At 36.6% G+C, this 127,887-nt stretch overlaps 5 protein-coding genes and 1 long non-coding RNA gene across 10 annotated transcripts; 1 reads left to right on the top strand and 5 right to left on the bottom strand.

Moving 5' to 3' along the window:
- Nucleotides 1–9,643: 9,643 nt before the first annotated feature.
- LOC144344783 (uncharacterized) lies at nucleotides 9,644–45,983 on the bottom strand. The gene is made up of 4 exons (XM_085499492.1): nucleotides 45,872–45,983; nucleotides 38,019–38,111; nucleotides 18,164–19,169; nucleotides 9,644–11,023 (listed from the first exon to the last, which is right to left on the bottom strand). Exons 3-4 carry the CDS (start codon nucleotides 19,145–19,147, stop codon nucleotides 9,824–9,826), a joined length of 2,184 nt encoding a protein of 727 aa, XP_085355618.1. The 5' UTR covers nucleotides 19,148–19,169; nucleotides 38,019–38,111; nucleotides 45,872–45,983; the 3' UTR covers nucleotides 9,644–9,823.
- A 7,564-nt stretch (nucleotides 45,984–53,547) lies between these two features.
- LOC102803430 (hemicentin-1-like) lies at nucleotides 53,548–73,414 on the bottom strand. Its single transcript, XM_085499107.1, has 27 exons — nucleotides 73,247–73,414; nucleotides 72,785–73,111; nucleotides 71,617–71,898; nucleotides 70,285–70,548; nucleotides 69,893–70,156; nucleotides 69,055–69,318; nucleotides 68,076–68,339; nucleotides 67,701–67,964; nucleotides 67,336–67,599; nucleotides 65,381–65,644; nucleotides 64,818–65,081; nucleotides 64,443–64,706; nucleotides 63,999–64,262; nucleotides 63,644–63,907; nucleotides 63,148–63,411; nucleotides 62,051–62,314; nucleotides 61,037–61,300; nucleotides 60,630–60,893; nucleotides 59,590–59,853; nucleotides 59,181–59,444; nucleotides 58,609–58,914; nucleotides 58,129–58,416; nucleotides 57,730–57,858; nucleotides 57,412–57,427; nucleotides 54,614–54,687; nucleotides 54,441–54,518; nucleotides 53,548–53,923 (listed from the first exon to the last, which is right to left on the bottom strand). The coding sequence occupies exons 1-26, from the start codon at nucleotides 73,284–73,286 to the stop codon at nucleotides 54,481–54,483; spliced, it is 5,988 nt and encodes a 1,995-aa protein (XP_085355233.1). The 5' UTR covers nucleotides 73,287–73,414; the 3' UTR covers nucleotides 53,548–53,923; nucleotides 54,441–54,480.
- Nucleotides 73,415–80,776: 7,362 nt separating this feature from the next.
- Nucleotides 80,777–99,077, bottom strand: LOC100370299 (hemicentin-2-like). Its single transcript, XM_002731719.4, has 19 exons — nucleotides 98,923–99,077; nucleotides 98,408–98,725; nucleotides 97,147–97,434; nucleotides 95,684–95,962; nucleotides 95,016–95,282; nucleotides 94,272–94,538; nucleotides 91,059–91,331; nucleotides 89,848–90,111; nucleotides 88,971–89,234; nucleotides 88,358–88,624; nucleotides 87,059–87,322; nucleotides 85,982–86,242; nucleotides 84,710–85,003; nucleotides 83,879–84,166; nucleotides 83,334–83,468; nucleotides 82,893–82,908; nucleotides 82,088–82,167; nucleotides 81,308–81,419; nucleotides 80,777–80,959 (listed from the first exon to the last, which is right to left on the bottom strand). Exons 1-18 carry the CDS (start codon nucleotides 98,969–98,971, stop codon nucleotides 81,343–81,345), a joined length of 3,951 nt encoding a protein of 1,316 aa, XP_002731765.3. The 5' UTR covers nucleotides 98,972–99,077; the 3' UTR covers nucleotides 80,777–80,959; nucleotides 81,308–81,342.
- A 63-nt stretch (nucleotides 99,078–99,140) lies between these two features.
- LOC144344784 (uncharacterized) lies at nucleotides 99,141–103,911 on the top strand. 2 transcript variants are annotated; one of them, XR_013419259.2, is made up of 4 exons: nucleotides 99,141–99,218; nucleotides 99,425–99,901; nucleotides 103,038–103,126; nucleotides 103,621–103,911. It is a non-coding gene; the product is annotated as an uncharacterized LOC144344784 (long non-coding RNA). The 2 variants fall into 2 exon arrangements; XR_013419260.2 differs by having other exon boundaries at nucleotides 103,038–103,130.
- Nucleotides 103,912–108,277: 4,366 nt separating this feature from the next.
- Nucleotides 108,278–115,731, bottom strand: LOC146745470 (uncharacterized). Of its 3 annotated transcripts, XM_085499508.1 has the most exons (5): nucleotides 115,637–115,731; nucleotides 110,999–111,185; nucleotides 109,808–110,136; nucleotides 109,466–109,555; nucleotides 108,278–109,113 (listed from the first exon to the last, which is right to left on the bottom strand). In XM_085499508.1, exons 3-5 carry the CDS (start codon nucleotides 110,129–110,131, stop codon nucleotides 108,937–108,939), a joined length of 591 nt encoding a protein of 196 aa, XP_085355634.1. In that variant the 5' UTR covers nucleotides 110,132–110,136; nucleotides 110,999–111,185; nucleotides 115,637–115,731; the 3' UTR covers nucleotides 108,278–108,936. The 3 variants fall into 3 exon arrangements, with proteins under 3 accessions (XP_085355634.1, XP_085355635.1, XP_085355636.1); XM_085499509.1 differs by lacking the exon at nucleotides 110,999–111,185; XM_085499510.1 differs by lacking the exons at nucleotides 110,999–111,185; nucleotides 115,637–115,731 and adding an exon at nucleotides 110,793–110,940.
- A 2,964-nt stretch (nucleotides 115,732–118,695) lies between these two features.
- Nucleotides 118,696–126,058, bottom strand: LOC146745469 (uncharacterized). Of its 2 annotated transcripts, XM_085499507.1 has the most exons (5): nucleotides 125,973–126,058; nucleotides 121,412–121,598; nucleotides 120,225–120,549; nucleotides 119,883–119,972; nucleotides 118,696–119,531 (listed from the first exon to the last, which is right to left on the bottom strand). In XM_085499507.1, the coding sequence occupies exons 3-5, from the start codon at nucleotides 120,435–120,437 to the stop codon at nucleotides 119,355–119,357; spliced, it is 480 nt and encodes a 159-aa protein (XP_085355633.1). In that variant the 5' UTR covers nucleotides 120,438–120,549; nucleotides 121,412–121,598; nucleotides 125,973–126,058; the 3' UTR covers nucleotides 118,696–119,354. The 2 variants fall into 2 exon arrangements, with proteins under 2 accessions (XP_085355633.1, XP_085355632.1); XM_085499506.1 differs by lacking the exon at nucleotides 125,973–126,058 and having other exon boundaries at nucleotides 121,412–121,946.
- Nucleotides 126,059–127,887: the final 1,829 nt, after the last annotated feature.

Raw genomic sequence — 127,887 nt, 5'->3', positions numbered from 1 at the left:
TCACTGATTTTAGTTTTTGTGTCAGCGAGTTTTAATATGCAATTTATGGCAGCTTAATCTAACAAAAAAAGATTGTGAACAACTTATTTTTTATAATTTATGCTTTATTTTTTTATTTTAAAATTGTGATTTGTAGTGATTGCCAAACCCCATGACGAACGAAATAACCCAACTTGCAATGCTGCTACATAATGGCAAACATGCACACATTAATTGTTTTGTTTTTCACTTTGTTGACCTCTGAATGTTTGGAGCACATTTTTGTCATCAACCTTTTTTCAGGCATGCCAACCTAATTATTCAAACATGACATACTAAGTAAGTTACAGATGACAATGACATGCATTTTGAGATTTGTTTTAAAATGTCATTTTTTTCTGATCTTTTTTTTTTGTTTTTTTTTTGAGTTTCAATGAAATTTACTTAACTAGTAGCCACTGTGTATTATTTTTTGATTTTTCACCTTTTCTTTGACAAATGAGTTTAAATAGCCAGTAGGTACAAAGGCTAGACATAATTTATTTTTTTGTTTCAATAAAATTTCATTGACAATAATCCTTCCCCGCCTGATGTCCTCAAATCAAATACAGATGGGAACTATGTGACTTGTTCTATTGTGTGAACATTGTTTTTACTATTCAGTATGTACCCGGTACTTGAGATAAAGCTCCTGGCCTAATAAACTATACTATGTAATACCTAATAGTATATTATATGGCCCCTGGTGATTTTACATCTTTGATGTTTCATAATTGGTAATCCAGACAATCTTTAAAAGACTGAATGATCCAAATCTCCAGTCGAAATCTGAAAATTAACTGATTCTAGGCTCCCTCCAAAATTCAGATGCTCCGATCACTAGAGTGGTTAAAAAAGGAATTATTTATAAAGAGCTTCGTCACATCTCTCATATTAAAATTTATACCTAGTAAACTAATCAATAAATTGGATAATTAATTAAAATGTTCCAGATTAATTTATCTGTTCAGTTATTACAAAAGTAGAATACATGGTGTTAATACATTGATGATTTTAAACATATCTGAATGAGGTCACCATCTTCCAGGCTCAAACACAGCTAAAAATTATTCACATACATTATTCCGTATATACAAAACTTTATTGTTTTACTGCGACAGTGTCACACGCAACGTAATATTACCGTAATTGGTATAGTACAGGTGCGATAGTTCAAATACCAAAATGGCAACAGTAACAGAAAGACTTCCCTGGCGGCGATGATAAAATACGAATACGGAGCTAACAGATGAGGTTTCAAATGCTACTGGTATTATTATACTCTGCAAACATCAAGTACAATAACGCAGTAAAACTCCACTACTCCAATAAAACTTAAACTCCAATACAATTCAACGAGATCTCCGATCTGAACTCAGTGCTGAACAACTCCCCTATATATACCCCCACTGTCTATAAATAGACCATTACATCAGCATACATAATGAGTCTGGAACTTACTACAAATTTCTAGAATGTTCCATTACCTTCTATTGCCTCCTACAGTGTTCTATTACCTATTCAACCAGTTTCTAAAAAAAATCTAGAATATTCCACCCAGACACAGTACGGTTCTAGAACATTCTCAGTGACACGGAAGTGGTAAATAAGTCGTATGCGACAGACAGCACACATGTCGTGACCACCATATATATAGAGCAGACACTAATGCATTTATAGTCACTGGGTTTTGATCTCGCATGGAAGCTTTTGTCATTGATATAATAACATATATGAAGATTATACACATACCAGCCCATCTGTGTATGATATCAAGGGATTTAAACAACTATTGTTCACATATGGTAATCAAAGAAAGCTTAGAAAGAATTCCCATGTGCTGAGAGTATTGGAGACACATTAAAATTATTTCAAAATTTAAGATTTGCTTTTCAAACAAGAAGCTTGGCAACTAATTTTTGTCTGCTATTTGAGATGCATAACATGAAAAAAATGTAATTCACATTATCATATCTATAATACATACAGAAAATACATTTGTGTACATGGTTTTTAGTCTAATTAGTTCCAGAGCACCTCCGCAATGAATTCAATTTAAATCTGATAATTTGAGATATCAATACGCATGTCTGTGGATTACCTCAATGAACCAAATAAATTATTATACAACTTAAGCAATTATTATGCATAAATTTAGGTCTATATATTGTTTCAAGGTGCACATGTAAAAAATTATATTTATTACTATATTGTGATGATTAATCCTAACTAAATTAGTGGAAAGCTGTAAAGTCAATTATTATGCAAATTAGGTAATTATTATAGATGTATATAACTTAAAACTAATTTGATCATCACATTGTGTTAGAGTACATATGTACCAAGATTCACTGAATTAAGATAAGTAATGTCACAGACCATATATACAAAGTTTCATTGAAATGTGATTAGAACCAAACATTATTTATTATGCAAATTAGGTGATTAATATGCACTGATTTTACTCCAAAACTAATCAGGTCTGTGCATTGTCCTAGAACATCTATATTCCAAGATTCATTGAAATGGGATAATTAGTACTTGCGATATCAGTGTAAAAAGCCAAAAATTAACTAATTATGCAAATTAGTTGATTAATATGCACACATTTTTACTTAAAATTAATCAGGTCTTTGGATTGTTCTAGAGCATCTATGTACCAAGTTTCATTGAAAAGTAATGAAGTAATAGTACTTGAAATATCAAAAGCTAAAAATTGATTAATTATGCAAATTAGGTAATTAATATTTCACATATCTGTCTGTGCATCGTTCCATATATCTATATAAGTTTCATTGAAATGTGATGATTAGTACCTGAGATATCAATGGAAAAGCCGAAAATTGATTAATCATTATGCAAATTAGGTTAATTATAAGCATGGATTTTTACCCAAAACTAATCACATCTGTGCATTAGTCCAAAGCATCTATTTAGCAAGTTTCATCAAAATCTAATGAATGGCTCTTTAGATATCAGTGGAACAGTCAAGAAACAGCTAAAAATTAACTAATTATCATGCAAATCAGGTGATTAATATGTATGGATTTCAACCAAAACCTAATCAAAGCCCAGAGTATCTATACACCAAGTTTCATTAAAAGCCAACATACGGTTCCTGAGATATCAGTGGGACAGACAGACAGACAGACAGACAGGGTAACTACAAAGACTCCCATTGTGTGCTTTGCACACACGAGTCAAAAACTGATACATTTGTCATAACATTTTCTTCAAACTTAGTGAACAAAATATGCATCTAATGTTCCTGGCTTTAATAAACTAACACTGAATAATGAAAAATATTATGTCATCAGCTGCCGAATGATTTAAAGCAAAATAAAGTTTTTTTTTTTATTATTTACACTGTCAGAGTATTACACAATCAGATTACTGTAAAATACTTCACTTATTCTCACTTGGGGTTTATATTCACTATTTTTCCTGAATGGGTGATTATTACACTGTCAGACAATTACTGTCAGACTATTAGTCAGAAAATTACACTGTCAGACAATTACTGTTAGGGTATTACAGTCAGAAAATTGCACTGTCAGACAATTACTGACAAACAATTACACTGTCAAATTATTGCACTGTCAGAAAATTACAGTCAAACTATTACACTGTCAGAAAATTACTGTCAGACAGTTACTGTCAAATTATTAGTCAGACAGATACTGTCAGAAAATCACAGTCAGACAATTAGTCAGACTATTACACTGTCAGCCTTATAACACTACGAGTACTACACTGCCAGATCGTTACTATCAGACAATATTACACATTTATAATTAAAGGGAATGCTTTAACAATGTTTAATTACATTATGGGAGTGTAAGACAGTTATTCAAATATATCAACAAGGACAACAGACAGACGCCTGGCAGAATGACTCATACAGTAAACGTAATACATGAAAAGCAGAGGTGATAAACAGAATAATGCATGCTACTTTTAAGAATATTAAATATTACAATGCATAAAAAGTGATTGTTTTTATATGAAATACAAAAAGACAAAGTTTTGCTGATATAATTGTGCAAGTGTATTTGGATGTTACATTTCTACAAAGAATTACAATTTGGATATTTTGAAAGAACATTACAAGTAGACCTTAAACACCATGCAATAAACACACTATTTCTGTCATCCAGCAGAAAGCACAGTGAGATATGTATATGGATGTTAAAAAAAAAAAATATTGAACATTGTTATTAGTGACATCACAAATACTTTCTGATTACCGGTACATCACTCTTAAGAGTGCAAAATACTTGAAGATGCCCAAAAATAACTGTAGTACAGTATTAGTGATGACATCACAAACACTTTCTGATGACATCACCATTAGTTATATTAATACATGTGTATGTGTGTTGAAACAGTCACATTCATTTTATAACAGTTTTCTAAAATAAATATTAATTCTTCCATAGCACATATAACAAATGTTTGTATGTGCTCTACAGAGCCAACCAGGAGCGAGGAAGAAGAAATCAGGTAATATCTCTAAGAAAAAGAAAAGTTTTCAGTTGTAAAAGCACTAAATCTGATGACATCATGCTATGTACCACACAAGTTGTGATGACATCATGTTTTCGAAAATTCTGATGTTAACATACAATACTAAAATAACGTAATATTTGATAGCAAATTCCAACATGTGAATTTCAAATAGAAGCAGCAGACCAGGCTAGCTTGGTAAATAGAATGAAAATTATTAAAATAACTAAATTAACTTCAAAATTCATGAACATTGAATATTTTAAAAAACAGTAATAAACTTGCAACTAGGTTAGATTACCATTTCCACTAAATGTGAATAAAAATTTAATCAAATCAGTTTTGCGAGACAACTGGGGAAAAAACAAATTAGATAAATGCATTCTGAACCTCCAAAACGACAGGGCTTGAACAGAAACATCAAAGCCTTGATTTCCAATGAGTTTGCCTTAGTGTTGTTTTCTATTACTATAAAATTCATATATTGTAATAGGTAAATTTTATCAATTTTCGGACTTGAAACCTGGTTTCCTCTCAACTCTATGTTCAAATAATTTGCATGTGCAGCATTCATACTTGCTAAGTAAAGTAAGCCTACTCATAATTTTTGAGAAAATTGGTCATAAATTGCATGACAATGTTCATTGGTATATTGTGTAGAATCATGGAGCTATTTACCCATGGCACCATTGTCCATTACACCATGAAATAACATTCTTTTGAGTTTTACTGTGACGTATTTTGAGTAACTTGTCCTGATATTTTTCAAAAATTGCTATGTTTAGAACAATTCCATAGAGCACAATATTGAACAAAAATTGCATTTTTTGCCACTTTTTAAAACCCAACAAAAAGCACCCCACCATTCACAATAAACCATTTCTTCACCAGCCTACAATTTAAAATTTGACATTTTATCTCTGCCATAGAAACCTATGGTAAAAGTACTATAATACTGCCAAAATGGCCACTATCTACTAAAATACAACCATCATTTCTCGAAAATTAACCTGGTGACCCATAACTTTTTTAAGAAGTACAAATTATTGGGAAATGAATAAATACTGGATATTTGAAATTATGACTAGGCTTCTACCTTAATAGAGTATATATGGTGCACAAATTTAGGGCACATTAACTACGAGGCTGAATGTATGACATGATGAACTTAGACAATACTTCATTTTTGGATGAAAATGACCACGTTGGTGGAAAATGGCAAAGTGTGAACTTCAAATATCAAACACATACCCTCAAAAAACTATTTAATTAAACTATGCTATAATATCAATAAAATATTGTAGATCTTTTCATATACATGCTGTAAGTTTATAAAATTATATATAATATATTAAATATATTCTATGTTAAGCTACTCATCACACTAAAAACCAAAAGGCAAATTTAAATGTATCAGTAAACATAAATTAAACAATTTGCCATCTAACATAAAAATAATTGCCAGCTTATAAACAGGTGGGTGGACGGGAGGCTGGCAATAGCACACAGACAAAATACTTTATACTAGTAATAAGCTATAAACCTGATGGAGAATATATCAGACAACATACTACTGACCTATCAGACAATAAGCTACTGACCCAAAGGACAATAAAAGTACTGACCTAGCGGACAATAAAGCTACTGACCTAGTGGACAATAAGCTACTGACCCAGTGGACAATAAAGCTACTGACCTAGTGGACAATAAACTACTGACCTTGTGAACAATAAAGCTACTGACCTAGCGGACAATAAAACTACTGACCTAGTGGACAATAAGCTACTGACCCAGTGGACAATAAAGCTACTGACCTAGTGGACAATAAGCTACTGACCCAGTGGACAATAAGCTACTGACCCAGTGGACAATAAAGCTACTGACCTAGTGGACAATAAACTACTGATCTTGTGAACAATAAAGCTACTGACCTAGCGGACAATAAAGCTACTGACCCAGTGGACAATAAAGCTACTGACCTGGTGGACAATAAACTACTGACCTTGTGAACAATAAAGCTACTGACCTGTGGACAATAAAGCTACTGACCTTGTGAACAATAAACTACTGACCTATCAGACAATAAGCTACTGACCCAGTGGACAATAAAGCTACTGACCTAGTGGACAATAAACCACTGACCTATCAGACAATAAGCTACTGACCCAGTGGACAATAAAGCTACTGACCTAGTGGACAATAAAGCTATTGACCTAGTGGACAATAAACTACTAACCCTGTGAACAATAAAGCTACTGACCTAGTGGACGATAAGCTACTGACCTGGTGGACAAAAGGCTACTGACCAAGTGGACAAAAGGCTACTGACCTGGTGGACAAAAGGCTACTGAACTTGAAGACAATAGATGTGTTCGGGCTAAGATTAAAGCTGACTAGGCTTATCTAGCATATTTGCACAGGGCTAGACCCAATTGTGTCCACGCACAGTCGTTAGCACGGGCTAAGGGGCGTCATCAGTCGTGGACCTTTGGCAAGCCGCTATTTACGAACAAAAAATGGATGACACGCGCGAGGTTCTATTTCTACTGCTGACATGTTTCGTTCTAATTTTGAAGCGACGTGCGCTGGAATGCGGGGGAAGAAGGACCCAACTTATTTGGATGAACAAAAACAGTATACAACGGCGTAACAGAATGCAGAGTTTTATTAATGCATGTCATAGATAGCACCCAAATTTATTTTGTCTACGATTGGAGCTGCTGTACACTCTACTACAGCGACCCAATCAGTGTGGAAGCGTGTACACTGAGCTCGGTTGCCATTTTGGGAATGAGAAAGTTGGATATATTTGATTGCATGCATAATGTTCACACCCAAAGGTCGCCCACACTTCGTTAGCCCGTACTAAGGATCTAGACCGCGTCTTAAATTCGGATCAGATTTGACCCGTACTTAACATTCCTTAGCCCGTGCTAAGCGTTCACGCACATTTGCTTAGCACGGGCTTAGGAATTGGACCTCTTAGCCCGTGCTAAGGAGCTGTGCGTGAATGCAACTAATAAGCTACTGATTTTGTGTATAATAAGCTCCTAAATCTTGTGGAGAAGAGGCTACTGACCTGGCGGACAATAAGCTACTGATCTTTCGGACTATAATTAAGCTACTGACCTGGCAGACAATAAGCTACTGATCTATCAGACAATAAATAAGCTACTGACCTGGCGGACAATAAGCTACTAACCTGGTGGACAATATGCTACTGATCTTTCGGACAATAATTAAGCTACTGACCTGGCAGACAATAAGCTACTGATCTATCGGACAATAATTAAGCTACTGACCTGGCAGACAATAAGCTACTGATCTATCGGACAATAACAGACTCAACAGACAATCAAATACTTGCCTAGTGTTTTTTGAAAAACCTAGATTGATATAAAACCAATAAAATAATTCTATTTGGACTTGATTTTTTGAAAAATCATTTTCACACTAATGAAAACAGGTGGACATGTAATTTTATCCATCTAAAAGCAATGTTAATAATGAATGTATCAGCCATGTTTTTTTCACATACACTACACGTCCAAAGTATTGTCGAGATGCCTGCATTCTTAAAAACCTGTAATTTTCTTACCAAAATGACAATCGATTGTATGTAGATGCGCAATATAGTAAATTTGACACTTCTAATGAACCATTGTCATTATTTTGCACCATCACTCAATCGTGTGGACACAAAAATCTGATAGTTTTAACACGTTTTTTTCACCATTGTTTTGAATAGAATATGCCCCAAGCCTTACAGATTTCAGATATTTATGAAAGGTCAGATGTTAGCACAGCATACCTCAGGAAGGAATAATTATGCAATAGCTCGTTCTTTGGAGATTTCTGAATGTTGTGTTCGTTACAACTTGGTAAAAATGGAAATGTATAGAACTATGGCGAATTTACCAGGATCTGGCCGACCAAGAGGGACAACAGTGCGTGAAGACTGGACAATTTTGCAGATCAGTATGCAAGATCGGTTCAAAACAGCAAGAAGAAGTATGCAATGAAATGGAAACTAATTATGGAAAAAATATTAGTGTTTCAAACAAGTAAACATGAACGCATACATGGCGAAGAAAAAACCTTGATTGACACACCAGCAGAAACTAGCACAAATGGTCTTTGCCCGCACCCATGCAAAGTGGACCTACGAGGATTGGAGTTGAGTGATGTGGTCGAATGAATCAAGGTTTAAGTTGTTTCGCAGCCAACAACCATACAAAGCATACCACAACAACTGTCTTGTACCAACAGGAAAATACGGCGGTGGCAGTGTTATGATATGGGGGATGTTTCAGCGCTAAAGGTGATGGACATGTGTGTAAATGTGATGAACGTCTCAACTAATTTGGATATCTCAATATTATAGAGAATTACATGATACCGAGTGTACATGAGACCATGGGATCAGATTTCTTGTTTCAGAATGACAATGCATCTATTCACCGTGCCAAGTTTGGGATGAAATGGTTTGATAACACCCTGCCGTTTGATCGTATATAAGTGATCCCCTGGCCATTGAATAGTCCTGATTAAAACCTGATAAAAAACCTGTGTGACTAAATTGGGATCGCTGTACAGAGGCGTCATGTGACAAAGTTATCCGAAGAAGAATTTGAAAGTGTACCATTAGCAAAAAGCCAGATGCCATCAAGGATGCAAGCTGTCATTCAGAACGGTGGAGCTACTCCATACTGAGATGTAAAAGGCGAGCGATGCACAAGTGTTTTGGTGTTAATTTACTTGATTCATTGACCTCTTATGTCACTTTACATGGGGAACCCCATAGACGTATAGGCATGTGTTGGAAGCAATACTATTTCTTTCGTTTTCAGAGGGTTGTTATAACAAATTATATACCAATTTCTACTACCGGTAATCCGATAGAAACATATGCAAATTAGTATAAAATGTTGACGTCTCAACATTACTTTTGACGTGTAGTGTATATGTATTCATTTGAATTTTACTGATCTTTGTGTTGACAATTCAATGTCAGCAATATAATTACAAAAGAATCAAAATCAGGTCTGAATAAATCCGGTTTTCATAATATACGGAAAAGTTCACCAAATGTAATATCACTACATAATAATGCTGGAAGTTATATACTGTAAAAACGCTTTAATTTAAAAATCACAAAATTTTTTTGCAGTTTAATTTCTCTTGGGTCCCACTTGCAGAGTGTCAGTGTCGACAATTTTGTTTTCACGAATACCATAAAATGTGGAAATCGTGAAAATTTGCTGTGAAAATAAAGCGATTCAGAATGATAGAAATCTGCTTAGTGAGGGGATATTAAAATTCTTGTTATATGACAGACAAGGTCCTCCTCGCTACTGTAGGAAGTCTTACAACCTTTACAAAAGAAAGGCACATCTGAACTATGATGCCAGCTTGAATGCAGAGTATAGAGAACAACATCGCCAAATTTCCAACCACAGTATGTACATTCCAGCGGACTTTCAGGACTCTGAGTCGTTTTGAAATTGTCCACCACAGTAACGGTATTCCTATTATGTCCATCAGAGCTGTGTTGAGAGGTCACCATCCTGGTGATGTGGCAAAAGAACTTATCACGCTGCCCACAGTCTACTCCACAGCCTTTACACATGAATGGTTTCTCATCACTGTAATGCCAGCTACTGTGCAGTGTGTGCTGTACAATGTCTGTAAACTGAATATCACAATATTTACATTGTAAACTTCTACTCATCTCATCTTCTACCTTCACTTTTGGATGAACACCTTTCCGTAGCCCTGTCTGCGTCGCAATTGTCACAGACTTTGGAATAAGATCAGGTCGAGACTCAGTTGTCCTACTTTGCTCTTTATAATTGCCTTCATCATTACAATTGTCTTCTTCGTTATCATATATGTCTGAAGCTTCTCTTGTCCTCTGGTACAGTTTCTCACTGTGTGCTGTGTACTCCTCAACCAGATTTTCCATGACTGAAATCTCATCATCTGACGCCAACCTTCGCAGATCATCAAAGTCTGGATTGAGAGCGAGACTAGGTTCATGACCCTCATTACTAGGTTGCTTAGCAATAGCTTTCAGTTTCCCGTCACACTTCGTCTGTTTGGTTAGACTATCTTTGCAATACAGAGAGTAAACATTTAGAATTCTTGGAAGACAATCATCACCGTCTGAGTCAGAATCTCTGTCATTCACATATTTTTTACTCTCTTTTATTCCTTCAATCATGGCCTCCAGTTTGGCTCGCTTCTCTCTGATATGTGACTCAGGTTTCTTTCTCTCATCCTTTTGCCATGATGATTCTTCAATATGTACATCATTACTCTCACTTATGCTATCATCATCATCATCATCATCATCATCTTGAAAGACATCATTTGCAGAGCTTTGGTTGTCATTATCAATACTTCCATCTAGCATTTCGTTCTCATCTTTGTCTTCAGCTCTATCACATTCCTCATATCGACTTGATCCCATTTCTGAAGTCTTCTGACTCAAATCAAGCTAAGGGAGGAAATTAAAGAAGTATTTGACTGAAGTATCAATAAATTTGCCCATGCAATGTGAATTGTTTCGGGACAGATAACAATCAAAAGGAAGATGGTTGTTGTGAATCACATGTACAGTATGCAGTGTATTTTTTATATATTGTAGCCATTGCACAAGAACCACATCAAACGTCATGATGATTATTTATTGTTCTAGACAACTTAGTCATCAACCTAAATCAGTAGTTATGGCGTTGGTAGGCTATATGCATGTCGGAGCTTGTCGGTCATATCTGTCTGGACAATCTGGAATCAAATTATGCAACAATATGGCTTTGAATGTTGAACACAACTAGCCTAAAAAGTATGAAATAATCCATGTATGGAGTTTGCTTGGATGCAGCAGTAACAAATGGTGAGAGACTGAACTTGATAACTCTCTAAGATGCTGAAAACTTCATCTCATTTGATGATTCATTCATATGCCATATAACTATTAGCCTAGAATCTATACAATGTTTAACTCACTTTAATACCACACCAGTAATGCCTATCTATGCAATGATCCACTTGCTTTATGCCCCATCACTAACGCCTAGAATTTATACAACATTTCACTCACTATATGCCACACAATTAATGCCTAGAATTTATGCGACATTTCATTCACTATATGCCACACCACTAACGCCTAGAATTAATGGGACAATTTCACTCACTATATGCCACACCACTAACGCCTAGAATTTATGTGAAATTTCACTCACTATATGCCACACCACTAACGTCTAGAATTTATGTGACATTTCACTCACTATATGCCACACCACTAACGCCTAGAATTTATGCAAAATTTCACTCACTATATGCCACACCACTAACGCCTAGAATTTATGCGACATTTCACTCACTATATGCAACACCACTAACACATAAAATTTATGCGTCATTTCACTCACTATATGCCACACCACTAACGTCTAGAATTTATGTGACATTTCACTCACTATATGCCACACCACTAACGCCTAGAATTTATGCAAAATTTCACTCACTATATGCCACACCACTAATGCCTAGAATTTATGCGACATTTCACTCACTATATGCCACACCACTAATGCCTAGAATTTATGCGACATTTCACTCACTCTATGGCACACCACTAATGCCTAGAATTTATGCGTCATTTCACTCACTGTATGCCACACCACTAATGCCTAGAATTTATGCGACATTTCACTCACTATATGCCACACCACTAATGCCTAGAATTTATGCGACATTTCACTCACTATATAACACACCACTAACGCCTAGAATTTATGCGTCATTTCACTCACTATATGCCACACCACTAATGCCTAGAATTTATGCACCATTTCACTCACTATATGGCACACCACTAACGCCTAGAATTTATGCGACATTTCACTCACTATATGGCACACCACTTAAACCTAGAATTTATGCAACATTTCACTCACTATATGCCACACCACTAATGCCTAGAATTTATGCACCATTTCACTCACTATATGGCACACCACTAACGCCTAGAATTTATGCGACATTTCACTCACTATATGGCACACCACTTAAACCTAGAATTTATGCAACATTTCACTCACTATATGCCACACCACTAACGCCTAGAATTTATGCAACATTTCACTCACTATATGCAACACCACTAACGCCTGGAATTTATGTGACATTTCACTCACTATATGCAACACCACTAATGCCTAGAATTTATGTGACCTTTCATTCACTATATGCCACACCACTAACACCTAAAATTTATGCGTCATTTCACTCACAATATGCCACACCACTAACGCCAAGAATTTATGCGATATTTCACTCACTATATGCCACACCACTAACGCCTGGAATTTACGAGACATTTCACTCACTATATGCCACACCACTAACGTCTAGAATTTATGCGTCATTTCACTCACTATATGCCACACCACTAATGCCTAGAATTTATGCACCATTTCACTCACTATATGGCACACCACTAACGCCTAGAATTTATGCGACATTTCACTCACTATATGGCACACCACTTAAACCTAGAATTTATGCAACATTTCACTCACTATATGCCACACCACTAACGCCTAGAATTTATGCAACATTTCACTCACTATATGCAACACCACTAACGCCTGGAATTTATGTGACATTTCACTCACTATATGCAACACCACTAATGCCTAGAATTTATGTGACCTTTCATTCACTATATGCCACACCACTAACACCTAAAATTTATGCGTCATTTCACTCACAATATGCCACACCACAAACGCCAAGAATTTATGCGATATTTCACTCACTATATGCCACACCACTAACGCCTGGAATTTACGAGACATTTCACTCACTATATGCCACACCACTAACGTCTAGAATTTATGCGTCATTTCAATCACTATATGCAACACCACTAACACCTAGAATTTATGCGTCATTTCACTCACTATATGCCACACCACTAAGGCCTAGAATTTATGCACCATTTCACTCACTATATCCAACACCACTAACGTCTAGAATTTATACGACATTTCACTCACTATATGGCACACCACTAACGCCTAGAATTTATGCAACATTTCACTCACTATATGCCACACCACTAACGCCTAGAATTTATGCGTCATTTCACTCACTATATGACACACCACTAATGCCTAGAATTTATGCGACATTTCACTCACTATATAACACACCACTAATGCCTAGAATTTATGCAACATTTCACTCACTATATGGCACACCACTAATGCCTAGAATTCATGCGACATTTCACTCACTATATAACACACCACTCATGCCTAGAATTCATGCGACATTTCACTCACTATATAACACACCACTAATGCCTAGAATTTATGCGACATTTCATTCACTATATAACACACCACTAATGCCTAGAATTTATGCGACATGTCACTCACTATATGCAACACCACTAACACCTAGAATTTATGCGACATTTCACTCACGATATGCCACACCACTAACGCCTAGAATTTATGCAACATTTCACTCACTAAATGCAACACCACTAATGCCTAGAATTTATGCAACATTTCACTCACTATATGCCACACCACTAACGCCTAGAATTTATGGAGCAATTCACTCACTATATGCCACACCACTAACACCTAGGATTTATGCAACATTTCACTCACTATATGCCACACCACTAACGCCTAAAGTTTATGCGACATTTCACTCACTATATGCCACACCACTAATGCCTAGAATTTATGCGACATTTCACTCACTATATAACACACCACTAACGCCTAGAATTTATGCGTCATTTCACTCACTATATGCCACACCACTAACATCGAAAATTTATGCGTCATTTCACTCACTATATGCTACACCACTAATGCCTAGAATTTATGCACCATTTCACTCACTATATGGCACACCACTAACGCCTAGAATTTATGCGACATTTCACTCACTATATGGCACACCACTTAAACCTAGAATTTATGCAACATTTCACTCACTATATGCCACACCACTAACGCCTAGAATTTATGCAACATTTCACTCACTATATGCAACACCACTAACGCCTGGAATTTATGTGACATTTCACTCACTATATGCAACACCACTAATGCCTAGAATTTATGTGACCTTTCATTCACTATATGCCACACCACTAACACCTAAAATTTATGCGTCATTTCACTCACAATATGCCACACCACTAACACCTAAAATTTATGCGTCATTTCACTCACTATATGCCACCCCACTAACGCCTGGAATTTACGAGACATTTCACTCACTATATGCCACACCACTAACGTCTAGAATTTATGCGTCATTTCAATCACTATATGCAACACCACTAACACCTAGAATTTATGCGTCATTTCACTCACTATATGCCACACCACTAACGCCTAGAATTTATGCGTCATTTCACTCACTATATGCCACACCACTAACATCGAAAATTTATGCGTCATTTCACTCACTATATGCCACACCACTAAGGCTTAGAATTTATGCACCATTTCACTCACTATATCCAACACCACTAACGTCTAGAATTTATACGACATTTCACTCACTATATGGCACACCACTAACGCCTAGAATTTATGCAACATTTCACTCACTATATGCCACACCACTAACGCCTAGAATTTATGCGTCATTTCACTCACTATATGACACACCACTAATGCCTAGAATTTATGCGACATTTCACTCACTATATAACACACCACTAATGCCTAGAATTTATGCAACATTTCACTCACTATATGGCACACCACTAATGCCTAGAATTCATGCGACATTTCACTCACTATATAACACACCACTCATGCCTAGAATTCATGCGACATTTCACTCACTATATAACACACCACTAATGCCTAGAATTTATGCGACATTTCATTCACTATATAACACACCACTAATGCCTAGAATTTATGCGACATGTCACTCACTATATGCAACACCACTAACACCTAGAATTTATGCGACATTTCACTCACTATATGCCACACCACTAATGCCTAGAATTTATGCAACATTTCACTCACTATATGCCACACCACTAACGCCTAGAATTTATGCAACATTTCACTCACTATATGCCACACCACTAACGCCTAGAATTTATGGAGCAATTCACTCACTATATGCCACACCACTAACACCTAGGATTTATGCAACATTTCACTCACTATATGCCACACCACTAACGCCTAAAGTTTATGGGACAATTCACTCACTATATGTCACACCACTAATGCCAAGAATTTATGCAACATTTCACTCACTATATAACACACCACTAACGCCTAGAATTTATGCGTCATTTCACTCACTATATGCCACACCACTAACATCGAAAATTTATGCGTCATTTCACTCACTATATGCCACACCACTAAGGCCTAGAATTTATGAACCATTTCACTCACTATATGGCACACCACTAACGCCTAGAATTTATGCAACATTTCACTCACTATATGGCACACCACTAACGCCTAGAATTTATGCAACATTTCACTCACTATATGCCACACCACTAACGCCTAGAATTTATGCAACATTTCACTCACTATATGCAACACCACTAACGCCTGGAATTTATGTGACATTTCACTCACTATATGCAACACCACTAATGCCTAGAATTTATGTGACCTTTCATTCACTATATGCCACACCACTAACACCTAAAATTTATGCGTCATTTCACTCACAATATGCCACACCACTAACGCCAAGAATTTATTCGATATTTCACTCACTATATGCCACACCACTAATGCCTAGAATTTATGCGACATTTCACTCACTATAAGGCACACCACTAATACCTAGAATTTATGCGACATTTCACTCACTATATGCCACACCACTAACACCTAAAATTTATGCGTCATTTCACTCACTATATGCCACACCACTAATGCCTAGAATTTATGCGACATTTCACTCACTATATGGCACACCACTAATGCCTAGAATTCATGCGACATTTCACTCACTATATAACACACCACTCATGCCTAGAATTTATGTGACCTTTCATTCACTATATAACACACACACTAACACCTAGAATTTATGCAACATTTCACTCACTATATGCCACACCACTAATGCCTAGAATTTCTGCAATAATTCACTCACTGTATGCCACACCACTAAGGCCCGGAATTTATGCGACATTTCACTCACTATATGCCACACCACTAAGGCCTGGAATTTATGCGACATTTCACTCACTATATGCCACACCACTTACGCCTAGAATTTCTGCAATAATTCACTCAATATATGCCACACCACTAACACCTAGGATTTATGCAACATTTCACTCACTATATGCCACACCACTAACGCCTAAAATTTATGCGTCATTTCATTCACTGTATGCAACACCACTAATGCCTAGAATTTAAGAAACATCACTCATTATATGCAACACCACTAACGCCTAAAATTTATGCGACATTACACTCACTATATGCCACACCACTAACGCCTAGAATTTATGCGACATTTCACTCACTATATGCCACACCACTAATGCCTAGAATTTATGCGACATTTCACTCACTATATGCCACACCACTAATGCCTATAATTTATGCGACATTTCACTCACTATATGCCACAACGCAAATGCCTCGAATTTCTGCAATAATTCACTCACTGTATGCCACACCACCAACACCTGGAATTTATGCAACATTTCACTCACTATATGCCACACCACTAATGCCTAGAATTTATGCGACATTTCACTCACTATATGCCACACCACTAACGCCTAGAATTTATGCAACATTTCACTCACTATATGCAACACCACTAACACCTAGAATTTATGAGACATTTCATTCACTATATAACACACAACTAACACCTACAATTTATGCAACATTTCACTCACTATATGCCACACCACTAACGCCTAGAATTTCTGCAATAATTCACTCAATATATGCCACACCACTAACACCTAGGATTTATGCAACATTTCACTCACTGTATGCCACACCACTAACGCCTAGAATTTATGCAACATTTCACTCACTATATGCCACACCACTAACGCCTAAAATTTATGCGACATTACACTCAATATATGCCACACCACTAACGCCTAGAATTTATGCGACATTTCACTCACTATATGCCACACCACTAATGCCTAGAATTTATGCAACATTTCACTCACTATATGCCACACCACTAATGCCTAGAATTTATGCGACATTTCACTCACTATATGCCACACCACTAACACCTAAAATTTATGCAACATTTCTCTCACTTTATGTTACTCCACCAATGCCTAGGTCCTCATAATAATAACAGTATGATTGACTTTAATGTCAACATTTAAGCATGTTTACCTTGACTTACAATTTAAATTGACCAATGAATATAAAATATTTCATTTCTCAAGGCATGTGTGTGACATGGGCATAATTCATAATGAGTAATGGTATATACAGTCTGTATATTACTATAATTATTATTGTACGTAAACATTAGTGGAGTGGCATATAGCAAATGGAATGTGGCTTGGAATCAAAACTATACTGAAGATTGTACTGGTACTCACTACTCTGAATTCAGATTCCCTTGTCTCTGATAATGAGCCACACTGTGTTATATGGGGTGATGGAATAATGAGACTCAATGGGTTCAGTTTCTGTAGTTTTAAGAGTCCTGAAGAAAGGGAAGAAGCATCGCACGATGACATTACACTAGCAGTTGGAGAAGTCACCTTTGGGATGGTTAGCGAGGCAGAGAAGATTGGTGTCTGATTGTGAATAATTGATGTGTTGACATCAGCTTCATCTACATACATATCAGTGACGAGTGATGTTGATCCTCTTCGTCGGAAATCAGCCGGTTCTTGAATGGGTGAACCTACAAGTACTGGAATACTTGGAGAGTCAGGGGAATACACCGGAACATCCTTGATGTGTGGATGTCTATGACTGTAGTGTGTGTTTAGTAAGGTCTGATTACGGAAAGTTTTGGGACATTCCTCACATTTGTATGGCCGCTCGCCTGAATGGCAACGAAGGTGGTAGTCCAAACCTTGACGAGATGACAACTGGCGACTACAAATCTGGCATATAAATCGCTTGACACTATTATGAGAAAGCATGTGGTATTTCAGCCCACTGGGTGTGGAGAAAGAACGGCTACATTGTTTACAGGAAATACGTCTGCTGTCAGCTGTTGACTCAAGAGAAGATGGAGGACTAAGTTCAGACAATGGCTGATCAACGGAATACGGGTTTTTGATGGAAGAAGAACTGACCATTGTAGGTAGTGATGACAATGGTGAGGATGGCGAACCTTCAGATGATGTTCTTTTCTTCCGATGTGTTCGTTTATGCGCCGTTAAAGTACTATACCAACAAAAGGACTTAGGACACATATTGCATTTCAATGGTTTCAAACCCTCATGCATCCATTGATGTTGTCGCAAATACAACTTATCAGGGCATACTTTGCAGCAGAATGAACATTCCAGTTGGCAGCTGCTGCTGACTTGCCTTCTCTTTCGTGTGTGATTATCGTCATCGCTCATCTTGCTGACATGTGATGTACGTCTAGAAGAAGCAAAAAAAAAAAAAAAAAAAAAAAAAAAAAGTGAAAATAGTGTGAGAGTGAAAAGAAGACTGAAAAAAAAATGCCAGAAACGGGTCGCAGTAGCAGCAGCGGTTTCACTAAAGTGTTCAACTAGCGGTTCTAGTGTAAAATGTAGATGAGCAAATTGTATTAACACTGTGGTAAACATGCCATTTAGGATATGAACAGTAGGTGGTAAACATGCCAAAAAGGATATGAACAGTAGGTGGGTAAACATGTCATTTAGGATATGATCAGTAAGTGGGTAAACATGTCATTTAGGATATGAACAGTAGGTAGGTAAACATGCCATTTAGGATATGAACAGTAGGTGGGTAAACATGTCATTTAGGATATGAACAGTAGGTGGGAAACATGTCATTTAGGATATGAACAGTAGGTGGGTAAACATGTCATTTAGGATATGAACAGTAGGTGGGTAAACATGCCATTTAGGATATGAACAGTAGGTGGGTAAACATGCCATTTAGGATACGAACAGTAGGTGGTAAACATGTCATTTAAGAAATGAACAGTAGGTGGGGTAAACATGTCATTTAGGATATGAACAGAAGGTGGGTAAACATGCCATTTAGGATATGAACAGTAGGTGGGTAAACATGCCATTTAGGATATGAACAGTATGCGGTAAACATGCCATTTAGGATATGAACAGTAGGTGGTAAACATGTCATTTAGGATATGAACAGTAGGTGGTAAACATGCCATTTAAGATATGAACAGTATGTGGTAAACATGTCATTTAGGATATGAACAATAGGTGGTAAACATGTCATTTAGGATATGAACAGTAGGTGGTAAACATGCCATTTAGGATATGAACAGTAGGTGGTAAACATGCCATTTAGAATATGAACAGTAGGTGGGTAAACATGTCATTTAGGATATGAACAGCAGGTGAGTAAGCATGCCATTTAGGATATGAACAGTAGGTGGGTAAACATGCCATTTAGGATATGAACAGTAGGTGGTAAACATGTCACTTAGGATATGAACAGTAGGTGGGTAAACATGTCATTTAGGATATGAACAGTAGGTGGTAAACATGTCACTTAGGAAATGAACAGTAGGTGGTAAACATGTCATTTCGGATATGAACAGTAGGTGGTAAACATGCCATTTAGAATATGAACAGTAGGTGGTAAACATGTCACTTAGGATATGAACAGTAGGTGGTAAACATGTCACTTAGGATATGAACAGTAGGTGGGTAAACATATCATTTAGGATATGAACAGTAGGTGGGTAAACATGTCATTTAGGATATGATCAGTAAGTGGGTAAACATGTCATTTAGGATATGAACAGTAGGTGGTAAACATGCCACTTAGGATATGAACAGTAGGTGGTAAACATGCCACTTAGGATATGAACAGTAGGTCGGTGAACATGCCATTTAGGATATGAACAGTAGGTGATAAACATGTCACTTAGGATATGAACAGTAGGTGGTAAACATGTCATTTAGGATATGAACAGTAGGTGGGTAAACATGTCATTTAGGATATGAACAGTAGGTGGTAAACATGCCATTCAGGATATGAACAGTAGGTGGTAAACATGTCACTTAGGATATGAACAGTAGGTGGGTAAACATGTCATTTAGGATATGAACAGTAGGTGGTAAACATGTCATTTAGGATATGAACAGTAGGTGGTAAACATACCATTTAGAATATGAACAGTAGGTGGTAAACATGCCACTTAGGATATGAACAGGAGGTGGGTAAACATGTCATTTAGGATATGAACAGTAGGTGGGTAAACATGCCATTTAGGATATGAACAGTAGGTGGTAAACATGCAATTTAGGATATGAACAGTAGGTGGTAAACATGCCATTTAGGATATGAACAGGAGGTGGTAAACATGCCATTTAGGATATGAACAGTAGGTGGAAAACATACCATTTAGGAAATGAACAGTAGGTAGTAAACATACCATTTAGGATATGAACAGTAGGTGGGTAAACATGCCATTTAGGATATGAACAGTAGGTGGTAAACATGTCATTTCGGATATGAACAGTAGGTGGTAAACATGTCATTAAGGATATGAACAGTAGGTGGTAAATATGCCATTTAGGATATGAACAGTAGGTGGTAAACATGCCATTTAGGATATGAACAGTAGGTGGTAAACATGTCACTTAGGATATGAACTGTAGGTGGTAAACATGCCATTTAGGATATGAACAGTAGGTGGTAAACATGCCATTTAGGATATGAACAGTAGGTGGTAAACCTGTCACTTAGGATATGAACAGTAGGTGGGTAAACATGTCATTTAGGATATGAACAGTAGGTGGTAAACATGTCACTTAAGATATAAACAATAGGTGGTAAACATGCCATTTAGGCTATGAACAGGAGGTGGGTAAACATGTCATTTAGGATATGAACAGTGGGTGGTAAACATGTCACTTAGGATATGAACAGTAGGTGGTAAACATGCCATTTAGGATATGAACAGTATGTGGTAAACATGTCACTTAGGATATGAACAGTAGGTGGTAAACATGTCACTTAGGATATGAACAGTAGGTGGGTAAACATGTCACTTAGGATATGAACAGTAGGTGGTAAACATGCCATTTAGGATATGAACAGTAGGTGGGTAAACATGTCACTTAGGATATGAACAGTAGGTGGGTAAACATGTCACTTAGGATATGAACAGTAGGTGGGTAAACATGCCATTTAGGATATGAACAGTAGGTGGGTAAACATGCCATTTAGGATATGAACAGTAGGTGGTAAACATGTCACTTAGGATATGAACAGTAGGTGGCAAACATGCCATTTAGGATATGAACAGTAGGTGGTAAACATATCACTTAGGATATGAACAGTAGGTGGGTAAACATGTCACTTAGGATATGAACAGTAGGTGGTAAACATGTCATTTAGGATATGAACAGTAGGTGGGTAAATATGTCACTTAGGATATGAACAGTAGGTGGGTAAACATGTCACTTAGGATATGAACAGTATGTGGTAAACATGTCACTTAGAATATGAACAGTAGGTGGGTAAACATGCCATTTAGGATATGAACAGTAGGTGGGTAAACATGCCATTTAGGATATGAACAGTAGGTGGTAAACATGTCACTTAGGATATGAACAGTAGGTGGGTAAACATGCCATTTAGGATATGAACAGTAGGTGGGTAAACATGCCATTTAGGATATGAACAGTAGGTGGTAAACATGCCATTTAGGATATGAACAGTAGGTGGGTAAACATGTCATTTAGGATATGAACAGTAGGTGGTAAACATGCCATTTAGGATATGAACAGTAGGTGGTAAACATGTCACTTAGGATATGAACAGTAGGTGGGTAAACATGTCATTTAGAATATGAACAGTACGTGGTAAACATGCCTTTTAGGATATGAACTGTAGGTGGTAAACATGTCACTTAGGATATGAACAGTAGGTGGTAAACATGCCATTTAGGATATGAACAGTAGGTGGTAAACATATCACTTAGGATATGAACAGTAGGTGGGTAAACATGTCACTTAGGATATGAACAGTAGGTGGTAAACATGTCATTTAGGATATGAACAGTAGGTGGGTAAATATGTCACTTAGGATATGAACAGTAGGTGGGTAAACATGTCACTTAGGATATGAACAGTGTGTGGTAAACATGTCACTTAGAATATGAACAGTAGGTGGGTAAACATGCCATTTAGGATATGAACAGTAGGTGGGTAAACATGCCATTTAGGATATGAACAGTAGGTGGTAAACATGTCACTTAGGATATGAACAGTAGGTGGGTAAACATGCCATTTAGGATATGAACAGTAGGTGGTTAAACATGCCATTTAGGATATGAACAGTAGGTGGTAAACATGCCATTTAGGATATGAACAGTAGGTGGGTAAACATGTCATTTAGGATATGAACAGTAGGTGGTAAACATGCCATTTAGGATATGAACAGTAGGGGGTAAACATGTCACTTAGGATATGAACAGTAGGTGGGTAAACATGTCATTTAGAATATGAACAGTACGTGGTAAACATGCCTTTTAGGATATGAACTGTAGGTGGTAAACATGTCACTTGGGATATGAACAGTAGGTGGTAAACATGCCATTCAGGATATGAACAGTAGGTGGGTAAACATGTCATTTAGGATATGAACAGTATGTGGTAAACATGCCATTTAGGATATGAACAGTAGGTGGTAAACATATCACTTAGGATATGAACAGTAGGTCGGTGAACATGTCACTTAGGATATGAACAGTAGGTGGGTAAACATGTCACTTAGGATATGAACAGTAGGTGGTAAACATGCCATTTAGGATATGAACAGTAGGTGGGTAAACACATCACTTAGGATATGAACAGTAGGTGGGTAAACATGTCACTTAGGATATTAACAGTATGTGGTAAACATGTCACTTAGGATATGAACAGTAGGTGGTAAACATGTCACTTAGGATATGAACAGTAGGTGGTAAACATGCTATTTAGGATATGAACAGTGGGTGGGTAAACATGCCATTTAGGATATGAACAGTAGGTGGGTAAACATGCCATTTAGGATATGAACAGTAGGTGGTAAACATGTCACTTAGGATATGAACAGTAGGTGGGTAAACATGCCATTTAGGATATGAACAGTAGGTGGTAAACATGCCATTTAGGATATGAACAGTAGGTGGGTAAACATGTCATTTAGGATATGAACAGTAGGTGGTAAACATGCCATTTAGGATATGAACAGTAGGTGGTAAACATGTCACTTAGGGTATGAACAGTAGGTGGGTGAACATGTCATTTAGAATATGAACAGTACGTGGTAAACATGCCATTTAGGATATGAACTGTACGTGGTAAACATGTCACTTAGGATATGAACAGTAGGTGGTAAACATGTCACTTAGGATATGAACAGTAGGTGGTGAACATGTCATTTAGGATATGAACAGTAGGTGGTAAACATGCCATTTAGGATATGAACAGTAGGTGGGTAAACATGCCATTTAGGATATGAACAGTAGGTGGTAAACATGTCATTTAGGATATGAATAGTAGGTGGTAAACATGCCATTTAGGATATGAACAGTAGGTGGTAAACATGTCACTTAGGATATGAACAGTAGGTGGTAAACATGTCACTTAGGATATGAACAGTAGGTGGGTAAACATGTCATTTAGGATATGAACAGTAGGTGGTAAACATGTCACTTAGGATATGAACAGTAGGTGGTAAACATGCTATTTAGGATATGAACAGTGGGTGGGTAAACATGCCATTTAGGATATGAACAGTAGGTGGGTAAACATGCCATTTAGGATATGAACAGTAGGTGGTAAACATGTCACTTAGGATATGAACAGTAGGTGGGTAAACATGCCATTTAGGATATGAACAGTAGGTGGGTAAACATGCCATTTAGGATATGAACAGTAGGTGGTAAACATGTCATTTAGGATATGAACAGTAGGTGGTAAACATGTCACTTAAGATATGAACAATAGGTGGTAAACATGCCATTTAGGCTATGAACAGGAGGTGGGTAAACATGTCATTTAGGATATGAACAGTAGGTGGTAAACATGTCATTTAGGATATGAACAGTAGGTGGTAAACATGCCATTTAGGATATGAACAGTAGGTGGTAAACATGTCACTTAGGATATGAACAGTAGGTGGGTAAACATGCCATTTAGGATATGAACAGTAGGTGGTAAACATGTCACTTAGGATATGAACAGTAGGTGGGTAAACATGCCATTTAGGATATGAACAGTAGGTGGTAAACATGCCATTTAGGATATGAACAGTAGGTGGGTAAACATGTCATTTAGGATATGAACAGTAGGTGGTAAACATGCCATTTAGGATATGAACAGTAGGGGGTAAACATGTCACTTAGGATATGAACAGTAGGTGGGTAAACATGTCACTTAGGATATGAACAGTAGGTGGTGAACATGTCATTTAGGATATGAACAGTAGGTGGTAAACATGCCATTTAGGATATGAACAGTAGGTGGGTAAACATGCCATTTAGGATATGAACAGTAGGTGGTAAACATGTCACTTAGGATATGAACAGTAGGTGGTAAACATGTCACTTAGGATATGAACAGTAGGTGGGTAAACATGTCATTTAGGATATGAACAGTAGGTGGTAAACATGTCACTTAGGATATGAACAGTAGGTGGTAAACATGTCATTTAGGATATGAACAGTAGGTGGTAAACATGTCACTTAAGATATGAACAATAGGTGGTAAACATGCCATTTAGGCTATGAACAGGAGGTGGGTAAACATGTCATTTAGGATATGAACAGTAGGTGGTAAACATGTCATTTAGGATATGAACAGTAGGTGGTAAACATGCCATTTAGGATATGAACAGTAGGTGGTAAACATGTCACTTAGGATATGAACAGTAGGTGGGTAAACATGTCATTTAGGATATGAACAGTAGGTGGTAAAAATGTCACTTAGGATAAGAACAGTAGGTGGGTAAATAAGTCACTTTCACAGAGAACACAATGAGAGAAAAATGTGAAAAAAGTTCTGAATTGAATTGGTACTCAAAATTACATAATTTGAGTCAAGTGAAGTCTCTAAGAATTTTCAAACAATTCTTTGTTATCAATGATGACTACATGTTTTAATGATTCCTATACTATACATGTACATGACAATTACGCAGTTAATTTATGAAGACAAGAACTCATATAATAGGACAGAATAGTTTATAGCTACACATACATGTAACATTATGTACCACATAGAGTTCATTATTGCCGTTGATCAGTATTGTTGCATAGAGTTCATTATTGCTGCGTGACATTTATTATTACCATTTGAAGGTCATTATTGATGGGTGGCGTTTATTATTGGTGGGTGAAATTTATTATTGGCGTGAGGAGTTCATTATTGTTGTGTAGAGTTCATTATTGTTGTGTGGTGTTCATTATTGTTGTGTAGAGTTCATTATTACCATTTGGAATTCATTATTGTTGTGTGGAGTTCATTATTGGTGAATGGAGTTCATTATTACCATTTGGAATTCATTATTGTTGTGAGGAGTTCATTATTGGTGAATGGAGTTCATTATTACCATTTGGAATTCATTATTGTTGTGAGGAGTTCAGTATTGTTGTGTAGAGTTCATTATTGTTGTGTGGTGTTCATTATTACCATTTGGAATTCATTATTGGTGTGTGGAGTTTATTATTGGTGAATGTAGTTCATTATTGGTGTGTGGAGTTCATAATTGGTGTGTGGAGTTCATTAATACCATATGGGGTTCATTATTACCATTTGAAATTCATTATTGGTGTGTGGAGTTTATTATTGGTGAATTAGGCGAGGGTTCTTCGAACCCGCCTATTCACATAGTTCATACCCACCATAGACTCCAGTCAGTCAAAATGACTATTTTGAACTGTAGGCATTAATCAGCGATTCTGCCGGTGACGGAGAGATAGAATCCAGGTCAGGGGAAGCCCCATGACCTCAAGATTCTTTTACCCCTTACGTAACGAACCCACGTGACCGAGGCCACGCCACAGGTAGCCGTCCATCACTCTGGTTCCTTTCTCTCCGCCTCGAGGACTTAGACCAACGCGACGGAAAGAGTGGGGAGGTTGGGGGGGACCCGGAGTCTATGGTGGGTATGAACTATGTGAATAGGCGGGTTCGAAGAACCCTCGTCTAAATTCACTACGTTCAATTATCCACCATAGACTCCAGTCAGTCAAAATGACTATTTTGAACTGTAGGCAGAGTCAGACACCGATAGGTGGCGGGTTTTTCCGAGCAAACAGAAAAAAAGGAGAACGATGAAAGACTTTCCCCCAGTCCGGGATGAAAAACAAACCCAAAGACCTAAGTTAAGACCCAAGAAGGGTGGTGTCTTACCTTGCCTGTGCTGTCCCAGAAGCAAGAAGCCAATGCTGCTGTGATGACAGGGTTCGGTGTGCCCGAGAAAGCTAGACCCAAGCCGAACTCGGGGGTGATAAGCTTGAAGTAGGACCGAAACAGTTCGCATGAGGGCGTAGGTTGACAGAAGCGAAACCTGGGAGCTTCAAGGAAGTGCTAGTGGAACAGACAATCTGCCCGCAAAAATGCAGAGACTTACTTATCGCCTATGCGCAGAGGCCCCTGCAGTCGTTCGGGCTGGGTCAGCAAACAAGGCCTGACCCACTATGACGGGGCCTAACCTGAAGAGACCCTGCTCAATAGATTGGGTGTCTCCTAGGTAGTAGTTGATGAAGACGTTCTGCGTTCTCCAGAAGCCTGCCCTCAGAATGTGTTTGAGGGGGGCACCTGATGCTAGCGCTAGTGAGTTAGCAATCGCACAGACCTCATGTTCTTGTACTTGGTGTCTCTGCAAGGTCTGTGTTGAGGAGGATAGTGTATTATAGACCTCCAGTACAGTCGCAGTAATCCACCTGGGGATGGAAGTCGGGGAAACCGGCTTATCCCGCTTGTCAGGGCCGTAACACAAAAACATGTGTTTGGTTCCCCGTCTAGAAAACCTGGTACGGTTCTCGTAGCAACTCAGCGCTCGGACCGGGCAGAGAAGCAACTCCTCCTGATCTTCCGGACTGACAATATTTGCCAGCCGGGGGATGACGATCGGTTGAGGATCGTGTCCTGGGATTTGGTTCTTGGCGAGAACCCGATTCGTGTCTTAGTACAACTTGATCGCCCATAAAAGCGGCACAACCGTCCGCAAAGGATAGTGCGCGCCTAGCTTTGACCGGCGCCTACCTGAGGCGAGGGCCAGTAGGAAGACTATTTTCACCTCAAAAAATTGAGTGGTGCTGATTGGAGAGGCTCAAAAGGCGGTCTGCTTAGAGCGGACAACACAGCCGACAAGTCCCAGTTGGGCAGTTCCCTTGCATGGGGTTTCAGCGTCTGGAAAGCAGTAAATAGTCTCCTAATAGTAGGACAATCGGTTAGTCTTGTTCCCGTACGTTTGAATGGTGGGGCACAAGGCCGACCTGTAGCCAACGATCGCTGCGTAGGACAAACCCACTTCGTCAAACAGGTGGACAAAGGAGCCTGCTACCTGGCCAATAGAGGGATGGTATCGATCAATCTCCCTTCCGCTACACTAACCAATGTATGCTCGCAGCCTAGAAATGTAGGCTGCATTGGTGGAATCCCAGTTCGCCCTGGCCAGGACATTGGCAGCCTGCTCAGATAAAGCTTTCGTATGGGCGGGTCTAATGAGAGCCTCTATGCGGGTAAGTGATACCCGCTGGGCTCGTGGTAGTGCACCGTCTGGTGGGGACGGCATGTCCGGTAAGTCCGGAAGCACTGCTGGTGTTTCGACTATCGTTTCTGACAGAAGTGGAAACTAGGCCCTGTTCGGTCAATTGGGTGCAACCAATGATAATATGCAGGTGTGCACCTGTCGAAGTCTTCTCCGGTGCCCGGTGGACTAGCGGGAAGGGAGGAAAAGCATACACAACTAAGTGGATCCGGGGGGTAGCAAAGCGACCCTGGCCCAGGCTCCTGGAGTCAGCAGGAGTGTTACGTACGTCGGGAGCTTGGTGTTCCGGGGTGCGGCAAACGGTCTAACCTTGGACCGTCCACAGCCGAAACAGCCTGGAGGCTACCCACTGGGGTATCAGCCACTCCGTGTTCTGGAGACGGAGTCGCCGTGAAAGGGCGTCGCCAGACTGTTCCTCACCCCTGGAAGGTGGTGTGCGGTTAGCTCCACATTGTATTCCGGGCACCAAAGGAGGATTTTGCTCCGCTAGGACTGACAACGATGGGGAATGCGTCCCCCCCTCCTTCTTGAAGGAGACCACCGCTGCGTTGTCTGTGTGGAGCAGGACTCTGTGGTCTTGAACTACGGGTAGAAAGCGTGGTAGTGCTAATTGTACACTGCTCACAGTTCGAGCCGGTTGATATGGTGGTCCCAAAACTATGCGGGAGCCATATCTTTGGGCTTGTTCGTCCAATAGATGCGCTTCCCAACCCTGGGGGGGGGGCATTTGTTACCAGAGTCATGCCTGTGGCAAGCGGGTCCAAGGGGGCCCCTCTGCCCGAGGTTGGTCAGTGACGACCACCAGGGCAGGGCTTCCTTCACTTGGTCCGAGATCGAAACCCGCCTATCTAGTTCCCATAGAAGAGCTCGGCGATATAACAAGTGTTATACCGGGTGGCTGCGTAGTGCGGTCTGGGGAACGACCCTTCGAACCGAGGTCATCATTCCGATGATCCGCATTAGTTCACGGAGGGACACCGAGGGAACGCTGACTAGGCATTCGGCTAGGCTGCTTAGCGCTAAGCAATATGCTTGAAATAGCTAAGCCAAGCTTACCTCTGTGTCAAAACTCCATGCCCAGGGACACCAACTGCGCGTTGGCTCGAGGTGGGACTTGTTGATTTACTAACGAGCCCAGCTGGTTAAGTAAATCCTGTGTTAGCCTGATGCGTTTGGCTATTACCCCTTGCCCGGGTTGTTGGTAACCAGTAGTCTGGGTATGGATTGAGGTGTACCGACATCTGGTGAAGCAGCAGCACTACCTGTTTCATCCCTCTGGTGAACACGTAGGGCGCTGTGCCTAACCCGAACGGAGGGGGGGGCACCGAAGTTTGAATACTTGGCCCAGCTGGGCGATTCGAAGGAGATGGCAACTCGCTACATGTAGGTGCATCGGTACGTGCAGGTAGGCCCCGCTTAAATCTAGCGGGGCTAGCCAGTCAAAACGGTGGATGGAGAGAAGAACCCTGAATGGTGTCTCCATGTGGAACCGATCGAGGGGCACGTATTGATTCAGTCTGTCTAGGTCCAAAACTGGATGCCTGCCACTTGTAGATTTGGTACTACGAACACATTTGGGTAGAAGCCTGGACTTAGTTCCGGCTGATGTACCCTGTGTATGGCGTCTTTCCCCAGCAAACTGCTACTTCCTGTCTGATTGCTTCCGCCTTGCGGGAGTCCCCTGGCAGTGCCCAACAGGGGAGACACTGACGAGGGGAAGTGGAGATTTCAGCGGTATGCCGTAAATGGATGTCACCACCTGGGAAGGTCCAGGGGTCGTTCACCCGCCGTCTCCAAACCGGACTACACCGGCGCAATCTGTGTACGACAGGGATGTGTGGCCATGTGTTCGGCAGTTGCAAGGGGGGAGGGTGCTCCCTTCCCCCATGAGGCGAGTTCCCCAAGGCCTGAAGTAGTCACTAAGTTGTGACCTGGCCACTCACCGAACACGTGCCTGTCTCCCCCGGTTGCAGAGGTGAGCGTCAAACATGCTTCCCCTGCTGCCGGGTAGACATCCGCCTAGAGAGGGTGAGGAGCCACCACCTGGCTCTTACCTCCCTGGGGGCACGCCACTACCCTTCCCTCCCATGGAAGGGTATAAGCGCTTGCCTCCTGGCTGACTCTGGCTAGCGGGCAATGCCCTAGGGCGTTGTGTTTTCTGTGCTTGGGGTGCCCTCCGCTTGCCCATGGCAGGACCAACTGGCTAGCGGATTCAATCTGAACCCCCTGATTCATTGCACTCCGAAGCTCCGAGACTGTACCCACCATTCCCTGAACAAAGAGGGTGGAGGGTATCCAGTCTGCGTCACTGAGGTGGGGACGTACCCCGGCTCAGCTTGTCGGCGAAAACACATGCGTCTAAGGCCGCGTCTCGTAGCACAGTAGTGGCCCTGGCCAAGCGAGCCAGGCAACACTAGGGGGTGTCGCACGTAGATGTGCGGTGGCCCACCAGTAAAAATGTCGCCTGGTCTAGGAGGCTGGTGCGTTCTGCCTCCAAGGTCACCAGAGTGCTGGGCACGCATAATAATGCGCTCAAGCAACTCTGCCCTCAGGGCTAGATGGGTCGTCCTCAATTGGCAAAGACACCCATGGAACGCGGCTATCCCCCTTTGCCCGGTTTGCCAAATTCATGGTACCGGGGTCTGGGGAAGGAGCATTGGAATCCGGTTGGGGGTGTTTTGGTCTCATCCCACGCTATGGGGTCTGATCCCGAAATACACCAACCGGGTAGCATTTGGTCCAGTGGGAAATGTTGCCTAACGTTATCCCCACCCGGGGGCCTTAAGCATTACATCCTCCGCGGCTGACCAACGCTGCCCATCAACACCGTTTGCGTGCTCTGCGCCCAACTCCGCACTCAGACGGACAGGGGAGAGATGTGCCGACGGGGTTGCTTTGGATCCCGACGCCCGTGATCCCATAAGCGTTGAAGCAACCTTAGGTGGTCGCTTTAGGATCAAGGGTGGGGGTATATACATCGTATCACTGGGATCGATGATACTCCGCCTCACCCCAAAAGCGTGGCTCACCGAGTCATATAGATGGAAGACTCTGAGGGACCGCCCGGAGTACTGGCTGTATCCAACGCGAGTGAACTGCGTCTCCTCTAACTTAAAATATGTGAGAGGGAGCGTGTTCGACTGTGCGTCTCATGACAGGGTCGGTTCCCTCTGGGGACGCCCGTGGGCCGGTAAGAAAGGAGTCAAAACCCACAGCGGGGACTGGACACAAGGATAAATTCGTTACCGTTGTACCGTTATCGCGTGACGAACCCTAGCTGGCTGAAAGTGGGGGGGGGGGGTCAACGCGTGCCCTGCTCTGAAAGCCCTGCCCCGAGATCGGAGACTTGGCTGCCAGCACCCCGTTGGCATTCAGTGCCCGCGGATCCAGAGAAGGACCGGTGCAATTAGCCTGAGCCTCGGCCACCCCCCAAAATAGTGGGAGAGCCGTGACTGGGAACGGGGGTTCCCCGGAAGAGACGTGTTTGAATGCAAACATGCTTTCGTGTCTCTTCCTGCTTGCCCATCGAGGGGACACAGTGGAGACAGCTCGCTCCGACTGCGTCTGATCTACCCGGCCTGCCAGGGACGCAATTGCCCCGACAGTCCTTCGACCAAAGCCCTCAACTCGGAGGCAAACCCGGTGCCGTGCGAGGAAGGGTCCACAAAGAGACCCGCAACGGGCCCCATAGGAGGAAAGCCTCCAGGGGCACAGCCTCGCTGCAGCCGGTAAAATCGGGTAAACCACCGCCTGAAAAAAAACAGACTGTGAGGATGCCCTCCGATCGGCGGAGGAGACCGAGAAAAATATCGGTACCTCCACCGTCGGGCCTCTTACTCGACGTCCCGGTACATGAAGTACCGGTAGCCGAGCGTGAGGACTTTCCACTCATGCAAAACACGCAACTCACTTTAACCGATTTGTTTACTGGACGCGCGACCTTGCTGTGACACGGTCATGCAGTCTCAGCGATCTTGATGGCTCTGAAAGAAAATCTCAGGCCTCAGAACTCCAGTGAAAAAAACACGCTTTCACGCAAAAACCCCGAAACCCGCACGTAGCTACGACAAAGTATCTCGGATGCGGTTTCTATGCTGGTAAATTCTGAATATAACCACTGCACGGTCGACTCGAAACACGAGGAGACCGGAAAGAAAAACGGCAGCGAGCCCTGGTGCTGTCATTACACCTATATATTGCTAAATACATTAAAAATAAAAGACGACATGCATGAGGGAAACGAATTACAGTTGTAAAAGGTGCCGCCATGAAATCAACATGTGACTACGTAGTGGCGCCGGATTTTGATTTCTTTGCTGTGAAAAATACTACACACAAAAGGGAAAACGACACGAGGGTAAAAAAAGACAAGGAAAACTTATCCTACCAGCTACCATGTCGGATGCCGAGCAGCGGCAACAACCCAAGCTATAAATCCGGACAGGAAAAAAAAAGCAGGCGATCCAGCAGAGCTCGCTAAATTTCATCTCCACTCGAGGCGGAGAGAAATTAAGAGTGATGGACGGCTACCTGTGGCGTTGCCAGGTGGCCTCGGTCACGTGGGTTCGTGACGTAAGGGGTAAAAGAATCTTGAGGTCATGGGGCTTCCCCTGACCTGGATTCTATCTCTCAGTCACCGGCAGAATCGATGATTAATGCCTACAGTTCAAAATAGTCATTTTGACTGACTGGAGTCTATGGTGGGTAATTGAACGTAGTGAATTGGAGTTCATTATTGGTGTATGGAGTTCATTATTGGTGTGTGGAGTTCATTATTGGTGTGTGGAGTTCATAATTGGTGTGTGGAGTTCATAATTGGTGTGCGGAGTTCATTAATACCATATGGAGTTCATTATTACCATTTGGAATTCATTATTGGTGTGTGGAGTTTATTATTGGTGAATTGAGTTCATTATTGGTGTATGGAGTTCATTATTGGTGTGTAGAGTTCATTATTGTTGTGTGGTGTTCATTATTACCATTTGGAATTCATTATTGGTGTGTGGAGTTTATTATTGGTGAATGTAGTTCATTATTGGTGTGTGGAGTTCATAATTGGTGTGTGGAGTTCATTAATACCATATGGAGTTCATTATTACCATTTGGAATTCATTATTGGTGTGTGGAGTTTATTATTGGTGAATGGAGTTCATTATTGGTGTATGGAGTTCATTATTGGTGTGTGGAGTTCATTATTGGTGTGTGGAGTTCATAATTGGTGTGTGGAGTTCATAATTGGTGTGTGGAGTTCATTAATACCATATGGAGTTCATTATTACCATTTGGAATACATTATTGCTGTGAGGAGTTCATTGTTTTTGTGCGGGGTTCACAAAATTCGCTAAATTAAAACATGTAAAATAACATTAAAATTCATTGTTTCCTTGATAAATTTGTGAAATTAAAACTGAATATGCTCAAAAACATCAAAATAGTGAAATTAAATATCAGTGAAAATAAATGGTTTACAGTATTAGCCATTTAGAGATCATGGTCTAACAAATTTGTTTCCAGTAAATAGTGAATACTGATGAACTTTATTTCCAATTATTGGCAGTTGTGATGTCCATCTCGCATTAGAATGCATGGTTTCCTCAAAGGCTTAAATTCAAACTACTGTAAAGTACTTTATTTTCGCTTGGAATTATTTTCGCTAAGGGAATGATCGAGTGAAAATAAAATCCAGCGAATATACCCTTTTTCATATATTTTACATTCAACTCGTCAAAAATTAGTGAAAATAAATTCTATACAAAACGCAGAAAAAGTCTTTTCAGCGAAAGTTAATTCCAGCAAAAATAAAGTATTTTACAGTAATACCATGTATGTTTCACTCAAAAATAAGCCTGAGTCTTTTTAAAACCATACAGCTGTGATCTCAGCTTAGACATCATTATAGTTACTATAAATTAATCAATTTGTACTTACTGTGCCAGCTGTATTATTAGGCACTACATGTATGTGCAGGGAACATGTTTTTTATATTTCGACATTTTTATAAAATCATGCATCCCACATAACTCTATCATAACCATAGCAACTTAGTCTATTTAGTACAAATATGTCTTTTTTTTTCATCAATATTATCATGTCCCACCTTCTAAAATAAATCTAAATTTACTTTTACTGTATGATCAGAATATGACTCTTAACCCTTTCACCACCAGACTTTCTCTGCCAAAATTGTCTGCACTTTTTTTATACATGTATTCTTCAATATTTCTGGAAATGAATCCTAATTTTAGAGCCAACAGACATAATTTGAGTTTTTTACCATCAGTTCCCTTTTTAGCTCCGCTGTCGACTTTGCCGAGTGGAGCTTATCATATGAGTGATTGTCCGGCGTTGTCTGTCGTCCGTGTCAATGTTTTACTTTTTCGACTTATTCTTGAAAACTACAAGCCTGAATGCTTTGATACTTGGTGTATATGTAACTTGGGTAGACCTCTCTCAGATTTGTTCATTTCATGATCATATCTTCAATTCTCTAATTTTGATTAATATTTTTGTCATTTTTGGTAAAAAGTGATATTTTCGACTTCTTGTTAAAAACCGTAAGTCCAATTGCTTTGATATTACATATATAGGTACTACATGTGGACCACTTACAGATTGTTTATTTCATGATGATATCTTCAATTCTCTAATTTTGCTTAATATTTTTGTCATTTTTGGTAAAAAGTGATATTTTCAACTTCTTGTTAAAAAACGCAAGTCCGATTGTTTTTATATTACATATATAGGTAACTACATGTGGACCTCTTTCAGATTTGTTAATTCCGTGGTGATATCTTCAATTATCTAATTTTGATGATCATTTTTGTCATTTTTGGTGAAAAGTGATATTTTTGAAGTTTGGTTGCATTGATACTATACCTATTGTTCATTTTCTAATGATATCTTCTGTTCTTTTATTGAAATGTGCATTGCTAACAGTGGAGCTATCTTAGCCGACAGGCTGCTTGTTTTATTAAAAATTCATAACGTGTTATATTGAATTTTCATTGTACATTCCTAAAATATCACATGTATGAACAATTTTTCTCATCAGAGTAAAAAATATAAGCCATGAGGAAATTCTCATGTCTATTTCTACGTTCACACGACAGCATTTTATCGAGCCAAGTTCGGCTCCAACAAACCCTCGGGCTCCATCGTGTAAACGCATCGGGGCCCAACTATCGGAGCCGAAATCACGCCCTCAATCGTCTTCTTCGAGTAACCTCTCATTTTAATCCTGCTTGACGAAGACGTATGCATCCTAATATATAGTAACGAATTATTGCGATAGATTGATAGCTCAACGGGAAACAAAAAATGGCGTACGAAATTATGCGACTACAGTTGAATAGTTACAAAATGGTAATTTTGCATGACAATAACTTGAGCGAATAGGCTGTATTTAAATGCATTTTAGATGCCGTGTTTCCTGTTTATTCGAGATACTAATACCTAAATCATAATACCAGTCATTTCCACCTCCATGCTCAGGCTCGCGACTGTTTCTTTTTTCTCCTAGCTCAACAGCATCGTGCCATGTAGAGAAAAAACACAAGCATAACACTAAAAATCGTTTTCAGTCACTTATTATTCGGGGGCACTGACTGTATGAAAGCATTAGAGATAATCTCCTGTTAATCCGTGGGAGGAGCAGTAGTTGGGCTTCGATAGAATGCTGCCGTGTGAACATAGCATATGAGAACACTGGTGGCAGATAAATGGTGTGATGATAAACGTTTATTGTAAGTTGACAACTAATCAATGAATGACCTATACAAAAACATAAACTTGCTGGTCACTGAAACTACCCTATATTGAAGGCATAGAAAATAACAAGCAGCCTAGTTGTAGTACCCATATGTATAATATCAAAGCAATCAAATATTACTTTTTACCAAAAAAGACAAAAATAATCATCAAAATTAGAGAATTGATGATATCATAACGAAATGAACAAATCTGAGAGAGGTCTGCCCAAGGTACATAAACACCAAGTATCAAAGCAATAACAATTCTAGTTTTCAAGAAGAAATCGAATAAGTAAAAAGTTGACAGGACGACGACGGACAATAACTCATATGATAAGCTCTGCTTGACAAAGTCGACAGCGGAGCTAAAAAGTTATGAGTTTAGTGACTATTTATATTAATCCTTATATAATTTTTTCACCAAGGTGAACAAAAAACTATTTATGGTGTTACATTCAGACTATAAAATCCATGAAAATAACAATATATGCATCCTGGGAAAAATATTCTGATCTGAATGAACTGTCAGGAGAAAATCAACAATTCCCACAGTTGCTGAATTGGTTGAAATGTGAATAAGAAAAAATTACATCATACATGAATAAACAAGTCAGCTGCATGGAACTATATTCGTTTAAACAAAATGACTACCAGTCAGCCATTTTGGATTCGATGATGACCAAAATGCATGCATACTTGTCCGATATTACCAGTAAAGTCTAATGTGTATGTGAAGTTTGAATTTCATCCATCCAGGAATGTCAGATATATGGATCTAGGACTTCATTCTTCAAAACAGAATGGCTGCCACTTGGCCATCTTGAATTAGTCATGAAATAAAAGCATGTGCGTACGTCCAATGTAATGTCTATCATGTGCATGTGTGAGATATTTTTGGATACAGACAGATGGTAACACATACACATACATGTATGAAGTCCCCATTTTTGTACTGTGTCCGAACGGGGACTACCGATAATAACAAATCCAACACAACGTTTTTGACATCGCTATGAAGCGATGGCATTTGTTTGTTCTCTTTTTATGTTCCATTATATATAATTGCACAAGATCTCGCAATAAACAGAAAAATGCTCCAGGCCTGAATGCTCTGGAGATGTCATACATTTATATAGACAATACAACACCTCCCATGTAGCAGCTAAAGACAGCTATTAACAACAAGGACAGACATAGTAACCTCTATGCTTATATCTTCACTATCGTTAAGGGCAACGAAAAAATATAAACATTTTTTAATAAAACCTAAGCTAACATAACATATCCATGAAACAGACTGACTGAGCGAAAAAAATAATAATAAATAATAAATGTTCCCATGGCAACAACTTATTACGGTTGGCAGTCAGATATAACACATATTGCAAAATAAGGCCAAACAAGGGAATAAGCTTCCAAGTATTAAAAAAAACGAAAAAAAAAAACCTTGTTTATCCCTCTCCTACAAACTGAATGAATATCCATGTATGTGAACATTATCAAAGGAGCTAAAAAAAAACATAACCTTATCAATAAACATAATTATATGTTTTGTACATTGCTAAATTTATAATGCATATTTATTACATGAGAGAAATAAAAAGGTTAGACTAAATTTATTATTTTCTTGAAAGAAAAACCAAATAAAGACTAAATGGTACTATACAAGTATCTGATGTGAGGTTTTTTTTCTGATGTGATTATTACTCTTTTTTCCAAAATGCATTGCAAAACTTAAGAATACAATGTAAATACAACATGGTTAATTTCATCAATCACAACTCACCTCTAATTCAAACCAGGATTTAAAAAAACCCAAAAAGCTACCATTTTTTAACCAAATCCACTATTTTTTCTAGTATATAATAACGCACAATACCTGGAAAGAAAGAGATATAGAAGACCAACTAAGGCATTGATTTGCATAACATTCCCATAATGCAATGGATAAATCCTATTGACTCCACACTTGCATACAAACATTATTAAATAAATAAATCCTGCATTTAAAAAAAAAAAAAAGCCCCTGACAGAATGATTAAGATTAGGTTATGAAAACCTTTTTCAGGGCCCCTTAACATAAACAATCAGTTGTTTATTATCATTCAAGATTCTCTCCAGACTTGATGTCAAACAAAAATATTGCTCTGCTTTTTATTTAACAGATTACTCTATAATCAACAGCTGTTTTTTTCGTAATTTTTTTCCCACTGGATATTTAAATCCTAGAGTAGAATTTATTGCATCAAGTAAATTATAATTTTTTTAACATTTTTAAGAAAGGGAACAATTTTTATATTTAAATAATAAATCATAAATTAAGCCAAGATGCATGATATAATTTCATTTCTTTCCATGGCAATATCATATGATTTAATATCATAAACCTTTATAGTATGAATCATACTGCCCAATTTTTATGCTCACATTAAAATAATAAAAATAGGAATAAGCAAGTGCAGTTAATTTTTGAGCATCATAATTTTTGCTATGTATTTTTTTTAATAATTTCTTCATTATTTTGAAAAAAATAGACATATTTTGGTGACAGGTTTTAATCAACATTTAAGCAAAATAATGCAGTTTGAAAATATAGGGCACAAAATTGGATTTTTTCTTTCTTTTTTTAAAAGATGTATTTAATAAATTATGTTCAATTTATTTTGTGAAAGGCGATGAGGGTTAATAGAAATCATTCAAGATGGATATCATTGTTTTTGTAGTTTTCTTTACTGCTAAATTTTTTGATTATTAAGTGTATCAATCATAAAATTCATAAGAACTGCGTCTCTCACAAAATATAAAGCAATTTATGATTATACATAGTACATCAAGGTCATAAGTCGCCAGTTGATATTTTTTGATAATGAAAAATGTTTTTTTTTTTTTTGGTTAAATGCATCAGTCACGAGAATGAATTCTCCAAACAGAATAAAATAAACACGCTAATTACCTATATTCAGTATATTAACTCCCTGCATGGCATTATTTGTTGATGCAAATGATAGGTAATTTAATAAATTCAGGCTGTCAATTGATGTTTATTACTTGTCTAAAATGCAGGTAGTGAGTTGGCTAAGTAAAAACCTGGGTTGCAAACTAATATGACAGATACATGTAGTGAAGATGATTTGAGAGGACTAAAATAAGGTATTTATGTCAAATTGTAATAATATGTATCAGTAATAGAATCTAAAGCTATTCTGTTGTACAATTCTACATCAGACCAGAAACACTAGTTTATCCATTTTAGTTTCTTTTATTATAAACTAATTAATTTAACTGAAACATTCACAGTTACCAACTCGCAATATATGTAAACATAAAGATAATAGTAGTGCATGTTTCACCATCATAATTAACTACAACTACTGGATACTAAACTACCATTCCATTGGTTACTACACTACCATTCCATTGGTTACTACACTACCATTCTATTGGTTACTACACTCCCATTCTATTGGTTACTAAACTACAATTCAACTGGTTACTAAACTACCATTCAATTGGTTACTATACTACCATTCCATTGGTTACTAAATCACCATTCCATTGGTTACTAAATCACCACTCCATTGGTTACTAAATAACCACTCCATTGGTTACTAAATCACCATTACATTGGTTACTAAATAACCACTCCATTGGTTACTAAATCACCATTACATTGGTTACTAAATCACCATTACATTGGTTACTAAATCACCATTACACTGGTTACTAATTCAACATTCTATTGGTTACTAAATCACTATTCCATTATATACTAAATCACCTTTCCATTGGTTACTAAATCACCACTCCATTGGTTACTAAATCACCATTACATTGGTTACTAAATCACCATTACATTGGTTACTAAATAACCACTCCATTGGTTACTAAATCACCACTCCATTAGATACTAAATCACCATTCCATTGTTACTAAATCACCATTCCATTGGTTGCTAAACTACAATTCCATTGGTTACTATATTACCATTCCATTGGTTACTACACTACCATTCCATTGGTTACTACACTACCATTCTATTGGTTACTAAACTACAATTCAACTGGTTACTAAACTACCATTCCATTGGTTACTATACTACCATTCCATTGGTTACTAAATCACCATTCCATTGGTTACTAAACCACCACTCCATTGGTTACTAAATAACCACTCCACTGGTTACTAAATCACCATTCTATTGGTTACTAAATCACCATTACATTGGTTACTAAATCACCATTACACTGGTTACTAAATCACCATTACACTGGTTACTAAATCACCATTCTATTGCTTACTAAATCACTATTCCATTAGATACTAAATCACCTTTCCATTGGTTACTAAATCACCACTCCATTGGTTACTAAATCACCATTCTATTGGTTACTAAATCACCATTCCATTGGTTACTAAATCACCACTCCATTGGTTACTAAATCACCATTCCATTGGTTACTAAATCACCATTACATTGGTTACTAAATCACCATTCAATTAGTTACTAAATCACCACTCCATTGGTTACTAAATCAACATTCTATTAGTTACTAAATTATCATTCTAATGAATACCAAACCACTATTTTATTGGTTACTAAATCACCATTTCATTGGTTACTAAACTATCATTCTATTGGTTACTAAACCACTATTTTATTGGTTACCAAAACACAATCCTATTAGATATCAAACCACCATTCTAATTGTTGCAAACCACCAATTTATTGGTTAGCAAACCAGATTGTTATTGCTTATCAAGCTACCATACTATTGGTTACCAAACCGCCATTCTAATTGTTGCAAACCACCATTCTATTGGTTACTAAACCGCATTTTTATTGCTTATCAAACTACCATACTATTGGTAGCAAACCATCATTCTATTGGTTGCAAACCACATTTTTATTACTTATCAAACTACCATACTATTGATTACCAAACCGCCATTCTATTTGTTACCAAACCACCTTTTTATTGTTTATCAAACTACCATTCTATTGGTTGCAAACCACCATTCTATTGGTTACCAAACCACATTTTTATTGCTTATCAAACTACCATTCTATTGGTAGCAAACCACCATTCTATTGGTTACTAAACCACATTTTTATTGTTAATCAAACTACCATTCTATTTGTTGCAAACCACCATTCTATTGGTTACCAAACCACATTTTTATTGCTTATCAAACTACCATTCTATTGGTAGCAAACCACCATTCTATTGGTTACTAAACCACATTTTTATTGTTAATCAAACTACCATTCTATTTGTTGCAAACCACCATTCTATTGGTTACCAAACCACATTTTTATTGCTTATCAAACTACCATTATATTGGCAGCAAACCACCATTCTATTGGTTACTAAACCACATTTTTATTGCTAATCAAACTACCATTCTATTGGTTGCAAACCACCATTCTATTGGCTGTGAACCACCATTCTATTGGTTGCAAATCACCATTCTAATTGTTGCAAACCACCATTCTATTGGTTGCAAACCACCATTCTAATTGTTGCAAACCACCATTCTATTGGTTGCAAACCACCATTCTACTTGTTGCAAACCACCATTCTATTGGTTGCAAACCACCATTCTAATTTTTGCAAACCACCATTCTATTGGTTGCTAAACCACCATTCTAATTGTTGCAAACCACCATTCTATTGGTTGCAAACCACCATTCTAATTGTTGCAAACCACCATTCTATTGGTTGCAAACCACCATTCTAATTGTTGCAAACCATCATTCTATTGGTTGCAAACCACCATTCTAATTGTTGCAAACCACCATTCTATTGGTTGCAAACCACCATTCTAATTTTTGCAAACCACCATTCTATTGGTTGCAAACCACCATTCTAATTGTTGCAAACCACCATTCTAATTGTTACTAAACCTCATTTTAATTGTATATCAAACTACCATTCTATTGGTTGCGAACCACCATTCTATTGGTTGCAAACCACCATTCTATTGGTTACTAAACCACATTTTTATTGCTTATCAAACTACGATTCTATTGGTTGCAAACCACCATTCTAATTGTTGCAAACCACCATTCTATTGGTTGCCATCCACCATTCTAATTGTTGCAAACCACCATTCTATTCATTGCAAACCACCATTCTAATTGTTGCAAACCACCATTCTATTGGTTGCAAACCACCATTCTAATTGTTGCAAACCACCATTCTATTGGTTGCAAACCACCATTCTAATCGTTGCAAACTACCATTCTATTGGTTGCGAACCACCATTCTAATTGTTGCAAACCATCATTATATTGGTTACTAAACCACATTTTTATTGCTTATCAAACTACCATTCTATTGGTTGCAAACCATCATTCTATTGGTTACTAAACCACATTTGTATTGCTTATCAAACTACCATACTATTGGTTACCAAATCACATTTTTATTGTTTATCAAACTACCATTCTATTGGTAGCAAACCACCATTCTATTGGTTACTAAACCACATTTTTATTGCTAATCAAACTACCGTTCTATTGGTTGCAAACCACCATTCTATTGGCTGTGAACAACCATTCTACTGGTTACAAACCACCATTCTATTGGTTGCAAACCACCATTCTATTGGTTGCAAACCACCATTCTAATTGTTGCAAACCATCATTATATTGGTTACTAAACCACATTTTTATTGCTTATCAAACTACCGTTCTATTGGTTGCAAACCAACATTCTATTGGCTGTGAACCACCATTCTATTGGTTGCAAACCACCATTCTAATTGTTGCAAACCATCATTATATTGGTTACTAAACCACATTTTTATTGCTTATCAAACTACCATTCTATTGGTTGCAAACCATCATTCTATTGGTTACTAAACCACATTTGTATTGCTTATCAAACTACCATACTATTGGTTACCAAATCACATTTTTATTGTTTATCAAACTACCATTCTATTGGTAGCAAACCACCATTCTATTGGTTACTAAACCACATTTTTATTGCTAATCAAACTACCGTTCTATTGGTTGCAAACCACCATTCTATTGGCTGTGAACAACCATTCTACTGGTTACAAACCACCATTCTATTGGTTGCAAACCACCATTCTAATTGTTGCAAACTAGCATTCTATTGGTTACTAAACCACATTTTTATTGCTTATCAAACTACCATTCTATTGGTTGCAAACCACTATTCTAATTGTTGCAAACCACCATTCTATTGGTTACTAAACCACCATTCTATTGGTTACTAAACCACCATTGTATTTGTTACTAAACCACATTTTTATTGCTTATCATTATTATTATGGATACTTATAAACCCAAAACTAATTAGATCATTGCATTATTTTAGTGTATTATATGTACCAAGTTTCAATGGAAAAAGATTAAGTACTCGAGATATTACTGGAAAAGCTAAAAACTGATTAATTATTATGCAAATTAGGTAATCAAAATTCACAGATTTTAATGTAAAACTAATAATGTCATAGACCACCAATTTACCAAGTTCATTGAAATGTGATTGAGATATCTATGGAAAAGACAAAAAAATAAGAATTTGTAATTAGGTAATTACTATGCACATATTTACCGGTAAACCAAAATTAACCAGGTCTGTGCATTGTCCTAGAACATATAAGTATCATTGAAATTTAATGAGGAAAAGCCAAAAATTTACTAATTATGCAAATTAAGTAAATTTATTAGATCTATGCATTGTCCTATGACATCTCTGTACTCAGTTTCGCTGTAATGTGATGACAGTATTTGAGATATTAGTGGAAAAGTTAAAATTGACTAATCATTATGCAAATTAGGTAATTTGTATGCACAGGTTTGCATTATCCCAGAGCATCTAAGTACTGAGTTTCATCATAAACAAACATATGCTTCTCAAGATATCAGAGAAACAGATGGACACACAAAAAACAGCAAAGAATAAGTTGCATATCAATAATCCGGTATACAATAAATTATTTTTTGAGCTTATGTGCACCTGTATTAGATGCGCTTCTATTAAAATACAAATAGCAAATATGGTATATTTATTATATATATATATATTACAAAAAAGACTTGCATATTTATGTTAATAATAGTACCAATGACATAAAATCAAGCTGGTCTTCAACATAAACAATTTTTGATGTTTTAAGATATATTTTTATAAAGTATATAAATACTTCCTTTCCGAGTATTTCTATAATGTTGTTTTTCGGGACTTTTTTTTTAATAAATATTTGTGTGCCAGGCAACAGTTTATGACAAAAGATGTCCTTACAGTGTATCCTGACTTTTTGTATGGGCAAATTGTGAGTGTAATTGAGAGTAAAACACTTCCACCATGCATATACAGTACATTTTCCAACAAATATCAATATTTAGGACTGAGCAACTGAGTCGTTTAACCACCTTCATTTCATATTGAGATATTGTAAGTTATTGCACCATCTGAGTATGACCAGGGCCAGTATAACACACAAGAAGCTGTGAACCTCAACAAAGGTTTCACCAAAATCGCATCATCACTGAATGAATATACATGTATTTCAAACAGTGGTTTTTACCTACCGGTACTCAGTGAGAGTCTATGGGATACTATTTTGCCTTCCCATTAAACCTTTTCGCCACCAGACTTTTTTGTCCAAATTTGTTTGCACTCTTTTCTTATGTTCTGCAATATTTCTGGACATGAACCCTAATTTTGATGCCAACAGACAAAATTTGAGACAATATCACTTTTTACTCCAAAAAATTGGCTATTTTTGTCCCAATCTTCTAGAAGAAAGTGCAGAGTAAAATGGACTATTTTGTGAATTTGTGATGAAAAGAGGGAACTTGTGGTGAAACACACCCTGGGTACACACAGCGGTTTTTCGCCAACCCCCCAACCCAAATGAGTCTGCGACACTCTCATCAAGGGGGCAGCAGACCAGCCCCAGTACTATGAATACTGGTGTACTACACTACAATAATACCAGTGTTCACAAAACTATTAAGTGAAAACAAATATTGTTACGAAAGTGTTTTCACATTAAAAAATGATTCCTAAAACACCCATTTACATGTATATGGAGATTTTAAGCGATTTATCAAAATTACTCATGGTGAAAAAATCTCATTTATGAGACGGGTATTTATAAGTCAAATTAAGTGTCACATTTATTTGAAAATTCTAAAAAACAATATTTTTTTTCCCCTGCCTAAAAAATATAGTTCCATTTTTTGGTCACTTTAATCTGACAAAAAAAAAATTGTACCAGGTAAAAAATAGACAAAAGTTGACGACTTGTACCCTAATGATGTGACGGGTAAAAAAAAAATTGTGATAAATTTTCCGATTATTTTTTTTTTTAGCTCTATAGACGAAAAAACCGACCATAAAACTTGAATGTAAAGTTATAGTCAACATTTTAAAACAGAGAAAAAAAACGCACATACGTGTACTGCACAACAGCTCAGTGGAGCTCATTCGATGACATGGCGTACAGTTTGAAAAAAAAAAAAACACACGAAAGTAAAAATATAAATTTACATTTACAAAGTCCTGCGGCGGTGAGACTGAGAGTGTGTAAATATAAGAACGCGGGCTGTCACAACATTCACTTGCCTATTTGTCAAAAAACATGAGATAAGCTCACCTATTGGTTGGTTTCTATGACCCGTCCTTTGTTCTGATTTCAACAAAATTACAATTAACTACACAGAGCTCTGTTCCTTCTGCTACATATGCATGTCTTCGCTGTAGACCCTTGACGATAAAAAAACAAGGGTCAAACTGGGGTCATTATGCTCTATAAAATGCAACTACATCCTCGATCCGATAATATATGTAAACCGATTTTAAAATAACTTAATACTATCTTCCTGACATGATTTCGTACGCTATAATTTTAAATATTCAATGTAATTTATGTATACTAATAGCTATATCTCATGAAAACAAATGATCCAGTTGTGAAAAACCTTTGATCTATATATTTCTATTGTGAACGAGGACATTACTGTGTGATGGCGCTGTATCAGTATCGGGTTTTCTGCTGTCTGTCGCGGTGCGTGTTATGGTCATAGTGGCTAGTGTGGTACCCAATGATAGTCCAGGCCTAAGAGTGTATGATATTCCAATAATCGGAAGGCTATTTAGTTGGAGTCATACATGTGTATAATCTGTATACTTATATGCATCCAATCTTTTCAAAACAATTTGATTTTTACGTCAAAATATTGTGGATTGAGAGAATAAAAAAAAAATGATGCTGATTACTGCATTTAAACTGATTTGCAAACATGATAACAAAATTGACGTTAGACATATGTGAATAAAATACGTAAAAAATAAAATAAATGCATAAATAACGTCACGTTACCAAGCAAGATGTAACGATGAGCTTTGCACAGTGTACCAAAGTAGCATTGATTCAGAACACATAGACTTTAAGAGCAAATGTTTGTAAGAATTAAACAATGGTGGCAGGCGCAAAACAAATAGATTTGGCTCATATTATTATCAAAGGTGAATCTATGTATTGCCTATCAAATGAAGTTTCGGGTCATGACGTTCGGTCACGTGGTTGTCCCTGAAATTAGGCCATTTTTTGCATTTGACGCAAATTGTAAATTTTAGCTTTGTTCAACGTACACTACGTGACGAAGTGAACAATAATTCTAATTCAACTTCTGGTCAAATGTACATCTATGTATTGTCTATCAAATAAATGCTTGTAGAGTTTCGGGTCATAACGTTAAGTCACGTGGTTGTCCCTGAAAGTAGACCACTTTTTGCATTGGGAATTTTCAAAGTATGCTACGTGAAGAAATGAAGAAGAATTCTGATTCAACTTCTGATGAAATGTACATCTTTGTATTTTCAACTTATTATCAAAGGTGAATCTATGTATTGCCTATCAAATGAATGATTGCAGAGTTTCGGGTCATGACGTTCGGTCACGTGGTTGTCCCTGAAATTAAGCCATTTTTTGGAATTTGACAAAAATTGTGAATATTAGCTTTGTTCAACGTACGCAACGTGACGAAGTGAACAATAATTCTAATTCAACTTTTGTTCAAATGTACATCTATGTATTGTCTATTAAAGAAATGCTTGTAGAGTTTCGGGTCATAACGTTAAGTCACGTGGTTGTCCCTGAAAGTAGGCCACTTTTTGCATTGTGATATGCCACGTGAAGAAATGAAGAAGAATTCTGATTCAACTTCTGATCAAATGTACATCTTTGTATTTTTTACTGAATAAATGCTTGTAGAGCTTCGGGTCATGACATTTAATCACATGGTTGTCCCTGAAAGCAGGTCACTCTTTGTGCTCGACGAAAGTTGTGAATTTTAGCCATGTTCAAAGTATGCTACTGTACCTGCTACTGTACCTGATTCTAACTCAACTTCTTCTTAAGCCAGCCATCTATGTGCTGCCTATCAAGTAAATGCTCGTAGAGTTTTAGGGAGTGACGTTTAGTCCCGGGAAGTCTCTGAAAATAGGCCATATTTAGACATTGTGTATCAACTGAATGTTAGGAACGTTTGTTCCCGTGTTAGTGTTCCTTTTGATATGCATTATAGAACATAGCTGAATTTAAAACAATATCTTAGTTTCTTTATTACAAATTGATATTTACACTTATAACAGAGTCGGCGCTTAACTAAACTTTAAGTTAACACTGTAAGTGCATTATCAGTCATTGTAATACCAATCTAATATACATTGCACATTGACAATGTTAAAAGAAACAAACTGTTCAAGAGGCATCTTCTCCAAAGTAACGGAACATCCTAACAGCATTTATCTAACTAAGCCTACATAAGAACACACAAACCTCTACGTCTTAGTACACTCTAGTTTGACACAAACCAGGTAGAAACTCAAGTACTCTCAAAGTTTTGCAACAAATGCCGACATGCGTCGACGATCAGTGATGGAGGATACGTCGACATCAAAGTGCTCGCAAATGGACCTTAATAGTACTATGCCAATCTCATACAGGCCTCCCCTCCTTGCCAAGTCACAAAGGTTGAATATATATAGTACAGGACAGGGTGACATAGTTCGACGTTGGTGATGATTTCCTCCTGTATGCGACTGTTAGAGGATTCGATTACAGCAGGGGCATGTTGCTCCTCCTCCTCAGAACCTTCTGAAGCTTTATGGCGTTTAGCTGCCAGTCGGGAGAAATAGCTAGAGACTTGCTGGCCAGTCAAAAAGTCCTGCACCTGGAATAGCTGTTGGCCTTGTGCCTTCTTCAGACTGTGCAGTGCCCATCCTTGCTGTGGGAAAGGTGTTGTTCTATTTACTTCTAAGGATGGCTCTACATGTGGCACTTCTGACAGGCCCTGTGCAAGCTTTTCTGCATACTTCAACTTTGTCTTGTCCAGCAAAGTCTCTCTTTCAAGGCGACGTTTGTGCTTTCCGACAGCTACATGAGTCTCCAGACCTTTGCATGTTTTATAAATCTTGACGCAGCTCTCTTCTGGACAAGGCAAAAGGCTACCATTGGCTGGGTTGCACAGTCTCATCACTTGCCGCATCTTCATCAGAATCTGACTTCTTGTTAAGCTTGCACCTTCATCTGCCTGGACCTGATGGGTTGAAATGCAGAACCAGGATTTGACGGCTGACTGGCAATCTTCAGCAGCGGTGGTTCTATGGCAAGCAATCGCAGACAAGGGACAATATTCCCTTCCCCGATGTTGTATGCTCGCCAGACACGTATACCTGCATCACTAAACTCAAAGAGTTTGGTGATTCCACTCAGTTTTATGGATGTCGCTGCAAGATCTGCACCCACTTCACACAGAAAGACTTTTCTCCCGGATTTCTCCCGGGATTTGTGATAACACCAAGCATTGTCACTTCGGAGGTATATGGACTTGGATAGATTCCTTGCTGGTATGCTACCGTGATGTGCCATGATATGCCCCGCTTTCTAAACCAGCCTGTTTGGCTTTCCGTGTACTTCCTTGGCAGGAACTTCATTTACCAGTCCAGTACCAGAAGCACACTTGTATTATCCAGGTTATTCAGAAGTACATGCCAGGCGTCATTTTGATTACACTTTGTCACGTAGAGTACTTTGAATATGGCTAACATTTTTTTTTGGCAAATGCAAAAAAGTAGCCTACTTTCATGGACAGCCACGTCACTAAACATTACGACCCAAAACTCTACAAGCATTCATTTGATAGACAATACATAGATCTACATTTGATCAGAAGTTGAGTTAACGTTCTAATTCACTTTGTCCAGTATAGTACTTTGAACATGGCAAAAATTCCAAAATTTCGCCTAGTACAAAAATGACCTACTTTCAGGGACAACCACGTGACTAAACATTACGACTCGAAACTCTATAAGCAATTATTTGATAAGTTATGCATAGATCTACATTTGGAAAGAAGTTGAGTTAGAATTCTATTTTACTTTGTCATGTAGAGTACTTTGAAGATGGCTTACATCCACATCTTTGGTCAAGCGCATACCTACTTCTTGGTACGAGCACGTATGAACCAAACAAGTTACCAACTTTTGGAAGATATAATTTGAAAGATATTTTAATTATCTATGTATAGTACAAATTTCAAGTAAAAAAAATACAAGAGCGGCACTAATAGCATTACAAAAAATTACATATTTTAGAAGCTAGAAACATTGCATTGTTTTCAGGCTTCCATGAAACTGAAGTCTATCTCTTTCAAACTTTCACAACAATTTTCAAAAAGCCAAAAGCCAAAAGATCTTGTTTTGTTTTGACGATAAGCTCAAAGGTATGGCAGAGACAATGCCGCGAATTATGCCGATTCCCGTGTTTTTGAGATGCAAAAATTGGGGAAAATGGCCAGAAATCTTTGTTTGTCTGTTACCATGGCAACAATGAGTTTTGATCTAAAAGAAGGCTATTTTGAGGGGATGTGGACCAAGTACTACCACTGTGCAAAATATGAGCCAAATCGATTTGTTGATCCCTGCCACCATTGTTTGATCCTTACAGACATTTGCTCTTAAAAGCTTGTTTAAAGGGCGGTGTTCGTCGTGCCTCGCATGTGCGACATTTGGATTGATAAACAGTTATTTCCCCATAATCCAATGCACAGTACAAGTCTTGGCCTGGTCGTTTTTTCGCCGGTTTTCCTGGTCCTCGGCATTCTGTTAAGCTATCATTATAATTATTAGAACGCGCATTTGCAATAATTGAGGGCGCTATTGCAAACTGTTCCGTAAGTGTTTTAACATATGTTTCATTCTACTGTTGTCCGATTTTATAAGGCACGAGTACATATACAGTAACAATGTTCGTACATTTATTTGCAACTTACTGTCTGAAAAAAAAGAATATTTTTTGTCTAAACGGGAAGAATATGCATAAGTTTTGCTTACTATGAAATATTATCGAATTATCGAATAACAAATAATATACATGGATTGTTCAATTTAATTAATATTATGTTTAACAGATTGAAACAGCACAACATTACAGCCCAAACAAGATCGTACTCGTAAACCTCACATGTTATTACAACTAGTATTTCGCATCCATTTCATGAATGGAAATTAACAGGTATTGAATATCAATTACGTACGAATAGATGATTCACTGTACATTCTACCAATCATTAGGGTCACGTATATGTAATCCACACTACATGTTAGTCAATATGGTAGTGTTTGTTTCTTGCCAATAACAAAGAAGCACGTTGAGAATAATTTGCTTTCCTACTGCTGCGGTTGCCCTGTGTGTGAACTGTGAAACAACGTCCTTTTAGCAAGTACTTGCCGACACGGTGCCGCCATACACTATAGTAATGTCTTGACGTTATTCAATTAAACATTAGTTACATGTGTTTAGGCTGCGTTCAGTGGTAAACCTAGGATCCAAACACCTACTGCCCAGTGCCAACTCAATTTCTAGTGCGTAAATATAAACCACGCAACTATTTACACAGAATAACACGAACTAACACTACTCAATACGCACACATGAAATTCCTTATATGTACTGGCTTTTTTTGAACATTATTTATTTAACTGACTACATAATGTGACCGTTGTATATTTTATTTTACAATTGTTTGTAAGATAACATTACGTCTTCTTACCCATTTTATTTCAAAGACACACAATGCACAATGATTACGCATTGTTACGCTGTGATGGCAAGATATGTAAACACACCGAACAAGAGAACCACAATACTTTACTTGTATTCCGCAAATAGCGATCCATTATTGCCCGTCGTCACGTCCACTTTCCCAAAAATCATAGTTATTCAGACCAGAGAAGAGAAATACTTCTATAAGTATTTTAATTTCTTTCAAAACGCGCGATGGAAACTAAGCTGATTGCAGTTGACATACAAACAACAACACATCAACAGGTGTTCGTTTCACCATTAGAAGTGAAACAACATAGTTGTAATAAGAATTCCATCGACGGAGTTATTATATATTTAAAATCAATGTGTTTTGTAACTGATTTTTTCAGTGTATATGTCTGGTTATTATTTATGAATGTTTCGTGGGAAAAAAATACGATTTGTTTCCACGTTGATTGTTTCATTTACAATTGAAATGCAGCATTGGATTATCTGTGAACGGTATTGCCACGAAGTTTAGGGGTAACCCATTTGGCAATTGGGGAGGGAACTGGAATAATTTGGAATGCTGCAAATATTGTATTCTTGTTCCCCTAACTTCACATTATACAGAACCATTTGAAGATTTTATCGGCTGTTCTCCATCAACAATTTCGAACTAGTAACTGTCGTGCTTATTGTTTATTGGTGTCGCACAGCACGCAAAGTGGTTCGCAATTTATTGGCCACTTGAGGGCGACTGTACTGTAAATACTGCGGATTTGAAAGTCAAGTATGCCATTCGTCTACCTGATGGTGGAATTAAACTGAGACAATCGTTGTTACTTGTGTCTGTGTGCGGGGTTGGCGTCGCGTAGAGAATTATGTATAAGCAAAATGTTATTGTTTATGCCTTAATATTCAGGGTCGATTTTTGTTATATAGCAACGCATTGATACATCATTAGGAATAATTGGGGTGCAATATCACCGCACATTGTGAAACATTGTGCCATCGGCTAAACAAGTCAATTATGAAAGGTTCAATAGGGTCAACCCACGATGACTTAATTGCATGAATACAATATATCCTGTATTGTAAAGCAATGCCCTGGAAACACAGCTAAATGGAGTCATGCACAGTCTACCGCCCACTGAAGCAGATATGTCATTAGTGAGGTCACGTGTATGTAATTCATACTACTTGTTAGTCAATAATGTAATGTTTTCTAAGTAACACAAGAAGCCATTTTGTGATGGCAATTGATGGTGATTTGAAGGCGTTACCAATGTGCAAAATCGTTATTCTCAGCCACAATCCGCCTACTAGTTTATAATTGAGAAGTATAACCTAAGAAACAAACAACTTGCAACAAGTAGGCCATCTTGTGTTATAAAGTACTGTTAATTGTATTTAACAGAGAGCAGGCAGATATCTTTCAAGGCTGACGATGTGAACTCCATACTATGACGTAGCTACTTTTCACTGTATAGCTGGTTTGTTAAACAGTATGTACTGTTGTAAACCACACTACATGTCTGGATGTGATGAGTCAGAAGCTGCACAACACGTTTATATTTTATTTTGTTTGTTAAATTAAAAAAAACAAAAACAATGACTCATAGATTTATTGTGGACGATCCAAAGGAAGCGATGTCTGGTATTTTTTCACGACTTACCAGTGAAGGAACGCAGTGTTCTCCTCCCCACCCGGTTAATGCGCGATGTTATTGAAACGGAACGTGGAAGTCGTTTAAACATGTTCCGCCTAAACCTTACGAAATGCAAGCATATCAAATGACCACACATGATTAGGTGTCTGACTACATGTATTGGCGATAGATTCCTGAAACTGATTGCTGAGGTTGTAGAATAACTCTCATACTCGTATCACCATGTTGTCACTATATCGCGGCGTTGCTAATGAAATACGGGTTAATGTTTTTGGAACCAGTGTGTTGCCAGTACCCACAGTGTCAGTCCTATTTCTTTTGATGAATAGCTTAAAATAAAATGTTAACTACTTTGCCGGCTAAATTTCTTTTATGACGTTTTTTTTCGTGTACTCGAGCCATTTCCCCCGATGAAATGACGATTTGTAAAGATTGAAGCACGCTTTAAATTGCTTTACTGCTGCACGTACTGAATGCCAAACCCTCACAAGACAGAAGATTAAAAATGGACCTCTAAGTGTTCTAATAACTCACAAACACCACAAAAACAACACAATATGCGGAGTATCGGATCTGTATATTGTAACTGTTTACTTGTTTTCTCTGTACAAATTGCGTAATCATGATTTAGTATAAAATACAAATGACTGTTAAAATAGTAAGATATTAATAATGTAATGTAATAATGTAAATTATAGTAGTAACGTAATATTTCGACGACAATTGTGATATGTAACCATTTATATGGATCACTGTTCGCAATTTAACTTTACATGAGAGTAAAAACATGTAATGACTACAGGTTGTCAAGCAAATAATGATTTTCTCGGCAGCCATTACGTCAGCCTGTCTCTGGCGAAATCAATTATCGTTCACCGTCCTACTTTGTATTGCCATACACCGCGAAGTTGTTCTCCATGCACCATTTGTCACCACTTGATTACTGCAATCGACATGACAATGCTGACATAAGTAAACTGATGTTAACATTCAATGAATTCACAGTCCCACGTTGTGAATAAACACATGATAGTGATTAGAACGGCGGTCGTCGCACTGATATACTAGTATGAACTCCATATTAACAAAGATGGTGACTTTCATAGTTGCCCAGAGCAAAAAAACGAGTTTAACTACGCCAAGTTTAACTTGGGAAATTCTTGGGATGATTACAATGCTCCGAAAGACTAAATAGTTTGTGAGAGCGCAATGGATTATGGGAAAAACTATATTTATGAACACGAATCTTGAATATGCGTCATGAACGACCATCGCCCTATAATGGTTTGATATGTAAATTAAAGCGAAGAGGTCGTCACCTGCGCATGCACGGGAATTGAGTCCTAAGCGACGATAACAACGTAAGCTGAAAACACAAAGGCTCATGAGTAGACGCTTGTTTGTATAAAAAGACACGCTATGACCATCTGACGTATGCGAAATATAAATATGAAACATACCTGTTCTTTGGACTTTACAAGTGTTTCGTCAACAGTAGCGTCAATTGTCATCTAATTTGAATGTTGTCATTGATGTTTCTGATATAAAGAAAGCAACAAACAATTGTCAGTGCGGGTAATGTAACTAATTTAAACTAATAATTGGCATGAAACCAACAAGCAAGTAATGATACCTTCGTGTTGTTTATCGACTCTGTCACTTGAGGCGGCGGTCTTTTCGATTTGGCTGAAGTCTCGGTTCTCACTGCTGAAATGGAAAACATCCACAATTACTCACCTACATGGAGTAAACATTAAATGATGGTGCGTTTTAATTTATTTGAATAAATATCGCGCAACTTATCATTTATCTCTTAAAAAGAGAAGTATTTGTCTAGCATACACACACTTTGTTAAAACTTGTACGTTCGACCACTTTGCTGCCACGGGATGTTTAGAAGCGAACATACAGCAATTTCCACGTGAAATTACGTCGTACCGCGAATGTATTAGTAAGGGCAAATCATTGAAACTGCTGTATATTTACAAACAGGTATGAACTCCGTAATATTTTTCTAAAATAAATCAAGAAAAAATGTTTTCTCGAAACAAATCTAACTTGACGGGTTATGTTATATCTTTGTTCGACAGAGTCTCGTGTATTAACTCCGTAATATTATTGCAAATATTTAACTATGCAGGCTTCAAGTTCTCAAACCTGTTCAATCGAAACCTCTACTTTATGGTCTAGCTTATATTGGATATCTAAGCTGCATAAAACACCATTAAAGCCAGTTTTATGGCAACTTTTCAACCAAATAACTTTCCAAGATTTTGACTTTTGTTAATTCTACCATCAAATAAGGACTTCAAGAATACTGGGTTGTTATATTTCCCGGAGTTGTATTGATCAAATGAGGATATTGCACAAATACAAAAAAATTGTATGATGACTTCATATGTACAGTGATACACCAGGGAAACATTGGAATGGTTTGACATCAAGACAGAAGTAAAACAATCATGCAATATGTCATTTTTTTTTAATAGTGGACGATTGAATAATGATAAGGAATGGCGAAAATTGCGAAACAGGAAATAGATGGAAGTTTACATCAAAGTTAAATTTCGAAGATGATTTGGCACTAATATCATCCACAAAATAGCATATCCAACAAAAAATGACAGGTTATTCACAGAAGCTAATCGAGTTGGCCTAAAAGTGAATTCACAGAAGACAAAAATAATGAAAATTAATGCAAGAAATGTCGTGGTGAAGTTCTTGAAGATGTAACTGGGTGCAAGCTTTACCAAATCAGGAGGAGGAATTGGATATATTGAAACGGAGTTTCAAAGAGGAGAAGTGCATTCATGCAGCTCAATAACATATGGAGCAGTAACAAAAATTCAAGAGAGCAACTATACGTAAACAGTACAAATCATTGGTGTTGTAAGTGCTGTTATATGGATCTGAAACTTGGCAGATTGCTAAAGGTGACAAAAGAAAACTCAATACTTTTCAAACAGAGTGTTAAGAAGCATATTGATAGTAAAATGGCAACACCATGTTAGGAAAGAAGAACTACTATAAACAGGATTGGTATGGAGGAACTGAGCAGTATAGTAATGAAGAGGAGATGAAAATTTATTGGGCACATCTTAAGAGAGGATTCTACAAGTATATGCAACACAGTATTGACATGGACCCGAGAATGGAAAAGGAAACGTGGTAGACCCAAAACAACTTGGCAACGCATTGTTGAGAAGGAAAGAAATAAGGCTGGATGGAAGTCATGGGCGGAAGCCACAGTCGCAGCAGCTGATAGGACAGAATGGAGACGTTCGGTGGAGGCCCTACGTCAACAATTTGTTTGAATATATTTTATTCGTGGAGTTTGGCGACATGTCGTTCAACAAATCATCTGTATTTCAATTTAACCTTATTGTGCTTCTCTGATGGCCGATTTGTTTATTTAGGACTCATATGAGGCAAACGTTCTTAGAAACTTGTAAAAAATAAAAAGATACAGGGAGGCGAAATCATTCAATTTTACGTCAAGGTATATAGATTATGTCCTTTCCATCAACATTGATTATCTTCATATGATACATCCACGTGAACTCTCATACAAGTACCTTATTCTCTATGAATTTGAAACAGTGTATGACAAAAGAAATGATTTTCCTTTGTCCTTTGTAGTAATGTATCTTTTTCATGCATATGGTGCATATATTTCTCAGCTTCATTATTATGCTAGAGTTTACACTGGATATAACTTGAAAATCGTCATAGACAGTTGTATCCTTAGCTGCTTACTCAAGCTTCTTTTTAAGTGAACGTATTATCTCAACATACAAGCGTTTAAGCGGCAGATATCATACACTGGTGACAAACACGTCAAATCACCGATTTGGCAGGTGATTGTTTTCATTTAACAACATTTATTCTATGTTGAAGTTCCCTTCATGAATTGACGACTCAAATTGATATATGGCGGTGCTACTAGTAGTTGAAACCCACATATCATCGTTTTGTACATTTAATTGTTGTGAATGGTATGAGACTATTTTTTTGCTCGTGTAGCACATTCATTTCTGTACGTTGTCGAAATCTCTATACGATTGTTGATTTTTGATTAATGGATGGTATTCATTGATCCCTATTTTCCGACATAATATCACATCTACCTGTAGAATTTTGCAATCAATTCGCAAAATGTGTTGAGCAACCTTACATACATTTCAATTGACGATTTCCGATGATAGAAATACAACGTATAAGGTGTAATGATATAAGCTTAGAAAACTCTAAATTAGTTAATTGTTATTGTTCCCCAAATATACTTCAAATTATCTTAGACCCAGGACCCGCTACATGGGAGATATACTGAGATGAATGAATACGTCAAACCACACTGAATTTATTTTCCAAATAATGAAATCTCTCTAAGAACATCATAATATATAGTAACATTGTAGTGTCAATACTCACCCGTGTTTGGTGATCACTGTGAAAAAAAGAATGAAAAATAAGTGTATTTGGAATACATAGTTTCTGGCAGGCTAGCTTGGGTATAATTCCATCGTTATCGAACTATTATTCAAAGTAATGATGATGATGATGATTATGATGATGATGATGATGATGAATGTGTTACAGAGCTAAAGTTTGAAGTTGTTCCCTGGTTGGTTTCCATTAACTGTTACTTCATAAATTCATATATAATCTAAGACATAAAATGTACATTTAAATCTAAAATACGTTTACATGCCTAGTAGTTTGGTAATGTGGAATTTTTAACCAACTCACCCACAGAACGGCTCTTTCGTTTTTTGTTAATCCTCGAATAAACAACATAGATAATAACAACAACTGCAACAACCACCGCAACAATTACACCAATTATAACAGCCAGAGACAATGTAGATACAGTTGGTGCTGTAAACAAATATACTTATAGTTGTAAAATGTTGGGATTTTTTAAAAGGCAGTGGTTGTCGCGGCGCGTCCTGTTCGATATGGAACTTATAGCGACGTATACAACGCGTGTAAAATACATTGTTTGTTACACGAAATTCGAACACGCGCTGCGCGGCGACCACCGCCGCGCTTTAAGCAACGCTAATAATATCACTGACTTGCGGTTAATTGTCACTTTAGTTCAATTAGGTGATTTGATTTGAATTACGTAATATGATTGTCACTCACCAGATTCTGATACATATAATTTAATGACAAGACTGTGTTCCGAAAATATATCGCTTACAGCAATACACGTGTATTTCCCTTCGTTTGTCTTTGCGACGTCTCTAAGCGTCAACGTCGATGTAACGAGCGTACCATCTCGTACAGTGGTGACGTCTGAAGCGATGGATTTCATATTAGTATCCTTCCATACGACGGATTCAACGGATGGGTTAGAATCTACTGTACACACCAAGAATGCATCTTCGTTGTGTTTCACTGTGACATCCTCACCAGTGATCAAAGGAGAATCTACAAGGACAACATCAGAAAGACGAATATAATCAATTGCACACACCGGGATGAGATATTACTGAAAACACAGCACTCAATCAACTCATGATCTTGTGATAATTGTAACACATAGAGCACAAATGTGATTTAGTAAAATGTTTTTCTTTATTTTTCTGTTGACGAAATATAAACAACTCAAATAATACTTACAATATATTTGAATATCCAGTTTCGTACTTTCTGGCTGAAGTTCTGTATTATCATAAAATGTAATATATGATTTACAGTAATATGTTTCATTTAATTTACTACTAGCAGTGTTGATGACATTGATAAAGATAACCCCGTGTTCATTTATGTCTTCACGTATTACAGTATCTCCATCAGTAACAGTAACACGGTATAACTCCATCTTGTAAGGATCTGGGACACCACCCGATATTGAACACGTGATGTTAAATACATCTCCTCTGAGAGGTGGCTCTGAAGGGCCAGTGATACTAACATTTCCAGGATCTGTGAATATGCAAATTAGGAATGATAAAGTGTATCTACCACAATAAGAATATAAACAGTTATACACCACTATCTGCCGAGTGTCTGTATGTAATAATAACAACTACAACACAATATGTATGTTCTATTAGATTCCATAATTCAATATAGTATGTTAATAGATGGCTACCCATAGTTTATAAAATAAGAGATTGGAAACTTTAAAATGTTTTATTAATTAATTTTGTTCGTTTTCAAATCAGAAATACAGCAATAGGTATACTCACATTGTACATTTAAATACTCTGATGCACTTGTTGATCCATCACTACCGTCATGAAATGTATTAGTTGCAGTACATGTATATATCCCTGTAGAATCACGTGTTATGTCCATTATTGTATACACTCCAGGGATATGTAAATCTACGCCGTCTTTGTCCCACGTGATATCAGCAGTCATTGGGTTAGCATCCAACACGAAGCAGGTCATCGATATATTATCACCTTCTTTGCCAACATACGGCATCGACAATTTCACAGTTGGAGAGTCTGGTGGTGAGATATAGCATTTACATAATGAAAATTAATTGATGTACATTTCATTTTCATGTGCTTATGCAAATTATAACAGTTGTCTTTAAGGAAGATGTGCAACATACCAACAAATCATTAGAAAAAAATCATCGTTACCTACATTGAACATCAAGATACTTCGTGACATTCACAGAACCAACGCTACCGTCGTAGAATATGTTTACAGCTGAACATGTATAATTTCCTGATGCATTTCTTGGGACGTTAATTAACTCAAACAGTGATGTAACACCGAGATCTATTCCATTCTTAAACCATGCGATATTTTCTACCATAGGATTGGCATCTTCTACAGAACAATTTAATGTGATATCGGAACCCTGTTTGGCGATTTCCGGCATTGTCACACTCACAGACGGCAGATCTATGTATTCAAATGTGTTAACAATGTAATTTCCTGGAGGTATTTGTTTGTTCACTGTACTGGTATGTGTGTATAATTTTATATAATCCTCCGTTTTTTCGAACGAATGTGACGTCACCGTGGACGAGTAACTCCTCGTATAGCAGCAGTAAAAATCCGAGCCACAGAGAGTCACGAGTCAATGATGAAATCACATGAGGAGTACCGGAAAATTGTATATTTACATATTCGTAAACACAGTATTCTAAGCGAAGATAGAGTCAGTCGGCAAAATTTAGGCAAGGTTAGGTTACCGGAAGCATACTATTTTTTGTGTTTAGTCTAATGTAGTTAGAATTTCTTTTGATTAATTTAACTTTTTTATACGACTTTTAACTTACAAATTATTATAACTTTAAGCTACTCTATTTTAGTATAAATTAATTTCACTGAAAAGGCAGTTTTGGTGTTTTGTATGAAGTATAGTTTCAATGATTCTTGGCGAGTTAAATAATTTTTACTGGATTTTATTTCGACTAGTGCATCCTTTCTGCGTAAATACCAAAACTTAATTTCAAGTAAAAAAGAGTACATTTCAGAAGTTAAAACTATTGCCTCGTTACAAATAGTAAAATTATTTTTGAAATTGTGAAAATTATATTTGCTCGGATTGTTCAAGCATATATCCAAGTTGTTAATTAATGAAATACAGTCACCATGGCGTTAATGAAACGTGACTGTATAATATGCACTACATGGTTTTTAATATTTAAATAAGAAACACCTATTATACTCACATTGTACATTTAAATAATTTGATGCACTTGTTGTTCCATCACTACCGTCATGAAATGTATTAGTTGCAGTACATGTATATATCCCTGTAGAATCACGTGTTATGTCCATTATTGTATACACTCCAGGGATATGTAAATCTACGCCGTCTTTATACCACGTGATATCAGCAGCCATTGGATTAGCATTCAAAACTAAGCAGGTCATCGATATATTATCACCTTCTTTGCCAACTTCCGGCATCGACAATTTCACAGTTGGAGAGTCTGATGGTGAGATATAGGGTTTACATAATGGGAATTAATTGATGTACATTTCATTTTCATGTGCTTATGCAAATTATAACAGTTGTCTTTAAGAAAGATGTACAACATTTGAACAAATCATTAGAAAAAACATCGTTACCTACATTGAACATCAAGATACTTCGTGACATTCACAGAACCAACGCTACCGTCGTAGAATATGTTTACAGCTGAACATGTATAATTTCCTGATGCATTTCTTGGGACGTTAATTAACTCAAACAGTGATGTAACACCGAGATCTATTCCATTCTTAAACCATGCGATATTTTCTACCATAGGATTGGCATCTTCTACAGAACAACTTAATGTGATATCGGAACCCTCTTTGGCGATTTCCGGCATTGTCACACTCACAGACGGCAGATCTATGTATTCAAATTAGTTAACAATGTACATTTCCTGGAGGTATTTGTATAGATATATGTGTATAATTATATATAATCCACCGGTTTTCGAACGAGTGTGATGTCACCGCGGACGAGTGACTTCTCGTATAGCGACAGTAAAACTCCGAGTTGCAGAGAGTCACAGTCGAAGATGGCGTCACATGAGGAGTACCGGAATCTTGTATATTTATCATATTCGTAAATCAGTCTTCTAAGCGTAGATAGAGTTGGTCGACACAATTTAGGTATGGTTGGGTTACCGGAAGCATACAATTGTACAATTGTTTGTGTTTAGTCTAATATGGTTTGATTTTTTTCGATAAATTTAACTTTTCTATACGACTATTAATTTACAAATTATTATACTGTAAACTACTTTAGTTTAGCATGAATTAATTTTCACTGAAAAGACTGTTTTTGGTGTTTTGTGTGAAGTCTATTTTCAATGACTCTTGTTGAGTTGAATATTTTTTTTACTTTCAGCGTAAATAGCAAAAATGAATTCCAAGTGCAAAAAGTACATTACAATAGTTAAAACTATTGCCTCGTTTCAAATAGTAAAATTATTTTTCAAATTGTGATAATTATATTTATTTTTCATTTGTTCAAGTATACATCCAAGTTGTTAATCAATGAAAAAAGCAGTCACCGTGGCGTTAATTAAACATGACTATATAATATGCAAACTGGTTTATATTATTTAAATTAAAGAACACCTATTATACTCACATTGTACATTTAAATAATTTGATGCACTTGTTGTTCCATCACTACCGTCATGAAATGTATTAGTTGCAGTACATGTATATATCCCTGTAGAATCACGTGTTATGTCCATTATTGTATACACTCCAGGGATATGCAAATCTACGCCGTCTTTATACCACGTGATATCAGCAGCCATTGGATTAGCATCCAAAACTAAGCAGGTCATCGATATATTATCACCTTCTTTGACAACTTCCGGCATCGACAATTTCACACTTGGAGGGTCTGGTGAATAGCATTTGAAGAACGAATATTGAAAAAGTTAACATTTCGTGACATTACGATTTAAAGTGGCAATGATCTAGCTGGTAACTACTAATTTTGTTATGAAACAGCTCACGACAAACTTCAAATGTATTAGTCCGCCATTTTAAAACCAGCTGGGTTTGCTAAAATGTTACTGACAAACCTGAGGCTTGCTCATACTGGTATCATATTTTATAACACAGTTTTAAATACAAGCATGCAATCTTTTGCAAAAAGTTATTTTCAAGACACAGAGAATTACATCTGTTGGTGATCAATTGTGACCCGCGCCTTGATACAAATGATCATTAATGTTATCAGGAATGACATGATAAGCACCAGTGTTGCCAATCATAAACTGTATGTGTATTTCTCATAGCTTTAGAAATACAATTTTGTATGAGGATGACTTACATGATCCAATAAATGAGGAATAAAATATACTCAAATTGCAAAACAAAACATTGTTCGAGATCCACTCACGAAATGTGATACTTGTATCAAGTTTGACTGACATCGGCCAGTGTATTTTCATGAAATCCGTGCTATGTGGGACAATATCATTTTTTTATCCAACCATGGCCAACATATAAATTACTGGTTAATTTGAATAAAAATAAGAAACACAAGTAATAAAAATAATATATAATATATATATAGTCTGAGGTCGAAATAAACAACGTGCCACGGCAATCCATCATGGTTACGATGATCCTATTTATTGCTGTGAAATTGTTGTACGATTACACTCTCTCTCCCGCAAAGACACCGCTCATTCAACTAAACTCCATTTCGAATAAAACGTTACCTACATTGAATATCAAGATACTTCGTGACATTTCCAGAACCAACGCTACCGTCGTAAAATATGTTTACAGCTGAACATGTATAATTTCCTGATGCATTTCTTGGGACGTCAATTAACTCAAACAGTGATGTAACACCAAGATCTATTCCATTCTTAAACCATGCGATATTTTCTACCATAGGATTGGCATCTTCTACAGAACAACTTAATGTGACATCGGAACCCTCTTTGGCGATTTCCGGCATTGTCACACTCACAGACGGCAGATCTACGTATATAAATTCGAAGATGAGTGCATAATATTATGCTTGTATAAGAATTATTCTATAAAACAATTTACATGAAACGTCAATAATAATATAGTAGAAATTTCTTCTAATCTTCTAATGCATTTATTTTCTGATTCTCTGGTCAATAAAATGTCATATACTCCTGAATTGTTATTGAAATGCTAGGTTTACACGAATGATGTGTATGATATGTATCTCCGCGGCACTTACACTGAACATTGAGATGATGAGTGACATTATAGATTCCAATACTACCATCATAAAACGTGTTTATTGCAGTGCACGTGTAATTTCCAGTCTCCAATCTCGTTATATCTGTCATCTCATACACTGTGGGAATATGTAAATTAACTCCATCTTTGAACCAGATGACGTCATCGGTTGTTGGATTGGCATCTTCCACTCTACACATTAGCGTTATGTTTTCTCCTTCCTTGCTAACAGTTGGCATGGAAACGGTAACATTTGGGGAATCTGGTAAAGACATTTGTTACAAGAGAAGTTAAGCTTCGTATCATAAGAGTGTACTACGAAGTACTATATTGTAAAACAATAGAACACTTACACTGAACATCCAATATAATATGATTACAACCAGTGGCATCTATATCGTTCCAGAAAGTATTACGTGCACAACAGGTATAGTTCCCGGTATCCTGTCTTTGAACGCCATGTATTTCCAATCTCTCGCCATAAATGATGCCACTGAGGTCGTGCTTCCAGTAAACAGTCGCATATGGGTTCGCGTCAACATTGCAATATGCGTAGTACGAATTCCCTTCAACAACGTACCATTGCGTTGACGCATTGACAGTGACGGTGGGCGAATCTAAATACAATGATGTTAAAAGTATTCAGAAAATGGGATTCCTTATAATGAATTTAATGAAAGACTAAGTAGGAATGTGTTATTGGTTTTTGTAAAACATTTATTGGTTTTCCTTGCATAAGCAAATGAGATGACTAACTAGTCTTAGAACATAATTAATATTACTGTTCGAAAACGTACACTGTACATTGATATTTATAATCTGTTCCGCTGAGCCCAGTTCCTCGTCATACAATCTGTTAGACGCACTGCACGTATATGTACCAGTACGATTTCTGTGGACTTCATCGAAGTGTAGTTGGGACTCATGAAGAATAAAACCATTCGGGTATTTCCACGTTATGTTTGCATTCGGATTGGCATCGGCTGAACAGTTCGACGTGAAATCATATCCCTCTATCACAGTCCCGTTGTTTTGATCAAGCACTGTGAGAGTCGGTGGATCTAATGAGACAAAAAATAAGCCAGACGAGTGTAAGAACGACCTCAGCTGAAAAGAAATCATTTAATTTTAATTTTGTTAACGTTACATGATGACACAGAAAACGTACTTACACTGGACATCATGGTAGGAGGTGTAATTCACACTTCTGATCGTATTATCGTGTAATATGTTGACTGCTGTACACGTATAATATCCAGTGAATTCTCTGTTGATGTTTACGATTTCGTAGACTGCAGGGACGTTGAGATTAACTCCGTCTCTTAACCATGTGATGCTATTAGGCACAGGATTGGCGTCGGTTACAGAACAATTGAATATGACGTTCATGCCTTCTTTGCTGAATAATGGTACGTTCACTTCCAATAATGGGGGATCTATTATAATAATTTGGAGAAGATTTACATCATTGTACTTTGCTACAGTTTAAAGCGAGGGAGTCGTCACCTGCGCATGCATCATATGGCCATAGCGTGTCATTGTTTACAAACAAGCGTCTAACCATGAGCCTTTGCGATTTTAGCATGTGTTGTTATCATCGCATGGGACTCAATTTCCGCGCATGCGCAGGTGACGACCCTCCCGCTTTAATTTCCAATATTTTTATTATATATGCTTGATATTTAATAAACAAAACGTTTAAAATAGACATATCCTAGTATGGTAGATTACTTACATTGTACATCTAATTTTATATAGTCCGAGTCTGTCCCCACATCACCATTCCATAGCGTATTGTTAGCATAGCACGTATATATACCCTGCTGATCTCGTTTGACAACATTTATTTTTAATTCTGCACCAGCTATAATGTTATGCATTTCATCTTCCCAGTAAACAGTAGGAAGTGGATTGGCGTCTACATTACAGTATGCATAGTAAGAACTACCTTCAATCACAGTCCACTCACTGGATACGTTGACGCTGACGGAAGGAGGAGCTTTAGAAAAAAATCATGGAAACAACACATTCTGAGCTTAATGAGTGATTGTCGTTGAGCAAGTGCGTTAGATTTTCGTGTCAATAAACATTGCATTATTATACCAGTATTTCAATTGCCTGGATACTTTGTGCTGATTGGACTAGAGCGTGTTTTTAATTATACAATACACAAGATACCGCGGATTTCCATGTGTGTCCCAAACGTGAATATCACTCAGTAGGGGTAAATACTGCTGTGAAATGAATTCGGCATTTTTTTTACTTCCGTCTAAATGAGTTCGCTCGCTATCCCTGGATTGTTGTCTACATTTAAACTTGAAATGCAATCTAGCGTACGTCATTATTCAGTGTTTGTACTTATTTTAAGTATGTCGATTGGAGCCAATTTTCTACACTGCTCGATGTAATTATAATCGCTGTATGCTAGTTCCAATTTTTATTTTACCACGACTGCAAGTGAGTAGAACGTTTATGGTGCCATATCGCATTTGTGCATGGTTTTTGTTTCTTTAAAGTTCACTCCATGCCTCAGAATTTATAAAATGAAGTTGGTATAATATGATGGCAATGAACGACCGCCAATGTCGGGTGTACTATTCGAATTTGAACAATTCACTCTGTTTACACACTCGTCCACACTTATGTTTTATATGCCGTGGATTGTACAGGATGTCATTCGTATACACGCCCTCGGTGGTGGTTTATTGCATTATGTTATACGTCACATATACGCCTTGTATACGTCACGTACCGCGTCGATATGTGACCGGTTTATAGTGTTTAAACATTGAGCGTTAGTCGGTTGAGTATACAGTACTAGTAATAATATAAACATATGTAGTGAGAATGAGATTGTCATCATTTTATAATTTCTCACAGAATCGAGTGCATTATTGAAACATTTATAAGTTTTAATCATGTAATAAACGACCTTACATGACATGTTAATTGACTTATATCATTCTAGAAATTGTTTTGATGTTTTCATAAGACATCCATATATTTATACGCATTCAGTTAAAGTTGCTTCACCACAATGCAAATGTAAGAGAATCACTCCAAGAACACAGCTGATTTAGCTAGAAAATGTGAAATATATAAAGTACATATCGTACTCTCACTTTCTACCCCGCTGAGTAACTTTTGTTCAAAAAGCAAGCTCATTCTAGGAAAATTTAAATGTTAATACTACGATAAAGACTTTCCAGTTTCGAAATTGTGAAATTCTTTCGTTTTTCAGAAGAAAAAAAATGAAAAAAAGTTTCTGACAAGATAATTTAGAAATTTATATTAGGAATATATCATAACGAAATGTATTTCCTATACACCCATAAATACTTTTCATAATTACCGTTTACACAAGAATAATACAAAAAAAGATAATTTGCATATTCTCTATATGTTTGCCTTTTATTTGTCTTGAAAAAAGATGAATGATACTACAAACTATGTAGTGTATTCAACAACTCATGTACGAACAATAACGTTAATAAATATAATTTTAATTGGTAAAAATACTGTATTTTCTGCATAAAAACGAAAGAATTTAACAATGTCGAAAATGGGAAGTATTTATCGTAGTGTTTGTTAAATTCGCCAATTCATCCACAATCTCCATATTATATGGTATTGTGTATATGGAGATCGGAGAAACATAAACATACAACATACAAATGTCATAAAACTTACATTGTACGTCTACGTATATGGTCTCCTCAGCCGAACCGTTCACGGCATCATACAGTATATTGAACGCCTTGCACGTGTACATTCCTGTATGACGTCTTCCAATCTCAGTGAACGTCAGTTGAGAACCTTCAACAGTTTGTCCGCTGGGATATGTCCAAGTTATTGTAGTTTGTGGATTCGCATCTGCCGTACATGATGCGGTGAACGTGTTTCCCTGGATAACTTTTCCACTATTCTGATTGTTCACAGTTATACTCGGAGGATCTAGGAGGAAAATTAAATACAGAATGCAATAATGTTATATTAAGTGAAAATAAATTCAAGGATTTATTCTACTCTTTAAAGACAATCTTTATGGCACTTACACTGTACGTTGAGATGATAAGTGACATTACGGATTCCAATACTACCATCATACAACGTGTTTATTGCAGTGCACGTGTAATTTCCAGTCGCCAGTCTTGTTATATCTGTCATCTCATACACTGCGGGATTATGTAAATTAACTCCATCTTTGATCCAGGTGACGTCATCGGTTGTAGGGTTGGCATCTTCCACTCTACACATTAGCGTTATGTTTTCTCCTTCCTTGCTAACAGTTGGCATGGAAACGGTAACATCGGGAGGGTCTGATAACAGAACGATTTATGATGAGGAATATTTGTCTAAAACATTTTAAAATGTACATATCGATACATTGTAATAGTGTCATTGTATGCTAGTAATACGAGTGTACTCACATTGGACATCCAATATAATATAATCGTAATCAGTTGCATCAATACCGTTCCAGAAACTATTACGTGCAAAACATGAATAGTTCCCGTGATCCTCTCGTTGAACGTCACGCAATTCCAAGATTTCTCCGGAAGTAATTACACCGAGTTTGTCTTCCCAAAAAACTGTTGCCCGTGGGTTAGCATCAACTCTGCAATGTGCATAGTAAGATTTTCCTTCAATGACATACCCTTCCGTTGACATATTGACGGTAACAGTAGGCGGATCTGGGTATGCGATTGATAATAAGGAAATGTTAACTTTTATTGAATGCAATGAATGATTTAAGTTGTAGTAACTGAAAATGGCAATATCACTAGTGAAAGAGATTTCTACGCGTCTGGCTCACAATGATAGACACAGTGGGCATAATTGAAAGCATGTGTTTGTAGCCATTAGACATATTTATCCATTTATTATTTCCTACCGAATCTATCACACTTTCTATAAATGTAATTAATTAAGGTGTAGTGACCGTCACGCCACACACTGTGTGAGAAATGTGTCTCATATGAACAAAGAATGCGAATTTGCCTGTTGCGCAGACCAACTATCTTTAATTCGGTAATCAGGTTAAAACTCATACTTATGATTCGAAAAGCGCATTGCATTGTGGGGAAATCAATGTTTAGCATCAAAAATATCACACATGAGCGACACGAAAGTGTTAAATTGTTGCTACTATGAAAGTTCATTATTTGATTAATTGAGAGAAATTGCAAAGAAAAAAAATGCGCAATTTAGGGTCAGGTGAATTTAAAAGAGTTTTAATTACTTACATTGTACATTGATATTTATAATTTGTTCCGCTGAGCCAAGTTCATACATCGTACTTGTTTAATATAAGTTTTTTGTAAAACATTTATTTGTTTTCCTTGCATAAGCAAATGAGATGACTAACTAGTCTTAGAACATAATTAATATTAATGTTCGAAAACTTACATTGTACATTGATATTTATAATTTGTTCCGCTGAGCCAAGTTCCTCGTCATACATTCTGTTAGACGCACTGCACGTATATGTACCAGTACGATTTCTGTGGATTTCATCGAAGTGTAGTTGGGACTCATGAAGAATAAAACCATTCGGGTATTTCCACGTTATGTTTGCATTCGGATTGGCATCGGCTGAACAGTTCGACGTGAAATCATATCCCTCTATCACAGTCCCGTTGTTCTGATCAACCACAGTTAGAGTCGGTGGATCTAATGAGATAGTGATTAGTACGATATTTTACTTAAAAAAAGTTTTCAAAATAACTTGCTAGTTTTGAAACTCGCCAAATTAGTCTCATATTTTGAAAATTCAGTATTCTACGACAATATTTTGATGCATTTATCAAACAGTGGAAATAACCGTAGAATTTCATACACGAGTTTTTCAGAATGATTCCAAATTGGAAGAGCATGAAACAGGCGATTACAATAATCGACAAAACAATCCACAAACAAAACAGGACAACTGAAACCACAACTTTGTCAAATCAGCAAGAGAAAGTAATACAGACCGCATGATTTACACGAAGTGATGTCAGCTAATTCGTATGTGATGTCGTACGTATTCGTACAAGTATACAAAGTCTCTCTGCTTTACACGTGGCGCCGCTATCATTGTCTTATAGCGGGGAGTCGTCACCTACGCATGCGTCAGATGGCCATAGCGTGTCATTGTTTACAAACAAGCGTCTACCCATGAACCTCTGCGCTTTTAGCATGTGTTGTTTCGTCGCTTGGGACTCAATTCCCGCGCGACCGCAGGTGACGACCCTCTGGTACTTACACTGAACATCGTGGTATATAGTGTGACTTCCACTTCCTGTAGTATTATCGTGAAATGTGTTGACTGCTGTACACGAGTAGTATCCAGTGAATTCTCTCGTTATGTTCATTATTGTGTAGACTACTGGTACGGTGAGAGCAACACCGTTCTTTAACCACGTGATCTTCTCAGTATTTGGATTGGCCTCCGTCACAGAGCAGTTCAGTGTTACGTTTTCACCCTGTCTGCTGAAACGTGGTGCACTAACTTCCACCAATGGAGGATCTGATGGAAAATGTACAATTATTATTCAAACGCACCATCATGGCACATCTAAGTATAATTGGAATTACATATGGTTATTTTTTACTATAATAGCAAGTGAACGTGCAGACACACAAACATTAACTCACATTGCACATCCAAGTCAATATATGCCGAGTTCATCTTGACCATGCCATTAAATAATGAGTTGTTGGCATAACAAGTATAAATACCGCGTTGATCTCTAGCGACCGCATTTATTAATAATATTTCGCCTTCAATAATGTTATGCATTGTATCCTCCCAGAAAACAGCACCTTCCGGATTAGCATCAACGTCACAGTGTGCATAGTATGATTGGCCTTCTACGGCGTACCACTCCCTGGAACCGTTGACGCGTAGACTAGGAGCATCTGGGTAGAAATATTATCAAACTCCAAATTATTTATTTTAAAACATGAATATTACACCTTACGTAACATAACATTGTCGACATTAAATGTGTTGACAGTAGTAGCAGAGTATACAGTGATGTTGGTATTGGAATATGCACAACATTTAAGTACACACGTTTTGACCAGGGAAATAGAATATATGTTTATAACCTTCAGCCAAATAAATACAATAAGAAAACATCGGAATTAGTAATAAAGAATATACATGCAGCATTTGAGTATTTCGAGGAATGTTTTATTTAATGTTGTACTTTGATAGAATCATGATTTATTGTGAAATAGACACGTTTTGTCAACAAACATATTCATTCGAGAGACAAATTAATTAAAACGGAAATACGTATGGTTGCCTTAGTACATGTATTTGTTATTTTAAATACAATCACACTAGCGTGTTGATGAGATTTATATTTGACTGTAAATGATAAATAATATCAGACTCAAGTATTAAAAACATGTCAGAAACTAATTCACTATTTTTTATAAAAAAAACCACACACCATTACGTAAATTGTAACCAGCCTGTCTGCATTACCCCGTTAATTAATTAGTATTGAAAATCCAACGATATCCAGAAAACGAATAGATTGGAATCGATAAATATCAGGAGAGGCCGCTTGTATTTTTTTTAATATGTTTATTTGTCGTACGATTGATACCGAACCGTTCATCAAAGTGTAGGTCAAATTAGACATTAATCTTTAAAATTCAATTCAATGTGAGTTTTATTCGCTTTGTTCCTTGTAGTAAGTGTACCAAAATGACTCCACACACTTTAAATATTCATAATCGCCTTTACGACCCTACCGCCGAAACAAATAGTGAGTACCTTTTTTGTTACTTTTCCATGGCCAAATTTGGCTTCATCTCAATTATTCGAAATATTAACATCGAAAATAGATTTGTCAGTTTCATAGCAAAAACGCCTCTCAACATCCACCAATCATATAGTTATTACCATAGTGGTATACATATAAACGACTATACGTGATAAATAGGTTGGTTACCTCAAATAAATAAACTTACATTGCACGTCCATAGTCATTGAACATGAAGTTAAAACAATCTGCGTCGATAGTAAGGTGTGGTGTTCAACTTGACATTTGAACTCTGCTCCGTTATCTGTCTTATTTAAAAACGTCGTGAAAATATTGGCCTTGTTCGGTGTACGGGACACCTCAACGCCGTTTTGATACCACGCTAACTCACTAGGGGCAGCCTCTGATAAGTCGACACTGCACTTTGCCGTGACATTGTCACCAGAAACTACAGTGTACGATGGTTCAACGTTGCATTCCGCTCTGTTTTCTGAAAGTCAGAAGTATAAATGCAGTCATGATTGTATATGGGACAGCCTGTATTGATGACGTATACGTATTTGTGTTTCCAATAAAATGCACCAACCCGCTTTATAGTATGAATATTAAGGTCAGTGGAATGGAACTCAAGCGTCAGTGTCATGCTTACTTATCAAAATACAATAAGTAAAAAATGCATTTACCTTATATACATAACTGGAAATGACCCGTACATCGAATGCTTGGAATAACAATGACAGTACGTCAGTAGCTGCGACTGCACTATGCCCCCAACAAACTTACCGTTCCCTATCACTTTCGAGTTGTACGTCTGCATGTGTGTGTGTGGAATTCTGATGCCTTGCACGTAGCGTTATTTACTGTATGTCACATCTATCCGCTCCCTTCTATAGTTACTCATAAGTACCATCCAGTACATGTTACGACCTGATGGTGACTACCACAGAGTTCTAAAGCTTTTACGAAATGTAACTCGTTGCATAATTTGTTGTAATGTGTGCTGCTTTTTATTTAAAATTTTATTATTTATATAAGTATTTTTTACGAGAAATGCCATTCATAATAGCGGACGCTGGTACAGGTATACTGATACTTAAATATGTGAGGCATGGTTGGAAAAATGTCTCGGTTAAAATACTACGTACAAAGTCACCTGTGATGCAACGACCCGAACATGCCTTTTGTATTGTTTTTAAATACGAATTTATTAAATAGCACAGTTATCGCACCGCGTAATGTTCACCACGTATCTCACGAGAATTCTACATCGCATGTAACAAATACTTTTGTTTAGTTAACACTACATTCAAACAAGAACAGTACTACACTGACTGACGCATTCATTTGTTGATGACCATTGTGAAAATAAATCTTACCTAGAACATACAAGTCTGCTTTCGCTGTGATGTTATCCGCCTCGTCACCGACAAAACATGCATATGAATCACGATCATTTCGTGAAATGTTGTAAATTCGTAAATTATATTCCTCAAAACCGCCTTCGATTTTATATTTTCCTGTAAACAATGGATCTACTAGTTTGTGGGTCGATACTAGCGTCGTTCCTTTACTCCATTTCACCCATCCAGGCTGTGGCGACGTAAAACTGCAATTTAATAAAGCTTCCGATCCAAGTAGAGCAATTGTGTCTTCTGGTAATGACCTGAATGGCTCATGCTGTCCGCGTGCAAATGTGAATATACCTGCTCAAAATGGACGAAAACAACATTGGTAACATTACTTCTAATATTACTTTACCTTCCCGTACATAATACTAGCCAGTGCTGTATGTCTGCTAGCAATTACACTAAATTCACGTGATTTGATGCATACCATACCTAATATTGCCGCTTGTAATATACAATACTTGCACTCCATTATCACGGACGTTTGTGCTGGAGGTGAACGCCAGGTGTAATTAATTGACTCATATAGCTCTTGCGTATATGCCTACACTGAACGTTAGTGGCGCTAGTATGATCTACAGCCCATATTCATCGCAACCACTCCAATAAGCTGTCAAATCTGTTTACGTTTAACTTGCATGCGCGTGCGCAGTGACTGTTTGACAAGAACCGGTCATTCGCACCCGATAACAAAATAAGGGCGTTATGTGTTATTGTTAATAAAACAACATTGTCACAACAGTTCGTTAGCAAGTTCTGATCAGTGGGAAATATTTGATATCGGACATTCACAAGCTGGTTGGCGTAATTGTAATCATATGACGTCACAGTGTGATGGTCTCTATTTATACGTGTATGTCATAATCACGATACACAAATAATTATGTGGCTTTTGTTTTTATGCAGCTATAACGTAGAGGGCGTCAACACTGTGATATGAGACACATAAATACATATACATATATATTAAGTGAGCATACCCGGCAAGTTATTTCCAGCCCAGCGATATCAGGCATGGGACGATTTAAACAGTATATTTCTTTGGTATGGCGGGCTGACTCGCGTACTTTAGACAAGTTAGATACTTATTGTCAACTTAAAATTACTATATAGAACCAGAAAGGTTTTCTGTTCATATTCGAACCCACGTGCAATCACTAGCTCGGCTACGATGTTCATTACATTGTTTACGAATTGCAAAAAGACAGAGGTCATCTAGAAAGAGATCAACGTACGTACGTGCGAGCTTTGCAATATGAATTCTATTGAAAACATGTTCCATTTTCAGTGTTTTATTAGAGTGTAACTTTTGTAATCACATTAGATGTCTCTATATCCAATATTACTACTGCACCCCACCAACTGTAAATAAATTTATCGAAAAAACTCAAAACTCAAAATGGTGTACTTCTACAGCATTTAGCTGCGTTTGTATTTAATGCTACGAAACTTAGAAGGGAAGCCGCCAAAATATTGTAAATAATTCAAATATTTTGTATTTAATGTTTTAAATGTATCATTTAATGTATCAGTTACTAGATCCTATATTGATAACATAATTGGCATTGACGAGATATTTGTAGATTAGACTAAATATGAAACGGAACACTATTTTACGTCATTTGTGTTATTTCTATCCGAGTCACGCTGTCCTGATTGTCGTCTGATTTATTCGAACCAACAGGCATTATAATTTTTTTGTCTATAGTCATTTTTTTTCTTTTAGTTTACTCAGACATACTTCAAAATAAATAATAAAAAATCGAAAAAAAATCAAATTTTGTGAGATTATTACAGACAGATTATTAAAGCAGACATATTTCTGCACACCTGTCTCGCTACTTTCGGGAAAGTGTTCTATTACAATGTAGTTTGATTGTAACCCGGGCAAGGTGAATTCTCCGAGTACCGACTGAGTGTGCCGTTGATGGCGTGCATGCAATACGTTGAGAATGATATTCGGTTTGAACTTTGTTTTTTTAAAATGATTATCACGCGTTGCTTATTTTAAACATCATATGATAGAATGCAGATGTTCTGTTTATTGCCGCATTATTACGGCGACTTACGTAGATATGCTGACAAGACGCCGTAACTTACGTAGATGCGATGATAGGACACTGTGCCTTACGTAGATACGCTTACGGGACGCTGTGTAACTTACGTAGATACGCTTACGGGACGTTGTAACTTACGTAGATACGCTTACGGGTCGCTGTGTAACTTACGTAGATACGTTTACGGGTCGCTGTGTAACTTACGTAGATATGCTTACGGGTCGCTGTGTAACTTACGTAGATGCGCTTACGGGTCGCTGTGTAACTTACGTAGATACGCTTACGGGTCGCTGTGTAACTTACGTAAATGCGCTTACGGGTCGCTGTGTAACTTACGTAGATACGTTTACGGGTCGCTATGTAACTTTCATAGATACGCATACGGGACACTGTAACTTACGTAGATACGCTTACGGGGCGCTTTGTATCTTACGTGGATACGCTAACGGGACGCTGCAACTTACGTTGATGCTATGATAGGACACTGTGCCTTACGTAGATACGCTTACGAGACGCTGTGTAATTTACGTAGATACGCTTACGGGACGTTGTAACTTACGGAGATACGCTTACGGGTCGCTGTGTAACTTACGTGGATACGCTTACGGGATGCTGTGTAATTTACGTAGATACGATTACGGGACGTTGTAACTTACGGAGATACGCTTACGGGACGTTGTAACTTACGGAGATACGCTTACGGGACGCTGTGTAACTTATGTAGATACGCTTATGGGACGCTGTGTAACTTACGTCGATACGCTTATGGGACGCTGTGTAACTTACGTCGATACGCTTATGGGACGCTGTGTAACTTATATAATAACGATATAATGCCGAGACACGTCTACACATTGACAGATGTGTATAATCAAAAATAGTTTATGCTACAATAAGGTCGGCCGGGTGACTCTTTGAAAAATGTATTAGCACCGGTCACTGGTAGCATAGTTGTCGTCGCATCAAGCTCATGATTCGTAGACCCAAGTTCAACCCCTACCGTAGTCTGAACATCAAAGGGTCGACCCCTACCCTGGGTGAGTGTGCCACAGCCTCAATGTGAATGCGACTTACGGGAAATCTTGGTTAAGGTCCGTTTGTGTTCGACCGAGCCTGTCAGCATTAAACAAAATGTCATTTGACAGAGAAATAGCCACACAGCCCTGTCATGTAGTCCCAAACATGAATATGACTTCTGTGGCAAAATGGACTATGTGTCAGCATGAATTCTATTGAAAACATGTTCCATTTTCAGTGTTTTATTAGAGTGTAACTTTTGTAATCACATTAGATGTCTCTATATCCAATATTACTACTGCACCCCACCAACTGTAAATAAATTTATCGAAAAAACTCAAAACTCAAAATGGTGTACTTCTACAGCATTTAGCTGCGTTTGTATTTAATGCTACGAAACTTAGAAGGGAAGCCGCCAAAATATTGTAAATAATTCAAATATTTTGTATTTAATGTTTTAAATGTATCATTTAATGTATCAGTTACTAGATCCTATATTGATAACATAATTGGCATTGACGAGATATTTGTAGATTAGACTAAATATGAAACGGAACACTATTTTACGTCATTTGTGTTATTTCTATCCGAGTCACGCTGTCCTGATTGTCGTCTGATTTATTCGAACCAACAGGCATTATAATTTTTTTGTCTATAGTCATTTTTTTTCTTTTAGTTTACTCAGACATACTTCAAAATAAATAATAAAAAATCGAAAAAAAATCAAATTTTGTGAGATTATTACAGACAGATTATTAAAGCAGACATATTTCTGCACACCTGTCTCGCTACTTTCGGGAAAGTGTTCTATTACAATGTAGTTTGATTGTAACCCGGGCAAGGTGAATTCTCCGAGTACCGACTGAGTGTGCCGTTGATGGCGTGCATGCAATACGTTGAGAATGATATTCGGTTTGAACTTTGTTTTTTTAAAATGATTATCACGCGTTGCTTATTTTAAACATCATATGATAGAATGCAGATGTTCTGTTTATTGCCGCATTATTACGGCGACTTACGTAGATATGCTGACAAGACGCCGTAACTTACGTAGATGCGATGATAGGACACTGTGCCTTACGTAGATACGCTTACGGGACGCTGTGTAACTTACGTAGATACGCTTACGGGACGTTGTAACTTACGTAGATACGCTTACGGGTCGCTGTGTAACTTACGTAGATACGTTTACGGGTCGCTGTGTAACTTACGTAGATATGCTTACGGGTCGCTGTGTAACTTACGTAGATGCGCTTACGGGTCGCTGTGTAACTTACGTAGATACGCTTACGGGTCGCTGTGTAACTTACGTAAATGCGCTTACGGGTCGCTGTGTAACTTACGTAGATACGTTTACGGGTCGCTATGTAACTTTCATAGATACGCATACGGGACACTGTAACTTACGTAGATACGCTTACGGGGCGCTTTGTATCTTACGTGGATACGCTAACGGGACGCTGCAACTTACGTTGATGCTATGATAGGACACTGTGCCTTACGTAGATACGCTTACGAGACGCTGTGTAATTTACGTAGATACGCTTACGGGACGTTGTAACTTACGGAGATACGCTTACGGGTCGCTGTGTAACTTACGTGGATACGCTTACGGGATGCTGTGTAATTTACGTAGATACGATTACGGGACGTTGTAACTTACGGAGATACGCTTACGGGACGTTGTAACTTACGGAGATACGCTTACGGGACGCTGTGTAACTTATGTAGATACGCTTATGGGACGCTGTGTAACTTACGTCGATACGCTTATGGGACGCTGTGTAACTTATATAATAACGATATAATGCCGAGACACGTCTACACATTGACAGATGTGTATAATCAAAAATAGTTTATGCTACAATAAGGTCGGCCGGGTGACTCTTTGAAAAATGTATTAGCACCGGTCACTGGTAGCATAGTTGTCGTCGCATCAAGCTCATGATTCGTAGACCCAAGTTCAACCCCTACCGTAGTCTGAACATCAAAGGGTCGACCCCTACCCTGGGTGAGTGTGCCACAGCCTCAATGTGAATGCGACTTACGGGAAATCTTGGTTAAGGTCCGTTTGTGTTCGACCGAGCCTGTCAGCATTAAACAAAATGTCATTTGACAGAGAAATAGCCACACAGCCCTGTCATGTAGTCCCAAACATGAATATGACTTCTGTGGCAAAATGGACTATGTGTCAGCACTAGCACTTGCAATATGCACATACAAAAAAATGTCAGAAGAGACAACAGTGACACTCAATGTCCAGAACTGTGGCCTGGCACAACAAATATTTGAAAAAAAATGTATTAGTTACATCGGGCCAATAATTATTGTTTTATATAACTTAGACATTGAACATTAGATAGCGTTAATTCTATAAACATTTATTTCTTTTCGGAGACGTCTTTTTGTGATTCATTATGACACCTGCAAGTTCCTATCTGCAGAGCGATGTGCGAGGGCGCACTTTAACTAAGACTGAAACTCGCCATTGACTAATACCTCGGTACTTCTGGATTATAGTTGTTTTTTCTAGACATTTGAATATAACAAGTTTTGTGTTTCCATTCAACAAGTAGAGACACACCTTTTTTCATTGATTGCGGCTTGATGATCGCCTTCACATCGTGTTTGTTCTCGCAAACGTCAACATCATATCCGCAAATCTTTTTGTTGGTTTGAGATCTTCTGATCGTAAAATATTATTAAAAAGTGCGCCCTCTGGCGACAGTAATAGAGAACAACTTGGTTGCATGTATCTGGACGGATCACTGGTCCAGCTGACGGTCAAACATTCATCAACGCGAACTCGTTCATCCTGAGTACGAGTGTGTATAGCATACTAGTATCAAATATCATGTAGAAACTTACCTTATCAATATATTTTTGAATTTCACATTTATTTATTGACAAATACCTCTTTTATTGTCACCAAAAAAGATGTCAAAATGCATAGTGTTTAAACAACATAATTGAAAAATTACATCATATACTTGGCAGCATAAAAGTCAGCCTCGGTCCATTCGTTACAACGCTGGTGTAATCATTAGGAAATGGAACAACCAACAGGTTCAATTAATAGCGAAATCTAAAGCTTTGAAAACTCTCCTATCATCACTTAAATATCCATATAGATTTCAAGATGTGATTGACATATATAAAAATGTAAAACTTATTAATAACTGAATGTCACGTGACGAAGCGAGGTCGTGATGGCGCCCTTTCAACAATTGAATTATACGGGTACAATGAGTGACCGTATATATTTTGTGATTTCGCATACAAAGCTGGTTAATAATGGAAAATTCGATCCAATCCTCTAATTATCAATATCAATTACTGGAACATTGTACGTTGTACTGTAATACGAATGATAACATCTGTCAACATCGTATAAATTAGAGGTTATGCAGTATATCGTCTCCTATGTTCACCGAGAAAGTTGTATCACAAATACACTAGTAAGGAGGCACACGTAAATTTCAACTAATACATTAATTTCGAGATTCAGTATCACATGGTGTTTTTGTCAGACCGACAATTTTTTGTAGCTATTCGTAAAAACAACCTTCACTATATCTATTTCGTCATTATTTACGTCAGAGTTTGTTCTGATACACCGCATATATTTGACGCAAAAGACCGCCGTCACTTGTTTTCTTTAGGATCTTGAAATCCATGATACGTTTCCCCCTTGCAATGTTGTTCCACATACCATAGCTACATTGATATGGACGCGATAACAAATCTAACACTGTTTAAGGTTAACAATAAGTCTCGTAGTCTGACAATGTCGCGTAAGTTGCGCCATCCGCGGTGCTCCAAGCCCAAGTGGAGTATGATGCCGTTCGGCCTGTGAGAGCGCCACTCACGCCTACATGTCAGACTAATGATAATTTCGTCGCTCTTTTGTTTTCAACAAAATCTTGGCGTTTTTTTTTCATCCAAGGTCTATTTGAACCAAATGTACTAGTAGTCACTTGCTGTAGCGATTTATTGCATACTCACTCTATTCACCATGCTGCGAACGAGCCTTGGGGCAGAATATCAAGTTCACCAGACCCCCCCCCCCCCCGCACATCTCATGTAACAAAACAGCCAGCTGGTGTATATGCATGAAATCCTAGTACATTCACCATCGTTAGAGGATTGCTTTTCAAATTGTTTACGTCATCAAATACACGTGTCGTACATATTGATGTCAAGCTGTGATGTACCGGTTCATTTTCATTTCGCTTAATAAAATGTAGGCTGGCCTGCTTATCTGAACTCGACATCAAGCCACGTTGTGTCCGTATGCCCCAATCCCATGCTGTAATCTGATATATTCGATGGAGGAAACAAGTTTCGACAAACGATGTAAAATGACACTGATACCGGGGTGATCGAAACTGATATCGATTGTAAACACCGTGCATTTTGACCAACAATGCGGTGTTTAATCCTGTGTTCAATGCGCTCTAGTAATATAATTTGGGCGTAAGGGGCGCTGTTCAAATGATCTATGCGTTGAGGAGGTTCAAACCCATTTTCTTACGATTGCATATTTGTTGTTGCCTTGGTTTCAGTGATTGTTTTAATATCTCATTCAAAAAGAAATGACTTTATCTAGCGTGAGAATATTTTCCCTCTTACATTCAGTGTTTTTTTTTATTTCACGTTCTCGTGTTCAGCATATAGACTTTTCGATTAGGGTGACATTCTTCAATGCCGTTTGATGCAATAACGATATTTGCTATTTGGCTAACATGAAATGAAGTCATCTTGGCAATAAGTAATTAAAGTCCTATTTTCTCTCACTTGTAAACTGTGTTCTCATAGAATACGATGTTTAAAACATAGCAACTATAAATAATATGAAATGATAATCAAATAGACAACAAAATAATCGTCCAGTCACAATAAATTTAATAAAATCGTCCCAAAACACATACATATAGTACAGTTAAAAAAATCAAAACAAAACAATAAATCATTGTTGGTTGGGTAACGATGACACAGTGAGAAAAGTTTGTCTTCAGAAAAAATAATAATGCATGTTCTCTCGGTAGAAGATACCAAGACTTGAGATCAACTGTTAAAAAAATATAGAAAATGCAATATTAACCAGATACACTGTATCAACACACTGTAAAACAAATATACGTAAGCAATTAATTAACATTTTAAAATAATTATGAATGATAATCACAATTTTTTAAATAGACATTTTTAGTTTGTACATGTTAATTGTTTGGACGAGACAATATATTGGGAATGCAACAGTAAGTTGATCGTCGGTTAAACTAATCAATCTGCGTATTTTAACATGCACACAAAGATATATTCAAAATTGTTCCTAAACATTGTTACAAATCCAGTACTACAATATACTTGTATATAAATAATGGTTCTCTTCACGTGCACATTATATTTACCTTACCTAATACGTCATCATGTATTTGCCACTCTCTCTTTTTATTTACTTCCGGATTGACAATAGTCCGGTATACGGTTTTCACCGTTTGCAGGTTTAAAAGTAGATAACGTCGTCTCTGTGAAAATATATACATATTTATATCAACTTGAAATCTTTCACTCTAAAATAGGTCGTTCCTATTGAGATTTAGGCCCCCTGTAGTTGAGATCAGTTACTTTATTTCTGTTCTATTTTTGACTCTGCTACGAGAAAGGTATTACGAAAATCATGGTCACAGATGTATTCAAGTGAAGTCCATTGACAATTGTTAGATGTATAATGAAACATCAAATTAGTAGTATGACTTTTTGATTATTTTGACACTTTTGGTTGAACATCCACTATGTGCTTTTTAATATTGATCTATGCCACTGTGTGCAAACAATTTTTGTTGCATTTTCCTGGGTTTGAATATGCGATTTGATTTCTGTTACTGTTACTGTATGGTCAAAATGGCTCCACGTCGTGCCCTATGAGATGTACAATAACAACAGTGTTTCGGAGTTAAAATAAATAATTAATTTTAGAAATGATTTTTGGCAACTTTGTCTATTAAAGTGCACCACTGAGATAAGGTCACTGACCGAAGGTTAATTAGAATGTCCTGGATTGTATTCACAATTCATGTATTCATGGACTGCATTGATCAACATTTTTCTTGTATATATATAATTAATTTAAATGAACTGGGGATTTCAAAGTATGAATTTTAAACATACGATATATAAAATAACACCAGCTTACCTGTATACGCATCATCATTCACGTTTCCATGGTTTACAATTCCAGTCGTTCCAGGACTATGTAGGTCTTCAATTAGGTGCCTGAAAACAATATCACAAACATATATATTGTCCTATTTTGCATGACATCAACAAAAACGCGAATTAGGTTTCCGTTAATTTGGGTTGGAAATCTGGCAAAACGACGGTGGTTACGGAAGAAAGGGTTGTAAAGTTTTTTTTTTGTTTTTTTTAATATAAAACCACATTTAATATGACACTGGTAATTACGTATATTTGTTTTTTTTTAGTCAAACTGTAAACAATGCTGATATTTTACCAAATTTTTTGCACTTTATGAATCCATCACCCACTCCAAACCCTAATACACAAATGTACTAATTTCCTGCACAGAACGTTATAAATGATTGAACACGTGACTATTACGTATTTTTACGTATCAATGTCACAGAATGTCATTTCATAGATACACGCAACAGTTAAAAACATGCGTTAGTAATATTCGTTGAATGCCAGAATGAATTCAAGAAAATGTTCAAATGTTAACATAAAGGGTGGTGGTCGTCGTGCCGCGTCCTGTTTGATATGGGACTCATAGCGACGTACACAACGAAGGATAACGCGTGTAAAATACATCGTTTGTTTACACCGCCCTTTAAAGCGGGAGAGTCGTCACCTGCGCAGGCGTCAGATGGCCATTGCATGTCATTGTTTACAAACAAAGTCTACCCATGAGCCTTTGCGCTTTGTGACGTTTTGCGCAGGTGACGACTATTACGTGTTTACTTGTTATCCAGAATACTCACCCGTCTTCGTGAGGTTCTAAAAATAAATAAAAAAAAAGATTATTGATTTTAATCCAATCTACAAAGGCTGTCACGTCAACTGTGTTGAATAATACTACTCTGTCTCGATCGCCAGTGGAATCAAAGCCGTCCAAATCCCAGCCACCCTATTGGATAACTACATGTTGGTTTTGCCAGAGGGTGTCATTCAACCCTTTACATCCGGGATGGTATGTGATGCCGAAGTACTTTGTCCTCGTTGAACTTTGTAAAATGAAGCTTTGTTCAAAATGACAGGGCGCCAAATACATGTACAACAAATTTGTCTTTAAAAAAAAACTTTGTTATTTCAAATAGACTGAGTCGAAACCCATTGATAACAGTCGTAGTGACGTATGCATATTCATAATAATAATTTTAATGATAATTTTAATCATAATATTAATAATTCAACTGACTGACCTTTGGGTGGGACTTTTGGTGGTGATTTTCTTCTTTGAAAAAGACATATTACTAGTATAAGTAAAAGTACAATAAGAAGGACGCCACCACCGATTATACTGGGAAGCGCCCACTTGTTCTCAAAAAACGACGTGCCTATACATAAAACAAATAAGAATCGTGTGTAAACTTTTGAAAGTTTGATGAATGTGATGTATTTTTTGCCTTGTGAATTTATTGTCAATAGAATAATTTTCAAAGTGAGTGTATTACATTTGAACATTACACTCAAAGGCATAGTTGGTAGAACATTACACTCAAAGGCATAGTTGGTAGAACGAGCTCCAATATGGGGGAATTAACTACACTGCAGTTTCCGATAGATTCTAACTTAGATCGCGAAATCTACAGAAATTAGGTTACCATATTACCTCTATTATTAACGCAAGTGGTTACGATAACCACTATATGCTCTTTTATTGCAAACTGAATATGTATTGTGTGACACTGATATTTAACATAGTTTGTTTCACTGTGTTACGTCATAAAACTTCTACTTTTCGTACCTGTGCCGATTATTGAAAGTTCTATCGTGTGTCTTGTAGTTCCTATCGCATTTGTTGCTTCGCATGTATACGTCCCTGTTTTCTTTTCCGTGACTTTTGTAAGATGGAGTGAGCTTGTTACTGTAGATCCATCGTAGTCATTTTTAATGTCAATATCTGTTATTTCCACACCAAAATTATTCTTCCATTTGATATATCTAATTGAAGGTATGGCATCAATTTTACATATCAGGTTTGCGTCTTTTTCTTCCAATGCCTGCACGTTGTCACCAGTGATGATCGGAGAAACTGTTGAAAAAACAGAACTTTAGTCATAACATTAACTTTCATTTGGGCACGTACACCGTCAACAACATTGTTGTGTCCGATTTCGTGAACAACTGAACAACAAACATTTGACATGTAATCACATGTAATTTGTTTTTGTCAAATACGTATTTCAAACTGTTGTATTTTTAATATAGTTTGGGAGTGAAATTTTAAACATAATTGGAAAATTACTTACAACCTATACTTCGTTCCTATAAAACGCCCTCTATCGACGAAACGCCTTTGTGACGTAGACGGGTGCAAGGGTTACCGTTCATGGCATCGGAACTATTTTAACCCATCAATAACAAATACTGATTTTTTATTTCAAATTGACGAACACCTACACAGTTGCTTATTTGAACGAGTTTACTCACATCTATCTACGCCATTTTTTACGTCACAGAAGATTCTCGACACTAGAGGGCGGGACTTATTAGAATAGTTTGTACCACAATGCCGAAAAACAAAATGTGAATGTATTATGTAAAACTTAAGTGATGATAAATATTGTATGCTTACAATGAACTGTGACGGATATCGTATCACTTTTAACATCTGCTGTTGACGAATCAAAATACTGCACGTACGATACACAATAGTAAGATCCTGCAAGAGAACGTATCGTTTTTACCAGGTACCCAAGGACAGTAAAAGGCGATTCGTCTACCATCACTGTGGTCCCGTCATCACCAGAGTAGTACAGTGCTAGCAAATATGGAGCAGGATATCCACCAACCGCAATACATGTTATATTTAAAGTTTCCCCAAGCAGCAAAGGTTTTTCCGGTCCAGAAATGTTAACAATAGGTGGGTCTGAAATGAACAATTGTGTAACTGTATTAAATTAATTTTACTCGACTGCAAACGCATTTTGTGTGTTTCAAAGCACAAATCTGTGATCTTGATAACCGATGTATTCGAAAAAATGAACGCAGTGACAGAAAAGAGTGGAATAATATTTGGTGGCAAACGTCAGTCACGTAATTCTCTAAATCTCCACGAGATCTCAGCGGCCATTTATGTCTCGTTTTATTTTCAGTATCTCATGTACAACGCCCTCAGGTAACTTTCGAGTACTGTAGAATACATTATTTCTGCTGGAATTAATTTTTGCTAAAAAGGCTTTTTGGGCGTTTTGTATGGAATTTTCTTTTCACTGATTTTTGATGAGTTTAATGTGAAATATAGGAAAAAAGTATATTCGCTGGATTTTATTTTCAAGGAATAATCCTTTCAGCGAAAATAAAGTATTCTACAGTACTTTATTTTTTGTATAGTTTACAACAAATATCAGATTACACTGTCAAAGCTTGTTGTTTGTCGTTTTTGTCTTCTGTGTCGAACTCCGAAACGTTGAAAAGTAGCAAACATTTGTATTCGAAATACAGTGAATTAAAAAAATACGAATCGTAAAATAATCCTGAACATACTAAAAGAATTGAATCCGGTGCTAGCATTAAAGGGCGGCAGTCGTCGCGCTGCGCATGTGCGATATTTGTGATGATAAACATTGATTTTCCCACAATCCAATGCGTTCTTCTAGTGTAAATCATAAGTAAATTAGTATGAGTTTTGACCTGGGCCGCGACTTGGACTAATTACCGCCGGTGGCTCCTTCGATACCTTCCAATCACCTAAAAATACACAATTTAAAGCTTGACAACATCTCAGTTTGTACTCGTTGATCTGCGCAACAGTCAAAGTCGCTATCTTTGTTTATATGAGACCCATATATCTCGTGCATGCATGGCGCGACGGCTACCGCCCTTTAAATGTGTTACTGGTACTTACATTCAACAATCAACTCCATGGTTGCTTGGTCAGTGGCTATAGTGTTATCGTGGAGCTCATTCACCGCTACGCAAGTATAATTCCCAGTATGAGTTCTGCTTACTGACCGTATCATAAATATAGTGTCGTTAGAGATAAACATAGCTTCCTTCTTCCACTTTACGTAATGTGGTCTGGGGTTGGCGACTATAGTGCAGATGAGCATAGTGTCGCGTCCTTCGACAATTCGGGTATGATCTTTAACTCTTACTACTGGTGGGTCTGCATATTATAGAATAGTGAATGAATACCAACAGTTCGAATAACGGAATACCAACTAATAATTGCGTCCTCTATGCCCTCTAGCGGCGACACACTTCTGTGACGTCAACATGAAGCAGAGGGCTACAATCAATATCGACCAAGTAGCCAACTCTGCTTGATTGTGTAATTGTTGGTCATTTACTAACACAGAAAATTATCGAAAAACAGTATTATTCGACGGACAATCACAGATCAATGCAATATCGACGCTATGAACGGTTTTACTTACACTATTACGTCACAGAAGCTGTGTGAGGGCGTGACGTCCATGGACGGTGTATTGGTTGTAAAATTATCATATACGGGGATTAGTTCGAGCAATTCAAAGAGACACGTAAATAATAGCCTTACACATAGCCCGACTGTTATTTCAGACAACGCGTTTGGATGTTCATATTACAAATAATACTTAATCGACGAATATACACGGCATTCACACGCATGACAGAAACACTCCGTCAACCGTATTATCGGACTCATCATATGAGTGTAGGCCACATGAGCAAGTCGCCTAACGGAACAGTGGGAATTGCGTAAAGATTAGGCTGGGAATATTCCACTTATACGACTTAAAACGCGCTTTGACGAACGTCCGAATCTTCAAACATGTATTCCAAAATAATATACATATTAATAAAACTTGGGTCTTTGATGAATGTCAGCCGATGCCGTCTTATCCTAAAATTGCGTGCAAGGACCTAAGTAACTGCACACAAAGAGAAAGCGGTTTATCACGCGGGTTTAGTATTATACATACGATAATTTGATACTTACATTGTACGTCAACTATGGCTGTCCTTGAACTAATTCCCTGTGTTCCATCGAAGTAGGTATTATTAGCGCGACAGATATACTCCCCGGAATCACGTCTAGTTACGTTGAACAATGTGTGGTCGCTTGAGTTGTCTAATTGTACGCCATTATGTAGCCACTCAACACTGGCGTATTCAGGATTGGAGGCTGTTATTTCACATATCAGCGAGACATCGTCGCCTTCCTTGCAGAATATCTGTGACAAGATGCTTATAACAGGGGGAACTGTGAAATAATGGTTAACGAATAACATCAGAATTCAATAAATGGGTCATTTTAAATGAGATCGTCACTACCCAATATTGTAATCTGACGTCATGGTTTTTCGGAACCTATCGGTCTGCATGTTTGGTCGCTGGGTCATCTTAAAAAAATAATAAGTTAATAAATACAATCGCAATGATGATCGCTAAACATGTCCAGGTTACTAGATCACATATCCACATGAATAACACAAATGGCGATCATGTCTGACAGGTTCAAAGGTCATAGCGATGTGTTCTTGGTAAATGCATTAAATCGATTAATGTATTCACCGCAAGGAAGTATACTCATCTACAATGGAAAACATTAGGACACCACTTATTGGCTGTATGCACCTTGGGGTTCATACTAGTATATCTTTCATTCATTATATTGTTTTGTATTGTATAATTGTGAGTTACTTGTTAGATGTTTTGTTTTCCCCTTGTGGCCTTTCATTTTTATTTTCAGAAATTTAATTGAAATAACATCACGAACTACATTAAGACAAGTTTATGAACGTGATATAACAGACGGCACAACCAAACACATATACAGTACATCACTAAACATTGTCAAATCAATGGCAGATAGGGGAATAGTCTCCGATGTATACAAGCAAAGGACAATGTCATATGTTTCGAAATAAGTCAATAGGTCGTGCTCCACATGATCCACCCGCAATATATCCTTCTGTGTCATATGGTTTTCTGCTAGAAACCAGGTGATATTGATGTCCACAGCGAATGCCAAATTCACCTGACAATTCAGTGAGTAATGTTTGGGGTCAGCGTGATTTCCATTGCATTTTCATGATTGTTAAATACTATAATCAGTTACTCAATTAGGAATATTGTACCTGGTTCAGTCATCTCCGAAAGAAAACAAATGCTGACACGTTAAGAAGGAAAGCGTGAGTTTGTTTTAGATAGGAAACATGTTGTTTATATTATATATATCAGAACACGTTGTGTAGTGCCCGTCAATTCATATAGATCTACTGGACTCGTTACTTACACTGAATATCTAGGTATATAAATGCATTGGCAAGTCCCTTTGTTCCGTCGTAAAAATTGTTCTCAGCATGACATCTGTATGTACCAATCTGGTCTCTGCTAACAGCATCGATCACAAGTTCCGATGTTGTTGATACAATGGATCCATTCTGTGATTGCCATATTACGTTTGCTGTGGGGTTTGCATTTGATATGCACAGGACACTGTAATGTCCCCCCTCGATGACTTCACCATTTTGATTATCGACTATTTGCAGATCCGGTTTGTCTGTAAATAAAAGCCATACACGTATTGACAAGTAAACTTGTAAACTTATCAGTAAAACCGCGACCCAAGAACTATTGTTAACCATCATCGGATTAGTATTTACCAGTCTTAGAGTCTTAGAGTAATATGCGACTCGTGTGTTTCTGTCAAAATGTACAAACAACATTTGAAATTTTAAGGCTGTTATAAGTATGAAGGGGAAATGCTGGCTTTCTTGTTCGACGTTTTTTGATTATTTTTCTCCAAACTGTGTACGGTGATTCATTATTTTTATTCAATTGTCTTCATACTTATAACAGTATTTTTGTTCTTTTCAGTTTTCATAGTAGACTATTTCAATACGTACACTGTATGTAAAGAGTTGTTACGTTGCTACCAGTTCCCATGCTGCCATCGTAAAAAATATTGGTTGCAGTGCAATTGTATTCTCCAACAAGATCCCGCGTGATGTCCGCCATTTCGAAGGTACCGGATCCATGTATAGCCATGCCGTCTTTATACCACATGATGGCGCTGTTCGCTGGATTTGCATCGGCGACAGAGCATTCCAGCTGTACGGTATCGCCCTCCTTTCGTGTCTGTGGAGAGGTTAAATTCACAACGGGGGGATCTAAAAGGGTATAAACAACATATACATTTGTATCATTTAAATAGGCATTTCCTGTCAGTCATGACCTCAAACGACAAAATGCTTATCCGACGTAATTGGGTGAAATAAAAGCCGTACACGACAGCCGAGTCATAGAGGGCGCTACACGTGAATCTGAAGCGGTTCGACGACTGTGACGCTCAATAACTATTTCAATAACTGAAAATCAAACAATTTTATAAAAACATGGGGTTTGTTTTATATTTCTTTATGCAATTTACAAACGTAATGCAAAGAAGTATATAATCTAATATTACATTGTTATTATAATTACAATAATTATTTTATTGTAATTATTGTAGTAATAGTATACAGAAACCCAGTGTTCAAACTGAAATATAGACTAAAATTAAAACAGCATCACGATTTGTGTTCTCATTTGAAAAAAACACACAATATGTTACTTGCACTTAAACCATTATTGTATATTGAACTCCTTTACAAATGGCAGAATTAAAACCTGCTTTCTCCCAAAATGAGGCTGATGTGCTGTCGCGTGTTGGACAACATACACTGTGTTTTAGTTTGCAGTGTGAAACTGTATAGATCAATATTAATGGTGATAGAAACTTACATTGTACGTCAAAGAAAATCCAATCAGTGTGACTACCAATTGAGTTGTCCCAAAACACGTTCCTAGCTTTGCAGGTGTATATTCCCGTATGTTCACGGCGAACACTGTCTATGGCTAATGTTTCACTTCTGGACACGATGTTACCTGCATATTCCCAGTGCACCACGGGTCCAGGGTTGGCGGTGACGTTACATCGCGTGATGTATGGCCGACCTTCGACGGCATACCAGTCTGACCTGTCACTGACGGTTACCATAGGATCATCTGCGAAGAAGAAACACATGTTAGTCTATATTGTTGGCCTGGTAGAATGAATTATTTTTTTTGTATCACGCCACATTGGCGATGCAACAAGTGTTATTTATTTTCTTTTACGTTGCTACTGCGAGATCTTGCGTTTTGCGTGAAAACGAACTGAATTTCGATATTTAACTAATGAATTTCAAAATCAAATCATTTGATTGTTGTAGTAGACGTTAGACCCGTGCTCCTCACGTATTACGCGAGATCTCGCAGTGATCAGTAAATCACCTACGAATATACTTGTGTCAATGATCAAGGTGTATTCAATCATTACAGTATTGTCGTTTTGTTTCAAAGAGGATGCATTATACTGTAAAAAGGTTAATTATTCACTGGGTTTTAATTTTGCTTATTTCGCTGACTGGAAAATGCGCTAAATTAAAACCCAGTGAATATGTAAAATTGAGCATGGAACACATTATCTAAATGATAAAACCGTGAATTTAAAACCTACTGAATATGTCTGAAATGTTAAATCAGTGAAATTTAAACCCAGTGAAAATTAGTCATTTTACAGTAATCTCTTATGAGGGCAGTGTCTCACGAATACGTGAGAGCTTGCCATATATACACGTGACTTACTTGGATTGTAGCAGAGATAACTTGTAGATGTTAAGCGGAGTATCCAGGCGAGATATCGGTTGAGCAGGGTGTTATATGTTTTAATACATCACGGAAAATAACAATCTCAACAGAATGGCCACCACTGCTGGTATTTTCAAATGGTGGACCTGTTGCGTCAGACGCATTGAAAAATGGGCTAAAGATCATAAGTGACCATGAAAAGGAGATCACGTTTCATAAATCTTGTGCAGTTACAAGGGGTGATGTAGCGGACAATATGTCACACCATTGAACACAGTGTAATACGCTCTACCAGTAGAATACTAGTATATATATTTACTCACATTGCACATCGATAAAAATACTGGCTTCTCCTTTTCCCCTCTCGTTATTCCAGAAAGTATTCACGACCTCACAGGTGTACAAGGCAGTTTTCTGGCGATCGATTTGTGTAAAATTCAGCCATTCATTCCATGCACCCATATTCAACCATGACAACCCGTCAACAGCAGGTTCTGCTTCTAATACGATACATTGTATGGAAATAGATGCACCTTCTTTGACTTTTCCTCTGCCATCTGTATAACCCACGATATCCAGTACTACATCTGGTTCATCTAGGAATGTTTACATAATCAGTGTTAAACTGTTTTCAATTCCTTTCCTCTACACTACTACATTACCAGACACGTCTTCTTAAAGCCTCAGTCACGGTCAATGAACAGTTCGTTAAAAAGAGGAGTCGTCACATGCGCATGCGTCAGATGGCCATAGCGTGTAATTGTTTACAAACATGCATCTACCCATGAGCCTTTGCGTTTTTTAGCGTGAAAAATACATTATTATAATAATTTGTATATGCAGTCTAAAAAGTTGTATGGTCGCCAAAATTAGGGTTGAATACGATATCTGTCTGGAATGACCACTGGAGTCTCGATTTTGCTTCCTAGGTCTCTCCCTCTTGAATTCATAGGTCGACTTTTTTACTCATGTTACGACTGCGTCTGAAGAATCATCGAACTTTCTCGGTTAGTTTTGTTTAGCGCGCTCTTGAAGCAGAATTCGAATGGCAATGCATGATGGGATTTATCATAGTAAAGATGCATCATGTTTCGATAAATATAACTCGCGAACGCTGTGATACTATAATAATAATAATAACTTTATTGCCTCCGTGTAAATTTTTTTACATATGATAAGTACAGCAAAAAAGAGTTTTAAAATAATAACAAGATATATGTAAGAATTTTACAAAAAAACAAAACAAAAGAACTTAACTAGTATTTAAATGTTAAATAAATCTTTTTGTTATGTAAATATAATTGGCAAGTTCTATAATTATGTCAGGATCTTTGCTTGAGAGTATATATGTGAACTGTATATTTTTATTGTTGGATGAAAGTAGTGTCATAATTTTTTGGATGAAATTTTCCCTGTGTGTGTTATATTTTGGGCAATTCAATAGAAAATGTTCTTCATCTTCAATTGAATTTGTGTCACAGTTATTGCATATTCTTTTATTTATAGGTTTCTTAGGAAATGAATATCTGCCTTCCTCTATTGCCAAGTTATGGTTACTAATTCTAAATTTTGTCAACATTTTCCTTTTATGAGTGTCAAGTTCATTCAAATATGGCTCAAAGATGTATTCTGTTTTAAATTTAGCATATGTTCTCAGTTTGCTATTTTCTTTGGAAATCATTTCTTTCCAGAAACTGGTATATTTATTTTCAAGGGAAGTTTTTAAAATTTGATTAATTTGATTTTTTTGTTTGATAGTGAATGTTTTTTCTTTTATGAAGTTTAGTGAATTGTCTTTCAATATTGTATGTATTGCATTTAACCATTTGTATTGTATAGTATTGTGTTGTGTTTGTTCTAGGTATGCCTGTTTTGTTAAGATTATCATCTGGGAGTTTCTTTATATGCAACCAGTAATTAATAGCTTGAACTTTTGCACTGAGTAGTAGTGGATAATGATCCACCTTTGCTCTTGTAAGATTTGTTTGCAGAATTTAATATTGATTTTTTCAATTGATGTTTTGTCCCATTTAGCATTGTCCTGAATGTCCTGCAAGTCTAGGGCCCATAATTCTGAGCCATAAAGCAAAATTGGTTTTATGTAAATGTTAAATAGTTTCATTTTTAGTTTTATGTCTAGATTTCCTAAAAGTACTTTGTTCATGATGTAAATTGATTTTCCAGCTTTACCTGCTAAATTTGACATGGCATCAGCAAAACTCCCATTTGATTTTATTGTGATTCCTAGATATGTATAACTGTTATTTGAATGTTATCATTTCCAAAATTGAATTGGTATTTTTTTCTCAATGTTGATGAACCGAAGATAACAAGTTGAGTTTTTGAAAGGTTCACACTCAATTTCCACTTATTGCAATATTCATTTAGTGTATTTAATGATGTCTGTAGACCAGCCTGGGTAGTGGAAATAAGGGCTAAATCATCTGCATATAAAATAGAGTTAACAGTGTTATTATTCAGGAGTGGTGGTTCAGTATTAGCAATATCCAAACTATCCTTTAAATCGTTAATAAAAATGTTGAAAAGAGTTGGGCTAATTATACATCCCTGTTTTACTCCTCTATTAATAGTGAATTCTTTGGTTATATAATTATTTATATTAATGCAAGCTTTTGTTTTTGAATACATGTTTTTTATTATTTTGTAAATCTTGCCATTAATGTTATTTTTTAATAGTTTATAGAATAGCCCTACTCTCCATACCGTGTCGAATGCTTTGGCAAAATCTACAAAACAAACATAGAGTTTTTGTTTATTTTTAATGTGTTTTTGAATTAGAGTTTTTAATACAAAAATTTGATCAGTTGTTCTGTGGTTTTTTTCTGAAGCCAGTCTGGTTGTTTTTGAGTATTTTATTTTCTTCAATGAAACAGTTTATGCGTTTATTTATAATGGAACAGAAGACTTTACCAATACAACTTGAAACAGATATTCCCCTGTAATTTTGAGGGTCTAATTTGTCTCCTTTTTTATAAAGATATAACGATTTTTTTATATTCAGATGTGATTGTTCGCGCTTATTTGATCAAAGACCTCCCAACCCCTACAAAAAATACCTAATTGAAGCTTAGTAACGTCTCAGTTTAGACTTGTTGGCTAGCATGCATACGACGACCACCGCTCTATAATAATTTGATGTGTTTTCCAAGGAAGTACAGTTGTTGATGTCGAAGTCTAGGGAAACCAGCAATTAATAACCCAAGCAAACATATGTACATGTGTGATCCATCATGCGTGTGGAAATACTATGCCGTGCCCAGGAGCTGATCCTGGCCAGCAAAATGTAATGGGGGCGGGGGTGGGGGGTGGGGGGTGGGGGGTGGGGGGGGTGGGGGGGGGGGAGATTCGCTTAAAATTTACGAAGCGTAAATCGCAGAGAAGCTATGCGTAGTCCAGATGATATGAATGATCGTTTTTTTTGGGGGGGGGGACATGGCCCCCCTGGCCCCCTTCTGGATCCCATCAAGAAAGGCCTCACACTTACGTACACAATGTTTAAAAACTGATATACTTACACTGCACCGTTAATTGTATATAATCCACACCTTCACCAATTTCACCATTATGGAAAGTGTTACTGGCATCGCACAGGTACATCCCTTCGTCTTGAACTCTCACTTCCTCGATCACAAGCTGTGATTGTCGTATGCGTGTTATTCCAGTCGGATCCAACCATTCAATGGCAGATTCAGGATTTGAATCAACCGTACAATTAGCGATGTAGCGTCGTCCCCTGATTGCCATTCCTTTGCTTTCGTCCTGTATTTTTACTATAGGTTTGTCTGTTGTAAAATATGTGGGTTAAAAATAGGGTGAAAATAAGTATCTGAAGTAGGAACCACTAGCATGTGTTACTATGACTACGGTGTTGATGTTTTTAGAATCAACATCTTAATATCATATATGCATAAAGCACGTGTTGCCCAATATTGTAGCGATCAAATATGTCAATGAGGTTTGATGCCTATTTATTTATTAATTTATACTGACTTTGCTTAATGTGGTTACCCAATTCACGATACATACATCATAGAAAACAATCGCTCGTTGAAAATTGCAATGACGTCAACAACACCGAAAAATGAAAATAACAAAAACATTCAACAGGCAAAGAACGTAAGTGGCAATCAGCACGAATAACATTACGGTAACCGACACTGTAAAACTACATTCCATGCCAATCCATTAATAACATACGTCTCGATGACTGGGATATTGGCAACGTTCCATTCGGAACATTCGAATAATTATAAACTTACACTGAACGTTAAGGTGTATCGTCGCATTACCATATCCTTCGTCTCCGGTATAAAGCGTGTTTTCTGCCTCACACGTGTATGCTCGCTTGTGGTTTTTAGTAGCTCTTATTATTCGAAGCACCTCCCCATTAACGTCTACCCCTCCTCCGTAATTCACCCAAATTCCAAAAGTATCAGGATTGGCTGATACATTGCAAATAGCTACGTAGTCTCGACCTTCGATAACTGTCGTGTTACTGGCATCCATAATAGTGACATCAGGAGAAACTTTATATAGAAAAATAATATTCAAACAGTGTCATAAAAACATGCATAGTTATGCGCAATAATTTGTTTGTGTTGGTAGTGCTTTCAATATTGTCATTTTTAGTTGTACGCATGCGCACACAGATAACAAATATGGCGACAGTCTTAGGCGCCACGCCCAATCATTTTGATCGTCACACTAGAAGAAATATGATAGTATGCTGTATTTGCGACGAATAGTTACTGAAATGTACAACTAATTTTAAGCGATTATTGATTGAAAATATGACAAAAATGTTCATTCAAACATATTGCATTGCATTGTTTGAGAAATTTATGCTTTACGATACAAAATGTAATTCAAAATATTATATTGAATGGTAATGTACGTGATGTCATGTTCCAAGTTAAAATACACTTACATTGTACATCTAGTTGAACGTTCGCAGTGCCATTGCCTTCTTCGCCATTATAGTATAGATTCGACATCACACACTTGTATTGTCCACTTTCACTTCTGTCTATATTGTTGATTGTTATGTTGCTACTGTTTGCGATGATGTAATCGAATGGATTGGTCCAATATATGCGTTCCAATTCAGGAGGATTACCGTAGTCAACAATACGACAGTCACTGGAAAATGTTTCTCCTTCGACTAGAGGAGTGATACTTTCAGCTGAGGTTTCTACTTGCGGTGCATCTACAGTAAATGCAATTGATTATCTCAGTTAGTTGACAAATTATGCATAAATGTTCAGCAAAATCTAGAGAGATTGACATCCAATTTGTACGACAATCAGAGCTTAAGATCAAGCAAAGACGAAGTTCACAATGAGCTCCGACGATCACTAAAACTGTATATCCCCCGCTGCTGGGGAGAACACTTGTGTTATCATTATTATTTTACCGAGTAAACCTTAAAATAGTTCTTCCAAGACAGCCACGTAGAGCTGAATGCATGGCAGACATTCATTGTATGTCTCGTTTTATACTTCATGTTTTTTTTGAATCTACAATTTCAGCCGAATGATGTTCCAGTTCCTATCAAAATTCCGGATCTTAATCTTAGTTAGGCATTGGAATATGTTTGGATGTCATGGCCATTGGGTATAAGAGTATTTGAATGCACCAATGGTCCAGAAATTTGATTTACTATGAATTTGATATTTTCTGACACATGAGAGTGTTAACTTGTGAAATCATTGTAACTTATAATACGACGTTCAATAAAATTGGAATGTTTTGGATCGCGAGGCATACCCAGCAATGAAATGAACATGACACAGGGACTATTTATCTAATGAATATTGACATCGACATCCAATGTACGGATGTAGCTTGATATCAGAGGATATATATTCGTTATTGTTCATACAACGACAATTTTGGCAAATAATAAATCGAAAGAGGTCAAAGGGCAGACGATCCTTCAACGTTGAATAGTTACCCGTCTTAAAATGTACAAACAAATTTCTTGATAAATAGATTTAAGTGTCCGTTCTTAAAAATATCTGAAATCCATTATGAGATGTCCATTTGTTGATGTTCTCAGTGATCGTACCGTAGGCGAGTAATGAATCATATTGCCAACACGCGAAATAGTAGATGTAACCATATTACCTATTAAATTAATTATTTTAGTGTAATTTTAATTGGTCAATTTGATGGAATTACAAACTGAAACATATTCGTATGAAGAAGAGATTCTAAATATATCAATCGATTAAAGTTAACTGAGCCAGCGTTCCATTGCGTAGGAATAAACACATTTTAATAATACATTTAAAGTATCGAAGAATGTTAATTAGCACATTCTTATCTCTAGAATTGCAATCTATTTTCTGATTATGCACATTTCATCTCATAAAGATATATGTTACTTACATTGGACGTCCATCGTGATCTGAAGATCACATGACACCAACGACCACTGATTCGACGGCAGTGTATAGTGTTCCAGCTGACAGTCGATGTAGCAATCGGTGTCTGCTCGAGTGAACGTAGTATTCCAGATATTGGTCATGGATGTTTCGCGAGATACTTGAATTCCGTTCTTGTACCACACCAGGTCTCCAGGGGCGTCGCTACTCAGATCCATGGAGCAAGTGAACACTGTGTGCTCACCGGCGATGACAGTCATTCCTTTATCGACACTACAAGTCGTACCATTCTCTGCAAAAACATAAAATAAATACTGCAACGTTACGTATTACCCAATTATGAAACAAATAACATCGGACATTAGTTACTTAATGTTTGACTCGTCTGACATACTTTTGACAGGAATTTTAAGAACTTTTGCTCAATTTTTCAATCTAAGAATAACCGATCGATTGGGGTGAAAATCATCGAAATGAAAAAATTACTATTTTTTGGGAAATCACAAAGTTATTGATTTCATAGCTACTAGCAATTATGGTAGGTAATTAAGTTTGTCGCAGTTATTGCAACTTTAACTGGTGTCGAATTTTTGATAATAAATAGCAATGGTTTGAAATGAGCAAACACAAAATATACTAAACTTGTGTATTCTCATCTGCCCAGTTGTCAAAAAATCACCCTTCATGGCCATGGTCTTGTACTAGCAAACATTGTATAAGATGTCCATTTTCGGACGTATTAAGTATTTTATAGTACATTGATTGCGAATGAATACGCGTTGAAACAATCTCTCCAAAAAGACAATATTGAACAAATCTCGGAACTGAAATTCAACTATCATTCAACTTTATATTCCATATTGCAATAACCGACATCGATATAATCACTCATAAAAATTGGAAGTATATCATATATAATATTTCCGAATATGTAAGTGTCCCACATTTTGAAACGTAATCGTTAAAATCAGAAGCAAATATGTTATAATGACGTAATCAATAGTATCTCGGCGCTTTTTATTACTCTTTTGATCAATAATTTTGCAATGAAGAGGTCAAAAGGTCAAAACAACGGCTTTAAACATCTTATCGAATAGCTGACCAGGCATAAGTGATGTGTTCGATGCATGCATAATATAGGATATTGATTTCGTCAAAGTGGTTTTCGTTTACCACACCATTAAATATACGCGTTATTCACGCTGAGACAATGTATTCTAATAATATATTCTTTACAATGACAAGCATTTGAAGATCGTACAGACCTATTACATATATGCGCGCAGAGGCTCTGGAAGAAAGGTCGGCAAAGTCCCCACACTCGTAGATATCCTGCTGATCCACTGTTGCATTGTGAATTTTCAAATGGAATTCTTGCTCTTCGCCAACTATCTCGTATCTGTCATCTTGGTATGTAACTATTCTTCCCAATGATATCCCTTGCTTATTCTCCCCTTTGTACCACGCTACAAAAAGGGGCTCGTCGTAATAGCTACAGTTCAATTGCACGGTATTTCCGAAGATGACGAGAGTCGGGACGGGAACTTCTTTGAATGCGTGTATTCGTGAATGCACGATCGCACCTATGAATTGACAAAAAACAACAACAAATAATCAAGTTTCCCGAAACATTAATCAAACTTTGTATAATTACCAATGGCATTATTTCCTCGTGCAGACAAAGTATGTATCCTCGACTTCCCCGCAAAACGAAACCCTGCATTTGTTATGAGTGTGGATGAGCAACATCTATGGACAATACAAAATAAACGCAGCTCACCTATAAAGATCATCAGAATCACAATCTGCTCGTATTTACATACATCCATGATGGGAGAAAAGAAATGGTTGATCGCCACATAAATCAAGTCCTGTAAGTAAACGTATCAGGGCGTAACCGAAAGTAAGAGGCGAATGACACCACCACACTGTAGCAAGTAAACAACATCCTTGAGTCCGTGTATGTGGAGATATCGCTTACAATTTTAATATTATATTTCTTTGCGGGGCGCTGCATAATATTTGTGAAATGAGACGACCTGGAAGAGAACGAACGCGATTCATTCCTGTACATTGGTACGGTTAGTGCGTTTCAATTCATCGACATATTGTCAATGATATATAATTTGAATTGGGGAACGCGTATGTCATTTCCGTCTGGGGTTATACCAAGCGCACATGTCGAGTTTGTTTTAACCACGGGGTTTTGTCTATGTATTTACCCACTTGATCGTGTTGAGTTAACCGTGTTAAAATATGCACGCAATTCTTTTATTTACCAGGTCTGCAGATCACCACGTATTATCTCTATTACACGGAGGTCGTAACACGACACGAGTTCGTCGTCGATGGGGTTCTCGGTATATCGTTATACACATCATGTACCAATCAGGTCATTGCCGTTAGCGATAACCGCCGACTAGTCGAAATACCAGCGCCGTGCACAGGCACTTTTGACGTATGTTGTAATGCGATTATCCCAGCATTTTTATTATTAAACAAGTGTTCTATTAAATAACGCTGCACAGGCCTTTAGAGTCTGAGTTCACTGACTTTAGACAAACGTTTTAGTCGATTTCACGCATCGATATCATATATCTATATCACTGGATTACTTAATCACGTTTTTGATTAGTGGGATTATTATGTCTCGCATAACTGAGGCGTGCCTAGCAGTTATATACTGTAATGCAAACACTATACCCGTATCTAAAAGTTGGTATCGCTCTATCAGATATAAGACTGACATGAAGCAATATGTAAGTATAAATTTATATTTTGAAATGCTGATTCATGTGTTATTCAAACCCCTAACTTTTTTATTTTACCTTTTTCCAAAAAACCTTGCAGTGTGTGGATAACGAATTACGCAATCAACGGTCGTAGTCAACACGTGTACTACGATATAAATATCACCAACTACGGCAAACATACGTTGTTATTGTTTCCCGTCACGTCTAATGACAATTGCCGGTGTTAACGAGTAATTCATATCCAACCTTCATTATAGAATTTATGAAATGTACTCGTTATATAATATGCAATAACATCACAAGTCCAATATTTGTTACTCTAAACCCAAACAAGTTCTGATTCTGAAAAGTTCTCATTGGGGGGGGGGGGGTCTGAATTTATTTAAAAATTCCTTGAATCTGTTTCAGCTGGTAATATGTGTTGGGTTCCATTTAAAACAATGAAGAGTTTTAAAAAATGACGTCTATGACTGACCAGTTAGCGATCTTGTGCCATTAGCGATGGGGTAAAGATAATAATTAAGGCGCTCAATCCACAGTTTCATGTCAGATGTTACGTACATCGTCACGAGAGGGCGCACAGCAGTTTGTAAATGTACCTGGTTAGGCAGTGGGAGCCTTCAATATACGATATGTCGGAGCCTGAATTTCACACGTATCTGTGGATTGTGGAATAAGGTTGTATTATTTGCCACGCTCCATGTGCTGATTTAAATACGCCACATATCACCCGAGGAACGGAAGAGCTGGATACTCAAGAAAGAGATTGACTGAAGCATGGCCAGCAATGCCCTGTACAGCTATCACGGCTTACACTAAAACCAACAAGCACACTAATGCAGTCAATATGCAAAGCAAGAAATAGACCCAAACAAACTAATGTATACGAGAATTAGAGCGGGAGGGTCGTCACCTGCGCACGCGCGGGATTTGAGTTCCAAGCGACGATAACAACGCACGCAAAAAACTCAAAGACTCACCGATAGACGCTTTCTTGTAAACAATGACACGCTATGGCCATCTGACGCATGCTCAGGTGACGACTCCTCCGCTTTAAACCTTCTTGCTGAAAGTTAAATATCAAAAAAAAAAAAAAAAAAATGAAACATCACGGGCACAGTGCCAACATCCGATATTTTTCTATGCAGGGGTTATTCTGGATTTACCTAAGCATGAACATGCACGTACAAAAGTTAATACATATATCAGAACATCGGAATTGCATTAATTACATTTGATAATTCTATCTAATACGTTTAATGTCGAGATACCTACACATACAACTATATGAGAACTCTCAATTTAAAATTAGATTTAAAAGAGTTAATTATTCATTGGGTTTTAATTTTCCTTATTTCGCTGACTCGAAATGCGCTAAATTAAAACCCAGTGAATATGTAAAATTTAGCATCATCTAAATGATAAAACCGTGCATTTGAAATGGTAAATCAGCGAAATTTAAACCAAGTGAAAATTAGTCATTTTACATTACACATTTTAAAAGAAAATGGTTGTGTTGAAATGTACAAGATTTGTGAATAAATATAACGCCAATAACATTTCTGGACAACGTCAAAATAAATGTAATTTACACTGAACGTACTCCGCGTACACGAAGTGCACAATAATATGTATTATACAATTAACGTAATGATCAGTTATCTATCTGTGTGTATGTTATTTAAGATCAGCATAAATTATCATGTATTAGTGCATTTTTTTTGTTCCGCCCAAATTAATGAGTGGTTATTTAGAACTAAAATTTCTGTTAGTTCATGGTGGATTTAATGAACAACAAATAATTGTATTCCACTAAGTGCATTGTGATGGTTACATGTCGGATATCCTTCCATCAGTGGCGACGGCACCCTCAAAATTTCGTGCCGCCGCGTCTGTTCCGGTGACGGTTATGCGCGGAAACGTGAGGGTTTCTTTCCCTCTGCTATACAAACTAACTGGAACCGGAACCGGAAATGTAATTTTATGCAGTGCAAGCTTCACAAAACTCCCACACATGCGATATATTTTGAATGCAGTACCACTTGTCACCCCATCAAACTGAAGCTGTTTTTGACAGTAGTTGTTATGCAAATGTTCTACTAAAGGTAGAACCTGTCCCACTACAATCCAAATGTGTTGTTTTTTAAGATAGTGACTCGTGATAAAGGTAGACCCTGCCCAAGTACAGCTCAACGGTTTGGCCAGACCTAGTGACCTATCCTTACTGAAGGTTGAGTCGCTCCGCAGTGCAGTCCATCTTTACCTGTTAGATCATTGATGTTCTATAAAGGAGCAAACCTAATTTAATTTATATTGGATTTTGTAAGTCAGAAATTTAGTAACAACAGTGGTTTGAGTATGGAGATACTGATCTGGTAGCTCGTAAATGTATCAACCAGAAGTCCACCACTGAGGGCGCACATCACCACCCGCTTTTAAAATGATGTTATAATCGTAAAACATTAGTAGAGAGGGGGACCCCACCAAAAACCTTCTTAAACTGTAGAAAACATCACAATGGAAGTAAAAACTCAGCCTTAGAAGGAAATAGCGCCACCACCAGATGTTGAAAGTGACGTACAAAACCAAATATTTGGCCGGCGCCATCACTGGAAAAGTCGAGAAATACGCGAACCACGTGACTAAACAGAAATATCATCATACCTATCAGGTTAGAGTACTACGGGTTGCCTCTGGTACATAATTAATAATTAATTATCATGCAATAATAACATCGCCACGGTTACATGATAATTTCATATAATCTTACCTAATACGCACATTTTTCTTTTTTTATTCTTAATTGAGTATGAATACGTGGTTGGAATTATGTCTTATTTCCAAGAGTAGCAGCATGTTAGGCCAGAAATAAAAAAAATGTTCCTAATTGCTCAGAAGCAGAACAGAATGCACTAGAAGCATATTTAAATGTTTTTGCAACTCCCCCAAAAAGTACGGACACAACTGCATTTCCACTAATATAATTGATATTTGATGGAGTTATGACTTATATTATAATGACGAGAAATGTTTATGTTGTGCTAGTTTATATGTATATATTTCCATATTGTAAGTATTTTTATGATAGTTTTACGTTCGTTATTGTTCAACGAATATTGTGTATATGATTATTTCTAAACAGCTTGGATTGGTATCAGATATTTCAACGGAGATTGGCGGCAATGTTGACAAGTGGACCCCTGACAGGAATACCCCCGGCTGTGTATATCTGTAAGTAAGTACAATTTCATCGAATATGAACGACATATTACATTACCGCCATGGCAACGTACAGCTTTGCATTAGATAGTCACGCTGAATCGTGGTAGGGACATGTGCGATGTATTTTTTTTATAATAGACATATTTGGTATAGCAAATGAAATTGTTTGTCGTACTGTTTATTTGCCTCTTTATTTCGTGGAGAATTACTTTTAACAAGTCGAACAACTGTAACATTGTCTATTCAACAAAGTATCTTGCATTACTTGGGACGAGTTATGTTCAATGTGAAAACTTGTCACCGGGAGGTAATCTCGACTATATCGGTAGAACGTTCCTTCAGTAGTCGTCGCACATTGTACGTAGCTAGCGCTGATAATTAGAATGTTACCGGTGTTCGAGTTTTCTAAAGTTCATATAAAGTGTGTGGAAACTTTAACTTTTAGAAGCTTCAAAAATATGTTAAGTACTTTAAATGCAAAATAAAATATATTTATGTCATAGGAAATAATGGAAGGATATAGAAATGAAGCAAATTCAATAGACGTTCAAGAAAACAATCACACTGACCTCCATCTCTAAGGATAATACTTTCACTCTATACTGGACACTGAAGTAATCTTTCCTAGATCTGACTACCTTGGTCAGCTCCGTGGTCTTATGGGTGATGCTGATGGCGAAACTCGTAATGAAATGACTTGCTACTGAATTTGGAGAAAGCTGGGAAGTAAATTGAACGAAATGAGTTTATTAATCAATTTATTAAAAATAAATTTCAGACATCCTTACAACATATGCAAATGAGTTTGTTTACTAGGAGCGTGTGTGTATACAATTATCAAAAACAATGAAGTTTAGTAGTCGATAACATAACATGGTCGTCCAGTTACTGCTAAGCATACACTTTTAGAAATTGCCAGAATACTTGAATACTTAAATATTTGGTTCATTAGAGTTTTGTTTAGCTGATAAACTAAATATGGTTACATAGTACGCATATGACAGTAATATTGTTTTAGTCAAATATTGTTTTAATTGCTTTTGTTTCAAATTCGACTAGCACTGTTCTTATTCTGAAGAGGTGGACAACAACATATGTCCTAGTTGGTACACATGTTCCTTGGGGCAATTGAAAATTTGTCATCCAAAGAGACACTACGAAATAAGGCCTAATTTGCATAATTTATGCAAATTATTAAGAACATTTTCTAAATATTATTGAAAAAAAATATTATTCATGTCAAACAAAAATTTCCAGCTTGATATAAAATGTCGATGGATCAAGCAGAAAAACATCATGCAAAATAAATCTTGTAATCTGCTAATTAGTACATGAAAACTATTAATTCCGAGGTTTTTAAGCACTGCATTTCGTGGTACAAACTTCCTACATGGCACACATGTTCTTTGTATCAAAAGGAAAAGATTCATCTACAGAGACACACTGTCTCTATGTATGCATATTATGCATATTAGATCCTCAAAATTCACCAATGAGAAAAAAAATGGTCTTACTTTGAATGATGTCGAATTAGGCAGTAGGGGGATATCTGAACTAAATTATACTCAGTATTTGTTTAAATAACCTCGAAATTGCATATAATGTGACCTTGTAAAACGCTAGCATTGTGAGTTTAAACATGGCCGGAAGTCTGTGGAAACTTCTCCCAGACCTGGTTGTCCCTCTTCTGTCTTTGATGAGACATCTGTCCGTCAAGTTGAGGAAGATCGACACATTACTGTTCGCCAAATAGCCCAAGAGATCAAGATTAGTACAGGGTCTGTGGAAACTATCATTCATGATCATTTGCATATGGCAAAATAGTTTACAACGACAAACTAAGAGTTGCCCATCAATTTACGCTGAAAATATACAACGGGCAACGTAGTATATCAGTTCTTTAAGTTCAGGGTAAAACGACAGCAAATTTGGTTATTTCCGCTATTTACACTGGACGTATCAAACGCATAATTCTAAATTTTCATCGTTTCAGTTTCGATAGTTACACAAGGGAAATTCGAACGTTTATTTCCCCAAATGTAAACAACGGATTTACTGCAAAGCACGTTGCTAATCCGACAAGCGGTTATGACGGAAATTCGAATTTTTATGCAGTGAAGGTACCAGATTTGACACCGTTACCTCGATTTGACCTCAGTGGGCTTCTTGGTTCTTTGAAAGACCCATGTTAGGTCGTTTCTTGTCGGATTTGACTCCGGTCAATTCGACCATGCCAAGTTCAAATAACGCTAGTGCGCAACTCTAAAAGATCTGCAAAACTACTTTCCCCCAGGACTCAATTTGGCCTCAAATTGGTACCAGGGCAACCCTTTATTGTTCCCTTGGCGGCTTATTTGTTCCTTTTGGGGCTTTTGACCCCTTGACTTCAGCTTGACCACGTGACCTCGATTTGACTCCGTGAGCTCGATTTGACTTCTATACGCTTCTTGGTTCTTTGAAAGTCCCGTGTTAGGTCATTTCTGATCTTATTTGATTCCGTTTTTCGCTGTAGCCGGTCAATTCGATTTGTTTCTATTTCCAAACGTGCTGGTAGCGACCAAATCATTTTTATCACAGGGAGTCAATACCTTTGTGTCAGTAATATTATTCTGCAAATAGATTTGCTGTGAAATAAGTATTAAGTTGGTGAGCACGAGCATTTTCAGGATTAAAAAAACAGAAATATAAAATTGCTGATCGATCGATAATTCTTTAAGCTGTTAAGCCGAGTACTATATTAAGAACTCTAGGTTTAAATACGCGTTGTACTATTCGCTATTGTAGAGTAACTTTTATATTCCGATAATGAAAGCCAACGTTTTAGTAGTGGCGTGAATAGTGGGTCTGGATAGTCGTGAAGACAGTCAAATCCTGAAAGCCCAGTTGATGTCTATCCCACAGTGCTACCTATATATCCACAATATGCCTACACGAGTCATCACATTATGAGTGTTCACCATAAGGTCCATGTATTTGTTTCCTTATTGACATGACTATTTTGAGTACTATACACGTCAGGTATCTTTGGATTTTGTTTTCGAAGTTTGTTCTTAGACTATATACGACGTAAAACTGTCACAGGGTGCTAGTTGGGCCGAGCTAAGATTTCGCATTGTCCCAAACAAACAGCGCCTATATCACCCCTGTGAACTTGGTTCCTTAATAATTTGAAACATAAACATAAACAACAAGTATCCGCTCCACGAGTAAGGTTTAAACAACGTACTTTATTCCACACACCTAAAATATGGGCAGGACAAATCTAACCTGTTACAAACGGTAGAGGGATACACGTTGTATTATTACACAACAAATATAACACTATAATAATTTAGTAATAATATTGTATAATATTTCCACACGGGAAATATCTCCAGCGATTGATTCTTGGCCCAATTTTAATGATATTGCTAACTCTATCAGAGCCTCCAATTTCCGCCTTTTCCGGACGACACCAATATTTCAAATATCTTACAACTAACATTATTTATCACAACAACATCAACATTGAATTCCAGAAGGTCTGCAACTGGTGCAAATAAATTAACCAACTCAGACAAAACTAATTATATGTTAATTAGAACACCCCAGAGAGCAATCTATACTTGTGATAACGTTAAGATCCAAAATTAAACTGTAGAGGGCGTCACATCTACAAAGTACCTGGATATGACAATTGACAATACATTTAATTGGAAAGAACACATAGAACAAATTTGTAAAAATATTTCACCTAAAATTGGTATTTTGTCTAAAATTGGTTATTTGTCCTACGATCTATTCTTATCTTACTCAACAACTCCCTCATTTTATCACATACTACTTACTGTATTGAAATCTGAGGTAACACCTACAAAACCTTTCTTGACAAAATTCTACTACTCCAGAACAAAAATTGTTTGCTTGATTTTCTTGCCCCAAGGCCCTCTTATTAAAACAACTAAATATTTTACGCATCTATAGGTAAATTCCATACCTGTTTGTTTTTTTATTCTTAATAAGAATTCGCTTGCCCATAATGTTGAACACTACTTCAAACACGTCAAGCATCTAGTTCCATACATCATATTCCAAGAATGAATCTTATTACTAATCAAAACATTATCACCTATACAGCAGCAAACAACTGGAACTCACTTCCTGATTCCATAAAAATTATCAAAAGCAGATACATATTTAAAAATACGTTAAAACTGTATCATATGAATCAGTAAATGTGTCATATTTAAAAGTCTGTATATAATTATTTGTCATTTATCATCAAATTAAGTCTGCTTTGCATTTAATTAATAACATCAGTATTACGGGATCACTATTTTGTATGAACCATATCCGTGGTCCTCACTATAATTATAATTATTATTATTATTATTATCATTATGTACATTATTATTTATATTATTTATTGTATATTTTCTGGCACCAAGCACATAAACATATGCCTGCATTTTATCAAAAGCTCTGGAACATATGATTCGCCTTTGTCTCATTGAAATTTCTAGCCGAAATGCACTCGCGGAGATAACTCGTATATTATAACACCTCTTCTTAAACGTCTTCGTGTCCACTCACTAACTCACAATATACACACTTGGTTGCACAATTCATTTGAATTTGTGTATTTAATTGAATATGCAGACAGGCGAAACATATGTATATGTTTTTCTAATTAACTATTCAAAATAGCGAAACGTTTCGAACGTCAGCTTTACTTTAGTAGTATATAAAAATGATGATTTTGATCACTCTTTACCTGTTACCGAAAAAAAACCACTGCATATTTATCAGTCCGAGCAGTGTTTATTTATTCAGCTTCACATTATGCCTGTATTCTAATGCAGATTGTACCCCACTATACTTGAATTTATATGAGAACCATTTCAATTGTATTTTCATATTGATTGTAAACTACTAAACCTGTGTCTATGTAAATGTACAATGTAAACTAGATATGTATTTGTATTGAGACGTGAGTATGTAGATTAAGTTGGCAAACCAATGCACATTTATATCTCATACTTAATATCTCTACAATGTAAAATATTGTCTGTCAATCAGCACACTGACATCCATATGAACATTGTAAACTGTTACATCATCAGGGCCACAAGTCTATATGACGAAATCTCGCCAAAATTAAAAATTGCTAAAGATGCAGTATAATGTTATAATTACATTTATTACCCAGTTATCGATATATGAATTGAACTAAGAATATGCACGATACATACACCCCGATACAGGAAGACTATCATTTACACACAGGCTATTAGAGAGACGATCATGTAATGATGCTAATATATATGTAATTCTAAAATAATTACAGTAACTTTAATTTAGGGCAATAAATTACACTTAAATACTGCCAGAGTGAATTAAATTGTCCGATCTATTACTGTGTCTATATATTTGTACAATTTAATATTGTAGAATCTGTGTTTTAATTATGTTCGCCTGATTACTCGATACATATATTATATAATTATTCCCAATAATTCCCAGCTTATGTTTTATCTCATTTTACATATGCAGTATGTTAAAGTGCACGGCGCGCAAGATTTCAATTTGAATGAATTGTACTACTCAAGCATTTATTTAATTATAAATTAAAACCTCTATATTAATTACTTAATGCGGTTAATTTCATTTAGAATTGTGTGTACATGTCAAATGAACTTAGTCTCATACGCCAACGGAGTACACATCACAGCTGATATCATGAATAAATGTTATATACCAAATACCAAATTTTCTCAAACTACGCAATTGAAAGAACATAACTATTGATAACTAGCACAAGATAATTAATTCTCATCTTTTTATGTACTAGCCTGAATCCAATGATTAACAATATTAGGATCATCAGAATAATATTCGCAAGTATAGTTGGTATACACATCATATTTACGAATAAAACACATTCTATCTCGCATTGAGTCTTCTTCAGGAAGTGCCGCCTTAAACTCGATTTGCTCGGCGATGACTGTAGGACAATCCTATATGTGAACAAAAATTGATTTAAGAAATCAGAGGAGAACATTTTGAAACGCAATGACAAATAAACATATACAACGACTGAATTATTTCTTACATTCGACACAAAACAGTTACTTTGACTGGATTATTTCAGCTAGTATTATTATATCAAATTCAAACATTCCATCATCATTTCAGTGGATTTAGTTTATATAATCTGACATGAAGTATTATATATTTAAAAAATAATTAAATAGTACAATTTTCAAACCATCACAACATCCAACCTCAGCGCTAGCTAAACTTTAATGTTTTATGTGTTTTTTTTGTAGTCTATGTTGGCATATAAATAATCATCGCAATGAAACTCACCACAATTTTACAAACATTGTGAACCCACGCGTCTTCTATTACATCGATCTCACATTGTTGACAATTGTCAGTTGGCACCGCTACAATTCCCTGTAAAACAATGTATATACTATGTTTTAAGTAATAAAAACAGAATAATAAAATAATCTTCTTAGGCCACAACATTAGAAAGTATTGTTCATTAGGCAGTATGAACTTCTTGGAAATTTCTATCGCACACAAACGCACCATTTTACAATAATATTTCACAAAACATACTCAATAATGTTTGAATTGAATTAGCAAATTACATTGTTGATGGCGCGCTAAACCAATTTGACAGAGAAATAAAAAATAACATACTATATCACCCTTTTTAATGGAGTCGATTTGCGATGCGAGTATGGAGACATACTCAAAGTGGCGTGTACCAGGTATGAATGCTGCATTTCCATAATAATATGAAAAGTGAGACCTAACATCTTTTCCCTTAATTCTATTTTCAATGTCTGCCATATAAAGTGGGCAGGTGAAATCTTCAGTGCATACACTATGCCATACTCCATTTTCATACATGACATCATTACAATCCACGCAAGTGCCATTAGCTGGGTTCCCAGGGTGATCATCAGCATTTGATGTAACTGCCATCATGATCAAACCACAAATCGAAAGTGATGCAAACATAGTTCCTGTAAATAAATTGATAGATTAAATAAATAAATCCGAGACAACGAATAAAGCAGCGCAACATTCAACACAATACTCGGAATGCTTTTGATGACTTGACAGATATATGTGTAGTCTAGGAATGTTTTAATTGAAAGCGCCTAACTTTGACCTCTCAGATCAAATCCCGTCGGGAAGTGTTCCTGTATCGTGCATTGACAATCATGTTCATTGGCGACTGAATCAATCATAGCTAATATTTCAGACAACGTAATTAAGTTTTATACAGATTCAGTGTCGTGGAATATTATATTTTTTAATTATCACGGTTGAGCATGGTTAAGCATATTAGGTCGATGCAAATTAAACTCTCCAAAACTCCATCCAATCCCACTCATTACAGTGGCGCATCGCGTCCTGATTTCACATTTTGATAAGGTGTAGGATTCATTATTTTCAGATTAAATCTCTATTGGTGGTTATTAATATTTACTGTTGTCTAAGAAGTCGAGTACACTGTGTCTCCAACAATACAAATTTCAGTGTATTGGCTGTCGCACTGTGACGTCATTTGATTACGTTTTTGCCAATCAGCTTGCGAATGACTAACGCATGTCACTCACTGATAGCTGGTGATATGTTGTGACAGAGTTGTTTTTTAACATGAACATTTAATTACCATAACAGCTAATGACACCATTACTGTATCTTCAGGTGCAAATATTATTATTTGGTACTGTTGAGCCTTTTTAAAAATCGATATACTGGGGATTCAGCCCTTTGCTATTTATGGCGTTGTGTGGGCTGATGAGGTCCAGTCAACTGTTAGTACGCCATCTTTGATGAAAACAAATTTATATTGGAGTACAAATATCTGATACATACAAGTGTGTGATCCAGAGTCATCTCTTCGATTTGTTTTAGGAAATAGTAAAGGTCTGAACGCTGAACAACTTAATCATGTGTTCAGTTGCAGTGATTCCAATATTTGGCGGTCGGGTCTGACGAAGCATGATATAGTTAGTCCTGGGAAAGCTGTAAGATTGCCGTACCGTACCTATCGATGTCCAATCTGGAAACAAGACGAGATAAACAGACAAGAAACAGGAAGATATACGAGCCCATTGGCTTCACCTTTTGTATTTTTCTGATATAACTGTACCTAGTTTGTGATCATTATATCAAGGGTGTGTCCACGAATATGAGTTTGGCCATGACATCACTGCTTCAAATCAAGCAGCATTTCCACTGGCTAGAATTTTTGAAATTTTGGGTATTTTAGGTGGGCGATATATTATGATTTGCTCTGGCAAAACAATCTACTTTTATTGCTTCAAAGAAAAGCCATTTTCCCTGTAGAATAATAACAGTTCATGTCTATTTCACAGTGCTACCTATGCGTCCGCAATATACAAAAACAACAGGGTAGAAGTTTTTTTAACCAAAAAAATAGTTACTATATCTGATTAATTCGTTTAAAAGATTCCTCTCATTAGTAAATAGCGCCCTCACTCCACAATATTTAGAATGAGTGGTTGGTCAAAAGTTTGATGAGTCAGGTGCATCTATTGGCTAAGCTTGTTGTACATAGATGCAAATGAGTATAGGAACCATTAATGCTGTAGGGTGTACTGGGAGGGGTGGAGGCTTTCATGTTTGTAATGACTGGTTGTAATGCGGTATCTTGTTGTTTTCAAGATGCAGCCTGATATTTGTTGCTTTCTTGGTTGTTCAATTGTGGCTAAAATGTGTGTGGAGGGTGGAAGATGTGTTTATTGTTTGTTGAGTCATTGTTTAGACACCCTGCAGCTTGAAATGGTATGGTCCAAATCCAAATTCGATATGGTGGTGTTGAATATCTGTGCGATATGGCAGTGTCATCTAAAAACCACGCATCAAAATGATTTCTGTTTATTTATTTACTGTTGTAGATCATGAGAACTAGCCATTGAATATGATGTCGGGAATAAATGGTTTTCTGAACAAGCTTTATTAATTATTGCTGGCAATATTCCAGTATGAATTGGGAGCAAACTGTGACACCAAATCTAGTCGTTGTATTGTTATGCTTCTAAAATATTTTTTTTTAAAAATAAAATAAATTAAATAGAAATATTATGTGTATTTGTGTATGTGGAAACATGGCTTGCCCACTAAAAAATATAAAGAAGTGTGGTCTGCAGTTCTTTTTTTTTAATTTTTTTTATTTGTGAAAAAACTGGAGTGTAAACAATAAAACACTCACAGTGCAAGGCTAGTTCACCAACATGTCTATTCTCTTGCTTGAGTGTGAAAGTACATGGTTTAGTGACTACCTCTTATATTTTTAAATTTTAGAATTTTTTTTATTTGGGAAGGTTCTTCTATAAAAATAGAACAGATATGTATATGTAAATTTAATATAATGTTGAAGCCAATTGATTCTATTTTGACGACATACTGCTTCTTATTACCAGCATATTAAATGTTTGCTGCTATTTTCAGATGCGCGGATAGTAACCAAACCATTTTTCTTCATAGGGTGTCAGTTCGCATTTCTTCATTTTTTTAAATTATAATCATTTGAACGCAATATTCTGAGCTATTTGGACGACTTACTTATTCTAACCAATTTCAAACAAAAGCTGAAAACCCAGGCTTTTAATTATAAATAATTCGTATGAATAACAAATTAATGCAACGGCAGCTGTACATGTATTGGGTGGAGTATTTGTGCCACGCTATCCCAATCAACATGTTGGGTTAAACAGTGCGGCAGCGCTAAACTAGAAAAATAAAAAAAAACCTGAATAATATCAGACTTTAAGATTTCAACGGTAGAATTGCGAAAATAATTCCGAAGCAATATGTAGAAACGTGGAACGATTATTTATAGACGAACTAGTCCACTGTCGTCGTTCTGACAAGACACAGTGTATTAGTCCAATGTTCACGGAACCGCCCGATTCCCACGTTTGCGCTGAAGTCGACCATCCATGGCCTTTCCTAATGAGGCGAGGTCGAATACATGATCCTGGGCATTACCAGCGTCAATAGATTTTTTGTTAACTACTCAGATTAACTACCATGTACATACAATTATTTTATAAACTAATTCATATCTTTCTAGTGAGAAAGTGAGTAAAACATACTTTCTTTAGAATGCAATATTTCTATTAACGAAGTCCTGTCAGTGTCTGTTTTATATGTGACTACTATCATTTATTACTTATTTTCTATTAATTTGTGAGCTATGATAGCTATATTGATTACAGGGATTTGTTTATAATACTCTCATTATATAATGTATTTTAAGCCATAATTAGTCCTTTAAGGTCCGTTCCTCCCCATATAACTTGATGTAATGACTTCAGGAACCACTAAAACAAACATATGTCCAAACCTGTGTGTCAGTCATATGATTCTAAGAATAAATGTGCTGTCAAATAAGTATTTGGGTGATGAGCAACGAGCATTTTCCGGATTTTAGAGAAAAAAACAGATTTTTTTTCAATTGGTCGGTAGTTCATTAAACTGTTAATTTATTCACAGAAGCCAGCTTGTGCACAGTAACAACTGCTGTTTTTTCGTTCTCCTTTATATTCTAGAGTAACTTAGGTTCATGATGATGAAAGTCAGAAGTTTGCCATTACACGCTTTAGTAATTGCGTGGCCAGTGAATCAGCGTGAATTTAATACAAGTTTAGTATTAACTGCCTGTAAACATGTCATTATGGATGTTTCGTGTTTATTGCACTATTGAGTGCAAGGGTGTGGAAATTTCCTTAGCGATATATTTGAGGGGCAGAGTGTTTTACTTGTCGAACACCTTAAAAACTGTTCCGAATAGTATTCTTCGAGTATCAAAGTTTTCTGCAACTATTTTCATGTAGTTGGACTTGTTTCATCAGATAAAAGTGTTGACATACTTTTGTTGTTTACTTTTGAAAATAAATCGTTGTTTACTGTTATTTTCGTCCTGCTTCTTTACGTTCCTATTAGTTTCAACGAACTCAGCTGTGTATAAATTATTACTCGAGTGAACGTTGATGTCTTAAAATGTGCATGTTTTTTATATTTTTACTGCAGACTTCATCTTGTTACCTGAATGATGTTGAAATTCTATAATGGCGGTAAAACATATAGACAAGCTAGTAAATGAAATTGCATTGAAAAGTCAGTGTGTTAAACGACGTATAAAAAATGAATACTTCTGAAACATTAAAGGATAACAAATTGTATGTAGTCATTTCAATTGGAGATATAGTTTTTTGATCGTTGTATCAAGGGTATGAAAACCTATGTTAGTTGTGTCTTGGCTCACTGTTTTAATTCAAGCGGCAAGTTAATGTTTTAAACACTGAATAGATGACCATCAGCCAGAAACTTTAGACATTTACGAATACTAAGAGTACAGTATTTTTAAGAATATCATGAATTATGTATAAATATATCATTAACAGTGATTTGCATATTATTTGCAATAAAGTATTCCATTATTTAGCAAATCCATGGTACGGGTTTCCATGAATATGATTACGGTGTCGTTTTCTGAAACGAATAAAGGCGAAGTTATTTGAAAAGGAGGAATAAGTACGATGTAACAAGTATTTAATACTGAAATTGGCTGAAACTTAAATGATCCATTGTCAAATAACAGCGGGTTACGATACTGAAATCTGACAGGTTTGTAAGGACGTCGTCCTCTGCTCGTTACGCTTTCGCGTGACGTTTCATTTAATATACACTTCCAGATTATGCAAATGTTGTCACAGCTATATTGGCCGCCCAAGTGAGTTGCATGATCGTTGCAATAAATTAATATTAACCCAAGCTGATTCCCGTACTATTATTATATTACAACTACTGCGCAGGCAGTACTGTTTCTAATGACATCCAACTTGCTGCTTCATAAATACATACGAGCTGCGGCAACAATAAGACTGCATTGACGTAGCCTGCCCAGAAAGCCAAACCGCAGCGACGATATGGGCAGTATATTTAAACAAACACTAGAATAGCGTGATGCGAGATTACTGCAGATGACTACAATGCTACTTCACATCAGTCACTCGTCCACCAGCAATGTAAATGTAAATGATTTAAAATACAATAATATTTGAAGGAAAGACAAGTTTCTTTCTCGTCTCATTTTGTTATACGAGATTGTGTAGAGAAGGAATTTGCTTGCCAAGGATACTACTCTTAGAAAAAAAATACATAGAATAGAATAACACGCATATCGACAGAGGTACTTACAATGTAATATGTAAATATACTTATGGAAGCATGACTAAATTTTCATCGAGTAAACTGTGAAATTAATATTTGTGATTTGCATATCATTGAGCCAAATTCTCTCTCAGTAGAAGTGTCATAATTTAAAAACACTATTGTTTTACTTACTATTCCAATTATCATTTATATGAATTATTATTCCGATACTGATGAATTTGTCTAGCAGATGAATACAAAACATAGCAACAGTGAAACCACATACACACATACTTAACTAAGCCTTAGATTACGTAAAACAAGTCTCACCTGTATTGTTGTCGTAAAGACAGTCAACACTTGCAAGCCCAGTTAATGTTTATTTCACAGTGATGTCTATGTGATCAATACAACTACTATGCGTCGTCTCTTAAACATTTTTATCATTTTTATTATCTTTTAATCTTTTAATCCTCGTGCCTGGCAAAACGAGGCTGCTATATTGTGTTTTCCCTGTTGTATTGGTGTTCTAAAAAGCCGAGGTAAAACAACAAGGTTGTAATTTGTCTAACCAAAAACAAATAATTAATACATATATATGTGTAAAATTATAATGGTGAAACACAATTAATTATAATTTGATAACGGAGTGGTACTGCCACTTATTACCAGCATATCTATGATTTGTTCCTATTTCCAAATGCGCTGAGAACGACCAAAACATTTTTGTCACAGGGTCTCAGTACAACCGAAGTGATTACCAATATGTTGTCAGGACTTTTATGTCAGTAATATGATTCTGCGAATAGATTTCTTGTGAAATAAGTATTAAGTTGGTGAGCACGAGCATTTTCAGGATTAAAAAAAAAGAAATATAAAATTGCTGATCGATCGATAATTCTTTAAGCTGTTAAGCCGAGTACTATATTAAGAACTCTAGGTTTAAATACGCGTTGTACTATTCGGTATTGTAGAGTAACTTTTAGATTCCGATAATGAAAGCCAACGTTTTAGTAGTGGCGTGAATAGTGGGTCTGGATAGTCGTGAAGACAGTCAAATCCTGAAAGCCCAGTTGATGTCTATCTCACAGTGCTACCTATGTATCCACAATGTGCCTACACGAGTCATCACATTATGAGTATTTACCATTAAGGTCCATATATTTGTTTCCTTATTGACATGACTATTTTGAGTACTATACACGTCAGGTATTTTTGGATTTTGTTTTCGAAGTTTGTTCTTAGACTATATACGACGTAAAACTGTCACAGGGTGCTAGTTGGGCCGAGCTAAGATTTCGCATTGTCCCAAACAAACAGCGCCTATATCACCCCTGTGAACTTGGTTCTTTAATAATTTTAAACATAAACAACAAGCATCCGCTTAACGAGTAAGGTTTAAACAACGTACTTTATTCCACACACCTAAAATATGGGCAGGACAAATCTAACCTGTTACAAACGGTAGCGGGATACACGTTGTATTATTACACAACAAATATAACACTATAATAATTTAGTAATAATATTGTATTATATTTCCACACGGGAAATATCTCCAGCGATTGATTCTTGGCCCAATTTTAATGATATTGCTAACTCTATCAGAGCCTCCAATTTCCGCCCTTTCCGGACGACACCAATATTTCAAATATCTTAGAACTAACATTATTTATCTCAACAACATCAACATTGAATTCCAGAAGGTCTGCAACTGGTGCAAATAAATTAACCAACTCAGACAAAACTAATTATATGTTAATTAGAACACCCCAGAGAGCAATCTATACTTGTGATAACGTTAAGATCCAAAATTAAACTGTAGAGGGCGTCACATCTACAAAGTACCTGGATATGACAATTGACAATACATTTAATTGGAAAGAACACATAGAACAAATTTGTAAAAATACTTCACCTAAAATTGGTATTTTGTCTAAAATTGGTTATTTGTCCTACGATCTATTCTTATCTTGCTCAACAACTCCCTCATTTTATCACATACTACTTACTGTATTGAAATCTGAGGTAACACCTACAAAACCTTTCTTGACAAAATTCTACTACTCCAGAACAAAAATTGTTTGCTTGATTTTCTTGCCCCAAGGCCCTCTTATTAAAACAACTAAATATTTTACGCATCTATAGGTAAATTCCATACCTGTTTGTTTTTTTATTCTTAATAAGAATTCGCTTGCCCATAATGTTGAACACTACTTCAAACACGTCAAGCATCTAGTTCCATATATCATATTCCAAGAATGAATCTTATTACTAATCAAAACATTATCACCTATACAGCAGCAAACAACTGGAACTCACTTCCTGATTCCATAAAAATTATCAAAAGCAGATACATATTTAAAAATACGTTAAAACTGTATCATATGAATCAGTAAATGTGTCATATTTAAAAGTCTGTATATAATTATTTGTCATTTATCATCAAATTAAGTCTGCTTTGCATTTAATTAATAACATCAGTATTACGGGGTCACTATTTTGTATGAACCATATCCGTGGTCCTCACTATAATTATTATTATTATTATTATTATTATTATAATTATTATTATTATTATAATTATTATTATTATTATTATTATCATTATGTACATTATTATTTATATTATTTATTGTATATTTTCTGGCACCAAGCACATAAACATATGCCTTCATTTTATCAAAAGCTCTGGAACATATGATTCGCCTTTGTCTCATTGAAATTTCTAACCGAAATGCACTCGCGGAGATAACTCGTATAACATAACACCTCTTCTTAAACGTCTTCGTGTCCACTCACTAACTCACAATATACACACTTGGTTGCACAATTCATTTGAATTTGTGTATTTAATTGAATATGCAGACAGGCGAAACATATGTATATGTTTTTCTAATTAACTATTCAAAATAGCGAAACGTTTCGAACGTCAGCTTTACTTTAGTAGTATATAAAAATGATGATTTTGATCACTCTTTACCTGTTACCGAAAAAAACCACTGCATATTTATCAGTCCGAGCAGTGTTTATTTATTCAGCTTCACATTATGCCTGTATTCTAATGCAGATTGTACCCCACTATACTTGAATTTATATGAGAACCATTTCAATTGTATTCTCATATTGATTGTAAACTACTAAACCTGTGACTATGTAAATGTGCAATGTAAACTAGATATGTATTTGTATTGAGACGTGAGTATGTAGATTAAGTTGGCAAACCAATACACATTTATATCTCACACTTAATATCTCTACAATGTAAAATATTGTCTGTCAATCAGCACACTGACATCCATATGAACATTGTAAACTGTTACATCATCAGGGCCACAAGTCTATATGACGAAATCTCGCCAAAATTAAAAATTGCTAAAGATGCAGTATAATGTTATAATTACATTTATTACCCAGTTATCGATATATGAATTGAACTAAGAATATGCACGATACATACACCCCGATACAAGAAGACTATCATTTACACACAGGCTATTAGAGAGACGATCATGTAATGATGCTAATATATATGTAATTCTAAAATAATTACAGTAACTTTAATTTAGGGCAATAAATTACACTTAAATACTGCCAGAGTGAATTAAATTGTCCGATCTATTACTGTGTCTATATATTTGTACAATTTAATATTGTAGAATCTGTGTTTTAATTATGTTCGCCTGATTACTCGATACATATATTATATAATTATTCCCAATAATTCCCAGCTTATGTTTTATCTCATTTTACATATGCAGTATGTTAAAGTGCACGGCGCGCAAGATTTCAATTTGAATGAATTGTACTACTCAAGCATTTATTTAATTATAAATTAAAACCTCTATATTAATTACTTAATGCGGTTAATTTCATTTAGAATTGTGTGTACATGTCAAATGAACTTAGTCTCATACGCCAACGGAGTACACATCACAGCTGATATCATGAATAAATGTTATATACCAAATACCAAATTTTCTCAAACTACGCAATTGAAAGAACATAACTATTGATAACTAGCACAAGATAATTAATTCTCATCTTTTTATGTACTAGCCTGAATCCAATGATTAACAATATTAGGATCATCAGAATAATATTCGCAAGTATAGTTGGTATACACATCATATTTACGAATAAAACACATTCTATCTCGCATTGAGTCTTCTTCAGGAAGTGCCGCCTTAAACTCGATTTGCTCGGCGATGACTGTAGGACAATCCTATATGTGAACAAAAATTGATTTAAGAAATCAGAGGAGAACATTTTGAAACTCAATGACAAATAAACATATACAACGACTGAATTATTTCTTACATTCGACACAAAACAGTTACTTTGACTGGATTATTTCAGCTAGTATTATTATATCAAATTCAAACATTCCATCATCATTTCAGTGGTTTTAGTTTATATAATCTGACATGAAGTATTATATATTTAAAAAATAATTAAATAGTACAATTTTCAAACCATCGCAACATCCAACCTCAGCGCTAGCTAAACTTTAATGTTTTATGTGTTTTTTTGTAGTCTATGTTGGCATATAAATAATCATCGCAATGAAACTCACCACAATTTTACAAACATTGTGAACCCACGCGTCTTCTATTACATCGATCTCACATTGTTGACAATTGTCAGTTGGCACCGCTACAATTCCCTGTAAAACAATGTATATACTATGTTTTAAGTAATAAAAACAGAATAATAAAATAATCTTCTTAGGCCACAACATTAGAAAGTATTGTTCATTAGACAGTATGAACTTCTTGGAAATTTCTATCGCACACAAACGCACCATTTTACAATAATATTTCACAAAACATACTCAATAATGTTTGAATTGAATTAGCAAATTACATTGTTGATGGCGCGCTAAACCAATTTGACAGAGAAATAAAAAATAACATACTATATCACCCTTTTTAATGGAGTCGATTTGCGATGCGAGTATGGAGACATACTCAAAGTGGCGTGTACCAGGTATGAATGCTGCATTTCCATAATAATATGAAAAGTGAGACCTAACATCTTTTCCCTTAATTCTATTTTCAATGTCTGCCATATAAAGTGGGCAGGTGAAATCTTCAGTGCATACACTATGCCATACTCCATTTTCATACATGACATCATTACAATCCACGCAAGTGCCATTAGCTGGGTTCCCAGCATTTCAGCATTTGATGTAACTGCCATCATGATCAAACCACAAATCGAAAGTGATGCAAACATAGTTTCTGTAAATAAATTAATAGATTAAATAAATAAATCCGAGACAACGAATAAAGCAGCGCAACATTCAACACAATACTCGGAATGCTTTTGATGACTTGACAGATATATGTGTAGTCTAGGAATGTTTTAATTGAAAGCGCCTAACTTTGACCTCTCAGATCAAATCCCGTCGGGAAGTGTTCCTGTATCGTGCATTGACAATCATGTTCATTGGCGACTGAATCAATCATAGATAATATTTCAGACAACGTAATTACGTTTTATACAGATTCAGTGTCGTGGAATATTATATTTTTTAATTATCACGGTTGAGCATGGTTAAGCATATTAGGTCGATGCAAATTAAACTCTCCAAAACTCCATCCAATCCCACTCATTACAGTGGCGCATCGCGTCCTGATTTCACATTTTGATAAGGTGTAGGATTCATTATTTTCAGATTAAATCTCTATTGGTGGTTATTAATATTTACTGTTGTCTAAGAAGTCGCGTACACTGTGTCTCCAACAATACAAATTTCAGTGTATTGGCTGTCGCACTGTGACGTCATTTGATTACGTTTTTGCCAATCAGCTTGCGAATGACTAACGCATGTCACTCACTGATAGCTGGTGATATGCTGTGACAGAGTTGTTTTTTAACATGAACATTTAATTACCATAACAGCTAATGACACCATTACTGTATCTTCAGGTGCAAATATTATTATTTGGTACTGTTGTGCCCTTTTAAAAATCGATATACTGGGGATTCAGCCCTTTGCTATTTGTGGCGTTGTGTGGGCTGATGAGGTCCAGTCAACTGTTAGTACGCCATCTTTGATGAAAACAAATTTATATTGGAGTACAAATATCTGATACATACAAGTGTGTGATCCAGAGTCATCTCTTCGATTTGTTTTAGGAAATAGTAAAGGTCTGAACGCTGAACAACTTAATCATGTGTTCAGTTGCAGTGATTCCAATATTTGGCGGTCGGGTCTGACGAAGCATGATATAGTTAGTCCTGGGAAAGCTGTAAGATTGCCGTACCGTACCTATCGATGTCCAATCTGGAAACAAGACGAGATAAACAGACAAGAAACAGGAAGATATACGAGCCCATTGGCTTCACCTTTTGTATTTTTCTGATATGACTGTACCTAGTTTGTGATCATTATATCAAGGGTGTGTCCACGAATATGAGTTTGGCCATGACATCACTGCTTCAAATCAAGCAGCATTTCCACTGGCTAGAATTTTTGAAATTTTGGGTATTTTAGGTGGGCGATATATTATGATTTGCTCTGGCAAAACAATCTACTTTTATTGCTTCAAAGAAAAGCCATTTTCCCTGTAGAATAATAACAGTTCATGTCTATTTCACAGTGCTACCTATGCGTCCGCAATATACAAAAACAACAGGGTAGAAGTTTTTTTAACCAAAAAAATAGTTACTATATCTGATTAATTCGTTTAAAAGATTCCTCTCATTAGTAAATAGCGCCTTTACTCCACAATATTTAGAATGAGTGGTTGGTCAAAAGTTTGATGAGTCAGGTGCATCTATTGGCTAAGCTTGTTGTACATAGATGCAAATGAGTATATGAACCATTAATGCTGTAGGGTGTACTGGGAGGGGTGGAGGCTTTCATGTTTGTAATGACTGGTTGTAATGCGGTATCTCGTTGTTTTCAAGATGCAGCCTGATATTTGTTGCTTTCTTGGTTGTTCAATTGTGGCTAAAATGTGTGTGGTGGGTGGAAGATGTGTTTATTGTTTGTTGAGTCATTGTTTAGACACCCTGCAGCTTGAAATGGTATGGTCCAAATCCAAATTCGATATGGTGGTGTTGAATATCTGTGCGATATGGCAGTGTCATATAAAAACCACGCATCAAAATGATTTCTGTTTATTTATTTACTGTTGTAGATCATGAGAACTAGCCATTGGATATGATGTCGGGAATAAATGGTTTTCTGAACAAGCTTTATTAATTATTGCTGGCAATATTCCAGTATGAATTGGGAGCAAACTGTGACACCAAATCTAGTCGTTGTATTGTTATGCTTCTAAAATATTTTTTTAAAATAAATTAAATAGAAATATTATGTGTATTTGTGTATGTGGAAACATGGCTTGCCCACTAAAAATATAAAGAAGTGTGGTCTGCAGTTCTTTTTTTTTAATTTTTTTTATTTGTGAAAAAAACTGGAGTGTAAACAATAAAACACTCACAGTGCAAGGCTAGTTCACCAACATGTCTATTCTCTTGCTTGAGTGTAAAAGTACATGGTTTAGTGACTACCTCTTATATTTTTAAATTTTAGAATTTTGTTTATTTGGGAAGGTTCTTCTATAAAAATAGAACAGATATGTATATGTAAATTTAATATAATGTTGAAGCCAATTGATTCTATTTTGACGACATACTGCTTCTTATTACCAGCATATTAAATGTTTGCTGCTATTTTCAGATGCGCGGATAGTAACCAAACCATTTTTCTTCATAGGGTGTCAGTTCGCATTTCTTCATTTTTTAAAATTATAATCATTTGAACGCAATATTCTGAGCTATTTGGACGACTTACTTATTCTAACCAATTTCAAACAAAAGCTGAAAACCTAGGCTTTTAATTATAAATAATTCGTATGAATAACAAATTAACGCAACGGCAGCTGTACATGTATTGGGTGGAGTATTTGTGCCACGCTATCCCAATCAACATGTTGGGTTAAACAGTGCGGCAGCGCTAAACTAGAAAAATAAAAAAACCTGAATAATATCAGACTTTAAGATTTCAACGGTAGAGTTGCGAAAATAATTCCGAAGCAATATGTAGAAACGTGGAACGATTATTTATAGACGAACTAGTCCACTGTCGTCGTTCTGACAAGACGCAGTCCAATGTTCACGGAACCGCCCGATTCCCACGTTTGCGCTGAAGTCGACCATCCATGGCCTTTCCTGATGAGGCGAGGTCGAATACATGATCCTGGGCATTACCAGCGTCAATAGATTTTTTGTTAACTACTCAGATTAACTACCATGTACATACAATTATTTTATAAACTAATTCATATCTTTCTAATGAGAAAGTGAGTAAAACATACTTTCTTTAGAATGCAATATTTCTATTAACGAAGTCCTGTCAGTGTCTGTTTTATATGTGACTACTATCATTTATTACTTATTTTCTATTAATTTGTGAGCTATCAAATACGTATTTGTTATTTTGAATTTCGCCTATGATAGCTATATTGATTACAGGGATTTGTTTATAATACTCTCATTATATAATGTATTTTAAGCCATAATTAGTCCTTCAAGGTCCGTTCCTCCCCATATAACTTGATGTAATGACTTCAGGAACCACTAAAACAAACATATGTCCAAACCTGTGTGTCAGTCATATGATTCTAAGAATAAATGTGCTGTCAAATAAGTATTTGGGTGATGAGCAACGAGCATTTTCCGGATTTTAGAGAAAAAACAGATTTTTTTTTCAATTGGTCGGTAGTTCATTAAACTGTTAATTTATTCACAGAAGCCAGCTTGTGCACAGTAACAACTGCTGTTTTTTCGTTCTCCTTTATATTCTAGAGTAACTTAGGTTCATGATGATAAAAGTCAGAAGTTTGCCATTACACGCTTTAGTAATTGCGTGGCCAGTGAATCAGCGTGAATTTAATACAAGTTTAGTATTAACTGCCTGTAAACATGTCATTATGGATGTTTCGTGTTTATTGCACTATTGAGTGCAAGGGTGTGGAAATTTCCTTAGCGATATATTTGAGGGGCAGAGTGTTTTACTTGTCGAACACCTTAAAAACTGTTCCGAATAGTATTCTTCGAGTACCAAAGTTTTCTGCAACTATTTTCATGTAGTTGGACTTGTTTCATCAGATAAAAGTGTTGACATACTTTTGTTGTTTACTTTTGAAAATAAATCGTTGTTTACTGTTATTTTCGTCCTGCTTCTTTACGTTCCTATTAGTTTCAACGAACTCAGCTGTGTATAAATTATTACTAGAGTGAACGTTGATGTCTTAAAATGTGCATGTTTTTTATATTTTTACTGCAGACTTCATCTTGTTACCTGAATGATGTTGAAATTCTATAATGGCGGTAAAACATATTGACAAGCTAGTAAATGAAATTGCATTGAAAAGTCAGTGTGTTAAACGACGTACAAAAAATGAATACTTCTGAAACATTAAAGGATAACAAATTGTATGTAGTCATTTCAATTGGAGATAGTTTTTTGATCGTTGTATCAAGGGTATGAAAACCTATGTTAGTTGTGTCTTGGCTCACTGTTTTAATTCAAGCGGCAAGTTAATGTTTTAAACACTGAATAGATGACCATCAGCCAGAAACTTTAGACATTTACGAATACTAAGAGTACAGTATTTTTAAGAATATCATGAATTATGTATAAATATATCATTAACAGTGATTTGCATATTATTTGCAATAAAGTATTCCATTATTTAGCAAATCCATGGTACGGGTTTCCATGAATATGATTACAGTGTCGTTTTCTGAAACGAATAAAGGCGAAGTTATTTGAAAAGGAGGAATAAGTACGATGTAACAATTATTTAATACTGAAATTGGCTGAAACTTAAATGATCCATTGTCAAATAACAATGGGTTACGATACTGAAATCAGACAGGTTTGTAAGGACGTCGTCCTCTGCTCGTTACGCTTTCGCGTGACGTTTCATTTAATATACACTTCCAGATTATGCAAATGTTGTCACAGCTATATTGGCCGCCCAAGTGAGTTGCATGATCGTTGCAATAAATTAATATTAACCCAAGCTGATTCCCGTACTATTATTATATTACAACTACTGCGCAGGCAGTACTGTTTCTAATGACGATCTGGGCAGTATATTTAAACAAACACTAGAATAGCGTGATGCGAGATTACTGCAGATGACTACAATGCTACTTCACATCAGTCACTCGTCCACCAGCAATGTTAATGTAAATGATTTAAAATACAATAATATTTGAAGGAAAGACAAGTTTCTTTCTCGTCTCATTTTGTTATACGAGATTGTGTAGAGAAGGAATTTGCTTGCCAAGGATACTACTCTTAGAAAAAAAATACATAGAATAGAATAACACGCATATCGACAGAGGTACTTACAATGTAATATGTAAATATACTTATGGAAGCATGACTAAATTTTCATCGAGTAAACTGTGAAATTAATATTTGTGATTTGCATATCATTGAGCCAAATTCTCTCTCAGTAGAAGTGTCATAATTTAAAAACACTATTGTTTTACTTACTATTCCAATTATCATTTATATGAATTATTATTCCGATACTGATGAATTTGTCTAGCAGATGAATACAAAACATAGCAACAGTGAAACCACATACACACATACTTAACTAAGCCTTAGATTACGTAAAACAAGTCTCACCTGTATTGTTGTCGTAAAGACAGTCAACACTTGCAAGCCCAGTTAATGTTTATTTCACAGTGATGTCTATGTGATCAATACAACTACTATGCGTTGTCTCTTAAACATTTTTATCATTTTTATTATCTTTTAATCTTTTAATCCTCGTGCCTGGCAAAACGAGGCTGCTATATTGTGTTTTCCCTGTTGAATCGGTGTTCTAAAAAGCCGAGGTAAAACAACAAGGTTGTAATTTGTCTAACCAAAAACAAATAATTAATACATATATATGTGTAAAATTATAATGGTGAAACACAATTAATTATAATTTGATAACGGAGTGGTATTGCCACTTATTACCAGCATATCTATGATTTGTTCCTATTTCCAAATGCGCTGAGAACGACCAAAGCATTTTTGTCACAGGGTCTCAGTACAACCGAAGTGATTACCAATATGTTGTCAGGACTTTTATGTCAGTAATATGATTCTGCGAATAGATTTCTTGTGAAATAAGTAGTAAGTTGGTGAGCACGAGCATTTTCAGGATTAAAAAAACTGAAATATAAAATTGCTGATCGATCGATAATTCTTTGAGCTGTTAAGCCGAGTACTTTATTAAGAACTCCAGGTTTAAATACGCGTTGTACTATTCGGTATTGTAGAGTGTTACGTCTTCGGGGCTAGACCCCTCTTCTAACCACTTTTCTTTTAACAAATTCAACGGACCCCTAACCACATGACCAATTCAAATGGACTGAATCTTAATGACTCCTGAACCGAGTCTCTAACTGCAAATAATAACAAATTTACACCTTCATCCCAATCTCTTTCATTCTCCAGACAATACACTCACATCATACTCTTCAGAGTTGCATGAAACCTCTCTAACACCCCTTGGGACTCGGGATGATAAGCACTAGATATAATCTGCTGATCCCCTAACTCGTACACCACCTGCTGGAACAATCCCGATGTAAACTTTGAACCTTGGTCCGACTGAATTTCTTTGGGCAAACCCACGAAAGTGAAGAAATTAATAAGAGCTTTAGTCACACTTGAGGTGGTTATATTACGCAATGGAATAGCCTCCGGGAATCACGTTGCTGTACACATAACTGTCAACAGATACTTATTTCCCCTCTTTGTTTTTGGTAGAGGACCCACACAATCAACTATGACCTTACTAAATGCCTCACCAATAGCAGGTATAGGTTTTAATGGAGCTACAGGAACTTTCTGATTAGGTTTACCTACTATCTGACAATCATGACAATTTCTACAGAACTCTGAGACACTACGCTTAATACCCGACCAATAGAAGCGTTTCATAATCTTGTTTAAGGTTTTTGTAACATTTTAGCCTCTACTTCCAATTCTTCAGCAATTGTTAATAATTCCACTTTCTTACACTCTTCTAACATTTCAATGGAGGGTTTCTCAATAAAGGCTTTTACATCCATGGTGTTAACTCGCTGTCGTTCACTGATTTATGTGGTTTAACAATATAATTTGGATATACAACTTTATGCAAATTAATCGCGGTTTAGTTCGGCTTCTGTTCGCTCCCGGACGAGCCCCCAATTGTTACGTCCCCGGGACAAGGTCTAGTTGTCAAATAGAACCAAGCCCCTGAAACTAACGTATGGTACGAGCCCCCACTTCCGGTAATGGAAGAATGACACAATAAAATGTTACAAAATTAGATTTATTGTACTAGTCCAATCAGTAGTGACAGTAATAACAGCGAGCATAGACCGGGGTTGATAAATATTAACATTACAAATAATACCTAGTAGTTTAATATAACAGGTGGACGTTTTCAATGATAATAATCACTACAAAAATATATTCAACTATGAGCATGTCTCTAAATCAGTGCCAGTTCGTTGAGTTAACAATTCGGCGAGAGTCTGCGGTCTTGACGAGGTGTATT

The sequence above is a fragment of the Saccoglossus kowalevskii genome, chromosome 5 (assembly GCF_978046115.1).
Source record: "Saccoglossus kowalevskii chromosome 5, keSacKowa6.1, whole genome shotgun sequence".
Taxonomy (NCBI): domain Eukaryota; kingdom Metazoa; phylum Hemichordata; class Enteropneusta; family Harrimaniidae; genus Saccoglossus; species Saccoglossus kowalevskii.
Note: the sequence above shows the minus strand (reverse complement) of the source record. Positions and strands in the feature narration are given on the sequence as shown.

Coding starts and splice junctions, on each gene's coding strand:
- LOC144344783 (XM_085499492.1), bottom strand. CDS start 19,147: ATGAGCGATGACGATAATCACACACGAAAGAGAAGGCAAGTCAGCAGC. Junction 11,024..18,163: donor GGGAATCTGAATTCAGAGTA/GTGAGTACCAGT, acceptor TTCCTCCCTTAG/CTTGATTTGAGTCAGAAGAC.
- LOC102803430 (XM_085499107.1), bottom strand. CDS start 73,286: ATGGAGTGCAAGTATTGTATATTACAAGCGGCAATATTAG. Junction 63,908..63,998: donor TATTATATTGGATGTTCAGT/GTAAGTGTTCTA, acceptor TGTCTTTACCAG/ATTCCCCAAATGTTACCGTT. Junction 59,445..59,589: donor GAAGTATCTTGATGTTCAAT/GTAGGTAACGAT, acceptor TCTCACCACCAG/ACTCTCCAACTGTGAAATTG.
- LOC100370299 (XM_002731719.4), bottom strand. CDS start 98,971: ATGGATGTATGTAAATACGAGCAGATTGTGATTCTGATGATCTTTATA. Junction 91,332..94,271: donor TATACAATTAACGGTGCAGT/GTAAGTATATCA, acceptor AAACATTCCTAG/ATGAACCAGATGTAGTACTG. Junction 83,469..83,878: donor ACTTTCAATAATCGGCACAG/GTACGAAAAGTA, acceptor TTTTATGTATAG/GCACGTCGTTTTTTGAGAAC.
- LOC146745470 (XM_085499508.1), bottom strand. CDS start 110,131: ATGTTTGCATCACTTTCGATTTGTGGTTTGATCATGATGGCAGTTACA. Junction 109,556..109,807: donor CCATTAAAAAGGGTGATATA/GTATGTTATTTT, acceptor ATTGTTTTACAG/GGAATTGTAGCGGTGCCAAC. Junction 109,114..109,465: donor ACAATGTTTGTAAAATTGTG/GTGAGTTTCATT, acceptor GTTCACATATAG/GATTGTCCTACAGTCATCGC.
- LOC146745469 (XM_085499507.1), bottom strand. CDS start 120,437: ATGTATGAAAATGGAGTATGGCATAGTGTATGCACTGAAGATTTCACC. Junction 119,973..120,224: donor CCATTAAAAAGGGTGATATA/GTATGTTATTTT, acceptor ATTGTTTTACAG/GGAATTGTAGCGGTGCCAAC. Junction 119,532..119,882: donor ACAATGTTTGTAAAATTGTG/GTGAGTTTCATT, acceptor GTTCACATATAG/GATTGTCCTACAGTCATCGC.